Genomic DNA, 144,179 nt, shown 5'->3' on the forward strand with positions numbered 1-144,179 from the left:
CTCCAGTGCTGGAACCAATTCTGCTAAGTACTCCAATGCTGCTAGAACCAATTCTGCTATGTAGAACCAGAAATTTATCCAAACCATCTTTTTGTAAGAAAAAATTTTGATAAAAATCATATATTTTTCTTTTTCTGCAAATATGTTATTTATTGTCTTTCTACCTACTAGTATGTGTATGTATGTGTACCTACTAGTATGTGTATGTATGTGTATGAATGCATAATTGCATATCAACAGTTTTAATTTTGCAGCATAAGTATGACAACTATATTCATTTTCACATAATAATGCTAAAACTGAATTGGTGTCAAGCCTTGAATATAGGAAATAAGTATATATGACAAAAGGAAAAAAGGTCAATCTAAACCCAATCCAAAAACTTAGAGTTGAGTTTAGGGTTAGGATTGGGGGTTCAATAGCTTGGGTTGGGTTTGGGTTGATCTCAGCCCAATCTAATCCGGCCCAAGTTGCACCCGTATTTGACAGAACCTTCTTTAGTTGTTTGGTGGTGATGAAAATGAGACAATCGAACAATGAACAGATGGCTGCGTTTGAAAGAGGTATAAAACCTCATCGGTGTAAAACCTCGCAACCGGTTTAGTTTTATCGATGTTTGTTTAGTGTAAATCAAGGTCGATGTAAAACTCCACTCCAGTTCAGATTTGTAAGTGTTTAGATGGAGTGGAGTTTTACATCGTAAATCAATGTAAAATATTACTTATGATGAGGTTTTATATCAATTGTTGATGTAAAAACTACATCAATAAGCACATTTAACGGTTTACATTACGGTTTGGTGTGAAACGTTACATCGATGACGTTTTACATCACTTCCAAACACAGCCTTAATAAAAAAATGTATTTGCATAATTTTAAACGTCTAAATGGAGCAACATGAATAGGTTAAATTGGGTTGGAGATCATACACATATTAGCAATATGGATTTAGCGATGGTGTTGGTGGTTGATTGATGGGTTGGTTTTCAACCATCGTCCAACCCAATCCAACTGGAGAAGCATTTCCTTGGGCTGTGGCCATGTTGCATGCGACCCCGATGAAATGCGATGCCTTAAATTTCTTATAAACAGATTGCTATCGAGGGGTCTCCAGATTGGTGGCAGGAAATGCAAGCTCAATCAAACCCATCCATTTCTCACCCCTAATTACAGTTTGCAGATTTGAAATTTTAATTTATCTCCATATTTGTAATAATCCAACACAGGATTTATGTCAGCAGGGTTGGTTTATCTTGCAAATTGCTTTTTGCCTGTTCTACCCGTATTTAAGTTGCTAGTTAGTTATGACCAGTTCCAATACTTGAACAGAAAAGAGGGAGGAAGATCGTCAATGAACCATTCACCCAGATTTCACGCCAACAATACTCACTGACCTACTACCGGTCCAATATTCCTAGAGCCAAAGTTTTTAATGGCCAGCAGTGGCCGAACATGTCCAGACCCAGCTTTTCAGGGCTAATCGAAGAGACCTCAACATACCAATCTGAGTATCTGACAAAGAGCAGCCGACCCAGAATAGGGCCAGCCACCGACACAGCCTGGCTCGACTCTCGTTGATGGTCCCATAAGGAAATGCACTACGGACCCAAGGCAGAGGCAGAGGCAGTTTCCACAAGTAAACAAAACGGATCATAGTGCTATCTATCTGTTTTGGTGCATTCTTTTCCTTGGGGCATTGCCAAGGACAGGATTTTTGCTGCTCCACTTGAATGGACAAGACAGAACAATTATGGTACGACTCCTGTATTCACTTCTCAACTGGTTAGGGATGGAAGCAAACCCATTTGTCTTTTAGACCAAACTAGGAATCAAGCTGGAGCTGGACTCCACCCAGTGTTAGACGCCTCCTAAATCATTCAATCCAACTACCCAACTATCCAAGTGGTGGTGGCTTCTGACTTATCACTGGTGTGGTAAATGAGGGTGGTCCTCTGAACCACATGGACCAGAAGGTTGAGTCTGGCTACTGAATGAACACCACCAAAGGACTACTTGCAATTGATCATTATTTGCTATCTTCACTTCTCCGGTGTGTTCGCTTATATTGTGAAGTGTGAACATATTCAACTAGAGCTCCAAAATTGTCAAGCGTTCCAGACGTTGGACCCAGTAGCTATTCCTCCAAGATCCCAGAAGGATGTGGCTGGATTATTGGAGGCAAATAGAAATCCCTACTTAACCTTTTTCACTCTCGACCTCTATCCCACCTGGAATTTTCAAATAAAGGCAAAGGAAACAAAACGAAATTATCAAACACTTGGAATTCGAATTCAGTCTTGAATTACACATGGAACAATTTTCACTTTTCAGAACCAGATGGCATAAGTGCATAACACATTTTCTAGCTTAAACTTCTGATCCAAACACACCCCCTATAGGTCCAACATTTTATTTTCTTCAACAGTGATTCTGGTGATAACGGGTGGCCTTGGCATCACCACCAAACCCTTCTATTTAGACATCTAACAGTCTCCATCTACCAACTCGTCTACTTCTGGTGAAAAAGACCTATGAAAATCGGGGGGAAGGATTCCACCAGGGGTGATCATTTTCATCCCAACCCGGCCCACACCAGCCAGTAATTATTTATATAAATTAAATATTACATATGTTTATGTGTCATTTCATATTATTACTTATATTTAATATAGTGTATTTAAATATTATAATATGACACATTATAATGTGTATTATATTACAGTATTAACATATATTTTATACATATATTATTTGTTAATTATTGTATTTATAATATATTCATATTTAAAACCATAGGCCCAGGAGAAGGCCTGGCCCAACTCAGGCCCAGGTGGGCCAAGGCTTGGGCCATAGCCCTTATAACGGGTGCTAAGCCCACCAAGGGCCCGGCCCATGATCACCCCTTCCACAGAGCCCCCAAACTAATCAGTTTCTTCCACCCAAGTCAGCACTGAACTCTCTCCTGTTATGTACACCAGAAACAAATGACTTGTTTTTGCGTCTTTCCAGATTATGTTGGCAGGGCTTCAAGCAATTTGCCTTAAATTGTAAAAGCATACTGTGTATGTAGAGTTCTGTGCAACAAGCACAAATAGAGAATCCCATTTGTAGATTTAAAATTTTTGTTCATTACTTCCTCCTGTTTTCTTTTGAAATTTTGAGTAGCTTAAGCAAAAGCTACTTGGCTTTCAAGCACAAGTTTTTTGACCAATTCTTGGCACTCTTGATTTAAATACAACTTGGGCAAATACAATATACAGAATAGCTTTGGCTGTAACGAGTTGAAACAAGCTCTCCTTTGTTCTGGGACAGTAAGGTTAATCGGCGATGGCTTATTATTCCTGTTACACACACACACACACACACACACACACAGAGAGAGAGGCATAGATCAGGTTATACATTCCAATTGCCAAATAAAAGGTATTCACAAACAAAAAGGAAAGAATGAATAGTTTGTTAAGTGACAGGATTTTGGTATTGATCCAGAGTCAGATACAATCCTCGAAGGTTCACAAATCACAAATGCGGTTGTGCAGCGTTGAACTATTGGAAAGGAACTTTCCAATTAGGGGGTTTAGAGTATATTGTGTTTCACAAATTCAAATTGTAGGCATATGTACAAATAACATTGGTTGGACTATTTCTCCTAGTCTACATATACAACAATCTCAGCAGTGGGCACCTGACATATACCCACCACTCCCAACCACCGAGTATCATGTACAACAATCCCAGATTTCTCAGACCCGGATTTTTTACAAGTCCTTTTGAGCTCAAAACTAGTAGAGAGATATGTATCATCATCTAAGCTTTGCCCCAATTATATGCAGTCAGCTACATGAATCTGTTTCACAATTCCGTTATGTTTATTGTCATCCATTGTTAAATTATTTTTTTTGCGATGACTGATTATGCAATTTTATTAAATCATTCATCTAAAAAAATTAACAATGGATGACAATAAACATAATGGAATTGCGAAACAGATTCATGGAACTGACCCCATAATTGGGACAAAGCTTAGATGATGATACATCCATTGTTAATTATTAGCATTTAAATCATTTCTTATCCCATGTGTGCATGTGTATGTGTATCTCAGCTATCTGGGTATTGGGAGGGTGGACTGGATACAGTCCAAACCTTTGGCATTTATGGCACATGTGGCTGCTCTCAGGATAGAGCAGCACGTGCTACACCCACGTACTGACGTGTTCACAGAGCCTGAGCCTCAGAGAGAGATTCTTTTCCTGATAAGACCTGGATATCTTTTTTTTTTTTTGGTGTATCTGCCTACAAAGGAGCATAGGCAGATATGGTGGAATGTTAGTCAAGAAAAAAAATATACTTTATGTCAAATCAGATTCATGTGCTACACCCATTATGACAGAGTCAGCAAGTGACTACAGTATAAGCCCACGTATTTCCATGTTATAATTCGTGGTAGCATCTTTTTGTTTCAGAGCATTTGAGGGTTCTCCATCACTTCACGGAAAACCATGGATGCTTCTGGGTTTTCTTGGGATCGTGAATATCAACAAAACTATCCATCCTTATCTAACAACTTCAAGTGAAATTGAAAACACACCTGTCTCCTCCTTCTGCTATGTATAATGTAGCATGAGCGGACCATGACATAGCATGGCAGTAGTAAGCCAGCCAACTGAAGAACAGAAACCTGAAAATAAAATTTATTCAATTTCAATACCACGTCTCCCATTTATAAATAAACAAATAGCACATAATGGCTTGTTTGTATTCTTGTTTCATGCTTGTTATGCATAGACAGCATGTCCTTTTGTAAAGCATTGATTCGAATACATTTGTCTGCATGATACACAAATTCAAAATCAATGTCTACCAATGACCAATACATGTTAAATCGCATATGCTGCATTAATGAAGTATGCAGTGAACTAGTAGTACCATACTCTATAGATTCTAGAAAGGCATGCTTTTCTACATCAATCTCTAATCATGAAATACAAATGTCTGGATGACATCAATAACTTCATGGAAAACTTTGACAAGTGGGGGGTCAAAAAAATAATGAAATTTACTTGTCATCGTGTAGCTTTTTGAACAATTAAGGAGGAGGGCCAGTCTTGCAAGGCCAGAATTTACTTATTTAGAACATTTTTCACCAATATTTGCGTAATTGTATGCACATTTACATGGCCATGCACAATTCTGTACAAATAGCCTTAGTGTCAATGTCATAACATATGTAGTTATACATATACAGCATTTTCTGCATATGAAGCTGGTACATCTAAATGTATACACCTATATTAAATATTGTCAAAGCAGCAGTGGACTCACATTGAAGAAAGTTGACGTTTCCTGCAAAATCCCAGAGTCCCTTGTGATCATCAGAGTATTTCGAATAAGCAATATTAGCATCAACTGCAAAGATTAGCAAACCCACATTATCAAGCTCCCAGTGGTGCAAAAGCTTATAAGCACAAGAAAATATCATTTCTTTTTCTGAAAAGGTAAATACAAGTAATATTTTTTTATGGCAGGAGTAATATGCTTACAATGAGAGCAATGGAACGGAAGAAGGCAACAGCTCCATTGTTTGCAGCAGCATATTCATCATATTGTGAACGGAGTAACTGATGCTCTGCAGCAGTTAGAGCTAGAAAATGTGGCTCGTGGAGATCATACTGTTGACCCCATGCTTGTCTAATTGAACTGGAAGTTAGAAAAAATGAAAAGGGAAAAGGTCAACTTCCTGAGAACAAATAGGGAATTGTGTCCATAAAAGTGCACAGATGGAAAAGCTAAGGCAATTTAAGAAGGCAGATGTCATGATCAAACTAAAGAAAAAGTACTTTAGCAATTATTTTCTATGATTAAACCATATACATTCAGGCTAAAATACATCACAAAAAAATGGGACTCACAATTCAATGGATCTCAATAATGAAGCCAAATAAGGGGAAAAAAAGAAAAAGAAATTGCTCAAAGCATTATTTCTTGTGAAAAGTTAGGAGCAGGTGGAGCTTCATGTAGGTCACAAACTTATGCAATGATTTTGAGGTTCCAGTACAGAGAATAACCATAAGGCATCATTCAAATACATAATGAAAGGCTAGGCACAGTCTAATTTTTTAGAATTCCCTATATAGTCTTTTGGGTTTGTTAAGTCATTTTTCTACTTAATGTTTTTTTACCATCCAAATGAACCAGCTGATGAAAATGGTTACCAATAAGCACCTTCCAATTTGGGGTCACTTTTTAGGAATATTTGTTGTTTGCGTATTGCTCAGTATGGATGCCTACAATAACATCCAATATTTGCCCCAACTCATGTCCTCATTCAAAACAACATTTAGAGAAGCATTTCAGGCTCAGGGTTAAGACTCAAGCCTTGGTAGGATTTATTATCAAAGATGACATTCCACTATACATATCTGAATTCTAAAAGACAATAATATTGATCCAATCACTAACCTAGTAATCACTTCAGAAACTCATGGTTCTTGACCTTGAACTAAATGAGAAATAAGTGACAACACTAAGTAAGAAATTTAGGCCATTCCCGCACCCCCAACCTTAAATTCAAGTAAGATCTTCAGAATTCTGCTATTTCATTTCCTAAAGGCCACCTCAAGGGGACATTCAGAGGAGAACAACTATAAAATTTTGGGATAAATTATATAGAAAACATAGAAAAAGGAAGGATAAAGTAGTAGAATCAATCAAAGACATGAAACATTGTAAAGGAAGGATAGAAGTCGCAAGTTTTTTCAACTTGGATCCATTAAAAAATTTAAGCAAAATTTGAGTCCCAATTCAAACCCAGGACTTGAAATGTTGTCCTTCACTCATGCAAAAGCTAGATTGCCCTTTGAGTCTGTGCCAATGTGTAATAAAAAAAAACAATAATCTGTGGTCTGTGCCAACACTTTGACCTCCCAAGATCTTTTTTACCCCAAAACCTTTTCAAGACTTTCTTTTTCTTATTATATTTATTGTCTTCTAAAATCACTTACATAATTTAAAAGCACTTCTATAAAATCTTGATAGTTACTTGCCAAAAATTTTAATATCAATTTACGGTTGCATTATCATGATGTGATATCTAGAAGTTGACAGTGCTGAAGTAACTTCAATAAATAGGAAAGCTATGTATGGTATTAGTAAGATGGAGGATAATAGGAAAAACTACCCAGATTCTCCTACAAATAATGACATCCATTTTTGCTATTTTCTGCCTAAAACTCATCTAGCTTGTTAGTTTCTGATAAGCAACCAACACCATAATTGTAGGATACAATCTGATCTTTTAGTATAATGATAATATTTAATATCTTGGGCTGGCAAGAAGGAGAACACAGATTCAAGTCTGAGAATGTCCATTTCATGCTAACAATGCTGAGGGTTAGGTTCATATCCAGTTCACCCCTCCCAAGACACCAGATAGGTGGAACCAACTTTGGGTAATGGCCCTTTTAAAGAAGTAAAAACCTTATTATAAAAAATATAATAAGTGACAATGACAATTGTAAGAAAGATCCAGATTAGTAGTTTAAACTTTAAAATATGTGAAGTAGACTACAAAAAAACAAGGGAAAAAAAGCACACCTGCTAATTACCAGACTTTAAAAGGTCTTAAAAACTATTATAACATATAAAAAATGCACAGATAAAAGAAATGAGGCTAAGGAATAAAGAATCATCTAAAAGATACCTGATATCAATTGCCATGCCATCAGGATTGGTTCTGGTAGGTGGAAGAGAGTAATTAGGCGAAAAAACCTAATAAGCAAGGAAAAACACAAAGTTTATGCTTCAAAATGCATTCATATATGCTTTCATAGAAACATGTAATGACGGTACAAAAATAGCTGGAAAGTATAAAAAAAAATGAGACTGTTATTGGGCAAGCCAAAAACAAACCTGATTGCAGATTTCGCAGGTAATATCACCTTTCTTGTTGCACCATTTCTGAATGCATTTCCTATGAGCAAACTGCGTACCAGAAAGAGGGAAAGAAGAGGTTGGTAGGAAATTGGCACAATTCCATAGGCTCAAAATATAAGATCTTTTTTTTTATAAATATAAGATCCGAATGAGAGAAAAGAACAATAATGTAGATATAGACAATGCAGAACTCCAAAACATTAAATCACAAAACCAATATAGTGCTCAGAGTGGAGATGCTAAAAAACTACCACTAAAAACTAAGAAAGAAATTCAACAATAATTATAATATGAATCATAGATATGAGCCACTAAAGCTTAAAATGGTAGCGACCCATAGATGATAGAAAATAAAATAAAGCCTAAATGATATAATCAATGGACAAATGCACACACAATCCCTAATTTAAGTATAAAAGAAACTAAGAAATTATAACAAACCCAAAGCTTATCAATGTACACCAAAATTCTTCTCCGATGAGAAGTGCAATATGGAAATTCTTCAAGTTCTTCAGAAGTAGTTAAGAAAACCCAACATGCAAAACCATCCAATACAAAAATCACATTAAAAGTACACAAACCCCAATAGAACAAAATCAGAAAACTCCAAATGTTAATTTTCAGAGCCCTGGGCGCGAAAAACTGCAAATCGAAGGCCCTAAAGCTAGAACAGTCGAAGTACATACAACAGAAAAAAAAAAAAGGAACAAAAACCCGGGGAGTAAATACTCGAGGTCATCCATGCAGAGATTAATATTCCAAGGGCATACCGATATGAACAAATTTGAAGGCAAAGGATTTAAAACTCAGACTCATAAACCAGAAAAAACAAGTCTCGAAAATCTAAAAGAAGTCACCGTTTTATGAAATCCAGTGACCCATTGTTTCAAATGCAAAACCCAGAAGACCCAAAAAACAATAAATTAGAAAGGCAAAACCCAAAACCAGAAACCCCAAACCGAAACAAAAGAACTTCATCAGCACAAATTAACCAAAAAAATACAAAAACAAACTTTGGCGAAAAAACAACAAGAACTGAAACAATCCAGAAGAGAAAAAAGAGAATAAAAGAAAAACACAATCCAAAAGATATTAAGAGAAACCCAGAAAGGACAAGACCTTAAGAGTGCCACTACAACCGCAAGGAGCTTCCATTTCGTGCTCTTCGTCTTCCTCCTGACAAATCCTGCACTCAATCATCTCCCCCTTCTTCTCTTCTTTCTTCGAACAACCCTCTCCATTATTCTTCACAAAAACTCCATTATTTACAGAAACATTCTCCACGCCATCACCCCTCGCCATCCTCTCATAACCTTCATTTACAGAATCAAAGCAAGTCGAAGCAATAATCCTATCAACACAGACCATGAAATCATCCACCATGTTGACCGTCTCTCTCTCTCTCTCTCTCTCTCTCTCTCTCTCTCCGAGCAACAACGGAAGAGAAAAACAGAGCAGGTGTGTGTTCAAAAGAAAACAAAATCAGTCCTTGATTCTCAGATAGTTCCCAGTATACACATTTAAATAATTAAATTACCCTCACAAAATCATCGAAAAGGCAAAATTACCAAATGCCAGGAAGGATTATTAACGGAAATTCAGGTAAAACTTACGTATAATTCCCAGAATACCCATAAAATTAAAATAAATCCCTGAAACTTTGCACATTAATTATTATCTCTAATAGGGTAATCATGTCAGTTCAAGACCAGAACTGATATTTTTGGAATCCAGGTTGTCTGTGTCTGGTTGAATCCCGAAAATGCCCCTATTCTCCGTAAAATATAGTTTAATTTTATCACACTTCTTTCCCTCGTTTATAATCTCGAGAAGTGATTTGAGCACACCTCATTTTTTATTGGGGCACGTCCCTAATAATGGAACGGGGATTATTGACATGCGTCTTGCATGTCTCTTAAAATTACCAAACAGCCCCTTAAATGGATGATCTTATCCATTATGCTAAAAAGTGGGACCCCTTTGATGGATCAGCTTGTGTGGCTCCACGTGTACAATTATAAATTCATGCAACTCCTCTACTGTAACGCGTTTTTCGGGCTGTCTCGGCGAGTCGGCGTGACTCGCACACTCAGAAAAAGATAAGTTGTTTCATTGTTTGTCTTCTTCTGATTAGCTGGATAAACTTCTATATCATCCGGTTCATGCTTGTTGAGGGAGGAACGAAGATTCCCGGGTAATTTGGATTAGATTTAGACCAGATACGGCTTGACCTGAACCGGTTCAGGAAAAGGCAAGTGGGTTGACCATCTGACTACAGATCTAATTTGGGCTGACTTAGGTTTAATCCGTTTTAAAAACCCTTCCTGGAATCTAAACCATTTTCTCGGCTGGTTCGGTTCAACCATTTGGGTTAATGGATCCATTTGTGGTGTCATCAACATTAAAAAAAATTAGGCAATAAAAATAATACAAGAACCCGATAAGCCACTGAATTGGTTAGATGGATCAATGGTTCAACCACCAGGTCAATGGGTTGTTGACCCAGTCAAGTGATTTTATAAAATAGGAGGTTGGAGGTTGATCCAAGCTGGTATAATGACCGGATCACTGGTCCAACCAAATAGGCCAACAAATGGATTGAATCATTCAAGTGGTACAGATGAGATGACTGATATGTTCACTCTTGATTGGGTGAGGTAGTGAGAAATACTTCAAATTGAGCATTTGTGAATGTTGAGGGGAGCCGGGAGTTGATGTAGTGAGAAATACTTCAAATTGAATACCAATATTGGACCCCATGGGTCCAACCACCGGTCCAATCAGAGTCTGACAGCAATAATTTGGGTTAAGATGTCATATCTGACCAACTTGAATGTTTTACCCACCAACAAACCCTAGTGACTTGCAAAACAGAAAAAACCTTAATCTGTGCATCAGTCAACATATTCAACAGTCTGAAAAGAATATATCAAACTTCATGGATTATCATTCAAAAGTGATGATTTGGTAAATAAGAGATAAGATTATGGATGAGAGTACGAGGGAAAAGGGAGTAAAGTAGGGTTAATCATGGACTGAATTTAGCACCTTTGACAAGGCTTATATGATGGGCTGGGCTTAATTCAGGCCTATATATGAATTCAAATTTATTATAAAAATATTAAATATATTATATTCCATATGTGTGTAAAACTTATTTTGTGAATTATATAATATGTATTATAGGCATCACATTATAATATTCATATATGAAGTATAAAACAATATATATTGGCCAAGCCGGGCTGAAAATGATCATCTTAGAATAAAGAATTAGGGATTAGGGGGTGGCTTTTATTTTACTTTAAGCAAATAAACCACTTCATTAACTAATAAGTAGCAGGGATATATAAAAAATAAGAGTCCAACTAAATCAGCATATTGAGGCATTGAGCTACTCTGTCTCTGCCCCATTCAAAATCTACTGGTATGACAAAAGATAACCTGCTGAAATTTATGCATAAGAAAGAGAATATCATTCAAAAGCCCAACAGAGCATCTGATTCTGTAGTCAACATTTTATTTCTTCCATAAAAAAAATAAAACAATATGACATGGAACTCTGCTTCCAAATGGGATTTGCATTGGTTTTCCCACACCGTGCTCCCCACAGTACATCATCCCAACCGTCCACTGGGAATATCTCCCTATGACAGGAGATGTTTTACACAGCATCCATGATATAGTGGGGAGATGTTCTCAATGCACGGTTAGGATGCATTGTGGGGGAGTCAATCCAAACTTGGCACTGACTTGCCTGAAAAAAAAAAAAAAAAAAAAAAAAGTATCATTATTATTGAAGAAGTCAACAAATTAAGAGGAGTGGGTTGGTTTGACAAACGGGTTTGTTATGGAGAAAAAAAAAATGGAAGGGCATTGTCAACGGTATTACAAGGTGGATTCTGGAGAGGATAAGATAGGTAAGATGGTTTGGTTGCATTTATTAAAATATGTGTAAGCCACTAAAAGCCAGGACAAGTTGGATATGACTGAGAGCGAAAGGGATGATATATTGGGCATATGAGGGTATGAATATGACTGAGAGCGAAAGGGATGGAAGGAGAATTTTTTATAATTTTAAGGGATGTAAATGGATCGATTAGGCGATAAACACCCCACAATACATCTAACCTTGTTTCGTGGGGCACGTTCTGTGAGATTGTGGGTCAGATAGAATTGAGTTTGGTATCCATTTTATTTAATCGGGTCGGGTTTTAAATCGAGCCAAGTCCTAATAGTCCGGACCCGTTGGCATCCTTTCTTATAATATCATCCCAATAGAAAATACACCTATGGGTGCGTTAATAAAATGACGAGAGTGATAACTATTGGGGAGCAAAGAAAAAACATTTGCATGTGAACGCCGTTAAATCCAAATTAATATAATTGTTTTGGAAGGTGTCAAGTTGAAGTACCCAACCATCTCAGTCATGACTCACGAATCACGACGATACAACAACAACATCAGCTTAAATATATCCTCTTCTTAGCTCTTACGCTAAAAAGTGGCAAATTGGGGCCGTTTAGTAACAGCTGAAGTGGCTGCTGAATGGCTTTTGAGGAGGTAGTGAACTCTTTTAATGATTGAAAGTGAAGCCAACTATTTAATCATTTTATTTATTAAAAAATAATACAACAAATTATTTCAGTTCAGCCATTTCAGTCATTATCAAAAGTCCATCGATTGCGTCTGGGTTTTTTAACGACAATTTTGTCCTCTAAATTAATATTATTAACTAACTGATACATGAAAAGTTATACATGTTTATGGGCCCGGCCCATGCAAACTTTACACTGTTCAAGCTAAACCCCAACCCAACCCAACCCAACCCATCCCTACGAAGCGAGAGAGCAGCCTAGGCTGTCAACAAGGTCTCCTAGCATGACACCTTACTTCCCATAAACATCAACTCCTACGAAAATTTTTGCAATCGATACTTACCCTTATTTTAGGAGATCTTAAGAACATCTTTTTTGAACAATTTAAATACATAAAAATGGTAAATTATGAAAAAAAAAACTAAAAATATAAAAATGAAAGGTTCAAAGTATCGATACATCCCTTCCTATTCTAAATATTGGTCATGACCGATGTAATTAATTAATTACAGAAATTATTGCAGAAAATAGGGGTAGTCTTCATATCATTCTTCCTCTAACCTTGGGCTTCAAGGTGCATTAGTGATTGTGTCGAATTATTGCTCTTTGAATTGTCTCAATAAATTTGATTTTGTAATTAGTTAAGGCTCGATTTTCAAGAAAAAACGTCCATGCTTTCAAGACCTGTTTTTAACAAAAAAAAAAAAAAACGCTTCTGTCACGTAGGCAATGAGCAACACTATGTTGTTTGGTAAGGTGATTTTCATCACTGTTTTTCATGTATGTATTGACAAGTAAGTAAGCACCACATAGGATATACATCAATCAACCGTTAGGGGAAACGATTCACCGATGTATGAAATGCTTGGTGTTTCATGCATCGGTGGGGTCTGAATTTTTTAGGCATGTCCGATTTTTTAATAATCGGCTGAACCAAACAATAAGATTCATGGGAGTTTGTTGAAACACCTATGTGGATCCAACATGGCATCGTTTCTTTGAAAAACGGCCACGGTTCCAAACATCCCCTTAGCAGAGTGTTGCTTCTATGAGATCGGCTTCAGTCAGGGCAAAGCTCATGCTCAAACCGTGCCAACATTAGGGGTGTTCATGGGTCGGGTTGGGTCGGATTCTTGGGATTTTCCCAACCGACCCGACCTGGTCAGGTTAGCTAAGGTGGGAACCGAAACTGACCCACTGACAGGCCAAACTGACCTGGTCGGTTTGAGTCGGGTTGGGTCAGTTTCGGTTTTGCTCCTGTACAAAGCCAAATAAAATCTGAATTAGTTGATAATTTGATATTCAAGAGTCCAAGATAAATCTAAATTTAATTCAGGTAAAGAATAAAATCAATAAATTCTTTATGTGTCAATAATGGGCCTTCTAGAGTAAAAAACTAAGTAAATCTAGGTAGGTAAATCAATAAAATAAAAATTTAGAAACCTTTTAAATTCTAATCTAGGTAAAAAACTAAAAAATGACACCTAATTGAATTCTAATTGTAATTGTCTAATGGGCCTTCTAGAGTTCTAGTTCTAGTAGAAGTCTAAAAGTAGAAGACTATTAGGAATTAGGAAACTACTCAAACTAGGAAGTATGAACTACCAAACTAGTAGAATACTAGTTCGGTTCGGGTCGGGTTGGTTTTGGTTTTCACGCAAGAAAACCGAAATTGACCCGAGATTTTGGTTTATATATGTGCCCAACCCGAAACCGACCGGCACTGATGAAAACTCGGCCGACTCGGGTTGGGCCGGTTCGGGCTGGTCTGTTTGGTCGGGTTGGGCATTCTTATGAACAGCCCTAGCCAACATCCTCTTGCAACTTCGCATAGGAATTTTTTTTTTCCATAAAATAAAACACATAAGTATGAACATATTCTCAATGCAAGGCAGTAAAGGCTGTTCAAACATGCATTGCCCTGACCGAAGCCGAAGTAGGCAACCATTGCTAACCGATAACAATCTTGTTTTAAAGACTTAGTTTGGAAAGTGCACAAATACAAATATATATAGTGCAAAATATGCATATATTTGTATTTATTTTGCACTGTATTTGTACACTTTCCAAACTGAGCCCAAGCTTCCTATAGGACCAACAAGGGATCTTAGAAAGTAGAATTCCTATATCGAAAGCAAAAGCACCCTTACCTAGGCAAGGGAATCATAAACCAACTCTGCTTGAGTCATTAGAGGCCTGCATTTGTTGAAAAAAGCAAGCAAATGTAGGCTTGAAAGCCGGAGTGCGCTAGCAGCAAGATTCAAAACTATTGCACACGCTAGCGCAATAAACAACGGCTTTGAATCGCTTGCTCGGCTGCGCGTTAGCGCCCCTGTCTCTCGCGCTTCCATTAGACTGATTCCTATGAAAGTAAAGAGGAGAAGGTAAGACCAGAAAAATTGTGTGAAATAAGTGAAATTATCCAGTTGAAGCAAAAAATGATTCCCTTCAGACAGGAAGCCTGTACGAGTAGTGAAGAAGTAAACGAGAGCTGTGGTTGGTTGTTGACCAACGGAAAGCATGGGAGAAAGAAAGATGCACAAATAAGGGCGGCTTGCGATATGAAGCCGCCTGGGGTCGTTGCCGCGTTCAAACAAGACCAACGTTAATTAGTCACTAAAACATCCCCAATCAACTGCAGCAAGTGGAAGAAACACCTGATCTAGATTTTTCTCCGATTTTTTAAAAAGAAGGTCGAGAAAACTACTTTAAATGACTTCTATTTGATGTGAAACATATATCAAAATTCATCTAAAATCAAAGAAAATTATGAGCAACCAAACGCTTTAACTTTAGGTACCAAGTTGCTTTATTAGGTGTGTTCGATGGTAAATTAATATTTAAGTGGAAAAAGATGAAGAAAAAAAAAAAAAGGAGAAAATGGACAAGAAGAGGAAATGAGAGGAAAAGAATAGGGTTATGAACTTATGAGAGACCAAATCCCTTTAAAAGATGTTTGTTCCTTAGGTTGTGTTTGATTGCGATGTAAATGCAAATCAATATGTATTCTTTATAAATACCTACTTTCTCGTTCAAAAATGCAAAGTGTAACCCTGTCTTTTGTATTCGTTTTTTTTTGTTTGAAATTGGTGCAAAACATGGGCCCCATCATTAAATGCCTTAAATTTTTGGTCAAATACACCCATTATCAAAGAGCATAAGTTTGTATTCAAATTAAAAATGGGTACAATAATGTGATTACATATTTGTATTTGCACTATATATTTGTATTCTTTTCAAACCTAATTTATATATGCTAATATAGTGCAAAACCTTGCATTTTATATTTTAAATCTTATATTTATTATGTACATTTTTTAGTTGTATTCTTCCCAAAACCTTTTTTTATATATATTAAGCTCAGTTTTTTTATTGGTGAAAAATTAAGCTCAGTTTGAAAAGAGTAAATATACAAATATATACAATGCAAAATCTTATATTTTATATTATTTTGTAATTTTTAACATTGCATTTGCACTCTTCCCAATTTGAACTTTTGAGAAGAAAACAAATACAAATATGTGTGGTGCAAAAATAAAAGATAAGAGAAACTTATAGTATTATCCTTCAGGCATTATACAAGACATAACCACCATATATACATAGGAAAATCCAATAATATCCCTGGATATATGGCATCTAATATCCATGATATAACCATCATTAATTTTTGTCTTCGACCCTGTCCTAACCCTTGAAACGCTGCAAACAGATTGAACCGGATTGGATGGGTACATCCAAATTTGATTTATCTATGTGCAAATTCAAATAGAATCTTATCTATATCTATATCTGATATGTTTATGTTGGATTTGTTAATTTGATCGCAATTGGATATTGAATGTTGATGGGAGGTGTGTGGTGGAGGTGAGTTGTAAGAAATGGTATTGGTGCTTTTCCATGGTGAAGGATCTTCGCTTCGCTTATTGCCGAGTAATGCTTCTTGGAGTTGATTTGCAACTTTGTTTACAATCAATGCATCATGGTGGTTGAATATCATGTATCTCTTTCGTGAATTTAAAGGAATGGGTTTGGCTACATTTCTAATATTCTCTCACAGTTTAAGACAAGTAAACCGAGTCCGAATCTGCTTTTCACGGAGTATGTCTCACATGGACCTCACAGTCCCATCTCATCGTGTATTGGAAACATCTTCTAAAGCATATTCTAAATTTCTCAGCCAATAAAAGTATTGATTACCACCAACTGTACCAATTAGAAGAAGTGATTTGTTACTAATTGAAGGAGTTAGAAGAGATCAAGGTAGACCAAGAAGGAAATGGGTAGAATAGGTATATGTTTAGTTTCGTGGGTGTTTATGGATGAGTTGTTTCTTTTTATTTTCTCACTTTAGATGTTTCCTGTTTTTATTGTTTGGTTGGGTATCACTTTAAACCTTTTTTTACTTTATGATGAGGGCGGATTTGGCCCTCTAGTGAAATTGTGACACCTGGCACCTAATGCAAACAAAGTGTAGCCTCTTGATAACTGGGCAGCTCGAGAAGCTTGGGCAGTTCGGCAGAGCTTGCCACAGCTTGCTACTTACAGACAACTCAGCATGGCTCGCCATAGGTAGCTCGGCAGAGCTCACCACAAACAGCTCGGCATAGCTCGGGGAGCTCGGTATAGCTAAGGGCAACTCGACATAGGCAGCTGGCCACTCCGCAGGCAGTCTGGCGTTTTACGAAGAGCTCACCGCTTAGGGGCAGCTCGACACTTACAGGTAGCTCGGCCTAAGCAGCTCGCCACAGGCAGTTGGCCACTCCGCAAGAAGCATGGTGTCTTACGAAGACCTCGCCACTTAGGGGCAGTTCGGCGTATCGCAGGAAGATCTCCTGCCTGACAACTGTACCTGACAGATCCGGAGACCTGCGCCCATGTCTCTTGCTAGGTGGCGCCATGCCTGCCAGTCCTGAGAGCTGTCCCTTGACTGGCAGAGCCGTACTCTGCAGCAGCCGCCTGCACCCGCCACCTCAGCTCTGGTAGTAACGGCTGCGACAGAGAGACAGAGGCGATTACGCTTGACTTGACAGAAGCTATTACGCCTGATTTGATAGGACACCACTATATAATGACTCCGACCCCCAAAGACAAGGGGGAGAGAATGGAAAAAATGGAGGTAATCCCGACTCTCTAGCTCTCTCATTTCTCTCCAAGCTCCTTACAATCAGAGCGCTAACTTAGGCATCGGAGAGTCCTCGCCGGAAAAATACCCACGGGTCCTTTGGTTCAGTTCTCGTAGGTTCCTCAACTCTCGTCGCCTACAAAGAGGAGGAAAAAATGGAGTTCTCGCAGGTCCCTCAGCTCATGCTGCCTACAAAGGAGAGGAGATCACCTCATGCAGAGGGCAGCCGGGTTGCGCTACACTAGGGAGCTCCACCATCCCCTGAGTTACGGGCCGCCTAGAGCAAGTCAAATGACGAGTCCACCCAGGTAGCTCACCACCAAGGAGCTCGTCACCAGGTAGCTCACCGCTAGGGAGCTCGTCACCAGGTAGCTCACCACCAAGGAGCTCGTCACCAAGTAGCTCACCACCAAGGAGCTCGTCACCAGGTAGTTCACCGCTAGGGAACTCGTCACCAGGTAGCTCACCACCAAGGAGCTCGTCACCATGTAGCTCACCACCAGGGGGCTCGTCACCAAGTAGCTCACCACCAGGGAGCTCGTCACCAAGTAACTCACCACCAGGGAGCTCGTCACCAAGTAACTCACCACCAGGGAGCTCCACCATCCTCTCCTGGGAGCAGGTCAAACGGCAAGGCACTTAGCCAAAAAAAAAAAATTGATACATCACAAAAAATTGGTATATGACCAGAAACGATTACATCACTTTCTACTTCAGATTAATACCCATTAAATTGTGTCACATCACCATTTGATTTCAAGAAATGTTGGAGCATTGGAGGAAACAAGAATTTGACATTTTCCCAAATGCCTCATGCACAAAAATCAAATCATTTCAGTTTTCTACCATTTATTTGACAAACAGTTGTTTCATATTGTTTTGCATGCAATAAATGCCAACACCTATGTGGTGCTGATGTGGTAACATTTTTTCAATAAACACTCATAAAACAAAAACCGTTGTAGCAAGAAATGATTTAATTACATAATTTAATCATAAATGTGACTTTAAATAGAACCGATTGACAAAATAGGATTCATGTATCCGACCCCATATGGTTGGAATAAGGCATAGATGGTGATGAATAGAGGTATTGTCTTCTTATTTTTCAGGATTGGGCTGCGAGGGTGAGGTTGTGTGTTTTGTATTCGGGTTTACTCTTCCTCCCTTCTGATAATGGTTAATTAATAAATTTAAGGTGGATGCCCCTCCGAGTAAACCTATGGGTCCTCAAAAAATATTAAACGAACTAAAAATAATTTTGATATCATATTTTATGAACAAAATTATTTGAAAAGTACAACATTCAAATCAATTTAGTAATAGATACAATAAATTTTAGGCATTTATATTAAATCAAATTGAATTGAATTATATGAGCAAGAGGCGGGGCAAATCAAAGAAAACCTCAACCCAAAATGTGAATGAAACCATGCTGGCCAGCAAGAGGCAGCGCAGGGAAAATTTGGGGATCCTAGATGGGGTACAGAGTGAGTACGGGGTAGGGTACATGTATTTAGGGTTAGAGACGGAATATATAAAACCTGACCATGCTCTGCCCCATTGCCATTCCTAATCGGGTTGTGATGAATCTGAATCCGCCATTTCATGTTCTTTTCTTTTGACTCGGGTTGCATTTGGTTTTCCTTGAAGATTTCTGAAATTTAAATATTTAAACTATTATTTCAGTTCACATGCTTTATAAACGCATATACTAAAAAAATGCTTTAGCCCGTCGGTATTTGTGTTGATATTAATGGCTCACAATAAAAGGTTGAAAAACTTGAAATGGTCACAGCTTTGTAAACAAAGATTTCATTAAAAGCTTCCAAAATTGGATTATATGCCCATTTTATCTCTTTCACTGTTTCCTGATGATCAAAATATAAAATAAAATATTCCACAGTTTCTCTGCTTCTAAAGAGAGTTTGAATCTAGTCCCAACTAAAGTTTAAAATTTCGATACAATACACCCCATATCGGATATATCATATTGCATCCGTGGTTTCACGATACACCTATTTATAAGAGTTTCGGGAACCTCCTCTGTTTAATGAAAAATATGGTTAAAAATAGGCCTAAAAACTCAATTAAAAAAAAAAAAGAAACATACAAGCGTATCATTGTAAGTACCGATACACAGGGGTGTATTAATATTTTAAATTTGGTCCAAACAAATGTCTTAATCAACCATTGCAATTGCAATTGTGCATTGAAACATTTCCCTTGTCCTTCATGGCAATATATATCCAATGTAAAGTCCGGATTTGGTCCCAGTGGCTACTCAGCCATGCATTTAAAATATCCCCTCCGTACCTTTGTCTTTCATGACGAGATGTTCCTGATGTACAGCTGCAATGCATGGCGGCAATGGATGTTGGGACCAGTTGTTGGGGCTAGATCTGAACTCCCCAAGGTACGGTTGCAAACTTGCAATGACTGGTTGGGATGCTGTTGGGATCAGAAGAAGTGGATAGGTACATAATAAACTCGTTTTGACAATATTTTGTTACGTTTTGAAAGAAAATGTTTCCTGTGCGCAAACAGAAAAGCAGTTATTGTCTATCCATAGAGAATAGAAAACAAGGGGAATTATGAAACATTGCCAAACCGTCTCATTTATTGTTTTTTTAATAGAGAAATCTGTTCTGTCAGTCCATTCAGCTGTTAATCAATTTGCCTAATCACTCTTCCTATTGATCCTATAAGCCAACTTTTTAGTTGAATTTTAAGAAGTTGCATATAGAGACCTAAAAACCTTAATCTATGTTAGTGTGTAGCTTCCCTCTCCTAGTGGAAAGAGGGAAAGAGAACAAAGAACAAGATAGACAATCACTTTAACTGCTTCTACTAGATTCATGCTTAACTCAGAACATAGTTCTGGCTGGTCTTGGAAAGACAGCAAGAAGGAAACCCCGTTAAGAAGAAAAGGATAACAGATAAAGACTTGGTTGTGATTACTACATCGTCTTGAAATCTTTGTAACTTGCCAATACATCATGTTGTAGAGATCCATCAGGAATGGTTCCATCTGGTAGATAAGCTGGACTTGACAATTAATGATGGGTGATGATCCTTGAATCACAAGTTATGGGGGCCCAGCCCATACCCAAGAGGGAAATAATTAGCTCCTATCGAGTTGGAGGACACATCCATGATCCAACCAAATACATTTTACCACTTGGTTACAGGGTTTAGGGTTTAGATATGAATGTCAAGAAGTGATTGGAGGAAAGCGTCCGACCAGGTAGGAACTAAGTAAAGCCCGACCCAAGATGCTCTGTGTGGAGACTAGTAACACTATAACGATTGTATCTGGTAGTAGCTGCAAGTGAGTTAATTTTATCGGCTCTTGTAAATTTGGCGGACATTGCAATAAATAACTTTAATGAAATGAATAAAAGGATGATGCCTGGTTGGTGAGGACTGAGGAGGACAATGCAGCAGCAGTGAGAAAAGCTTTAAGGTGATGAGATAACAAAGCAAAGAACAAATGCAAAGTTTGAAAAACAAATTAGTTATGCAACCAGATTCACATTGAAACAAGGTCACCGATAAGCTTGTGAAGTTGTGCTGTCTTGAATTTTGTGTTAATCAATACAACCGTGTGATAGACTTTTCTACTTGAAATGTTTTGAAATAACACCTTGTCATTCTTCTCGTTTTGGTTTCAACTTTTAAGAATAATAGAATACAATCAGTTAATGGAATAAAAGAAGAAACTCTATGACCAGCTCAGAAGCAGGCACAAAACATTGCTGTATATCTTTGCGATGCAAGTGCATTAGATCTGGGGTCACACGACCCGTAGTAGGGGCATTCACAATTCACAACCAACCCCATCAAAAGTGTGCCGTTTACTTTAAACCCTAAACATGGTTTAGATAAAGGAGACTGATTTGAGCACATCTCAGTTTTGATAACTGGCTTTTGATGTAGCACGATGGCAGGACAGGATTTGTTTAGCTGACCCCAATACTTGGAATTAAGGCTGAGTTGAGTAACTTGAGTTGAATATTATTAATTTCATGGAAAATGCCAAAGTCTAACGGGAGCTAGCCCAATTCAAATCAGGTTGAGCACCTTCAATTCGACTCAAGCCACTTTGGTTAAATGCTCCATGATTTTTAAAAGGGTAATCAATCCAGATTTAACCAATTTACTTGATTAAAACAAGTATGTTGTGAGAAACATAAAATTAAAAAACATGATTTCTGAAAAGAGAAAGAAACATTAGAGACCTTTCAAAGCTTTCTATTTATACAATTACAACGTGAATAAAAGTGACAACGTTAAGTTTCTGAATTTCCATCAGGAAAGAAAAAAAGTAGAAGCTTATGACCTGCATATTCAAAATGTTCCTTGAATCTTAACTGGAATCTACCGATATGCTGAGATGTTCAGATCCAATCTTAGAAGGAAATACCACCTTAGCAACAATATTCTTGCGAAGCTTGTTGTCAGCTGGGATCAGATCCCAGAAATAAATATATTTGCTCAATGAATCATTGAATTGTTGGGCCTAGGAAATGAGGAAATAAACCTGAAGCCATACCACAGGGAGGCTCTTTATGAAACTAATAAATCTGTATTAATAATTGTAATAGACAACTGATAAGAAAACAACATAAGCTCACCAGCTGGGTTCAAAGAAAAGTCGGCCTTTTCTCACTCCACATGGTCACGAAAACGGATGATTTTGTTGATGAAAGGTCTCTCATTGCGATATCTATTTGGAAAAATACACAATCAAGAGACATTTCATTAGCTTCAAACCTAGAGTAGTTCAAAAGCACCACAGAAATGCAATGGGAAGATTTATATCAGCTAGTACTGCAGCGGCAACAAACTGGTTTGTTTGTAGGAGTGAAAAACAATACTATATATGAAAAAGTAGTTACCCTGAAATAAAAACAATTTTAAATTTGAACTGTAAGTACGATAGAGTACATACATAATTATGGCAGATATGCAGAAGCATGTCAGTCCAACGGTGAAGTGAATGAACAAGGTTGGCCAGAAGTTTTCTGGATCTAGGAATATTCTCTTAGAAATGAAAGTGATGACACCTGAAAGAAGTAAAACTACCCAACCAGAAGGAAAGCAAGAGTGGAAAGAAAATGAAGAATCCTGTTCAGGGACAAAATAGGTATAACATGAGAGCTAATATAAGATCCAAATCATGTAGCAGTTGCTTGTTTACTGTCAAAGGAATTATAGAAATGCAAGCAAAATTAGAGATTAGACAGCATGGAAAAGTGATTTTTTTTCCTTTTTTTGAACTGGTAAAGGTAAAAATTTTTGAAGTAACAGTCATCCACTTACCTGGAAATGACGCTTAATAAATACTGCAGAGTACATAATCCTCATTATCATATCTTTAGTGACAGTCAAGAAAAAAGGCCATGAGAATCATCCAATCAAAGTATTAATTGGGGCCAGTGCATCCCATTGAGCAAGTGAAGTGTCTAAAGTAACAACTATATGTACTTTGAATAGAATAAAAGCAAATTGAAGACCAAAACAACCAATTCATAAATCATCAGCATTGTTTGGGAAAAGCCAAATAACAAGTTCTACACCACCATTCATTTTTTTTTCAATCAAAAACAGAATTTAATTTCATTAATACAATAAATAAATAAATAAATAAATAAAACTTATATAACAGACTATACAGCTTTCAGCTCCCACAGAGCCTATCCCCTGACCCCATCAAACAAGCAATGATACCCAAAATATCTACTCCCTAGAAACCCCTTGTTTAGCTAGAGAATTGGCCAAACCTGAACAACCCATCTGAGAGAGGACTCTACCTCTCTTACTGTCTGATTGCTCTCAAAACTTGCCTGTATGTCCAAATCCTTCAGTTGTTATTATTTATCCACCCCACAACCAGCATGGAATCACCTTCAACCTCCACGTCCCTGAGGTTTAGCTGCTTAGCTAGTCTTAGGCCTTACAATAATTCTAAGTTTTCTGCTTAAGAAAGTCTTCCATAACCAATTGGACCTGAAAAACAGACCACAGTTGTTCCATTATCGATCCCTAAAAGACTCCCCCTATACCTAAAGATCTTGGAGTTCCAACTGAACTTTCCATCAAAGTTATTTTTTAATCAGGACCATATCCAGTCTACCCCTCCCAAGACCCCAGATAGCTGGGACCAACATTGGGTAGTAGGTATTTTCTTACTACGTCTGCAATGAAAAGCATGGAGTTCGAAGGACAACAAGGGTTCTCACCTGCCGGTAAGTGGAGAGAAGATCTGAGAATAGAAAATAAAGAAATGCTGCTGGAGGAGATATTCTACCAGGACTTTACAATCAAGATTAGAGAAGGAAAGAGAGGAACGGTTTTGTTAGTGGGAGATGCTGTTCCTTGGTTTCTAGGTTTTTTAAATGGAGCTGCCCAAGTGAACTGGAGTGAAGTGTGTAAAGGTACACTAAGGCAGGTCAGGAGAGAATACGTAGCTGAGAGAAGAAAGAACAAAGGATGGTTTGTTACTCTGGAAGAAAAGTTCGACAAAAGGAAAAGGCAAACAATAATTATCCCTGTAGGTGCTCGGCAGCAGGGATGGTTAGTGGTGGCTAATGCTATACACAGGAGATTAGTCAGCAAGGAATCAGGGACCGTGAAGGTACAGGCAGAGAAAGTAGTTGGTGGACAGAATAAGAAAGAAGAGATGACAGAAAGAAGAAAGAGACTGGAGAGGTTGGGCTTAGAAGACACAGTGGAAAACCAAGGGAAGCCAACAGTGGCATTACAATACCAGACAAAGGGGCGGTTCGATTCAGGTCCAAGTTCGAGTTTCTCACTACACATTCTGACCCGACTGGCTCAGTTCCGGGTCGGTTTGTTCATAATGAGATAAGGGCCCACAGCACTTCTTCGGATTCATGTGACCACTTAAGTGGTCATGTGAGTCGATTTTATAAGCAGCCGTTGATAGACAATTCCAAGTGTCCATCTTCTTCCTCACAAGATTCGACTGTTGGGGACTGACAATCTCTTTCAGCCAGCCAGAGTTCATCAAAGAAGACTCTGAGCTGGATTCCAGTGACAAAACATAGAGAAGACGACCGGGATGGGACGGAGGGAGATAGGCCAAATCCAAGATATTCCAGGGGGTGTAGGGAAGACGGTGAAGATGAGGACGGTGGTTGGGTCAGTTGTGGTAGCTCAGAGGAGATGTCAAACTCAGATGATGAAGCAGAATTTCAGTGTGACGAACGTCAAGGAGAGTTGGAAGACACCTTAAACACTGATATACTATACTCAAAGCTTGCAGCAAAGGATCCTTTACTGCACACAACCTCCACTGGGTGCGGAGAGATGAATGTTGCCGAGTGTGCTTTGAAAGACAAGGAGGAAAATCGAATACCAAGTAAGGAAGAATCAATCCAGGAAAGTAACTTAAGACAAGGGACCTACAAGAGAAATTCGGTTGCTCACCAAAATTCGAGCAGAGATGGCACAGGCGGGGATAAACGACAGAGCCTCGGAAGGACTAACCCTTTCGATTGTCTCTTCTCCTATTCCTTCAGACCCAGGTATGGCTGTGGTTTCGGTTTTAGATACTAATGTCTGCTCTGCCTGTGATGTCAGTCTTTCAGATTCCAGTCGTGCCCCTGTACTGAATACCCAAGGATTAGAGGCTGACAATGAGGAGGGTGGGTAAAGCAGATTCAAGTGAATTAGCTAGGGGGGAATCTAAGGAGGGCAGTGGTAAGTTGGAGAAGGAGAAGGAGGGGAAAAGGAGGAGTGAGGGGGGGGGGGGTGAAGAAAGATAAGGGAGAGGAAGAAGAGGAGTCATTAGCTGAATTTGTAGGAAAGTTAGGTTGCAAGGTGAAAGATCTGAATGAGCTGAAAGGGTATTTACGGTCTGAAAAATATGGCGGGAATAGGAGGAAGAGAAGGTTAGGTGAAGCTGAGACACTGAAGTTGGAAGTGGATGAGGGCAAAGAGGCTAGAGTAAGGAAAGGGAGGGGAAGAAAAGGAGGCTATTAGAAGGAAAGGGAGTGGGGGTAAGCAGAGGTGTCGAAGAAATGAAGATTGTAAGCTGGAATGTGAGAGGGTTGGGGGTGCAAGGAAAAGAGCTTTAATAAAGGAGGTCTTAAAGAAAGAAAACCTAGACATTATTCTAATTCAGAAATCTAAACTCATGTCATTTGATAAGAGATGGGCTAGGAGTGTGTGTAGAGTGAACGGACTAAGCTGGGTTATGAGCCCTTCTTGGGGCTCATCTGGAGGGTTAATTACTTTGTGGAAGGATGAAGTAGTGGAGGGAGTGGAAGAGTTAATGGAAAGGTTCTCAATTTCTGTCAAATTTAAACAGGTGTTAGATGGGTTTGAATGGATCCTCACCAATGTTTATGGCCCCAATGGTTACAAACAAAGGAAGGAGTTGTGGGAGGAATTGGAAGATATTAGAGGTCTATGGGAGGGGCCATGGTGTGTAGGAGGGGATTTCAATGTGACTAGGTTCACCGAAGAAAGTAACAAGGTGAGGCAAAGGAGAACTACCAGCATGAGGAAGTTCAATGATTTCATTAATGCTTTTGAGTTAAAGGAATTGAACCTTCTTCATAATAGCTTTACTTGGTATAATCTCCAAGCCGAACCTATCTATTCCAAATTAGATAGGTTCTTGTTCACCACAGACTGGGAGGAGCATTGGGGAGATTTGGTGTCAAGGGCCTTACCTAGAGTTACTTCTGATCATTGGCCTATAACGATATGTAAGTCTGATCTTGGTGGCAGTGGGCCTTCTCCCTTCAAGTTTGAAAATATGTGGTTACTTCACCCGGACTTCAAAGACAAAGTGAAAATTTGGTGGAATGAAAGTAACACGGCAATCAATTGGGCTGGGATGAAATTCCATTGGAAGCTAAAAGAGATGAAAGTCAAAATTAAGGAATGGAATACTCTACATTTTGGGAGGATAGAAGAGAGGAAGCAGCAGTTGATAAGCCAGATAGAGGAGTTAGATGCGAAGGAAGAAAGTGGATGTTTTGGGGATCGGGATAAAGAACTGAGGTGGGAGTTAAGGAAGAGTTTGGAGGACACAATTTTCAAAGAAGTAAGTTGGAGGCAGAAATCTAGACACAAATGGGTGAAGGAGGGAGATAGGACAGTCTTAACTCAACAGCAAGAGATTGTTGGGGCTTTTGCGGAACACTTTAAATCCATTTTCGGAAAGCCTCTACAGGAGAGATTAAGGATTGAAGGGTTAGATTGGCCTAAGCTCCCTGATGAGTTGAGGTTGTGGCTGGAAAGAGAGTTTGACTTAGAAGAAATCAGGGATGTCATTTTCTCCATGGATAGATCTAAAGCCCCGGGCCCTGATGGTTTCACGATGGCCTTCTATCAAGATTGCTGGGAGATAATTAAGGCTGATATTCAAGCAGTGTTCTCGGAATTCTTTGGAAGAGGTGTGATAAACCCAGGCCTGAATTCTACTTTTATTGCTTTAATTCCGAAGAAGGTTGGGGCTTGTCACCCTAAAGAGTTCAGACCCATCAATTTGGTTAACAGCCTCTACAAGATCATTGCTAAGGTGTTATCCAGAAGAATTGGAGCGGTGCTCCCCTCAATTATCTCCCATAATCAAGGTGCCTTTGTGATGAGTAGGCAAATTGTGGACCAAATCTTAATTGCAAATGAGAGTGTGGAGGATTACAAAAGTAGAGGGGAGAAAGGGTTTGTGTGTAAGCTGAATTTGGAGAAGGCATATGATTTGGTTGATTGGTCTTTGTTGATGGAAGTTTTAGAGTCTTTTGGGTTTGGACAAAGGTGGTGCAAGTGGATAAAAGGGTGCATTAGAACTTGCCATTATTCTGTGTTAGTAAACGGCAAAATGGTGGATCACTTTCCAGCTGTCCAAGGTATTAAGGGGACCCTCTCTCCTCGTTCCTCTTTACCCTAATTGCTGAAGTGTTAGGGAGGCTTATTGAGAGGGCAGACTCCAAAAATCTGATTAGTGGTTGGAGAGTGGGGAGGGATAGGGTTCCAGTCACTCACCTACAATTTGCAGATGACACAATTCTGTTTTTTGATGGCAAGGAGATTAGTGGGGTGAGCAATCTAAAGACGGTGATTAAAGTGTTTGAACTAATGACTAACCTCAAAGTAAACCTTGATAAGAGTTGGGTGATTGGTATTAATATGAGTAAACGAGAGGTGGAGGAAAGGGCTCGAGCGATAGGTTGTGAGATAGTTCATTGGCCACTGAAGTATTTAGGGCTTCCTTTAGGGGATAATCCTAGAAAAATAAGTTTTTGGAATCCGGTGATTGATAGGTTCACTAAAAGGCTAGCTTCTTGGAAGAAGAATTACTTGTCTTTGGGGGGTAGGATAACCCTGATTAAGTCAACATTGGCAAACCTTCCAGTCTATTACTTGTCGGTGTTCAAAATCCCTGAAGGAGTTTGTAGGGAGTTGGAAAAACTAATGAGGGACTTTTTATGGGAACCCGGGGAGGAGAAAAGGGACCATAGAGTTAGGTGGGAGCTAGTTACAAGAGCTAAAAGTGAAGGGGGACTGGGGCTGGGGAACTTGAAGAAGAAGAATGAAGCTCTGTTAGGGAAATGGTTATGGAGATGGTCCAAAGAAAAGGAGAATCTGTGGGCTAAAATAATCCTAAGTATTCATGGGCAAAAGGCAGCAGACTGGGATCCGGGACTATCATCTAGGGCTTCAAGAGCCTCTCCTTGGAAGTCCATTCATGCCATCCTTCAGTCTTTTCTTCCCTTCATCAGGTATGATCTTGGTTCTGGTTTGTCGGTAAATTTTTGGAAACACACTTGGGTGGGGGGATTTTCCTTTGAAAAAGTAGTTCCCCTCCTTGTATGCTCTGTCTAGGTTTAAAAATGAACCAGTAGCAACCTTTGCTACCCTATCTAATTCTGCTATTGGTTGGAACTTGGGTCTTAGAAGGGCTCTCAGAGATTCTGAGTTGGAACCCATTTTGAATTTGCTTAAAATCTTGGATGAGGTAGATCTTGAACCTTCCCGTGTGGACTCTAGGGTTTGGTCTCTTGTCCCTTCGGGTATCTTCTCTTGCTCCTCTTTTTTCAAAGCATTGACACAACCTAGTCCGGTACCTGGGTCTTCTTTTACAGTCCGGGAAGTTTGGGGTAGCTCTATCCCTTCTAGGTTAGGTGCTTTTTGCTGGGAAGCAATCCTAGAAAAGTGTAACACTTGTGACATACTTCAAAAGAAAAGGCCTAATTGGTGTTTATCTCCACATTGGTGCATCTTATGTAAGAAGAATGGTGAAATCTGTTATCATTTGCTTGTTTCTTGCCCTTTTGTTTCAGAGATTTGGTGTTGGTTCTTTTCTTTATTTGGTTGCAGGTGGCCCTCCCCTTCAAGCGTGCAAAGCTTGTTCAGTTCCACTCCAGTGAGGGGTTTAAAGAAGAGGTAAAATTTTGTGGAGATGTGCTAGAGCTGCTATTTGTTGGACGGTTTGGGAAGAAAGAAATCGAAGATTATTTCATGACAAAGAAAAAAAACAACGAAGCCCTCATAGAAATTATTTATGTTAGGGAGGCACACTGGGTAAAGTCTTTGAAGCTTTTTGAAGCCTATTCAGTAGGAGACATCATTAGAAACTGGGAAGAAGTGGCTCAGTCAGCTCCTATGTCTAGTGCTATTAGACCTGTTTGGACTCCACCGGATTTGGGTTTCATCAAATTGAACTTCGATGGTAGCAGTGAAGGTAATCCAGGCCCTTCAAGCATAGGTGGTATTTTCAGGGATGAAGAGGGTCGAATTATTGCTATGTTCTCAGGATCTATAGGTTGGGGGATTCTCTGAGAGCTGAAATCCTGGCAGTTCTAGAAGGAGTAAAAAGAGCTAAGCAGTTTGTAGAGAACGCTGATGTGGGCCCCACAGCTACGGTCCCACTGTGTTCGTAGGGTAGAAGATGTTCTAGTCTGCCTAGGGTTAGCTATTGGTCATTTAGTTGTTTCAGTTGTTATTTATTTCAGTCTTATTTTTTGCTCTATTTGTTATGTAAAGACTAAGGGCAGATCTGTCCTTTCCATGTAATGAGCATAACCTATAAATATTATTTCAAGTGGCGGCAGCAGAATATTAAGTTTCTGCTCCTCCTTTCAACTCTTGTGTTCTACTGCTTCTCCTCCCTTTTCCTCTTCTTTCCTCCTACCTTTCTTCTTATTTTCGATCCTGAAATCCATTAGGGTTCAAGACTGATAACAGTCCTGAACTTCTACTTGGTATTAGAGCTAGGGTTTCTCATGTGAGTCTAGTCCAACCGACCACATGAGAACCATCTAAGGCTGGAAGCTGAGATAGCAGAGTTCGTTGACTGGTTCTTGGAGATCTCCAGAGGATTAGCAGCTGTTTGAAGAAGTGCCACAGTTGCAGCGAGTTGGTGATCAGGAAGAACCAGAGAAGGCTAGGGTTCGGGTAACCTTGGTAGGCAGCGAACTGAATCCTATTGTAAGTCCTTTATTTTCTGAGATAAGTAATATCAGAGAAGATAGGTTGGACCTATCCAGCAAGGGTGGTCGAACCACTCTAGGGTTTTATCTCTCTATTCTCTAGGGTTTTGTCTTATCCTTGCGGCAAACCCTAGTATTGGACTGAACCTTGTGATCTTATCCCTGCGGCAAACCCTAATAGTTCTCCTCAACATTGATCAGTTTTAGGGTTTCATATTAACCCTAATACAAACCTTATCCGTACGGTACTGTCAGGAGTGTACGGCCTTTAGGACTGATTAAAACCTCAAATTGGCTTCAGCATATCAGATTGTTCTTCAAACTGTTTTTCAGTTTTCTTTTGGGGTTTCGAACACTTCTAAAGGGGTGAAAAAAGTTCGGACTGTTGCTGTTGTGTGTGGTTATTGATTTCAGATCAGTTTTATACATGTTTCATGCACATCTACTGTGAGTATAGATTGGTTCTATACTTATTTTGTGATTGTGGTTAGTAGTCCTAGTGCTGGTTTTGACTGTAGTAACCTAATTTTGAGACTTCTGGTTCTTGACCGAAATGGAGTTTAAGAATCAGGCAGAAGGCAGTTGTGGGAACAGCAGTTATGGTGGTGGTTCTGAGACAGGTTTTCAGATTACAACCGTAAAGTTTGATGGATCAAACTATTTGGAATGGGCCCAATCAGCCATGATGGCTATTGGGGGAAGGGGCAAAGTAGGGTATCTCTTGGGAGATGTGGCAGAACCTTCCAAGGGAGACCCTATGTATACCAAGTAGGTCCAAGAAAACTACTTGGTTATGACATGGCTCTGCAATTCTATGCAGCCCCATATCAGCCGAAATTACTTATGGGCAAGGACAGTCAAGGAGATATAGAATGTGATGAAATAGACTTACTCCCAACCCCTTAATGTTGCCAGAGCATATGAATTGAAATGTGAGGTGAATTCCCTTAAACAAAGAGAGAAACCGGTGTCGGTCTACTTCTCTACCTTGAAGTCCCTATGGCATGAGATTGATCACTTAGAGACTCTTGAGTGGGAGAGTCCCAAAGATGCTCAGATACATAGAAAGCACATCGAGACAAACAGAGTGTTTGAGTTCCTGGCATGACTGAATTCAGAATATGATATTGTGAGGCAGCAGATTTTGACCAAAGATAGTGTGACCCTCTCTCAGGCATACTCCTTAGTGCATAGTGAAGAGACCAGGAGGAAAGTCATGATGCAACCTCAGCCGCTTACACCTGCCTTGGTAGCTATCAAACCCAAAACAGAGGGTGATTCAGAGAGGGACAGAAAGAAGGAAGATAAAAGGGATGTGCTGTGTGAGCATTGCAAGAAACCTAAACACACAAAAGAAACATGTTGGAAGCTGCATCCACATTTGGTCCCGGCAAAGTTGAGAAATAAAAAGGGTAATGCTCATGTGGCTATGACTGTTGATTCAGCATCCTCTGGCACAAGAGGCACACCATTAGAGACCTTAGCTGCAGTTCGGGCTGCTCTAATACAATTGGAGAAGGAAGTTGGCAGTTCAGCTCAGTTACCACAGTCATCGTCAGCCCCGGCCACATCGGCCTTTGCACACTCAGGTACTCGAGCCTCAGCCTACCATGCCTCCGCTCCAGGTACTACTGAACCTTGTTGGGTAATAGATTCAGGTGCATCCGACCATATGACTAGCTTGCCCTCTTTGTTTACTACTAATTACTTGTCCTCTGGTAGGGATAAAGTATCTATAGCTGATGGCTCTCTTGTCCCTATTTCTGGCAAGGATGACATCAAACATTCGGATACCATATCCTTGTCCTCTGTCTTGCATGTTCCTAAACTGGATACTAACCTCCTTTCCGTTAGTAGTATTACCAAACATTTGAACTGCTCAGTAACTTTCTTTCTTGAGCGATGTGTTTTTCAGGACCTGGAGACGAAGAAGGTGATTGGGACTGGCCGTGAGACGAATGGGATCTATCTGCTCGGGGAGAGTTCTCGTCGGGGAGAGTCAGTGGATAAGAAGCTACTTGTTTCTCTGGTTGTGAGTCCGGTTATGCTTTGGCATAACCGATTGGGTCATTTATCTTTTCGGTCCTTGAAGAGTCTGTTTCCTACTTTGTTTGAGTCTGTTGAGTCATCTCAGTTAAAGTGTGAAAGTTGTGAGTTTGCTAAACATTGTAGAAACTCTTATTCATTGAGTAATAAAAGGAGTAATAGTTATTTTGATATTGTGCATACTGATGTTTGGGGACCATATCACATTCCTTCTATGGGTGGGTACAGGTATTTTTTGTTATTTGTTGATGACCACACCTAGTTTTCTTGGGTTTATCTTATGTGTTCACGAGATGAGGTGTCTGCCCTGACCCAAAACATCCACCAAATGATTCTAACCCAGTTTGATGCCAGGATCAAAGTGCTTAGATCTGATAATGCAAAGGAATACTTTGCTAAGCCATTGGCATCATACCTCCTTAATCATGGGGTTATCCACCAAAGCACTTGCCCTCATACACCTCAGCAGAATGGGGTTGCAGAAAGGAAGAATAGGCACATCTTGGAGGTGGCTAGAAGTATTATGTTTACCTCCAATGTCCCTATTCGCTTCTGGGGTGATGCTATCCTTACGGCGGTACATCTTATTATTCGGATTCCTTCCCGGGTTCTTGATATGAAACCTCCTTTTTCCCTTCTATACCCCAATGAGGAGTTGTTCACTATTCCCCTCAAGACATTTGGTTGTACCTGTTTTGTTCAGCTTCTCGGTCCCCATCACTCCAAGTTTGAACCCAAGTCCTCCAAATGCATCTTTCTTGGTTATGCACAAACTCAAAAGGGTTATTGTTGTTATGATCCTGTCTCAGGGAAGAAGTTTGTATCCATGGATGTCACTTTCTTTGAGGAGACACCCTATTATTCTCGGGTCTCTCCTTAGGGGGGGAGTAGTGAGCGTGGAGATTTGGGTCATTTTCTTCAGGGGAGTGCAGTGAGGACAGGGCTAATACTTTTGGGGTTGTTCTCTTACCTATTCCAGTTGGTGATGAGGGCTGCAGTAGCGAGGGTGGTCAGAGGGATCGGGAGTTAAGAGTCTATCACAGGCGATGCAGGCAGGTTGATCCCGGTCATCAACAATCCCGGCCAGCTCCAACCTCTTCTGCAGCTCCAAGTCCAGATATTACAGTTCCAGGGCCCACAGAGACTCCTTCCATTGTTGCTACCTCACCCTCTGCAGATGACCTTGACCTTCCCATTGCCCTCCGTAAAGGAAAACGACATTGCACCACATCTACAGCCCACTGCATCTCCCAGTTTTTGTCCTATGATCGCCTATCTCCCTCCTACAGGTCCTCTCTCACCTCCGTTGCTGATGTCCCTATTCCGAGAACAGTGCAAGAGCCCTATCAGTCCCGGAGTGGAGAGGTGCAATGCAAGTTGAAATGGATGCCCTGTTGAAAAATAATACCTGGGAGCTAGTTGACTTGCCCAAAGGAAAGAAACCAGTTGGATGCAGGTGGGTATTTACTGTGAAGCACAATGCGGATGGTTCCATTGAGAGGTACAAAGCTCGGCTAGTTGCAAAAGGGTTCACACAGACTTATGGTATAGATTACTTGGAGACATTTTCCCCAGTAGCCAAGATGACCACCATTCGGGTTCTATTATCTCTTGCAGCAAGCTACACCTAGCATTTGTACCAAATGGATGTTAAGAATGCCTTCCTAAATGGGGACTTGCAGAAAGAGGTTTACATGCAGTTGCCTCCTGGATTCTATGATACAGAGGCAGGTAAGTAGGTCTGTCGGCTCAATAAGGCATTGTATGGTTTGAAGCAGTCACCTAGAGCTTGGTTCGACAGATTCAGACTAGCCCTTCGGAAGTTCGGTTATGTATAGGCCCAGTCAGATCATACACTGTTCATCAAGAGGGTGGAGTCGTCACTGACACTACTTGCAGTATATGTTGATGATATTGTGGTGACAGGAAATGACAACCATGAGATTGAGTCCCTCAAACAGCTCCTTCATCAAGAGTTTGAGGTGAAAGATCTGGGTACACTACGGTATTTTTTGGGTATTGAGGTTGCTAGATCCAAACAGGGGATCTTTATATCTCAGAGGAAATATGTCCTAGACCTGTTGGCAGAAACTGAAAAGTTAGGTGTCAAGCCTGCGGATACACCCATTGAATAGAACCACAAGATTGGTGCAGAGAGTGGGGAGCCTCTTGAAGACAAGGTTATGTTCCAGCGGTTAGTAGGAAAGCTCCTATATCTATGCCTCACCCGGCCAGATATCAGTTATGCCGTTAGTGTTGTCAGTCAGTACATGCATTCTCCTAGAACCACACACCTTCTAGCAGCAGAAAGAATACTAGCATACTTGAAGAGATGCCCGGGTAGAGGTATACTGTTCAAGAACAATGACTACATGAAGGTGGAAGTCTATACGGATGCCGATTGGGCTGGGAGTGTTGATGACAGAAGGTCTACCTCTGGATATTGTGCTCTTGTGGGAGGTAACCCGGTCTCTTGGAGGAGTAAGAAACAAAGTGTTGTCTCCCGATCCAGTGCTGAAGCTGAGTACAGGTCAATGGCTAATGGAGTGGTTGAAATTCTTTGGCTGAGATCACTACTTGGGGAGTTGGGTATTGAGTATGAGAAGCCCCTGATGCTGTATTGTGATAATCAAGCGGCTATTAATATAGCACACAACCCAGTGCAGCATGACAGGACTAAACATATTGAAGTTGATCGACACTTTGTACGAGAGAGGGTCTCATCACAAGAAGTGTGTCTCCCATACATCACCTCCAACATGCAGTTGGCAGATATCCTCACCAAAGCTGTACCACGGAAGAAGCTAGAGGCGGATCTATCCAAGTTGGGAATGATAAACATTTATTCCCAACTTGAGGAGGAGTGTAGAGAACACTGATTTGAGCCCCACAGCTACGGTCCCACTGTGTTCGTAGGGTAGAAGATGTTCTAGTCTGCCTAGGGTTAGCTATTGGTCATTTAGTTGTTTCAGTTGTTATTTATTTCAGTCTTATTTTTTGCTCTATTTGTTATGTAAAGACTAAGGGCAGATCTGTCCTCTCCATGTAATGAGCATAACCTATAAATATTATTTAAAGTGGCGGCGGCAGAATATTAAGTTTCTGCTCCTCCTTTCAACTCTTGTGTTCTACTGCTTCTCCTCCCTTTTCCTCTTCTTTCCTCCTACCTTTCTTCTTATTTTCGATCCTGAAATCCATTAGGGTTCAAGACTGATAACAGTCCTGAACTTCTACTCAGTTTAATATTAGTAAGCTGCTGGTGGAAGGAGACTCTCAATTGACTGTTAGTTGGTTGCAGAAGGAAGAGTCTAGCCTGTGGAAATTCTCAAATGAAAGAAAGAAAATCAAGCAGCTAACTCAGAATATGATTGTAAGGGTTCAATGGGCCAAGAGGAGCACTAATTCCATGGCTGACACATTGGCTAAACAGGGGGTGGGAAGATCTAATTTCTTTTGGGCTATATTGTAATAGGTGTTTTCAGTTCGGTAAGTGAGGGTTAAGATTTCTTACCCCTCCAATCTGGTTGTAATTTCCATATATTTTTAATAAAATTACTGTTATTGATAAAAAACAAAGTTATTTTTTAATCCTATTTTTTGCATGAAGGAACTCACTGTTGTTGAATCAAACTCTTCAAAGTGGAGGAAGTAGCTCATGCCCCCATCCTCTAACAATGCCATCCACTGAAAAACTCAAGTATTTTCATTGTCTTTACCCAATCAATTATCTTCATTGTGATACTTTAATAGCATCTATAGTTTTGCATTTTCTTTCTTTTATGATAAATAACAGCATTATATTAATAATATAAAGAAAGAACCCACCCACATCTGTTTAGGATAGACAGCAGGAACAGAACAAAGACAGCAGAAATCTGATTACACCAATATAAGCAAGACAAAAATCAGATTACAAATGGAGCTGGGGACCAGGCATTCCCCCTACACACCCTAGACAATTGATCCCCACTGAAGGTAAACTATGAACTAGGATGTTAGCTGATCTTGCAAGCCAATTTCAGATTTTTGGCCTCTCTAACCAGAAATCTGAACTTCCAAGCTGGTTCTGCTTCGGAGTTGATCCAGGAGATGACTATATTACAATCTGTCAATGCTCAGCCCCATCCAATTCTGTGAAGCCAAAATTTAAGTGTATGTAAGTTGCAACACCACCAAAAGTTCAGCCCTCAAGGAAATACAAACTCCAACTGCTCCACAGAAACTTAGTTTGATGGAACCAAACTCATCACGTACCATATACCACCAACCCCTGACTCCTCAGGATTAACAAGACAGCAGACATCAATATTGAACTTAGGAGTGCCTACCTGAGGTGGCTGCCATAAATCATTCTTCTTGGACTTCCCACTGGAAGGCCAGCAATGTTTTGCCATCCTGTTAAAAGATCATCCATTTTAGTATCTTTGAATTCTTCACAAAGCACCCAATGAGCCACTCTTACTTTGATCAGGTCAGTCAAAACACCTGCCCCCAACTGCTTGTTGTCAAACACCTTTTGTTCCCCCCCCCCCCAATGTACCCTAAAGCATAGCAGTCCTTGTACAATGCCACAATAGTTTCATTCTCTTGGTGTTACATCCAAACAAGTCTTGTGAAGACAGCTCCAAAACATTTTGAGGGGTAGTCCAAGTCTTACTAAATAGAGAAAAAATGGTTCCAAACCTGACTAGTGACAAGATAGGAAAATGTGGTTTGAGCTTTTGCCCCTTTTGAGGCATAGAATGCACACATGTGGGGATAAGCACCATCATTTGATCTTCCCTTGGGAGTCTATCACAAATGTTAACAACTTGAGGAGCAGCTTCCCAACAGAACACATTGACCTTTGGGGGAGAGGAAAGGAAGATGAGAGAGACTTGGATTGGGCAGTATCTAGCAGTTTGAAAAAAAGAAAGAAAATGAGGATACCGTGAAAACACCGGGAAGGACAGGGTGTCCAGATTCTCTCAACCTGCCCAGAAAAAGGAATGAAGATAAGGTTAATATTATGCAAAAAATCTAGGTCAATCATTTCTCAATCAACCAGGACTCTTATAAATCCCAATTGCCAAGATATGTTGCCACTTCCAAAAGCGGCCAACTCAGCAATGAATTTATTTTTATGCAAGGAAAGGCTGTATAAATGAGGGTAAGCAAGAGAGGAGAAAGACTCCCTACCATAGATCTTCCCAAAATTCCACCTGTTTACACATTGGATAATGTTGAGATTCCTAGAAATGCAAAATCCCACCTATTAGAGCATAACCCGTGAATACTCTTAATTACCAAATGCCACAAAGAATTGTTTTCAATGGGAAACTTCATAACCACTTTCCCAGCAGAGCACAGTTTCTTTCCATCAACCTACAAATCCCTTAACCCTCTGTCTCTTTGCTATTTGATACATTCTACCAACTCAACAAGTGATCCTTTTTTGTCATTCCCTGAATCCCAAAGGAAATCCCTTGTGATTTTTTGGAATTTTTTATCACTTTGACTGAGGCTCTAAACAAAGAAAAGAAGTAACCTGGGAGGTTTGCGAAAGTAAATTTGATGAGAGTCAACCTACCCATGGGAATGTAATTTTTCTTCCAAGCCACCATTTTTTTGTGAACCTTTCAATGGCTTCTTCTCAAAAACCCAACTCTTGTTGAATGCTTCCTAGGGGTGACCCTAAATATTTGATTGGTCAACTCTTAATATTTCACCCTACAATGGCTGCACTATCCTCTAGCTCGACCAGATCTAGGTGAATCCCCATTAAAGCATACTTGGATGGATTAATCTTCAATTCCGACACCCTTCACCACATTAAAATCTGAGATATCTCTAAACTCTCCCAACATAATGGTGTCATCTACAAACTACAAGTGAGATACAACATTCTCTTCTCAACCCACTCTCAGACCCCTAAAATAACCCCTATCATCTGCCCTCTTTACCAATTGTCCCAACTCAGCTACCAAATTAAATAACAAAGGTAATAGTAGGTTCCCTTGCCTAAGCCCTCTAAATGCTTTGAATAATCCCTTGGGCACACCATTCATTCACAAGGATTGAGAAATGAGAAGATTTCAAGCACCCCCTCATCCAACCAATCCATTTTCTACCAAAACCTATCTCCCATATTATACCTAGCATATCTAGTGCCTCTCTACATTACTTTAGACTCTTCTTTTTGGTTGAGTCATGAACCTAGGCTAAATAAGATAGCAACATTTTAAGGTGGAAGCAAGAGATAAATAAATAGGGAAGTCTCACCATTGGCTTTGCACACCACCATTATTTGCAAAAAACAACAATAATACTCCCAAGTTGGAAACTTAGAGCAGCACTAAAATTTATGTGTTTGCAAAAGAAAATAAAAGAAATGAGAAAGAAAACTGGCCTAGAGTAGAACAGGAAAGAGCTGGTTCTTGACAATCTTGGTTGGAGGGGTGTAATCCATGGTTCTTCCCAGAGCTCCTTGCATTTCTAGCTAGGGAAACAACTAGAAAGGATAAAGGCAAACCCATGGCGTTCAAAGGACATGAAGGTTTCTCACCAGCTGGCAAGTGGAGAGAAGTGTTGAAAATAGAACGAAAGGAACTGTTGTTGGAGGAAACTTTTTACCAAAAGGAGTTTACGATTAAGATTAGAGAAGGAAAGAAAGGAACAGTTCTGTTAGTAGGAGATGCCGTTCTGTGGTTTCAGAGTTTCCTAGATGGTGCTGCTGGCCAGGTGAGTTGGAGTGAAAGGTGGAAAGGTACGTTCAGGCAGGCAAGGAGAGAATACGCAGCTGAGAGAAGGAAGAACTCTAGTGGTTGGTTTGTTACCTTGGAAGAGAAGTTCAACAAAAGGAAGAGAGAGATACTAGTTATCCCTGAAGGTGTTTGGCAGCAGGGATGGACAGCGGTGGCTAATGCTCTACACAGGAGATTAGTCAGTAAGGAATCAGAGGCAGTGAAGGTACAAACAGAGAGAGTAGTTGGCGGACAGAGTAAGAAAGAAGAGATGACAGAAAAAGGAAAGAGACTGGAGAGGCTGGGCTTAGAAGACACAGTGGGAACCCAACGAAAGCCAACTGTGGCGTTTACTATCCCAGAACCAAGAATTGCATTGGCTGGGGAGAAAGGAAACTGGGAAAAGAAATACATCTTATCTGCGAGGGAGGAGGTGAAGGACTGGAAGGGGCTGCTAGAAGAGGTGACAATGAAGCTTGGATTGAACCAGACGGTCATCCTTATTCCTTTCAACGATAGGCAAGCAGTCCTTGATGTGGGTGAGTTGTTGATGGAACGAGTGAAGGCCCTGTAAGAATTGAAAACTGGTGTCCTCTTTCGAATGAGGTTGCTGCTGTAGATGGAAGCTTTAAACTGAAGCTGCTGGGTTTACCCTTTCATCTCTGGCAAAAATCAACCCTGGAGAATCTGGTGCAGGCGATGGGCGGTGTTCTTCTGCCGTATAAGACCACAGATTTGAAGGCAGATCACTTGAGAGTTGCTGGAATGAAGCCTGAGAAAGTTCCAAGGGTAGTACAAATATGCGCAGAAAGCTACTGGTATAAAGTCTGGGTGAGTTCGGAAGTTGAAACGTTGCAGTGGCTGGGGAGGTCAAAGCTTGAAGGAGATGATGACATGGCAAGATGGGTTACAGTTGGCGGGTTTGAGCAAAGGAAGTCTAGACATGTGGCAGCCACTGGAGTGAAGCCTTCTCTAAATGAGGAAGCTGAAAAGTCGAAGGCCAAAAGCAAAGAGGCATTTGTGGAAAAGTATTCAAATTTTTTTGAAAACTAAAACAACTCTACCGCTGTTTTGTCCTATAAAGACTTGGTCAAAGGGGTAACCAGGTCAGACCGGGGGGGTTCGGCTCAAGACCAAGTTCGAGCTGCTCACCACACTCTCTGAACCGACTGGTCCATTTCCGGGTTGGGTGGTTCTCAATGAGCTTAAGGGCCACAATCAGTTTTTGGACTCATGTGACCACTCACATGAGTCGATTCTCTACTCAGCCGTTGATAGACAAGAATATTGGTCTATCTTCTTCACGTGGCTCGACTCTTGGAAACCGAAATTTTTCTTCAGGCAACCAGAGCTTATCAAAGAGGAAGCTGGGCTGGTTACCGGTGACAAAACATAGAGAAGGCAACCAGGACAGATCAGAACGAGATAGGCCAAACCCGAGGTACTCCAGGGGGAGTAAGGAAGACTGTGAAGATGAGGACGGCGGATGGGTAAGTTGCGACAGTTCAGAGGAGATGTCAGACTCAGATGTTGAAGCTGAACTTCAGTGGGAAGATCGTCAAGGAGAGTTGGAAGATGCCCTAAATACTGATATCCTTTTTCTCAGAGCATGTTGCAGAGGATCCTTTCTTGCATAAATCCTCCACTGGGTGCGGAGGGCTGAATGTTGCCGAGCATGCCTTGGAAGACAAGGGGGAAAATCTAACACCAAGTAAGGGAGAACCAAACTAGGAGAGTAACTTAAGACAAGGGACATGCAAGAGAACTTCGGCTGCTCATCATAATTCGAGCAGAAACGACACAGGCGGGGATGAACAACAGAGCCTTGGACAAGGGTGAAGTTAGCCGAGGTGCCGACCAGATAAGCCCTACACAGAGAGTGAACGGACTAACCCAGTTGGTTGTCTCTTCTCATTTTCCTTCAGTCCCAAGTATGGTTGTGGTTTCGATTTTAGATACTAATGTCTGCTCTGCCTGTGATGTTTGTCTTTCAGATCTCAGTCGTGCCCCTTTGCTGAATACCCAAGGTCCAGAGGCTAATACTGAAGAGGTTGGGGAGTTACATGAGGGGGGTGAGAAGGTGATGAGAAGGGAGAGTGGTAAGATGGAGGAGAAGGAGGGGAATAGGAGGAGTGAGGTAGGGAGGGGGGAAAGGAAGAGAAGGGAGAGGAAGAAGTGGAGTCATTAGCTGAATTTGTAGAAAAGTTAGGTTGTAAGGTGAGAGACCTAAACGAGCTGAAAGGGTACTTATGGGCTGAAAAAGATGGTGGGAATAGGAGAAAGAGGAGGCTAGGCGAAGTTGAGAAATTGAAGTTGGAAGTGGATGTGGGCACAGAGGCTAGAGTGAGGAAAGGGAGGGGAAGAAAAGGAGGTACTAGAAGGAAAGGGAGTGGGGCTAGGCAGAGAGCTATGGAAGGAACGAAGATTGTAAGTTGGAATGTGAGAGGATTGGGGGTGTAAGGAAAAGAACTTTAATAAATGAGGTTTTAAAGAAAGAAAATCCAGACATTGTTTTAATTCAGGAATCTAAACTTATGACATTTGACAAAAGGTGAGCTAGAAGTGTGTGGAGAGTGAATGGACTGAGGTGGGTTATGAGCCCCTCATGGGGCTCATCTGGAGGGTTAATTACTTTGTGGAAGGATGAAGTAGTGGAGGGAGTGGAAAAATTAGTGGGAAGGTTCTCAATTTCTGTCAAATTTAAGCAAGTGTCAGATGGGTTTGAGTGGGTCCTTACCAATGCTTATGGTCCCAATGATTACAAACAAAGGAAGGAGCTTTGGAAGGAAATGGGAGATATTAGAGGTCTATGGGAGGGGCCATGATGTGGGAGGGGATTTCAATGTGATAAGGTTCATTGAAGAGAGCAACAAGATGAGACAAAGGAGCATTACCAGCATGAGGAAGTTCAATGAGTTCATTAATGCTTTTGAGCTAAAGGAATTGAACCTTTCACATAACAGCTTCACCTGGTCTAATCTCTAAGCTGAACCTATCTGCTCCAAATTAGATAGATTCTTGTTCACCATAGACTGGGATGAGCATTGGGGAGATCTGGTGTCAAGGGCTCTACCCAAAGTTACTTCTGATCATTGGCCAATAATGATTGGTAAGTCTGATATTGGTGGTAGTGGGATCTCTCCCTTCAAGTTTGAAAATATGTGGCTACTTCACCCAGACTTCAAAGACAAAGTGAAAACTTGGTGGAATGAAAGTAACCCGAAAGTCAATTGGGAAGGGATGAAATTCCATTGGAAGCTGAAAGAGCTCAAGGTCAAAATTAAGGAATGGAATTCTCTCCACTTTGGTAGGCTAGAAGAGAAGAAGCAGCAGTTGATAAGTAAGATAGAGGAGTTAGATGCTAAGGAAGAAAGATGATGTTTTGGGGACTGGGATAAAGAACTGAGGTGGGAGCTAAAGAAGAGCCTGGAGGATATAATCTTCAAAAAAGAAGTAAGTTGGAGACAGAAATCTAGACACAAATGGGTGAAGGAAGGAGATAGGAATACAAAATTTTTCCATGCAATATTCAATGGCAGAAGAAAGAAAAACACCATATCTAAGCTGATTGTTGATGGGACAGTTTTAACACAACAGCAAGAGATTGTCGAGGCTTTTGTGGAACACTTTAAATCCATCTTCAGAAAGCCTCTACACAAGATCTCAGCCTTGTTGACACCAAAAGCATGCAAAATAGATAAGTTTGACTCCTAAAAAGTAGTATAAAAGAAAAGTGGCATGATTGTCTCTTCAACTTTTCAAAATTTCAGAAACTTCCTAACATGACTATAAACTAAATTGACCCTTTAAAATGATTAATACTATGGTTAAGAACTTAAGATGCATTATTTTCACATCATAGTAATTGTTCAATTACCATCTCCAAAAGCTCAATAGTATAGCACAATCTTAACTCCACAAATAATTAGTGCACTTTTGTATGTTCCTTTTGTTTCTATATGTATAGGGAGTTAGGGACCATTACAATTTTCTCTCACTCATTAGGCATTTATTTATCTTAATTCAAACCTCTTATAAGTTCCTGATGGGGTTTTCTTTGATACTAGTAAAGAAGATAGTTGTCTTTGGACCTTGCACCCATCTGGGGTTTTTAGCTGCGCTTTTTTTTTTTTTTAATATTTGTATTCTACTGCTCAATCCCCTTTGCCTTTCCCAATCAAAGAAATTTGGCGGTGTCCTATCCCCCTCAAGGTGGGTGCTTTTTGTTGGGAGGTTTTCCACGATGCAATTAATACCTGTGACTTGTTGCAGAGGAAGAGACATGGCTGGTGCTTATCCCCAAATTGGTATTATTTGTGTGAATCTCTGTATTTGGGATTGGTTTTTTTCTCTCTTTCAATGCAGGTGGAACACCCCAAATAGCTTGGACAGGTTGTTTTATCCTTCTACTTTCAGATGGCCAAAAAGGAGGGGGAGAGTTCTATGGAGATGTATGAGGGCACCAATGATTTGGACAATTTGAAAAGAAAGAAACCAAAGAATCTTTGATGAAAAGAAAGAAGCTTTAATAGAGGGGGTTATGGTAAAGGTGGCACATTGGGTTCAAATCTTGGAAACAGCCTCTCTGTATGTGCAGGGGTAAGGCTGTGTACATCTATCCCTCCCCAGACCCCACATAGGTGGGAGCCTCATGCACTGGGCTTCCCTTTTTATGTAAGTAGAAAGTAGGGGATAATTTCAGCTTCATCCTCTTCAAAGTAGAAAATTTTAAGGTCATGGGGTCGACCTGAGAATGGCTTCCTTAAATTAAACTTTGATGGAAGTAGCTTTGGTAATAATCTGGGTCCCTCTAGAATAGGAGTGATAAGAAATGAAAGTGGAATAATCGTGGGATTATATTCAGGTCCTCTTGGCACTGGGAATTCCACAACAGCTGAATAGAGTGCAGTGGTGTTTGGATGCAAAAAGTTTTGGAGGTAGGGATGAGAAAGTTAATAGTTGAAGGAGGCTAAAAAGTAGTCATAAGCTGGTTGAAACAGAATGAAAATGCTCCATGGTACTTCAGAAATGAAATCAAAAGGTTTAGAAGGCTGTCAAGGAACATGCAATTGTTATTCCATTGGATCCCAAGGTCGGCTAATAGTCTAGCAGATGAGTTAGCAAAGCAAGGGGTCAACAGGACACAATGCTTTTGGGCTCAGTTGTAATGTTAAAAATTCAAAGGGTTTTGGTTTGTTAAGTTGTAACGTAGCCAAGGCTACCCAAGAAATGTACTTGTTTCTTTCTCTTTCTTCTCGATTAATAAATTCTTTTCGTACTGCCAATCAAATAATCAAATAATAATAATAATAGTAATAATAATAATAAGCCCATTAGGTTTTAAATCCTTCTCTACCTTAATCTTTCTTTAAGGCTTCGTTAACTTCTAAATCCAAAACTCTAGAAAAATATCCATTTTTTTACTCCCCAATTCTACAAAGATATCTATTTTCTCTATTTCCGATAGGGCTCCTAAGACCTTCAAAATGTGAGATCCAAATATGTTTTTCATTTACAAATCTTTGAAAATGACTTCTCCACCCCCTCTAAACACTAAGACACTTATATTTGATAGCCGCTGAAGTTGACAATCATATTCTTAAATTGTTTAGTGTTTAATCATTTTATCCACTAAAAAACAAAGCAATAAGTCATCCAGTTCAGCCACTTCACTTGTTATCAAACAGCTTCTACGTAGCCTATAGATGTGAATCAGTCCTCTAATATCAAGAGTAAACTTAGGGATTAGCAGAAGAAAACAGGTCTGAATAGCTGTACAAAAGAAGAAGATGGCGAAAAGAAGAGGTAAGAGAAGGAGTCGAATATTCTCCATTCTCCTCTAACCCTATTTTATTAAGATCTAAAAATTTGATGATGACAAGAATGCCCTTAAGTAGGTGGCCAGCTTGGCAGTTACATAACGAAAATAAAACAAAAAATAAATAACAGGCCCATTAAGAATAAAATAAAAGATATTACAAGAAAGGATGTTAGGGCCCATTCGGCCTAGTCTCTTACACTCCTCCTCAAGCTGAGCATAGATGTCAGTCATGCCTAACTTGCTTATATAAGGTGTCAATTTCCCTCTTGGAACTCCCTTGGTCAAGATATCAACCAATTGCTCTTCTGATGTGATGAATGGCAAACAAATTTCCCCTGAAGAGACTCCTTCCCTTATGAAATGCCTATCAACCTCAATGTGCTTAGTTCTTTCATGTTGAACAGGATTATGTGCAATGTTGATAGCAGCTTGGTTGTCACAATAGAGCATCATTGGTTTCTCATAGTCCACCCCCAATTCCTCTAGAAGAGATCGTAGCCATAGTAATTCTGAAACACCATGAGCCATTGCCCTGTATTCTTCTTCAGCTGAGGATCTAGCAACTACTGATTGTTTCTTACTCCTCTAAGACACAATATTCCCAGCAACCAGAGCACAATAACCAGAGGTGGATCTTCTATCATCAATACATCTTGCCCAATCAACATCAGTAAAGGCTTCCAGCTTCATATGACCATGCTTAGCAAATAGAATACCTTTCCCTGGAGTACCTTTCAAGTAGCACACAACCCTTTCTGCAGCAGCTAGATGAATATCTCTGGGAGAATGCAAAAATTGACTAATAACACTTACTGCATAGGAAATATCTGGCCGAGTCATGCAAAGGTATAACAACTTCCCAAGCAGTCTCTGAAACACTCCCTTATCAGACAAAGGTTCACCATCTATAGCAGAAAGTTTATGATTAGGATCAATGGGAGTGGAGATGGGTTTAGCTCCAAGTTTACCAGTTTCAACAAGAAGATCAAGGACATATTTGCACTGAGATACGAAGATACCATCCTTAGATCAAGCAACTTCAATGCCCAAGAAATACCGAAGATCTCCCAAATCTTTGATTTCAAATTCAGAGTTGAGAAAATCTTTTAGTTTGCTGGCCTCCTCAATGTCATTACGTGTGACCACAATATCATCAACATAAACAATCAAGAAGGTCACCGGAGTCATTTCTCTTCAAGAACAGTGTATGATCAGATTGTGTTTGAATGTAGCCAAAGGAGACAAGAGCAGCCCGAAATCTCTTAAACCAAGCCCAGGGAGATTGTTTGAGACCATAAATAGATTTGTGTAGTTTACACACCTTGCCTTTCATTTCTTTCCCATACACTCTTGGAGGTAGAGACATATAGACCTCTTCATGCAGGTCTCCATTCAATAAGGCATTTTTAACAACAAACTAGTGTAGGGGCCAGTCAAAAGTAGCTACTAGAGAAAGGAAAACCCTGACTGAGGTCATCTTAGCTATAGGAGCAAATGTCTCAAGATAGTCAATGCCATACATTTGAGTGTAGCCCTTAGCAACCAACCGAGCCTTAAACCTCTCAACAGAGCCATCAGAGTGATATTTAATGGTAAACACCCATTTACAACCCACTGGTTCCTTCCCTTCCAGCAAGTCCACAATATCCCAGGTATGGTTCTTATGCAATGCATCAAGTTCAGCCACCATAGCATCCCTCCATTCAGCTTGACATAATGCTTCCGATACAGACCTGGGTATCACATGGGAAGAAACAGAGGCAAGAAAGGAGTAGTAGGAAGGGGAGAGAAGGTTGTAAAATAAGTGTTTGGAAATACAATGGGTTGTACACTTCCGTTTGCCCTTGCGAAGAGCAATAGGAAGGTCAAGATCTGGGACAGTCAGAGATGGGTCAGTAGAGGGCTGACCTGTTACCTCAGGAATGATGGAAGTGGCAAGATGCTCTTCTAAAGGATTGGAAACAACCTGCACATGTCTGAATCTCTGCCTTTGGTACCACCTTTGGAGAGCAGGAGTAGAAGCAGGAGGAGCAGAGATATCAGAGGTAGGTCCAATGGAAGAAGTGGACACCCCATGATCTGACTCACAAGGGATGGGAAGAGGAACAACTGGAGACATAGCAAAGGGCTCATCAGATTTCTCCCCCTCAGGAGGAATGTTAAAGAAGGGAGTCAACTCGACAAAGGTGACATCCCGAGATACAAATCGGGTGCCACGAACTGGATCAAAACAGCAGTAACCCTTCTGTGTGGAAGCATATCCCAGAAACACACACTTATGAGCCTGGTTCAAACTTGTGCCTTTGGTGACTATGAATATGCACATAGCAAGTGCACTCAAACACACGAAGAGGAAGGGAAAAGAGATCCTCATCCGGTAAGAGAAGACTAAAAGGAGTTTTAAAGCCAAGGACCCGAGAGGGCATATGGTTGATCAGAAAGGTAGTAGTAAGAACAGCATCCCCCCAAAATTTTATAGGAACATGGGATGCAAATAAAAGGGATCTGGCAACCTCAACCACATGTTTGTTCTTTCTTTCCGCCACCCCGTTTTGTTGTGGAGTGTAAGAACAAGAACTTTGATGAATAACCCCAAAAGTTTCAAGGTAGGTGGAGAGGGTTCTCTCAAAATACTCCTTACCATTGTCAGAACGGAATACTTTGATACGAGTATTAAACTGGGTGAGGATGAATTCATGAAATTTTTTCACAATAGCTGGTACTTCATCCCTGGATTTCATGAGATAAATCCAAGTGTAACGCGAATAATCATCAATAAAAAGGATAAAGTACCTGTAGCCTCCCATGGTTGGCATGTGATATGGCCCCCATACATCAAAGTGAACAATATGGAAAGGAGAAAGTGATTTTTTATTGCTAATTGAATAGGAATGTCTACAATGCTTTTCCAGCTCACATGATTCACAACGAAGACTCGATAAAGACACCCCTTTAAACATATCTGGGAATAGATGACTCAAAGCAGAAAAAGACAAGTGACCAAACCGAAAATGACATAATAAAATTTTGTTAACAGACTCTGACATGACTGATTCTAAGGCAACTCCATGAGGTGGTCCCAAAGCATGATCCGGTGTGTCCAGCAAGTATATTTTGTTTGCCTCATGGCCACTCCCAATCATCCTCTGAGACTGCAGGTCCTGAAAAACACAATGAGTGGGAAAGAAGGTTATGCTGCAATTCATGGACTTTGTTAAGCTACTAACAAATAAGAGGTTTGTGTTAAGCTTAGGGACATGAAGGACAGAAGATAAGAACAGGGTGTCAGAGGTCTTTATATCACATTTACCAGACATGGGGGCAAGGGACCCATCGGCAAGGGATATTTTCTCTTTCCCAGAGAGAAGGTGATATGAACAAAAAAGGTTAGACAGGCTGGTCATATGGTCTGATGCACCGGAATCAATAATCCAAGGGATTTTATGATTACCTGAAACTGAAGCATGATTTGTAGAAGCATGAATACCTAAGTGAGCGAAAGCCGATGAAAAAGTCAAGCTTCATTGCAGCCAACTGCTCAATGGTTGATTTCTCTTCACTCTCCTTGCTTCCTCCTTCAGGTACTGTAGCAGCATTAGCAGTCTTGGGTTTTCCCACCTGACTGCCCTTCTTAGAGTTATTGTTGTTCTTAAACCTATCAGAGAGAAGTCCAGGATGAAGCTTCCAGCAGGTGTCCTTTGTATGTCGTGGTTTCTTGCAATATTCACACACCTGCTCTCTTTTCTCAGTAGGGCCCTTTGGTTTCATTCCTGCATGTGCAAAATGTTATGTAGGTGGACTCTGCAACTAAACCTGCCGCCTACTCTCCTCACTACTTATCATAGCATATGCCTGTGAAAGAGAAACCTCATCTCTGGCCAAAATATTATGTCTAATAATATCAAACTCAGGGTTGAGTCCAGTGAGAAACTCAAACACCCTATTTCTCTCCACTAGCTTTCTATACATTTCAGCATCCATTTTACTCTCCCATACCACTGTCTCCATAACATCAATTTCCTGCCATAGGGATTTAAGTATAGAGTAGTAGATTGCTACACTCTTCTCCCCCTGTCTCAGGTTCTTCACACCACTTTTCAATTTATATGCTCTGCTACATTCAGTTTCTGTGAATAGGTCTTAGTAACATTGTCCCATATCTCCTTAGCTGAAGACATCCAGAGATAGTGTTGGCTTATATGGGGTTGCATAGAGTTGACTAACCATCCTATGACAGTATAGTTCTCTTGCATCCATTTTTCAAATTCAGGGTCTGTCTCATCGGGTTTCACCTTATTGCCTGTGAGATACCCGAGTTTTCCTCTACTACAAACATAGATTTTTATAGACTATGCCCAAGCAAGATAGTTCGTCCCATCTAGCTTAATTGTGGTTACACCAATCAAAACGGAATCTACTGAGGCAAGTCTAGAAACCGGCACCTGCTTGAACTCACTTCCGTATGTCTCCATTAATCAAACGGAAATCAAAGAACCAGAAATTTTGACTGTGTAAACTTACTTGAAGTCAAACCAGAACTCGGGTGCTTGAAAAATTAGGGTTTTGCTCCGTCCAGCTGATGAGAGGAAGAGAGAAGATGCAGCCGCACCAACCAAACTAACCCAAACTCTTCCAAACCTGAACCGCCCTCCTTTAGTAGTCACCAAACACCTTCCAAGCACAGAACGCCACACCCGAGCTTCACCTTTCCTGATAACCTCGAAAATCTCTAGTCGGCTAGGGTTTCAGGCAGCAACAGAACAGCATCACTTCTTGGCAAAATCCAGCCAGATCTAAACTCTCCAAACCCTCTACCAACTAGGCAAGTGATTCTCTATACTATAGAGAACCTATCTCTCCATACACTCCCTTGATTTTAGAGTGTACAAGAACGAAGGAAAAAAAGGAAGAGGAACTAAACCCGCTCTGATACCAAGATGTGAATCAGTCCTCTAATATCAAGAGTAAACTTAGGGATTAGCAGAAGAAAACAGGTCTGAATAGCTGTACAAAAGAAGAAGATGGCGAAAAGAAGAGGTAAGAGAAGGAGTCGAATATTCTCCATTCTCCTCTAACCCTATTTTATTAAGATCTAAAAATTTGATGATGACAAGAATGCCCTTAAGTGGACGGCCAGCTTGGCAGTTACATAAAGAAAATAAAACAAAAAATAAATAACAGGCCCATTAAGAATAAAACAAAAGATATTACAAGAGAGGATGTTAGGGCCCACTCGGCTGTTAGGGCCCATTCGGCCCAGTCTCTTTACACTTATATGTGAATGTCAAGTCAGTTCAGTTAGACCACAACATGCAAGTGGTCTTGCAATTAGTAAGAGGTTTAAGGCCCACCATTTCCCAAACCACCCCCCTCCAAACCTTGAGAGAGAGAGAGAGAAGAAGAGTACACTTATTCAAAGGGCAGCCCAGTGCACGAGGCTCCCACCAATGCGGGGTCTGGGGAGGGACAGATGTGTAGCTTTATGCATAGACATACAGAGGCTGTTTCCAAGATTTGAACCCTGGTCACCCAGGTTGCAATGGAGCAACCCAACCGTTGCATCAAGAGTACAGTCAATTGATCATTATTTACAAAGATACTTGTACTGGCAGCTATTTTCCACTAGAGAAGAATAAGGTAGATTAATTTTTTTATCTATCTAGACATAGGTTAAAAAGATGAAATGGTGACTGGGTTTTTCTCTATTTCCAATAGAACTCAGAATAAGACAAGAAGTGATAAGTCCACTATCCAGAACTATGACAAGTATCCTAGTCAGTCAATTTATGCTCTTCAATCAACTGCCTGCCATATATTTCCTGAAACAAAGAAAAAGTCAAGATAACACAACCAGACTGAGCATATAAGATTGGACCCACCAAAATCCTGGTCTAAGGCCCCTACCCTTTCTATATGAGCGATGAGAATAGCAGTGCAATGAAGGATAGCTCTAACCCATCCTCAGACTTCCTCACAAGATAAAAGAGATAAAGGTGGAGAAGATAAAAATCAATTTGTTGATTTATTTTTGTGAAAAAAATAAAAATATTCATTGTTGTTTACTTTGCGATCTCAAAGCCTGTCAAAAAGAGACAAAGTAATCATGTGAACATGACACAATAAATACAAAGGTGATATCAGCAAGTAAATTAGTACCCATAAAAAATCAAATTATCATTGTAGATTTAATGAATGGAATCCTGAAAGAATGTTTAATGAGAAGGATACTTAATGAATTAGCAGCAATTAACCCATTTGCACCAGCCAAGCGTATAAGCAGGACGTTCAGTCCTACATAAATCCCAGAAGAAATGAGCAAGAAATCATTTGAGCTCTTGAGTTGGCTCTCGGTTGCCACCGCATGTAGAAATGCTTCAGATGTTCCTGAAGCAAAATCAAATAAATGGAATCTTACTCTGTTTGGAAAACATCATCTGATCAGGCACCAATATCAGATATGCATCAGCACAGGAAAGAAAAAAAGAAGAAAAAGAAAATATGATGTCAGAAGAATTTAATATACTAATATGCTACTAATTTATTTAAGCTCCTTAAAGTCCTTGCTTTCTGGTTGTAGGATTACATCGGTTAGTATTTGTGATAAATAAATAAATATATATATATGCATAAATGTTGCCCACAAGAGACTTCATCTAGTTGTGGAAAATCAATCACATTCCAGCTATGAAGTGTTCTGGTGACAAAATCAAGTTTGGAGAAGATGTATGCTGGAGCAATAGACTGCTAAAGGATTGTTTTGTACTATTTACTCCATCTCCTCTTTTAAACTTAAATTTGTTTCTATTTCTAACTTTTTTTTTAAACATGTCTACATGCCAAAAAGTATGGAGTATAGCCAACACTTACCATTTTTCACAAAATTGAGATCTAGAATTATCTCTGACCCACTATAAGTGATAGATCAATATCTCAGATTTCCATAATAAAATAGTCTAGATCATTACTTTATGGAGTACTGTCCAACATTTTAGCAATTAAGCTCTAGAATCATCTTGGACATGCGATCAGTTGTATGTCAATAGCTCAGATTTCCATAATAAAATAACCTAAATCCTAAAAACCGGATAACTAGAGCTAGAGGAATGAAAAGTGGAAACATGAGCGTGGATCAACACAAAATCAATAAACTATCATTATCTATAATAATTCCATCAATAGAATGAAGGACATAATGAACTACTAACCATTCATAGCTAGAACAATGACATAGAAGCAATAATAACTGAGGGCAGTTGAAGCTTCTCCATCACTCCATTTCCTACCATATAGCACTCTAATGAGGACATAGGAGTAACTTGGACCAAATCCCATAACCAGAAAACCTACAGGAGGCACGAATAAAATTTAGACATTAAAAAGTGGCCAGGGACTAAAATTTTATGGGGCTTCACTTAAGCAATAAGTAATATTTGATCAATAGAAGGATAAGCGATAATTTCTGGGGTTGATAATCAATAAAAATATGTACTTTCTCCAAAATAAAGTGTACATACAATGGAGTTTATATACAGCCAATCAAATATCAGGTCTATTGTAAGGGAAAAAGAAATAAACAAGACAGAGATAAACATAGACCAAAGTGAGTCTCACTCCATTACAGTTCCATGATTTGATTAAATACTGTTTACTTAGGTCTTTCCTCGGGTGAATGCATCCTCTGTGCAGAGGAGGGCAAGAAGCTTTATTAATAAAAATTTCCAGAAATTCGATTACACTTAAAAAGAGCTAAAATATATTGCAAGCCTATATTTCCTGGTGTTCACCGTTTCCTTCTGAAAGCTAGTGATTTTCTTATCTGTTAGTCCCCATACCCCATCCCCCATGCAAAGGCTCATGAATCAAACTCATCTCCCACACACACACACAAACACATATATATATATATATATATATATAAGCGAGAGAGAGAGAGAGAGAGAGAGAGAGAGAAAGATGTTTATTATTTTGTGATAGTAGATGTTCAAGACTGCTATCAGTCTTGAACCCTAATAGATTTCAGGTTCGAAAAAGGAGAAAAATGTATAGAGGAGAGAGGAGAGAGAGTAGAGAGAGAGCAGTAGAACACAAGAATTGAAAGGAAAGACAGAATCTGAATCTTCAGCCGCCGCCACTTCTATTTAGTATTTATAGGTTATGCTAGTTACATGAAAGGACAAATCTGCCCTTGGTATTTACAGAACACATAAAACAATATAAAACTGAAATATAAATAACAACTGGAATAACAGATTGACCACCAGCTAACCCTAGGATGACTAGGGCACATTCTACCCTATGGACAGAGTGGGACCACATCTGTGGGGTCCACATCAGTGTTCTCTACACTCCCCCTCAAGTTGGGAATAAATATTTATCATTCCCAACTTGGATAGATCCGCCTCTAGCTTCTTTCTTGATACGGCTTTAGTGAGGATATCTGCTAGTTGCATACTGGATGTGATGTAAGGGAGGCATACTTCTTGAGATTAGACCCTCTCTCGTACAAAATGTCAGTCAACTTCAATGTGTTTGGTTCTGTCATGCTGCACTGGATTATGTGCTATATTAATAGCTACTTGATTATCACAATACGGCATCAGGGGCTTATCATACTCAATACCCAACTCCTCAAGTAGAGATCTCAGCCATAGGATTTCAGCCACTCCGTTAGCCATTGACCTGTATTATGCTTCAGCACTAGATCGGGAGACAACACTTTGTTTCTTACTTCTCCAAGAGACCAGATTACCTCCCACAAGAGCACAATATCCTGAGGTAGACCTTCTGTCATCAACACTCCCAGCCCAATCGGCATCCGTATTGACCTCCACCTTCATGTGGTTATTGTTCTTGAACAGTATACCCCTACCCGGGCATGTCTTCAAGTATGCTAATATCCTTTCTGCCACAAGAAGATGTGTAGTTCTAGGAGAATGCATGTACTGGCTGACAACACTAACAGCATAAGTAATATCTGGCCGAGTGAGGCAGAGATATAGGAGCTTTCCTACCAATCGCTGGAACATAACCTTGTCTTCAAGAGGCTCCCCACTCTCTGCACTAATCTTGTGGTTCTATTCAATGGGTGTATCCGCAGGCTTGACACCTAACTTTTCAGTTTCTGCCAACAGGTCTAGGACATATTTCCTCTGAGATATAAAGATCCCCTGTTTGGATCTAGCAACCTCAATACCCAAAAAATACCGGAGTACACCAAGGTCCTTCACCTCAAATTCTTGATGGAGTTGTTTAAGGGACTCAACCTCATGGCTATCATTCCCTGTCACCACAATATCATCAACATATACTGCAAGTAGTGTCAAGGAGGACTCTACCCTCTTGATGAATAGAGTATGATCTGACTAGGCCTGTACGTAACCGAACTTCACAAGGGCGAGTCTGGATCTATCGAACCAAGCCCTAGGTGACTGCTTCAAACCATACAAAGCCCTGTTGAGCCGGCAGACCTTCTTACCTGTTTTTGCATCATAGAATCTAGGAGGCAAACGCATGTAAACCTCTTCCTGCAGGTCTCCATTCAGAAAAGCATTTTTCACGTCCATTTGGTATAAAGGCCAAGTGTGACTTGCTGCAAGGGATAATAGGACTCGAATAGTGGTCATCTTGGCTACCGGGGCAAAGGTCTCTAAGTAATCTATACTATAAGTCTGGGTGAACCCTTTTGCAACTAACCGAGCTTTATACCTCTCAATGGATCCATCTGCATTGTGCTTCACGGTAAATACCCATCTGCAGCCAACTGGTTTCTTTCCTTTGGGCAGATCAACTAGCTCCCAGGTGTTACTTTTCAACAGTGCATCCATCTCAACCTGCATTGCATCTTTCCATTCCAGAACGGATAGGGCTTCTTGCACTGTTCTTGGAATAGGGACATTGGCAACGGAACTAAGGTAGGACCTGTAGGTAGGAGATAGGCGATCATAAGATAAAAGTTGGGAAATACAGTGGGTTGTAGATGTGGTACAATGTCGTTTCCCTTTACGGATGGCAATCGGAAGGTCAAGGTCATCTGCAGGAGGTGAAATGGCAACAATAGAGGAAGTCTCTGTGGGCCCTAGGACTGTAATACCTGGACTTGGAGCTGCAGATGAGATTGGAGATAGCATGGACTACTGATGACCGGGATCAACCTGCCTACATCGCCTGTGATAGACTCTCAACTCCTGATCCCTCTGACCACCCTCACCATTGCAGCTCTCATCGCACAATGGAATAGGTAAAGGAACTGCCCCACTCTCACTGCTCTCCCCTTGAAGGAAAGGACTCAAACCCCCACTCTCACTGCTCTCCCCCTAAAGAAAAGGACTCAAACCCCCACTCACACTGCTCTCCCCTTGAGGAGAAACCCGAGGATAATAGGGTGTCTCCTCAAAGAAAGTGACATCCATGGAAACGAACTTCCTCCCTGAGACAGGATCGTAGCAGCAATAACCCTTTTGAGTTTGTGCATAACCAAGGAAAATGCATTTGGAGGCCTTGGGTTTGAACTTGTAGTGATGGGGCCCGAGAAGCTGAACAAAGCAGGTACAACCGAATGTTTTAAGGGGAATAGAAAACAACTCCTCACTTGGGTATAGAAGTGAAAAAGGAGATCTCATATCAAGGACCCGAGAAGGAACCCGATTAATAAGATATACCGCCGTGAGGATAGCATCACCCCAGAAGTGAATAGGGACATTGGAGGTAAACATAAGACTTCTAGCCACCTCCAAGATGTGCCTATTCTTCCTTTCTGCAACTCCATTCTGCTGAGGTGTATGAGGGAAAGAGCTCTGGTGTATAACCCCATGATTAAGAAGGTAAGATGCCAATGGTTTAGCAAAGTATTCCTTTGCGTTATCGGATCTAAGAACTTTGAGCTTGGCATCAAATTGGGTTAGGATCATTTGGTGAAAGTTTTGGGTCAAGGCAGGAACCTCATCTCGTGAACGCATGAGATAAACCCAAGAAAAACGGGTATGGTCATCAACAAATAACAAGAAATATTTGTACCCACCCATGGAAGGGATGTAATAGGACCCCCAAACATCAATATGCATAATATCAAAAGAATTATTACTCCTTTTATTACTCAATAAATAAGACTTTCTACAATGTTTAGCAAACTCACAACTTTCACACTGCAACTGAGACAACTCAATAGACTCAAATAAAGCAGGAAACAGACTCTTTAGAAACCGAAAGGACGAATGACCCAATTGGTTATGCCAAAGCATAACCGAACTCACACTCTGAGAAACAAAAGACATCTTCTCTACTGACTCTTCCTGACGAGACCTCTCCTCGAGCAGATAGATCCCATTCGTCTCATGGCCAGTCCCAATCACCTTCTTCGTCTCCAAGTCCTAAAAAACACATCGGTCAGGGAAGAAGGTTACTAAGCAGTTCATATGCTTGGTAATACTACTGACTGAAAGAAGATTAGTATCAAGCTTAGGAACGTGCAAAACAGATGACTGGGAGATAGTATCTGATAACTTAATATCACCCTTCCCAGAAATAGGGACCAGGGAGCCATCAGCAATAGATACTTTATCCCTACCCGAAGACAAATGGTAAGTGGTAACAGTGAAGGCAAGCTAGTCATGTGATCGGATGCACCTGAATCTATTACCCAACAATGTTCAGTAGTACCTGGAGCTGAGGCATGGTAGGCTGAGGCTCGAGTACCTGAATGTGCGAAGGCAGATATGGCAGGAGCTGATGGTGACTGCAGTGGCTGAGCTGAACTTCCAACTTCCTTTTCTAACTGTATTAGGGCATCCCGAACTGCAGCTAAGGTCTCTAAAGGTGTTCCTCTTGTGCCAGATGAGGATGTTGAATCAATGTTCACGGCCACATGAGCATTGCCCTTCTTGCTTCTCAACTTTGCCGGAACCAAGTGAGGATGTAGTTTCCAACATGTTTCTTTTGTATGTTTGGGTTTCTTACAATGTTCACATACCACATCCTTTTTGTCTTCCTTCATCTTGTCCTTCTCTGAATCACCCCCTGGTTTGGGTTTGACAGCTACAAAGGCTGGTGTGAGAGGCTGAGGTTGCATCATAACTTTCCTTTTGGTCTCTTCACTATGTACTGAGGAGTATGCCTGAGAGAGAGTCACACTGTCTCTAATCAAAATCTATTGCTGCACAATATCATACTCTGAATTTAGGCCCGCCAGAAACTCAAACACCCGGTTTGTCTCAACCTGCTTTCTATATATCTGTGCATCTTTGGGACTCTCCCACTCAAGAGTCTCTAAGTGATCAATCTCACGCCACAGAGACTGCAAGGTAGAGAAGTATACTGAAATCGGTTTTTCTCCTTGTTTAGGGTTTTTCACTTCACATTTCAATTCATATGCTCTGGCAAAATTAAGGGGTTGGGAATAAGTTTCTTTCATAACATCCCATCCTTAGTTGTCTTTGCCCACAAGTAATTTCGGCTAATATGAGACTGCATAGAATTACACAGCCATGTCATAACCAAGTAGTTTTCTTGGATCCACTTGGTATACGTAGGGTCTCCCTTGGGGGGTTCTTTCACATCTCCCAAGAGGTACCCTAATTTACCTCTTCCCCCAATAGCCATCACGGCTGATTGGGCCCATTCCAAATAGTTTGATCCATCAAACTTTACGGTTGTAATCTAACCACCTGTCTCAGAAACACTACCATAACTGTTGTTCCCAAAACTGCCTTCTGCCTGATTTTTAAACTCCATCTCAGTCAAGTCTCAAAAACAGCACTTGGACTACCAACCACAATCAAAACAGTGTAGGACCAATCTGTATTCACGGTGTATGTGCACAAAACAAGTAGAAATCTGATCTGAAACCAACTAGCAAACACAACAGCAGCAGTTCGTACAGTTCTCACCCCTTAAGAGAGTTCGAAGACCCCAAAAGGATCTGAAAATCAGCTTAGAAGCAGGTCTGATATGCTTGGCAGAATTAGGGTTTTAATCAGTCCTTAAAGAAAACATTTCAGTCATTCATCAAAAAAAAAAAAGAGAAAACATTTCAATTGCACATTCCAATCAGTACCGTACAGATAGACTTGCAGTAGGGTTAATATGAAACCCTAAAATCTGATCAATGCTAACAAAACTTGAGGACAGCTCCAGGTAAATCGCAGGGTTCAGTCTAACATTAGGGTTTTCCACAAGCTTATTAGGGTTTTCCGCAAGATCACTTTCAAACCCTAGAGTAAGAGAAAAGAACCCTAAGGCAGTTCGGCCCAACAGTAGGGTTTGCTGTAAAACCCTAGAGAGTAGAAGGGAGAAAACCCTAGAATGGTTTGGCCGCCCTTTCCAGATAGGTCCAACCTATCCTCTCTGATAGTACTTCTCTTAGAAAATAGATAACTTACAAGAAAAAACTGTTTGCTGCCTTCCAAGGTTACCCAAACCCTAGTCTTCTCTGATTCTTCCTGATCACCAACACTCTGCAACCGTGACATGTCTTCAACAGCTGCTAAACCCTCTGGCGATCTCCAAGAATCAGTCCACGAACTCCACTTTCTCAACTTCCAGCCCTAGGGGATTCTCATGTGGTCGGCTGGACTAGACTCACATGAGAAACCCTAACCTTGCTCTGATACCAAGTAGATGTTCAAGACTGCTATCAGTCTTGAACCCTAATAGATTTCAGGTTCAAAAAAGGAGAAAAAGGTAGAGGAGAGAGGAGAAAGAGTAGAGAGAGCAGTAGAACACAAGAATTGAAAGGAAGGATAGAATCTGAATCTTCCGCCGCCGCCACTTCTATTTAGTATTTATAGGTTATGCTAGTTACATGAAAGGACAAATCTGCCCTTGGTATTTACATAACACATAAAACAATATAAACTGAAATATAAATAACAACTGGAATAATAGATTGACCACTAGCTAACCCTAGGATGACTAGGGCACATTCTACCCTACGGACAGAGTGGGACCACAGCTATGGAGCCCACATCAGTGTTCTCTACAGTGATACTAAAATAAAATTTATTAAAAGAAAAAAGAGAATACAAGACACAGGTGACAAGTTATCGCCAAGGAGGAAGAAACCTTGGAAACAAACAACAGCAAGACTCTAAACAAGACCAGATACGAAAACCTTCCTCAAGCAGCAACCACCAACCAAACAAGCCCCAGACCCCCAACCCCAAAGACCAACAAAAACATCCAGCAAAACAAGAGAGCAAAGACACCTTGCAAGAGCCACCTCTACTCCTCCCCCTCAAATATCTCCACCTGCCCATCATCTGCTTCATTACAGACCTTTCCTCCTTCACCCACAATAATTTTTGTCAAACTCTCCCTCTTCTCGAACCCCTCAGTTGCACTTCTAGCAAATGCCTCACCACCACAAAAAAAACGAAGTCTTTTACCAATCTCAACATTCTTCCCACCAATCTTCTCAAGCTCCAAACAACCTTCCTTCACCACTTTTTCTTCTAGAATCTTATCTACCATTCTCAAATCAACTTCACCCCCATGGCCTCATCCACATTCTTTTTCTTCTTTTTTTTTATCAATAACACCAGCTTCATTAAATTAAAAGAAAAAAGGGAATATGGATACAAAAGGGGAGATAAAATATCTTAGCTCCCCAAGAGGGAATATGGATACATTCTTTTTCTTCTTCTTATGCAAATTAACCAACTAATGTGAATCCAAGGTAAGGGTGGCAGTAGACTCTCCCCCACCAAGACTAACTGAAATCGATGCCTTTGACCTCACCCCTTTTCTTTTATAGACTTTCTTAAAGTTCTTCGTGGGACCTGCTCGAACCAAACCTAGCTTCAACCACGAGAATACCTTAGTGACATGAACAATGTGCAGCTTACTGGAAGCATGAGACTTCTTAGGAGCCACCCCAACTCCCTCAAGCTCACCTTTCTCCAGCCAACCTCCTTTGACCCAGAACAACTCCTAACTCACCGGTTACCACTTCGGCACTTCCTCAAAAGAAGAAGTAGCAAGAACAAGATTCTTGTCCTTAGTAGACTTCCTGCCATCAACCAGTTCGACTGAAACCCCTCTCTATAGCATCTCCAACTTCATTAGCTTTCACATGAACAAACGAACTTCAGCTTCTTCCTTACAATCTTCCTTTCCGCCCCCCAACCCAAACTCCACCCCCTCTCATCTTCTTCTTCTGGACCCCTCAACCTTAAATCCACCATCTTGACAGTAAATCTGATTGAAGGTAACAGCAAAGAGAAGAGAAGAGAAGAGAAGAGAAGAGGAGAGAAGGAAGAAGTGTTGAGGCAATGAAACAGTGTTGGCAGCGACAGCTTCATTATAATATATAGGGCAAAAAAATAAGAAGGGAAATGACCCTTGTGCCCCTACTAAGTGATAGTACAATAATAGATTAAAATAAAAAGGCTTTAATCATCCAAACAGACCCTAACAAACATAAAATCAATTATTTTAACACTTTCAACACTCCCCCTCAAGTTGGAGCATAGATGTCAATCATGCCCAACTTGTCACACAAATCATTATGCCGCACATGATGAAGGCCTTTGGTGAAGATGTTTGCAAGTTGTTCTTCTGAGCTGACATATGGGGTGCACACTTCTCCACTTACAAGTTTCTCTCTAATAAAATTCATGTCCACTTCAATGTGTTTCGTCCTATCATGGAGGACTGGATTAGCTGCAATGTTGATAGCAGCCTTATTGTCGCAATAGAATGACCTAGGGTTGCTAACTGTAAAACCCAGTTCTCCCAACAGATTTCTTATCTACATGATTTCAACAACTCCATGAGACATAGCTCTGTATTCTGCTTCAGCACTAGACCTAGCCACCACACTTTGCTTCTTACTTCTCCATGTGACTAGGTTTCCCCCTACAAAGGCACAATATCCACTAGTAGACTTTCGGTCATCAACTGCCCCTGCCCAATCAGCATCAGTATATACCTCCACCTTTAAATGTCCATGTTTCTAGAACAGCAAACCAGCTCCAAGAAACTTCTTGAGGTATCTGAGGATCCTCTCTGCAGCTTCAAGGTGAGTTGTCTTAGGGTTGTGCATGAACTGACTAAGAACACCCACTGCATAAGCAATATCAAGCTTGGTCATAGACAAATACAAGAGTCTCCCTACAAGTCTCTGAAACTTCTTCACATCTTTCAAAAACTCCCCCTGACTATCTCCCAGATGATGGTTAGGTTCAATTGGTGAGTCAATTGGTCTCACCCCCAGTTTGCCTGTATCTTCTAGTAGATCTAGTACATATTTCCGTTGGGAAATAAAGATGCCCTTGTGAGAGCGGGCAACTTCAATTCCAAGGAAATAACGTAAGGGATCTGATCTTTCACCTCAAATTGAGTGGCTAAGAACTTTTTTAGTCTCTGTATTTCAGCCTCCCAATCTCCTATGATCACTATGTCATCCACATACACAGTTAGAGCTGCAATTTTCCCTTCACCTTTCTTTACAAATAGTGTGCGATCTGACTGGCATTGTTTGAACCCCACTGTTGAACTGCTAAGTGGAACTTACTAAACCAGGCCCGAGGAGATTGTTTCAGCCCATATAAAGATTTTTTTAACTTGCACACTTTCTGTTCACTGCCTTTAGCACAAAAGCCTGGAGGTTGGGTCATGTACACTTCCTCTTCTAAGTCACCATTCAAGAAAGCATTTTTTATGACCAATTGGTGAAGTTCCCAGTCAAGATTTGCCGCCAGTTAAAGGAGAATTCTTATAGAGTTCATCTTGGCTATTGGGTCAAAAGTTTTTGCATAGTCCACTCCATATACTTGTGTAAAACCTTTTGCCACCAGTTTGGCCTTGTACCTTTCAACAGTTCCATCAGCCTTGTGTTTCACTGTGAACACCCACTTGCACCCCCCTGGTTCCTTCCCTTCGAGAAAATCCACCAACTCCCAAGTGCCATTTTTGTGTAATGCATCAATCTCTTCCTTCATTGCATCTGTCCATTCATGTTTGGATAAAGCTTCTGGCACATTCTTAGGAACGGGGATACTGTCAACAGAGGAGAGGAATGCACGATATGAAGATGAAATATGATCATTAGGACACAAAGTGTAGCAATAGGAACATCAAGATCATTAATGACAGGGGAATCAACATTGAGAGGAGTAGGCACATCTATAGAAGCAAGTGTACCTGGCTGATGGGAAGGATCAACCTCCAATGAAGCCGATGATGTTGGTTGCATAGTGTCAGGTTCCACGGCTCTTGAACTCTGCTAGTTTTTGTGGCGGCGAAGAAAGACATGGAATGGAGGAGGGTTAGGTAGAGGAGGTAGTTGAGTCTGAGCCTGTTTCTCCTCAACCCTACTCTCCCCCTAAGGAGAAACCGAGAAGAAAGGTTGATGCTCAAAGAAGGACACATCTATTGAGACATAGTACTTACAAGAGACGGGATCATAGCAACGGTACCCCTTTTGAGATAGAGGGTAACCAAGGAAAACACAAGGAATAGAACGAGGATCAAGTTTACCCCGAGTAGGTGACAAGTTATGAACAAAGCAATGACACCCAAAAACACGCATTGGAATGGGAAACAACGGAGCTGTAGGAAACAAAAGCTAATGTGGGGCATTATACTCTAGTAACCGAGAGGGCATACGATTGATGATGTACATAGCACACAGAACAGCATCCATCCAAAAACGTTTCTAAACATTCATATGGATTAACAAGCCACGAGATACTTCAAGAAGATGACAGTTTTTTCTTTCAGCAACATCGTTTTGTTGAGGTGTCCTAGCACAAGAGCTTCGTTGAAGTGATCCACTCGAAGCAAAGAATTTTGTGAGATCATTATGGAAGTATTGCTTTGCATTGTCTGACTGGAAAATATGGATTTCAGTTTGGAACTGAGTGAACACCATGCGTTGAAAGTCTTTCACAATTTTAGGCACTTCCTCTCTAGATCGCATAGGGTAAACCCAGGTGTATCTAGAGTAATCATCGATCAAGGTAATGAAGTACTTATATCCAGCCTCGGTAGGTAGAGTAACAGGCCCCAAAAATCAGAATAAATAATATGAAACGGAAATTCAGATCTTTTATTTCTCAAAGGAAAAGAACTTCTACAATGCTTACTCAATTGACATGTCTGACACTGCAAATGGCTCACTAACAAAAACTCAAACTTTGGAAACATAACTTTTAACGACTCAAAAGAAAGATGACCAAGACGACTATGCCATAAATAGGCTTGACTCTCACTGGATGAACTCAAAGACTCTGTAGCCACAAGACCAGCTTTGTTCTACAAAACGTAAAGGCCATCCACCATGCTTCCTCTACCAATCGTCTTCCCCGAGGCCAAATCCTGAAACGCACATGAAGACGGATAAAAAGTAATTGAACAGTTCAAGGAGTGAGTAATACTACTAATGGAAAGCAGATTTATAGGTAATTTAGGAACATGTAGTACGTTAGAAAGGGTAAGGCCGAGTGGGAGAGATATGGTTCCTTGGCCGGCTATGGTGGAGAAAGAACCATCAACGAGTCTCACCTTATCTCTCCCAGAGAGAATATTGTATGCCTGAAATAAATTTGACTTACCGGTCATGTGTTTAAGGCTCCGGAGTCAATTACACAAGGGGAATTAGAGGTATGAGATGACACATGGAAGGCAGTGACAGTGTTACCTGAAGTAGATGCAAAAGAGGTAGAAGGAGTAGGACCAATATCCATCTGGCGAAGAGTCCTACCATATAACTCCAAATGGTCACGAAAGGGTCAGAACTGGGATGCCTTTCCTGAGTTACAATGGGACCAGTCTATTGAGATGCCATATTAGCTTAGTTATACCTTTTCTGATTCTGTGGACTTGATTTCTTGCCCTAATCAATTGTTGACTTCTTACCCAAATCATGTGCCCATTTAGATTTTCCATGAAGATCCCAGCAGGTATATCTAGTGTGTCTTGCCTTCTGGCAGTGAGTGCACCAAAGCTTACTCTTATCATCTGTTCTCTTCTGAGAGTCACCCTTCTTAGAACCACCTCCGACATTAGTATCTGAACTTCCCCGAACAGCTAGAGCAACCGGCTCCCCCTCTATAGAATTTATCACATTTCTTCTACTTTCTTCTGACTGAACCAAGGCATAAACCTCCTGAACTGATGCCAAGTCTTTACTTCCTAAGATCTGCACCCTGATGGATTCATATGAAGGATTCAGCCCCAAGAGGAAAGCAAATACCCGTTGCTGAGATACAAGTGATTTGTATGCCTTTGCATCCTCATCACACTTCCAGTTAACAATCTGATAGTGATCAAGTTCTTTCCATATCGATGTCAGATCTGAATAGTACACCGAGAGACTCCTTTCTCCCTGCTTGCAAGTGGACGATTCAGTTTGCAATTGGTATATCTTGGCATAGTGTCTCTGCTCCGAATAGGTGGACTTTGCTTGTTCCCATATTTTACAAGCAGTTTCAGCCCACACAAAAGTTTTTCTCACCTGTGGCAGCATGGAAACCAAGAGCCAAGACATCACCATACTATTTTCTTGCTTCCATCTATCATATTCAACACTTCCGCTCTTCGGTTCCTTCACTTTCCCATTGATGTATCCTATTTTTCCCCTAACAGTGATGTAGAGTTTTATTCCCCTAGACCATTCAAGGTAATTCAGACCATCAAAGGGAATGACAGCTATGGGGAAACTCATATCCATTCCCCCACTTACCCCATTTTGATTTCCAGAAATCCCTGAAGTAGCAGAATTCTCAGAAGACATGGTCAACACAGAATTTTTTTATCAAAAAACTTCAACTTAGGATCCCTCCTTATATCAGAACAAAAAACTCCACACACAAGTGATTAGTCCACCCACACTGCAGTTTTTTGGACTTAATCTGAGCACAAGACCAGCACCATTTTCCAGAATAAACAAGATGACAGATCTGATTTTCAACGGAGTAGCAGTCCCAGCCTACTAGTTTTCTCAGCAGGTCTACAAGCAATAATCACAAGGGGAGATCCTTACACACAAGGCATCAAGCCAACAAGTAGAGAAAACAGGTCATACGTGACCTACAGCAACCTTTCACAGGTACAGGATCACACGATCCAAAAACAAACAGAGGAAAAACCTCACAAGGGTGTGCCAACATTCAGTGGTTCAGGTCCAGTCGGTTTCCTCTTGGTACCCGACCAAGGGAAGAGAAGAAAAGAAAAGAAAAGAAAAAAATGGGGCAGTACCAGTTGCAGGTCTGTTTCAATCAACCCAGATGTACTCCTCTGTTCTGCCCAGATTCAGCAGCTTGGAGAAGACACTTGCTTGCCCAGATTCAATGGCCACGTTCTGGTACCATCTTGACAGTAAATCTGATTGAAGGTTATAGCAAAGAGAAGAGAAGAGAAGAGGAGAGGAGAGGAGAGAAGAGAAGAGAAGAGAGGAGAAGAAGTGTTGAGGCAATGGAACAGTGCTGGCAGCGCCAGCTTCATTATAATGTATAGGGCTTAAAATAAGAAGGGAAATGACCCTTGTGCCCCTACTAAGTGATAGTACAATAATATATTAAAATAAAAAGGCTTTAATCAGCCAAACAGACCCTAACAAATATAAAATCAATTATTTTAACACTTTCAACACACCGGAACAAAAAAAGTTTCTTGAGTAGGCAGATCCTCACCCTTCTGGAAAACTGAGTCACCACCAAACCAAAAAGAACTAATAATTCCTCTGCTCACAGGTCCCATGTGAACAATCACCCACATTACCGCTTCTACAGCACCTAAAAACAGCGCACTCATCATCATCAACATCAAACTCCTCTTTCCCTCTCTATCGTACTTTGTAATCACCCAGACCCAATCCTCTTTCTTCCCCTTTTGCATCTGCAGACCAAATTTTCTGAAGACAACTGGTAACCTGAACAACTGGTTTTTAAAAACATTCTTTTTTAAGACTTTTTCTTAGAAAGCTCCAAACTTGAACCTCTATCCAACCTCGCATCCCAACACAACCCTTCTGCTCCTGAGGTCGCAGACTCCTCACTTTTTTTATCCAGCCCAACACTTACACTTTTCTGTCCTCCCATGTGTCCCACCACTCCTTTCTCCAATGCCAACTTCATTACAGTCTACTAGATGCAAACTACCCTTCAATTTAGCCTCATTCCTTCCTTGGCTCTTCGGTTCCCAACAGCCTCCACTGCCATCAGGACCCACCACACAGCCCCATTTAAATGAGCTTTTGTCCATATTTCCAAAAATACCCTCATCTTCAACCTTTGAACTTTCCTGTTCTAACTGACCACTCGACTTTCACACATTCTCAGAAACTTCCTGAACACTATTGCAGTTCACCTTCCTCCACAAAACCATGCTTTCAACCCATCTCATCAGATAAGAGCCTTCAAGAACAAGTCGCAAGTGTAAATCTCTCCGGAATTACATCTATTTCAACCAAAACACACATAGAGTACATTCTTCCAAGAGTTTGTCCTTGGATCAACAAACCTAAATCTTCCACAAGCTTGACCAACTGCTTCAAATGTTTGAAAACACCAAGCGTGTAGAGGAATGTCAAAAATGTTAATCCACACCAAACTTGTTGGACCCATATCTCTAATTGCGCCAACTAGAGGATTCCACCTCCCAAGGCTAAGTTCAGGACAACGAACCTGACTCTGTTCTCACATCAGAATACCAGACGCTTCCTCCTCACTGTCGAAAATAAACAGGAAGAAACCAGCGTTCAGCTTCCTAACCTGAAAGGAACTGTTTGGCCACCAAACTGCATCTGCCCAATCCTTTACGACATCCTCATATGGATCAGAGTTAACAAAGTGACCCACCAAACTCCTTTCCAGCAACCTCAAACGTCCGTATACACTTATGTTTGCAGCCACCCCCATTGAACTGTTTAGTTGGTGTTAATGCTATTCTCTGAGACCTAGCATTTCGTTCTCTTTTCTTCTGAGAACAAATCTGGTATAATTTTATGCTGGACTGCTTGTTTGATCAATGACTTATCTGGCAATTTTATTGAACAGAAAAAAGAACAGTAAACTTGCACCTTCCAATGAAGTCCTGGAGGTATCTAAGTCGACTGGTGGAAATGGTAGCGAACCATGAGTTTCAGGTTGCCAAGAAATTGGGTATATTCTTTTTGGAAGGAGAGAAAGCTGTGGAAACTGTTTTCGGGTGTCTCGAAAAGAATGAAAGGAGCACCCAAGTTAGGGAGTGGAATCCAACAGGAGAATCAAGGTGCTCGAAATGGAAAGTGCTTGTGCAGATGGTGGGTGTTGTCTGTAGAGAGAGGGAAAGGAGAAAAAGAAAAAGAAAATGGGCCCGGTGGCATCAGATGGTGCAAGGTTGTGTTTGCAGAAGTTGAGCAATTCCAAGAATACCATGGGTTGAGAAAGAGGTGGAAAAAGGAAAAAACAAGCTATTTAATGATTCTTTTGGTATTTTTGTCATTGTTTTCCAATGTGTTTTCCTTTCAGCTATTTAATGATTCTCTTTGTCATTAATGTTCTGATTAACAAATTTTCTGTTAACTATCAAAAAAATGTTGCCTTTAGGAGGATGTTGAACTCCTTTCAAACAGGAATATGGCATCTTGGTGTCGTTGGCAGGTAGGAGGTGGGTTCGCTGCCTCTTGTATTCTGTATATTCCTTGTGCAGTTCTTATGCCTTGGCCACAAAGCTCTCTTGCTGGTCTTCATATCTCCTTTTCTTAATTTTTTTAATAATTTCTTCAGGCTATCAAAATAAATAATGTGATATTAATAAAACTCAATACCACAATAAATATGTTATTACATCAATTACATTGAACCTGCACAAGTGTTGTTGATATTTTCAGTAGCCTTTAGTTCTTTTGTCAAAATTGAAAAGTTCAATTCATAGTTGGTACTTGGTACACTAACACCATCTGCACACATGGTTCATGACTTTTTCATTACAAATTGGAGAAAAGAACAAATCCCAAATAATTAACAGAAAATTTTAAGCAAATGCAACAAAAATAGCAAAGTGAAAGACATACCAATTAACAAAACAAGCTTTAGAGCTTGAGTAAGTGAACTTGCTAGCTTCATTTGCTTATCAGGGGATGTTCCTGTCAAGAAAGAAAGTTCAACAGGCTTGCTGAAAACAGTTGATATTTCCTTAACGTATTGAACTATTGACATGAATACAGGACATCTTTAAATTCTATAACATGAACACAGGACATCTTTTAGAGAGAATGGAGTTATTTGTCTATACTTTTCAAGACTTTGCAAGAAGAGTTTCATGGAAATGATTTTGGGAGTTCAGCATGTATAGTCAAAACCATTGTTCATAATTTCGATATTGATGATGAGCATTTCACCATGTAGAATAGGAGAACTTTGGAGATAATTTGCTAAGTTCACTAAGATATTGGGAAATTCTAAAAAATAGGAAAGTTATCTAGAAACATGGAATTAGTTAACAAACCTTCAAGAGATAATTAAAGAAACACAGTTGCACATTTAAGGCTCAAAACCATAGTAAAGAACTGTATAGATCAAATAGGAAAAATTAAGAAACTGTAATAGGTGTATTTCTCTGTCTCCCTTTTGGTCTTTAACCTTCTTCTCTTCTTTATATGTCAATTATTTGCCTTTTTAACTTTTGTCTTTATTGTTACTATATGTTTTGATTAGATTGACAATACTATTTTGTAGCTATATGCTTTTTTTCTTTTTCCTTTGAATTATAGTGATTTAGTAAGTGAATCACATCAAAGTAGTAAGCCAATTATCCAATCACCAATTCCTTGTTGGTTCTTTTAGGAAAATATTTTTAAAAAATTATGATGATTTTAATAAAATATTGAAAAGTTTATATATATATATATATTTAAATATTGAAATATTCTGAAATTTTAAATTTTATATATAGTCTAAAATGAAATTTGAAATATCGCTGGCATATCAGCAAAATTCAGGGAATATAAAAAAAAAAAAAGATTCCCGGAAGATCTCGTATCACCAACTAGCAAATGGGGGATATTTTGGGGATATATCGCCAAATATTGTCCATATTGAGAACCATGGTCAAAACATCTACTACTCTTGGATTCCAAGGTTACTTCGGTTCGCTGCTACAGGTCTCATTCTTTTAATTCTTACTCATTCTGGACAAGAATGGGCAAGAATGAATAACATTAGAGCGTTTAGTTACAAAATTCTTGTCATGGGCCTCATTCTTTTTAGAATAAAAATTCCTGCAGCACAAAATTCTTGAAGATGAAGGGGACGTGGCGGGTTCGATCTTACGTGACAGACAGGTGTTGGCGGGCCTGAAGGCAGAGCGGCAGAGACCTAAGGAGGAAGCTGAAAAGTTGCAATTGGAAAACCGAGACCCAAGTAAGCCATTCAGAGAAAAAAAAATCAAAAATCTTTGAAGCTTCCCGAAGTGGGAGGGCTTGAGCCTCCTTTGCTGACGTGGTCAAGAAGGGGGTTGGACCACATAACATACTGTTGTGGACTGGAGTATCTGAACCGGTTAGAGGTGGGGTTGGTCCAACCAAAGATTTGGTTCTGGGGCCACGTGACTGTTTAAGTGAGCATGTGGCCCAGGACAAAATGAAGGGGATTATAGACACTAAACAAGGTCTACTTTCTTCCTCTCTGAAGAGAAAAAGAGTTGGAGGCACTGGTTCGAATAGACAGAAAGAGAAAACAGCTGGTCCTCTGCATTGGGCCCCTAGATTCGTGCTTGACCTCTCAAAAGGAAGCAACTCAGAGAAAGACCATCCGAATCCTAGATATATAAGAGATTGCAGCGAAGAAAAGGAAGAGGTTGATGAGAGTTGGGTAAATTGTCAACTGGAAGATTCAGATATGGAAGAGGACTCCGACGACCAGTCCAGTATAAGCAGTACGGAGGTAGACCTGCTATCAGAGGCTGATTTGGCAGCAACCTTGAACCTTGATATTTTGTTTTCAGAAGATATAGAAGAAGGGCATAATCCGGATTGGGCTCTACACCAGGAGAACAAGAGTGGGGAGGAAGATTATGATCTAGCTTTAGAAGCTTCTGTACCAAAGCTTGATAACGGGCGGGTGCTTAGTAAAGAAGTATTCACAACTCCCCTGAAGCAAAGTAGAAACACAATAATGAGGGACAATCAGCTGGGTGCAGAGAGGAACCTCTGTACAACAAAAGAGGCAGGAAGGCTAACTCCACAGACCCGAGCCAAGGAGTTAACTGACAACCACACCTTCTTCCAGGATTCGATTGCTTCCAATTCCAGTTCCCCTAATCCACTCCAACTAAACCAAGGTAACAGTGTCCCTTTAGATTTTGGTACTAATGGTTGCTCTGTGTCCTGTGTGCCAGATTCCAATCCCATTTCAGAGGCTGCAGTCCATGTAGAAGGAGGAGGGTCGGGAAATATTTGCAGAGGTGGAGAGGAGTTAGAGAGGGAGGGGGAAAGTGAGGAGAAAGTAAATAGTAGCATCAGGTTTTAAGGAGACGGTGAAAACAGGTTACCTGAGGTGGGGGTGAATAAATGTCTGAAAGAGGGGGCAGCAGAGGCTCGGTTAGGATACAGCAGGGAGGAAGAAGGTACAGGGGGGGACCTAGGCCAGGTAGATAAATCCAAGGAATCAGAGAAAGAAGATCCAAATAAGCTGAAAGGAGTCTTGGAAAAAAAGAGAGAAGAAGTCAAGGTCGAAAGGAGGAGGAGTGAGGCTAGAAGTAAGGGGAGGGAAGTGGCATGTGACAAAGGCATTAGAACTAGAGGGGCTAGGAGGGGAGGAAGTAAGTGAGGGACAAAAGGTGTGAGGGGTGGATATAAAAAAGAATAATGAGGATAGTAAGTTGGAAAGTGAGGGGATTAGGTAGTGCAAGGAAGAGAGCAATAATAAAAAGAGTCGTCAGGAAAATGGATCCCAATGTGGTACTGTTACAAGAAACGAAAAGAGCAGAATTTGATATCAAATGGGCAAGGAGTGTGTGGAGCAGGGGGATTAGCTGGGCGGTTCTGCCCTCATGGGGATCAGCAGGGGGTGTGGTGACACTGTGGAATAATGAGGCAGTGAAAGGTTTAGAGGAGTTGGTAGGACAATTCACAGTCTCCTTAAAATTTAGGCAAGTGGAAGATGGTTTTGAATGGGTGTTAACCAATATATATGGGCCAAATGATTACAGAGAAAGAAGATTATTATGGGAAGAGTTGGCAGACATAGGATCTGTGGGATGGACCATGGTGCTTAGAAGGTGATTTCAATGTAATAAGATTCTTGGCAGAAACTAACAGTCCTAGGCAGAGGAGCACCACAAGTATGAGGAGATTTAACCAATCATTGAGGCTTATGAGTTAAAAGAAACCCCACTGTCACAAAGGTGTTATACATGGTCCAATCTCCAAACCAATCCAATTTGCTCTAAGCTGGACAGATTCCTATTTTCAAATGATTTGGAAGAACATTGGGGGAATCTGAACTCTAGAGCACCCCCGAGGGTGACTTCTGACCATTGGCCTATTGTACTATGCAAGGAGGAGGTGAGAAATGCGGGCCCAGCTCCATTTAGATTTGAGAATATGTGGCTAGAGCACCCGAGGTTCATTAAGAAGGTTGAAGAGTGGTGGGTAGAGAGCAATCTAGCGGTGAAGTGGTATGGGATGAGGTTTCACAAGAAGCTCCAATACATCAAAAGTAGAATCAAGGAATGGAATCTACTGGAATTTGGGAGGTTGGAGGAAAGAAAACAGAATGTGATCACACAGATTGAGGACTTGGACAGTAGAGAAGGGAGGGAAGGCCTAACTGAAGAGGATAAGGAACAAAGATGGAGATTGAGGAAACAGTTAGAGGACTATATTTTTCAGGAGGAAATAAGTTGGAGATAGAAGTCAAGATGCAAGTGGTTAGAAGAGGGGGACAGGAACACTAAATTCTTTCATGCCTTGGCTTGTGGCAGAAGGAGGAAAAATGCTATTACCAAATTGGAAATTGAAGGGGAAACAGTCACAAGTCAGAGAGAAATTGCGGAAGCTTTTGCAAGTCATTTTAGGAATATATATAGAAGGCCACTGAATAATAGAGTATGGTTGGAGGGTTTGGATTGGCCAACGCTGAAGAGAGAAGAGAGGGATTGGTTGGAGTGGAAATTTGAGTTGGAAGAAATAAAAGAGGCAGTATTTTCAATGGATAGATCAAAGGCACCGGGCGCAGATGATTTTACGATGGCTTTCTACCAGGATTGTTGGGAGATTTTAAAGAATGATATATTGTTGGTGTTTGATGAGTTCCACACCAGAGGAGTGATTAACCTTGGGTTAAATTCCACATTCATTGCTCTAGTTACCAAGAAAAGTGATGCAAGCCATCCAAAGGATTACAGGCTGATCAGTCTAGTCAACAGCGTCTATAAGATCATCACTAAGGTGTTGTCAATTAGAATCAGAAGGTTGCTACCAACTATCATCTCGAACAATCAAGGAGCTTTTGTGAGAGCGAGACAAACAACAAATCAAATACGTGCAGCATGTGAGAGTTTAGAGGACTACAAGAGATCTAGGAGAAGAGGTGTGGTCTGCAAACTAGATCTGGAAAAGGCTTATGATATGGTTGATTGGTCCTTCTTAGTGGAGGTGATGATGAACTTTGGGTTTGGAGACATTTGGTGCAAATGGGTGATGGGATGCATTAAGGATTGTCTTTATTCTATCTTGGTGAATGGGACAGTGGTGGACCTATTTCCCAGCTTTGAGGGGGATTAGACAAGGAGACCCCCTATCCCCCTTCTTGTTTGCATTGGTAGCTGAAGTGTTGGGGGGATTGATATCCAGAGCAGATTTAAGGGAGCTCATAAGAGGGTGGAGAGTTGGAAGGGATGAGGTACCACTTACACATTTACAATTTGCAAATGATACGATTCTGTTTTGTGAAGGAGGGGATATCAATTGGATTAAAAATTTGAAACTCTCTATACAACTTTTTGAACAGATGTCAAATCTGAGGGTGAACTTTGAAAAAAGTTGTATAGTTGGAGTCAATATGGGGGAAAGGGAGATTGGGGAGTATGCAAATATGTTGGGTTGTGTAGTGTCTAACTGGCCTTTCCTTTGGGGGATAATCCTCAGAGAGATGATTTTTGGGCCCCTGTAGTGGAGAGATTTGAAAAGAGACTTGCCAGCTGAAAAAGAAATTATTTGTCTCTTGGAAGGAGAATCACATTAATTAGGTCTACAATGGCTAACCTTCCTGTATATTTTTTGTCAGTTTTCAGGATACCGGTGAAGGTGGCTAATAGGTTGGAAAAGCTACTGAGGGATTTTCTATGGGAGCCGGGGGAGGAGAAGAAGGACCATAGGGTCAAGTGGGAGGTCGTCTGTAGAGGTAAAAAAGGAGGGTTGGTATCGGTAATATTAGGATTAGGAATCTTGCATTATTAGGGAAATGGTTGTGGAGATTCTCGTTGGAGAAAGAAAGGTTGTGGGTTAAGGTGGTGGGAAGTATACATGGATTGACAAACAATGGATGGGACTCAGGAATTCTAGCACGGGCTACAAGAGCTTCTCCTTGGAGAGCTATTCAAGCCATCTTGCCTTTATTTTCTCCTTGGATCAGGTATGACTTACATTCTGGTAACCTTATCAAATTCTAGGAACATGCTTGGGTTGGGGATGCCCCTTTGAAAGATCAATTTCCGGGCCTTTTTGTTATGTCTTCCCTTAAGAATGAACCAATTTCATCCTTTCTTGTTCCTTCCAATTCACCTTCTGGGGTTGGGTGGAATTTAAACTTGAGAAGAGGTGTTAGGGACACAGAGTTTGCCAGTACTATAGTCTTACTATCTCTTCTTGAAGGGGTATTCATTGAGCCGTCTAAAGCAGATAACAGAATTTGGACACTAACTCCCTCGGGTTCATACACTTGTGCTTCTTTTTTCAAAGAACTGTTACCCTCTCATCCAGTTGGTTCTTCTTTTCATGTTAAAGAAGTGTGGTGTCGACCTATACCTCCTAAGTTTGGTTTTTTTGTTGGGAGGCCTTCCTGGGAAGAGTTAATACAGGGGATCTACTCCAAAGGAAAAGACCCAACAGTTGCTTGTCTCCTCATTGGTGTGTTCTCTGTAAGTCCGATGGTGAGTTTGGATATCATTTACTAATATCTTGTCAGTTTGTTAAAGCTATTTGGGTATGGTTTACTTCTCTGTTAGGGTGTAGGTGGACTCCCCCTTTGAATGTTCCAAGCTTATTTTTCTCCATGCCTAATTGGCCAACTAAAAGGGCTAAAATCATGTGTAGGTGTGGTAGAGCTGCAGTCTGTTGGACAGTGTGGGAGGAGAGGAATTCAAGGATCCTCTCAAATAAAGAGAGAAGCGCGGAAGAAGTCATGGAGATCATCCATATTAGGATGGTACAATGAAGTCATGGAGATCATCCATATTAGGATAGTACAATGGTTGAGAACATTGGAGCTGTTCAAAGTATTCTCAGTTGATGAGTTGTTAAGGAATTGGAAGGAGATTGCTGATTCAGGTTTATGTAGGAAGATATTAAAAGTTTGCTGGACTCCCCCACCCCTTGGGTTCACTAAACTGAACTTTGATGGCAGCAGCATAAGGAACCCAGGGCCTTCCGGAATTGGGGGTGTGATAAGAGATGAAACAGGGAACTTATTAGCCATGTACTCTGGGCCGATTGGGGTGGGTGACTCTTTAAGGGCTGAGATTTTAGCAGCTATTGAAGGGATTCAAAGGGTCAAGGAAATGAATATCAGAAAGGTGGTTATAGAAGGTGATTCTGAAATGGTGGTGAAATGGCTAAAAGAGGACAGTGCTATGATGTGGAAATACAGCAATGAAAAGAGGAAGTATAAGTGGTTAACCAAGGACATGGAAATTCAATGTACATGGATAAAGAGAAGTGCAAATGCATTGGCTGACGGTCTAGCTAGGCAAGGAGTAAATAGAGATACATTATACAATGTCTTTTTATATTTTATTACTTTCTTAGTATATTTCTTTATTGAATATACTATTATCAATTATTGAGATAAGGAAAGAAGTAAAGAGGCAATTATTGAGATCATTACAGTTAGAGTGGTTCATTGGGCGAAGTCTTTGGAGATTTTTATCGATTTCTCTTATAACGACTTGTTGAAAAAAATGGAAGGAAGTGGCTAGCTTAGAGTGTCACAAGGCCAATGCAATTTCCCTTTGGTGTCCTCCAGCCAATAACTATATTAAACTGAATTTTGATGGGAGTAGTGCAGGAAACCCTGACTCTTCTGGTATCGGAGGTGTGTTCAGAAATGATGAGGGAAAAGTAATTGGCCTGTACTCAGGTCCCACTGGGGTAGGCAACTCACTAAGGGCTGAGATTTTGGCTGTTATGGAGGGAGTGCAAAAGGCAAACGAATTGAATTTGAGTAAACTGGTAATAGAAGGTGATTCTAAGCTGGCAGTGAATTGGTTGCAAAAGGAAGGTAATGGCTTATGGCGAAAGGAACTGCTAATGTTCTTTGCTGATGTTCTTGCAAAACAAGGGGTGGGAAAAAAGTCAACTATTTTGGGTTCAGTTGTAATTGTTTTGGGGTTCTTTAGGAGAGTTGAGAAAGTTTACTCTCCACTTCTTGTATTCCTATTGTTTAATTAATAATTTTTTTTCTGTTATCGATCAAAAAAAGAATATACTATTATCAATTTGATGAAATTGTTAGACATTTTGTACTTCTTCATTTTATTAATTTTATTTTTAATTTTACAATTTTTAAATTCCATTTCTATTTAGAAGTTCTAGACTCTTTTTTCTTCATTTGCACAACTGCCTACTCAATTCAGCAATTAGTTTTAAATAGGTGCTAATTGCTTCCTTTAAATTTTCTTTTATATATTCTCTGTGCAACAAAATGCAAAAGCTTTTCTGGTTTCTTGTTTTCTTTTCATATTTGTGTTATTAATGTGAAGCACACATAGTTGATTTGTGTTTTATGGGTGTCGGTCTTGCATGTTTCCACTATATATCTGCTAATGAGTATTGTATGTATACCTACATTATTATTTCCATTGATGAGAAAAAGAATAAAATTGAGTAAGAATGAGAGTCGAACTAAACATGGCCTTAATGCCCTGGAAGCATTGACAGCAAAGAGTGGGTAACAAATGCCAAATTTTACTGTGGGTTCTCCATTTGTTGTTATCACTAATCTCCTTTATTACCCTGTTTATTTTCTTGAGCAGGTGCTCTCTTTTTGCTTACATTTTCTAATTTTCCAATTAAACTAGACGTTCTCATTTCTCATTACCAGCAGAAAAGACAACAACAACAATAATATGTAGACAATCTGATTTACACTGTATGATACACTGCATATGAATTAATGATTATCTAACAACTGCCACAGAATATGAGCAATCAAGGGGGAAATATAGATTGGAAGTGCACTTTCTTCAGAAGTAGAAAAACCAATTAAATGCTACAACCATATGCCAATTGTTAACTGGGGAAGCAAGTTCATAATACAACAAAGAGAAATAAGGATGACCACTTGGTTTGAAGAACCAAAAAAGCAACCCAAAAAAGGAAAGAAATAAACCTGATGCAAACCTTGCAAATGTAGTGTAGGAACTTTCTTCAAAAGGAAGAAACACCAATCTCACAACTAAGCTACCTGGAAAAGCAATTGAAAAGTGATACCATCAACTCCAAGTAAATTGAAAGATAGAGGGAGTTTTGCACTGTACTCACCTAACTTGTCTACAAGCCCATATACAGCTTGGTTATAAGGTGTATCAAACCAAACAAGAATCAGCTTTTCCCCTTCTTGAAGAATCAATTTTCGGACAGATTGAGAAGTAAATAGCATACACATATGTGAAAGGTCCCTATCATGATCCATCATATTTCTCGTTCTGCATAGAATATACAAAATAGATCTCTTACTAAAAGAATTACAAAAGTAGAGAAGAGCAATGTACTGAAAAGAACACCATAGAGATTTAATGTTGGATACAGAGAAATTGCGAACTTAAAACATAAACTAAGATCAATGTGGAGAAGTATGAGAGCAGCCTTGGTTTGGACAATATGGGAAGAAAGGAATGATAGAATATTTCAAGAGAAGGAAAGAAAAAACCAGCAACTAAAAGACTGTATTGAATAGGGCAATACAATGGTTGAAGACTTTGGACCTATTTCATCAGTTCTCCTTTAATGACTTTTGGAGAAACTGGTTGGCAATAGCGAGGTGTTCTTCCATCAAGGACAAGGTAGTCCCAAGGTGGTGTCCTCCAGCTGAAGGCTCACTAAAACTGAATTTCAATGGCAGCAGCTTAGGCAATCCAGGGCCCTCTGGAATGGGGGGGTCTGTTGTACTCGGGTCCTTTGGGACTTGGTGACGCTGTCAGGGCAGAAATGCTAGCTGTGGTACAAGGGATGCAGCTTGCAAACCAAATGGGGGTACAACAACTAATTATTGAGGGGACTCAAAGGTGGTGGTGGGCTGGTTAAGGAAACCTGATAAGACTGTTTGGTGCTATAAGAATGAAGTTAAGAAAATTAAATGGTTAACAAGGAACATGTCAGTCTCTATTCAGTGGATGGGGAGATCTGCAAACACTTTGGCTGACGTGTTAGCCAAGCAAGGGGCAAATAGGAAAGAATTGTTTTGGGCTCAGTTGTGATTTCAGTAATTGTTTCCTAACTTCTTTGTATTTGTCAGGAGGGGCTGCAACTCGCACCTCTCTAAGGGATCTTGCATGAGATTGTAATCCTGAATCAGTTTCTGTTTTAATAAAATTGCACTGTTACTCATCAAAAAAAAAAAAAAAAGAGTAATGTACCTCTAAGCTTTCCTGAGCATCATATATGTTGCCATACTTGTATATGCATATATACATGCATGCAAACACAATATATAACATGTATACATAGATAATGAGTACATCTTGAATTTACATTTCAAAACAAAATCATCTCCATCATTAATAAAAAAAAATGACATTTAGGGATGAGAAAGAATACCTGAAAGGAAAAAGGTCAGAGCTTCTAACTACATGAAAACGAAGAAAATAACCCCAGTATCCCAATAGTATACAGGCTCCATAAGCAGTCTGTGACAAAGCAAATACTATCTCCTTTTCCTGAAAGGGATCGATTTAGTATAGCTGTCAGCATGGTTATGTGATAAAGTGGTATATAAACCATCAAACATACAGCAAAAAGAGTTTATTGAACCACAAAATTACAGATAAATAAAGTGTGCAAACCAACTCTATGGGTTTTTAGCCGTAAAAACTATTAAGATCAAATAATTTAATTGATAATGCTAAAAATCAAGGAGAGTACAAACTAGTGTTGCATAGACTCTCCTACATGGATGAGTTTCCATTTCCAACATGTGTTGGACTCACACTCCCTTTTTTTCCTCTTGCATATTCAGCACAAGCAAACAGCTAACATACACAATAAATGTCATTTTTCCTATAAAATATTATTAACAAGATAATCTTTTAGGCCTTTCTCCATAGGCTTATTATGTTAAAATTCAACAAAATATGGATTGCTTTAATAGTTAAAACATTTCTATAGGCATGTCCTTGAATCCTTATTGCTTCATTTGTCCAAGCCAGACTGCCATGCATCAAATTCCATTTCAGATCTCTGCAAGTCTGTATACATGTCACACTTTTAGTACAAGCACAGAAATACACAAAGAACTCCTTGACCAGGACAGCTAAATCCAAGGATGACAGACTAGTGCACCCCATGTAAAAAAGCACAACACCCAAAGAAGATAACCTAAAGGGCTGACCCCCCAACAAGCTCTCTTCACTCCATGCCACCTCCGGTTAAGGTGCCCACAGGTGAGTTGGCTAACCTTTGGACCATATGAACAATGCTCGATATTTGTAAATAAAAGATAAAATTCATTAAAAAGGAAGCAAAGTACAGATTACAACCCATCTGGTTATGAGGAATCACCCAAAAAAGGAAAACCAAAGAAATAAAACTGCAGTACATCAAAAACCCACATCCAATTACAAAAGTCCAGATGAAACCCTTGAAACATCCAAAAGTTCTGATAGTATCAAGGTCCAGTCCAGAATTTTTTTTTTTTTTTTGATGAATTCCAATCCAGAATTTTCTTCCCTATAATTGACTACAGCTCTTCTTTGTCTCTTGACTTGTCTTCAAAGATCCTTCAATTCCTTTCCTTCCAAATTTCCCAGCAGACCGCAAATGACATGCATGACCAGACCAATTTTGCTTTCTTGATTCCATTCAAGACTGGCCATGAGAAAATTTCTGCTAGAGAATTTGGAGACCACACTTCCCATCCCAAAAAAACCCTAAGAAGAAAACCCATATGCACTTCGAGAAGCTGCAACCAACAAAAAGGTGAAGCACATCTTCCTCAGCCCTTCTACAAAGGTAACATATACCCGCCATTTGGTATCCTTTACTATTTCAAATGATCTTGTGTAAGGATGCTGTCCAAAGCAACCAACCAAGCAAAGGACTCTACTTTAGGGTGAATCAGACGTTCAATTTGGGATCTCTCCACTTGATTCCTTGCCAAAGCTTTGTAGAATGGTTTAAACTCAAATCTTCCATTTCGACACTCCTTCCATCATCTTAAATCACCTCTATCCACCTGCATTACCACTTCTTGTAATAAAGATGGAAACCTTATATTTTTTCAATCTCTCTTTCCAATAATAGTCTTCTGAAAGTAGGATGCCACACAACCTTTCCTTGGTTTATTTCAAAATTTTGAGCCACTGATGTATACATCTCACCCAGCATGCACAACCTTGGACATATGTCAGAAAGTCTCCCAACCCCCATCCAATCATCCTCCCAAAATTTTATTCTTTCACCATCACCAACACATATATCTTAATATCTAGTCTTTTAATGAATTGATAAAGGGACAAAGGGCTCTTGCCACCACAACACATCTAACTGATGAAGGACCCAAGTTCGCAAGGAAAGCAACTACCAAAGTTAAACTTGATCACTTCTTAGGAAGGACAAGACCAATGCTTTGATCCCAATACTTTTCTAATAGTCAAGGTATTACATAAGATCATTCAGTCACAATGTCATCAGTACAGAAATCTCTGAACTCATTTTTTTTTATAAACCAATGCACCACCCTATGGTGATAATATCAACCAAGTGTCTGAAGCCTGCTCCATTTTAAAGAAAACTCAAGTGTTCTTCTCTTCTCAAAATGACCAAAGCTCTCAAACATTTCGATAATCTTCCACACTTTATTTCAGGGAAGATTGGAAGAAAAATGTGAACCCAAATAACCTCATAATTTCAGCCATGGTTATATCTAGCACCAAACAAATAATAAGAACTTACCCCAAACCCCAAAGCAGTCAAACATTTCCATAATCTTCCACATTTTATTTCAGGGAACAAAAACCTGAACCCAAATAAACTCATAGTTTCACTCATGTGTATATATAGCACCAAACAGATATAAGAACTTATCCCAAATCCCAAATACAAGGAATAGAAATCGTAGATTATGAATGGACTTACTGTTTGGCCTATGCAAACACAACATGTATGGATGTAAGAGACCCCAAATATCTCCAATCTCCAGCTCTGTAAGACGGTACAAGTGTTACTTTTTCAAGCAAATCAGCTCCCAACAAAAAGCCCTGATTCTTGAAGGTGTGAAGGCAACCTAAAGTGCCTTTACCAAAAATGCTAAAGAAGAAATAGCAGTATCATTTGGAGCATTAAAGGGAGAAAAAAAAAAAAAAAAACATCCATGTGATTCAAAGGGCCAGAATCTATAATCAACATCAGAGGGATGAAGATAAACACTGTCAAGTAGACTAGAAAGGGAGGTTACATCAGTCGTCTTGATCCATCAGCCAATCTCCCAAAACCAAAATTCTGTGTAGCCTAGATGATGAAACGATGACAGTAAGCAAAACAAGCAATGGAAAGATTTTTTATCAAACAAGCAATGGAAAGGTATTTTATCATGGAAATAAGTGGTCGTACAACTCATACCTGATAATAGGAAGAAAAAAAAGGGAGTAAATAACAAAACCAGACTTCCAAGAAGAGATATAGGTTTAATCTTACTACCCAACCCTCATCCCACCCATTAGAATTTAAGCCACAAATACTCTTTACTACAAAATCCCAAATCTTCATCCTCCTCCTTTCAGACACTTTTTTAATACTTTTAGCATTGTATCCCACTTAGATGATCTTTATAGTATCATCCTTGTTGACAAAGGAAGTTCCTAAAAATTAATCTCTCTCTAATGATTTTTACCACAATAGGGTCCTTAAGCACCAAGAAATAGTACATAGATTAGGTGGAGAAGGAAAACCTGACCAAATTTGAAAACATAAAAGAGCGTGATTCATTGATTCTAAAAATCACAAGAGTGAGGGTCATGCCAGAGGCCCAAGTAACTCATTGGCAATAGACAGATATGACACAACCCACAACCCTCGCCCCATAATCCATAATCAAGCCTCTAACAAGATCACCCAACCAGGTTACTCTTCCCCAAAGTAATTCAAGGACAGAAATTATTAAAGAGCACCCAATTAGAGCATGTAGGATTATGACCCTTGGTTCTCAGAGGAGTTTTTTTATATCATTGGCAAAGTGTAGGTGTGAAACTAATACTCTCTTGCCCAATTACTAAAGGTCAAGGAAACAGTTTTCCAATAGTAAACAAACAACCAGTATCCTGCAAGAATTAATTATGTTATCAAGGAAATATGAGTTGGACACAATCTTTGGATTCTGTTTACAAACCAAGACAAGCATAATGTGGCATAAAAAAATGCGAGCAGGATCTTTTTGACATTTACCATATTAGTTTGCTTGGCAATGAGGAGATAGGTCGTAATGCAACGTAAAAGTGTTGCAGTAGTTTCAACTATCAGGCGCAAATCAAGGAGGTGCAGATTCTGAGAAAGAATATAAAGAGGTTCCGCCAATAACTCTAATATGCATGCAAATCCTGTCACATAAGATGAAATTATCTCATTTACCAAATCTATTAAGAAAACCAACCACAAAATAGTAGCACCAGTATGAAGAAAAAAATAAATCTCAAGGCCCTTTTTTTATAATTGAAGTTAACTTTATTAATCAATATACTGTGAAAATACAAGGCCCTTTATTATGAAAAACCTTAAAATTTTTATCCTTTAATGTTGATTATGAAAGGCGCATCAACTATTCAACTTTACCATTTTTTTCTGCATGCTTGTTACCATCAATATTTTACATAACTTGACCTTGTGTTTTTAAAAGTATAGATTTATATCCTCCTTATTTAACAACCGGTACTTGGTATTTACCCATCTCCACCAGAACAGTAAAAACATACAATAAAGAGCCAAAAGTAGCACAGGTCCTGGCAAAAATGGAGGGACTTCCCTCAGCTTAGGCTACAAGGCAACACAAGACCATGGATACATCAACAGTGATGGGTTTTAGCAAGCTTATTGCTTCATATACAAGCCTTTTTATGCAGAAAATGGACAGAGATCAACACTCCAAAGTCCAAAATGCAAAATAGTTTGCTGAAACAAGAAACAAATTATTTGGAATACTGGAAATGGAAATAAAAATTACCATGAATCAGGATAGCTTGTCCATATGGATCAGAAAATTCTAGTGTTTGCCACCAGAAGACAAGCACACAGGCTGCAAATGTGACAAAAACTCCAATTGGAAAAGTCATCCAAGCTACTTTTAAAATCTTTGCAGCATTTTCTTGCATCTGTGCACCACCACTGTATAGAAGAGTACTATCTTTCAGTTGACATGAGACTCATGAGTGAATAAACTATGAAGTCATATAACAGACAGAAATTACTGAATGTAATAGGAACATCAGAATTTTGAATATTGATGAACGCTCAAGGTCTAGCCTTTCAATGCCTCCCACCTAGGAGATCTGCCAGAAGAACAATCAAATTGAACCTGATGATTAAAGGAATCTACATTATCACTTTTGTTCTTTTGAAAATAACCAAAAGTCCCTAATTGGTGGGTATTATTATAATATGAAAACCTTATTTCTTATCTTCTAGATCACAAGAGAACCCAGACATAACCTCTGCGCTCACATGTGCTAATTTGTCATAGCAGAAAACAAGCACCATATGTAACATCCAATGTATGGATATACTTTATAAATGATAAATCCAACTATACAAGAAGGGCAGAATATGCAACCTAATGGTGTACCGTCTTTATACATTTATGCACTGGATGAAGACTAACCAAATATACACAGAAGAAATGGCAAACACAAACCAGTTTGATAAGGACATTATCACCAACATATAGCATGGTGACTGTCCTGGATCTGGAGTCCTTGTAGTTTTTCCTATGTTGTTTGGTCATAGGATCAGAACCCCATAGTGGAAAGGGTACCACCAAAGAAAGGGCCTAGTGACCTAAACCAAAAAACAGCATGATCAGATGGCTCTTAAGTCTTAACCATCTGACTAATGTTTCTGACCTTCTACCTGCCCCACGCCTTTTAGGTTCTCAAGAATTTGTTTACCCATTTTGGTGAAAGTGTTTTCAATATTTGAACTCACCAATCATTTTGTACCATGTAGTGCACTAGTGCTTCTTCTTCAAACCTTTCATCTTCTACCTTGTTTGCGAGCCTCTCTCCACAGTCTTGCTTCTATAGATGAAACCAGCCATACTGAGTAGAGACATCCCTCCACTTTGAGCACTATTTTCCTTGGTATTTCTTCTGGTCTCATTCCATTTAATAAGAGGGCCGTCAAGTGAAGCCCCCCCCCCAAGTAAGCTCCATCAAGAATTCCATCCACACAGCTAGGTGATTGATTCAGCTATCTCTTGCTTCCATAGGCTAACACTCGAACCAGTACTCCTTATTCAACAAAGAAGTCTTTTGAATTGGATGATGGACTCCATTTTTCTAATATAACTGCCCCAAGATCATATTGAAAGCTAACTGTTGATAACTCCAATCTGTCTTCAACCAAGTCTAACACAGCTTTACAACTTTCAAAAGGAGTTAAAACGAAGAGTCCTTTTAACTTCAGGTGCAGTATCAATAGGTCTGCAATCCTTTTCCAATCAACTGTCTGACTATTAACTTGGATATTACATATTTACTCTCCCATTTTTCCCTCCTCATATAAGCTATCAACCTACCCTGTCCATTGCTCTTTGCCAGGGCCATGAACTCTTGTTTTCTATAATCATCTTTGTATGTGTTTTTGACAATCCCTTCTTTCTCTCTCAAAACCTCCATTTTTGCTGTTCTCAGGCTTGATAAGAAATCCTCTAGCCCTCTACATACTTCCTTCCAGCCTTGCCCCTGTCTTCCTTCTGAGAAACAGACCAACTGCTTTCTGCCCTCCACAAAGTACTCAAGAAGTGTTATGTAGAAACCTTTGTTATTCCTCTTGCATTCTAACACATATCTCTTACCTTCTTCAGTTCCATACTCCTTCCACTAGCTCAAGAAACTCCTTAAACCATTTGATCACTTCAATGCCTTTTAACAGCAAAGTTGCATGCTTTGCTTCCCTAATCTTCAAACTCAGCCTACCTCTGATTTTCATTTCTTCAAATAAGAGCTCCTTAGCTTTGACCTTCAAGACTCTCCTCCATCGGCCAGCATCCACAAACCGGTTATCTTCCATTTATTCATGTATAGTTAAGGCAGGCTCCTTTCCTCAGACCATCAATATCTGTGGTTTCAATTCAGCTCCTAATGAGTTCTCAATACCTATGGTGTAAGAGAAGGCCAAAAGGAGGTCTCTATCATGATTTCTTGAGGTGCCTCCCATGCTTGATTGACCTGGATTTCCCAAGCTACACTCATCAGCATTCGTCTTGACAATAGACTATGATGAGGGAATCCAAAAATAATATACCTATCCCTGTTAATAGATGTCACTGCCACTGCTTGCCAATTCGTTAGTATACCCTTGAATCAATAATTGGGGAGTTCATCCAATGGATGACATGGGTTTCAATCAATCTCACAATATTCTCTAGAGTTAGACTTGGACAAGAACATTTTAGCATTCATTTCCTCCCAAATTGGCCACACATAACAACTGCCTTTGTGTATTTCCACAAAACATTCCCTCTTCTTTGGTTTGGAGAATAAAGGTTGAAATAATGAGTCAATATATTGTTGAAGATTCCATATAGCAACAAGGTATTCCAAAATACTGCTTATGATTGACAGGAGATTGATTAAGTGGCAAATGGTTTCACAATTTGCCTCACAGAGAAAGCATATATGAGGTGAAAGGTCCAATGAGGCCTTCTCCTTTGGATGACATCAGAAGTATAAATCTTTAAATGAAACACTTCCCAACAAAATGCCCTAATTTTCTGTGGAATAGGATTTGACCAATTTGATTTTTAACTGGAAAATCCAACTGAAAGTGAGGAGAGTGGAAATGGCTAAGCGCCTTAAAGAGGGAAAACCAACCAAGGCAATCTACACGAAAAACTCTTCTAAGCTGTATCCACCTCATTAACATCCAAAAGGACAGTAGAACCCCTTATTGCTATTAACCAATTGATCCTATTTTTTATTTTTAGGCTTGCAATATTTCAGCATCCCAACCAATTCTTATAAATGATATCCTCCTTAATTAGAGGCATATATATCTTGACATCCACAAATTGGAAACTCACATTGTTAGAGAGCTAAAGAATCCAATAATCCAGTTTTTCTTTAAGAAAAAATAATCCAGTTATCTTTTTGTTGTTGGTTCCTTGATATTGCAACTACAAATTTCATATTTTGCTTAAAAATGTAGAAATGAAGTTAATATCTTTGGCCAGAAAGACTCCATATGAAAAGCCTAGGAGAAAGCATAAATGCCACAAACAGATCCCTATTCCCAGCTTTACAGCAACCATCTCCACATTACATCATTAACAGAATTACCAAAAGACAGCATGTGTTGTAATGACCACACTCAGTAAAAAACAAAGTGAAGAAAAACTATAACCATGGAACAGAAAAGAGAGAGAGAGAGAGAGAGAGAGAGATCAAAAAATTTGTGACAAAAATTTCAATCAAATGTTTGATAAGAAAAACAGATATAACAAATTCCACTATGGAACAAACAAAAGGAACCTTTAACTATACTGAAATAAAGAGGAAATCACCATCTAATATCTGTCCTCATGCATGCTCGCCGAAAGCCCTCCCGACTAAGGAACAAGATACTTGTAATGAGAAGATGAAACTGAACAGCATAAAGCTGCAAAGATAACCAAGATATAAGAACTCAAGAAAACATTAGGGTGATGTTTGGAACCATTGTGTTGTGTTCCCATTTAAATTCCACATAAGCACCATGTAGGCAATTTGACTTTACCATATGAAAATCACATTTTGTTGGCCAGATTTGACTTCAAACATTTGTACTACCCTCTATATTGGGTTATGTGCATGGGGGTGCTGGGGGAACATCAAAGCGACATTTCCTCTAACAGGGGGGCATTTCCACTTCATGTCTTAAACGACAATAAACTATTATACATTGTGGCATGTACCAAAACATCTCACTCTCGTGATTTCCGACGCAATAATTCAAGTACAAAGTACAAACATTGAGACTCAACGCCATGGTACCAAAAACCACCTAGATTGGCATGTAAGGTGGTGGGGGGAGTTAAGAGAAACATTAGATAGATAAAGAATAGTGAAGATAACCAAGATTAACACATAATTATTATTTTGATAAATGGTAAATTTGCATTGCTAAGATTAACACATTATTATTTCTATTATATTATCATCATTATGATCATAATAGAAGCCTATAATCCAGAAAATTCAGCAATAAAAGGAGTCTTTGTTCTGCAACCTCAGTTTATGAGTATATATATATATATATATAGTATAGATATAGATATATGTTGTTTATGCATGGAAACCTATGGGTCAAAGAGTTCAGGAAAGTAAAGGAATCAGAGAAGTAATTAAATAAGGACTCCCAGAACTTCATAGGTTTGCTGGAAGCCTTTATCAAGACTGCTTTGAGTTAAGAAGATAAGCCTCAGAGGAATCCAGATCTGCTGCAAGGTCCCATGTGTACAGACCACTGGTGTGTTCACTCATGATTGGTTACTCAGCCAGGTTTGCACATTTCTACTTGCAGCAGATCCTGTGGCACCTTAGAGTTAAAAGCATGAACAGTGGTTCTAAAACATTCTTAGTAGCTTAATAAAAGGTTTATTTGTGGTTGGCTAGAGAATAGGTTTTCGGGTTTTCATCTTTATTTTCTACTTGCCTAAAACAAAAGTTTATGAATTCTATTGTTGCAAGCAACAAGCTTACAGCAAGTTCTCTTTATCAAATTGTAAACCTTTATTTATTGTTTCTCTCGTTTCTATTAAACAGATTATGCAAATCTAAGCTAATTAAATAATAAACTTCATTTCAGAAAATGGACTGCGAACAAGCAACCACCATCACTGAGATTCACCATGATGAATATATTCATGCTCCCAACCCAGCAGATTGTTACAATGGATTCCATCGAATGTTCAGTTCATATAAAGTCAATGCCCAAAGATAAAGCATCAAATTGATAGCCGAGAGCAATAAATTAAGCCAGTTTCCGTTCTGTAAAACTAAATTTCCGTGGTTTTCTTTGTACAGTATTCCATTAGCAACATAATTAACAAAAAAAAGTCTTTTTTTTTTTCTGTTTAACCTTACCGCGTAGTCCTTCTCCGTAAGATGTCTCACAATCCATGAGTTGAAAATAAAAGGGATTCCTCTTGATAAGAACTGCGTCGCTGAGCTTCCAACGGTAGATAAAAATCAAAATTTTAAGAAGGGAAGTACAAATACTTTGAAATCGAGAAAATGCGAGATGATGATAGACAACTAACCCATAAGATACTTGAAAGTGCGAGCGAGATTAGTACGATCGCCACCTCCGACCGGTCGGGATGGAACTGATTTATTTGACATCTCAAATAGTACTTAAACCAACAAAGCACCGAGATTTTGAAGTAACAGAGAGACCGGCCTTGATTGGAGCCTGGAAGTCAACTGCGCCAAACGGGCTACAAGCTAGTCTCTCTCAACTCTCATTCCTTCTCCACCTCAAACACTGCACGCTGATTGTCGTGCTCTATCGCGGATGTTACAGAGTGTCGTTTTCTGCTCCGGCATTAACTGGCTGGGTCGTCGTTGGAAGGAACTACTGAAGAAGAACCGTGGCTTACGACGTCAGTGAGGAAGGGGCGAGAGGAGACCCAACGTAACAAAGAAGAAAGACACACTGATTGCCTGCTCTGGTTTTCGGTTTTATGTTTCGGGACCCGTGCAATGCACGGGCTTTGTTAAATTTGTATTAATTTTCATTATTTTTAGCGGGAAATCATTATTTTTATTATTTTTAGAAATATTTATTAATGTTATTCTTTTTAAATAAAATTGTATTATTTTTTACTAATTTTTATTGTTTTTAGATTCATTTGAAATGAATTTTAATTTTTTATAGTTACAAACTAGTGGGATCCGTGCAATGCACAAGATTTGTTAAGTGAAAGCTAAACAATAGAAACACTTAATAGTATACAATTGTTTTATATTTTTAACTTATTAAATAATTAATAATTATTTATATTTTGGGTTCGACTATGATATGAGAAAAATATGGTATCTGAAAATTTTTTGATCAATCAACTAGTATCATAAACGTGGTAGACAATCAAATGTTATTTATCAAAATTCATGGGTGGATTTTGATTGGTCAAAACTCTTCCAAAACCATTATACTTCCCACATCATAAATTCTCCCTTATATTTTATATGCTATTTTTAATAATTTTTACAATATAAAAATAATAATAATTAATTTCAGCTAGGGTTGTTAATTAAACTGATGAGCTTAGTCTGAGTTTATCAGTTTTCTAGTATTGCCAATCGGTTTTGGTTCAACAATTCCCCAACCCAACCAGGTTGGATAAGTTTCACTTTGGACATTTGTAAATTGACCAAAATCGAACCACCCGACCTTAAATATATATTAATATTTTATATTTTTAATATATATTTTTTAATACGAGAAAGTGGAAAAATTCTCATATTTATTAGTTTAAAATATTTTATATCATAAATTTAAATATTTTTGTTTTTTAATAATGTCACTGTAATTTGTTGAATTTAAATATTTTGAACAAACCAACCAACCAAAAATCGACCCAAAACGATACAACCCGAGTTAGTCGGTCTTCAATAATGGCCAGTTGATTTCGAGTAACCAACTCCCCCAACCTGACCAAGTTGATTTGGTTGGCCAAATACCTACAGCAACGAACCAAACCAATTAGTGAACACTCCTAATTTTAGCTAAATTAATAGTCTAACATCTAATAAATAACAATAGTTTAAACTACAATAATTAAGGAAAATTTATAGCAAAAATGCATAACTATTGAAATATATTAATAATAAAAATATAATAAATACTAAAAAATATATTAAATTAGTCAATAAATAGTGTAATCTCAAATAATTGTTTAATCTATAATAAACATAAATCAATAAATTATAACAAAAACATAATAAGTACAATAAATTAAATTTAAAATTTAAATAATAGTAGTTTAATCTCCAATAATTATTGAAATTTTTCTTTTAAATAACAACACAAAAATAGATTTATATATAATTATTGAAAATATATTTATCACAAAAAAATAATTACTTATTGAATATACAAAAAATTAATCTTAGCATAAATAAATATATAATAATTTTTTTGAAAGTTATTTTGTATAATTATTAATTGATATAAGTTAAATTAATTATTTAAATAATAACATTATATAAAATTTAAAATATTAAATATGTATTGAATTTAATAATCCATGAAATTATAATTTATACTATTATTACATAATTTTGTTATTAATTTTGTGAAATATTAAGTTATTATTAATTTGAATATTATGTTATAATTATTTTTTCTAGTTTTAAGAAAATTTTTAAATTTATTTCATAATTTCATTATTTTAACTATTTAAAATCTACTTATGTTAAATATTTTGTTAGTTAAAATATTTAGTTATTTAAATATTTAACTAATGTATAAAATATTTAAAACTTTTTTGTTATTTGAATTTTATTTATTTTAAAGTTACATAATATTAAAGGTTTTGATATATATAATTATTTAGCTATTTTAATATTTTCTATTATTTGAATAACATTTAAATCAAACAATTGAGATAACCATAATTTATTTTATTAGTACATAATTTCATGATGAATTTTGTAAAAATATGAAATTATTAATAACATGAATATTATTAAATCTATTATAATTATTTCTTGTGTTTTTAATAAATATTTTACAGTTATTATATAATTTTGTTTGAACATTTAAATAATTTTTAAATTTTTAATTCAAACTTTCTTTATATAGATATAGATAAAAAGTGGAGAGCGGATATATAGGAATTAAAGATAATCTATGAAAGAAATAGGAATTAGAGATAATTTAGGAGAAAGTGTGGGATAGTGTAGGAGGTAGTTTAAGATAAATTTTAGGAGAGGATATTATTTAGGTTATTGAAAAACGTGTGGGAGAGAGAGAGAGAGAGAGAGAGAGAGTTTAGGTAATTACTTATGTGGAAGGAGAGCATCTCATTAGTTGTTTAAAAATGACATGGAATAAAAAATAAACAAAGGAGAAAATTTCTAGATTGTTGTGTTTTAGTGTATACTAGCGGGGACCCGTGCGATGCACGTGTTTTGTTAAGTCAAAGATAAACAATAGAAATGTGAAAAAGTATACAATTGTTTTATATAATAAGTAATAATCATCTGTACTTTATATACTAGTTTTAATAATTCTTTTACAATACAAAAATAACAATAATTAATTTTAGAAAGGGTTGTTTATCAAACTTAGGGTTGGCAATTTTCTCAATTTCCCCGGTCCTCGTAGGGATCTGCCTCGAATGGGGAGGGGATGAGGATGATTTTCCTCTCACGAGGATGGAGATGGGGGAATTTTCATCCCCATTGGCATGGACAAGGAGAGCATTCCTTGCCCTGCATGGACCCCAATCCCCGCCCCATGGCATATATATATATATGTGTGTGTGTGTGTGTGTGTGTGTGTGTGTGTGTGTTTATATATGTATATATGTACACATACATTTATATGTTAAAAATATGGTTGAATATCTTTGAATCTTTTATAATAGGATTGTACATTTTAATTATTATTTTTTAAATAAATTAAAAACAAAAACATAATGGTTGACATTATAAAGAATCATGGGGAGTGGGGATCCCGGTGGACACGGGGATGGGGATAACTTTGTCCCCGTTAGCGGGGATGGGGATGTGGATGGGGATTTTCGTGGGGACGGGAATGGGGAAAGGCTCCTCGTCCCCACCCGCCCCGTTGCCATTTTGAATCAAACGAATGAAACTGACCAACCTGATTTCTAGTATTTCCATTCGACTTTGGTTCAACAATTTCACAACCCAACTAGGTTGGATTAGTTTCACTTTGGCCATTTGTAAACTGACTAAAATCGAATGACCCGACCATAGAAATAAAATAATATTTTATATTTTAATTATATTTTTTTAAAATGGGAAAGTGAGAAAATTATAATATTTCTTTGGCTAAAATAGTTGATATCATAAATTTAATTTTTAAATTGATTTTTTAAATAATGCCATTGTATTTTTTATAATTTAAACTCAATTTTTAAATTTAAATTTTTAAGTTTAGATTTTTGAATCGATTGACCAAACCGAAAATTGACCCAAATCAATATAACCTGGGCACCAACCCCCCCCCCCCACCTGAGCAGGTCAATTTGCTTGGCCAAACAAAATGCAACTTTACCGAACCAACCCATAAACAATAGTTTAATCTCCAATAATTATTGAAAATTTTCTATTAAATAACAAAAGGAAAATAGATTTATACATAATTATTGAAAATATATTTATCACAGAAAAACAATAAATAATTACTGAAATACAATAATATTAATTTTCATATAGATAAATATATAATAAATAAAGATTAAGTTTTTAAAGTTGTTATTTGAATTTTATTTATTTTGAAGTTATTGCATGATATTAAATATTTTGATATTATTCAGCTATTTTTAATATTTTCATTATTTGAATAACATTTAAATAAAATAATTTGGAGAACCATAATCTGGGACAGAAATAATTTGGAGAATCATTTTAATTCAAACTTTCTTTATATAGATATAAATAAAAAGTGGGGAGAAGATATATAGGAATTAGAGATAATCTGGGAAAGAAATATTATAGATAATTTAGGAGAAAGTGGGGGATAGTAAAGGAGGTAGTCTAGGAGAAATTTTAGGTGATTATATTATTGGGGTTATTGAGAAACGTATGTGGGAGAGAAAGAGAGAGAGTTTATGTAATTTTTTATGCATAAGGAGAGCATCTCATTAGTTGTTTAAAATATGACATGGACTAAACAATAAAAAAATGAGAAAATTTCTAGACTGTTGTGTTTTAATATATATACTAGCAGGGACCTATGCAACGCATGGGTTTTGTTAAAACAATTTCAAGCAATAGAGCTAGGGGTGCAATTTGGGAGTACCCAATTCAAGCCCCGCCCGATTCAATCAAAGCTTTTGCACAGGTTGGGTTTAAATTTCTGAACTTTAAGATGGGCTTGAGCCAAAAAAAACTCGGGCCTAAACTAAATGCATATTGAGCTTAGGTTGATGCATTGGTAATGATTCAATGCAATTTAAGTTTAGCCAACATTTTAGCTACAAAGCTCAGTATAGCTAAGCCTAGCCCAAACAAGGATGGCAACAAAGTGGGTCCAGTGAGGGTTCTGTAAATTATAGACTCTACCCATTGGATTTTGAGAATCCAAACCCTCCCCGCACATGAAAAATGCAAAACCCTCCCCGTATTCAAGGGTACGGATGGGTTTAAAATCTGCATCTAATTTCCTACTATTTCTTGTTATATAAAAGCAACAAATAAGTAAAATAACATAAATAAACAACAAATTTTCCAATTATCTTATTAAGATGTAAAAGAACACATAAACTATAAATTTTCCTTTACATCTAATTCAAAATATTATTAAATTCAATACCTACTACATAAAGTTTATAGGCTTTCCAACAATATGTAGGCTAAGGGGGTTGGGTTTAACCTAATACCATACCCTACCCATAACTCATAGGCTGTAGAATCCCTAAACCCCACTTACCCCAAAACCCATCCTTTAAACAAAAAAACTCACCCCATCGAAGTGGGTAGGGGTGGATACCCACCATGTATGGTAGAGATTGTCATCCCTAAGCCCAAGATGCTTAGTTAAGGTTGAGTTAGTCAAAGGTTGTAAACTCGGGCTTAACCTTGAATTGGACCAAGCTTGAGCTTGAGGCTTTACGCTTAGGATTGGATTAACCCTCAACTCGACCCAACCCACTCAAGTTGAACCTAACAGGGATCCATGTGATGTACGAGCTTTGTTAAGAGAAGGATAAACAATAAAAGCAAATATGAGTAGACAATTGTTTTATATTTTAACACTTTGACTAATTAATAATTGGTTATATTTTATATACTACTTTTGATAATTTTTTATAATACGAAAATAACAATAATTAATTTCTGCTAGGTTGTTCATCAAACCGGTGAAACTGACCAACATGATCGAACTCGACTCGAGTTGGTCGACTTTATAGAGTTTTTGGTGGATTTCGGTTTAACAATTTCCCAACCTAACCAAGTCGGGTCAATTTCGTTTTGGCCATTAGTAAATCGACAAAAACCAAGCCGACCATATATATATATTAAATATATTTTTAATACATAAAAGTGGAAAATTTTCCATATTCCTTAGTCTAAAATATTTTATATTATAAATTTAAAATTTTTATTTTATTTTTTAATAATACCACTACAATTTTTATTTTTTTTAAGTTTAAATCTATTGAGTCAACCAACTAAACCGAAAATTTAACCAAATCAATATAACCCAAGTTGAATGATTTTCACTAATGGTTTGTTGGTTTTAAGTGGCCTCCCCAACCCGACCAAGTCAATTTGGTTGGCCAAACAACCCAATTGAACCAAATCAACCCATGAACACTCTCAATTTTAGCTAAATTAATAGTTTAATCTCTAATAAATAACAATAATTTAATCTTGAAACAACAAAACAAAAATAGATTTATACATAATTATTAAAAATATATTTATCATAAAAATACAATAAATATAAAATTTAATATATATATATATAACAAATATAGAAAATATAGATTAAGATTTTAAAATTATTAATAATAAATATAATTTTTTGAAAGTTATTTTCTATAATTATTAATTGATATAAGTGAAATAATGTTTTTATTATTAGTACATTAATAATTGTAATTATAATTATATATTTATTATAATGATTTTGTGTTTTTGATAAAATTTTTAAGGTTATTACATAGTTTCTTTACTTAATTTATTTTATTTGCTTTTAAATAATATTTAAAATATGATTTAGTTATTAATTTTTTAACATTTAAAATTAGTTATTTATAATATTATTTATCTATTTAATTAATTTCATTATTTAATTATTTCAATATTAATTATTTATTGAATTTAATAATCCATAAAATTTTAAGTTATACTTTTATTACATAATTTCGTTATTAATTTTGCAAAATATAAAATTATTATTAATTCAAATATTATGAAATCTATTATAACGATTTTCTTCTTTTAATAACATTTTTAAGTTTATTACATAATTTCATTATTTTAACTATTTAAAATTTTGTTATGATAAATGTTTAGTTATTTAAATATTTAAATAAAATGTAAAATATTTAAAATTTTCATTATTTAAATTTTATTTATTTTAAAGTTATTACATAATATTAAATATTTTGTTATTGAAAATTTTAAATAATATTTTTTTTTATTAATAATATTTAAATTGAATAATTTGTAAATTATAATTTATATTGTTAGTACATAATTTTGTTTTGGATTTCATAAAAGTATAATATTATTAATAATATGAATACTATTAAATTTGTGATTTTTTTGTGTTTTTAATAAATATTTAAAGTTATTACATAATTTCATTATATTATTTAAATAATTATTAAATTTTTAATTCAAATTTTATTTTGATAGATATAGATGAAAAGTGGGGGATTGGATAAATAGGAATTAGAGATAATTCTAAATATAATTAGGAATTATATATAATTTAAGAGATAAATAGGAATTATAGATAATTTAGGAGAAAGTGGGAGATAGTGGTGCCACTTGGCTAGATTTGGTTTTGGTAGAGAGAGATTTTAGTTATAGTTTTAGGAAGTGATATCCAAAGAGATAAACATAGAGAAAAGAGGAATGGGCCAGGCATGCTGAGACGTCAAAATGAGAGAGGGAGAAGGGAGTGATGAGGTGGCTTCATGGGGGAGCAAAGAAGGCTAAAATGAAGAGGGGTTGAGAGTTCTCAATTGGGGTAAGGGAGAAAGTTACGTGGCACATTTTTACTTTAGTATATATATAGATGTTTGAAAGTCCAAGTCCAACCCAAGTCCTCAAAGTTGATTTTAATTTAAAGGGTAAATTACATATGGGCACCATGTACTTTGGGGGTGGTGACAAATAGGTACCCTGAACTTTCCATTGTAACACTAGAGTACCCTAAACTCTCAGAGATAGACACTTGGTTAGTATTTCGTCAGTTAAACATTACATAATATTAAAAATACTATTTTCGTGTATTTACCTTGACATTACATAATGTAAAAAATCTACCTAATATTGGCATTATAAAAACATTTAGAGCAAGGTATTAATGGTTCTAAGCAGTCCATGAACAATGGTCCTATATATGTTATGTGGGGCCGGTTAACAAGGTATATATAAGTAGATTTAGAAAGTTCATGATACATTTAAGTAGTTTTTTAAATATACAAGGTATATATAAGTAATTAATCATTTAAAAAAATTATTAAATGAACAACATGAAGAGGAAGCTAATGATGGAAAATCTAGCAATACTAATAGTGTTAAAAATAATATGTACTTTCATAAAGTAGACCCACTAAAGTGAAAAAAAAAAATCACTAAATAAGAATAAGAAAGAAAAGGCATTAAGACCTAATAGGATTCCAACAAAAAGCATGGAAATGTATGGGAGAGGGAGGCTTGTTATGGCTAATCAAGTTATTTAATGAGATAATGAAAAAAAAAGATGCGTGATGAATGAGAAACAATGGTATGATGTCAATATTTAAGAACAAAAGTGATATATAAAGTTACAAAATCATCATGGAGTCTTCTTATTGGATCCACATCCCTCTCAACAGCGAGAAGTGTTCAACTAATCTGAACTCTAGTTACTTGACTTCTTGTATATCTTGACGCAATGATGTAGCTATTTGTGGGATGTTGTTGGTAGGGGTGTTCATGGTATGGTTCACTATGATTTATAGTACATTTCAGATCAAACCGGTAAAATATGGTTTGAGAAATTTGCAAGCCAAACCAAACTTTTTTTATTATGATTTGGTGTGGTTTCTAATGCAGTTTGGGCAATTTTATTACTTAACACAATTAGAAGACCCAAACAACACTACAAAAAAACAGGTTTATGGGACCACCATAAACCATATGATCGCCGGCATTGACCAATGCCAGCGAACTACCGATGGTTTTTCTTTCCCGGTATAGCCACTGTCAGGAAAAATCGTGACCACTGACAAATCTGTACAAAACCGCCGGCCTAGGTGGCATCAGTTTGGGTTCTTAAATTAAGTATTGCTGGCGGTTTGTCAGAATTGTTGGCTTATCCTTTATTATACCAGCAGTCATAAACCATCGGTAAAGTAAAAAAATAAATAAATAATTTTAAGATAGATTATAAATACCGACATTACAAATCACCGGTACAAGTAAAAGCATACCGCCGGCATGATTTTCAATTTACATGTGTGCCGGCAATGTGTAAAGCACCGGCATAGACACAAGGACTGCCGATGTAGGTTTTGGTAAAAAACCATACTATTTTAGGCGGCGGTCGGAACCGCTAGCTTTAGTTTTGTCAAAAATTGGCATGCTTCTTTTAACGGCGGTTTGAACCGCCGGCTTAGACCATATCTAGTTTGTCATTTTAAGCCTTATGTATAGCTACGCCGGCGATTAGATGACCGTCGACTTTGAACAATATTTTTTTTATATTATATTATTTTCAATAGTTTTGTATATCTACACTTTATTGATTCACCACTATAATACATACTTAATACACAACTTAAATAAAAGTTTAAATGTAAAACTCAATCTATTAATATAAAGATTGATCTTTATAATATCGAAAACAAATTGTTCAAATACAATTTATTGATCTATGACAATTTATTGTTCCTTTGATCTTTGACTGTTACTGTCTTCTTCCCATGATATTTGGATTCTACAACCTTCTTCCTCGTATTGTTCATCTTTCTAGAATAATTGGAATGTTTCAGGGCAATCATCTGATCTGGGTTGAGTTTGATGAGAGTGCAATCAGTGGAGCACATGCCTATGATGTCATAGGCTTCTCTATAGGGAGAAATATGGTTTTAACCTGCATGACCAAAATCAAGAAATGCCACCTTAGATCAGAAAAATGAGGCAATAAGTGTGACTACAATTGGAAGTTGTAGGCCTCCTGTGTAAAGAACAATAGCAGTAAAGCGGCCAGCATCTTTACCTGAATCTGAGTACCCAACCATGACCTATCCACAATAACATTGTTTCACTAGCACTAGGACTTGACAAACAGAATCACTATGCCTTACTGAAAGTCATTTTCCCAGCAACATTTTGTATATTGATGCACCCATAGCCTCAAAGTGTCAATGTTAAAGACAACAGACATTCATGACTAACTACATGACTACTACACAGGGCTTGGAGAAAAGTGAAAGAGGAATGGAGAGAATGAGGGCATAAAATTTGGATTAATTGAATTCTAAACGAAATTTGAAATGGCTATGAACACAGTAGCTTCAGAATAGAGGGCTTGCACATCAGAAAATTGCATTTCCTAAGTGCATTCCCAGCAAACCTTTCCGCCATACACGGGGCACCACTGTTGTAGGCATACTGAAATAAGGTTAGAAAATGTAACAAATCACCAGATTCTCACTACAATGAGAAAGCCAAGTGAACATGACCTCATCCTGCAACACTATAAAGACCACAAACAAGTGCATAGGAATTGCCTTCGAATGGCATCTGAATCTCCATATGTTGATATAGCAAAAACACAATAATGCAACCAAATGTCCACGGAATATGTGACAGCCTCAACTGCTCGCTCATATACCCTCACAACTTTCTCAATAGAACTCAGATGCCCCTCATGATCAGCATATTTCTTCCAGTAAACATAACACAAAGGTAACTCTGCTAAGAAAGTATCATAGACTTTCTTGATTTTTGATATGTCATCCTGCATACAATGAAAAATTATGTCTTAGACCTGCTAGAAACAAAAAGATTCTTGAAATGCAAATTCACTTTCAATGATACCATTAGAAACTAACATATCGTGTTGAGCTCCCCCTTGGTAAGAAATTTCATCATGGTCTCCTCCTGTCTCTAATGTCATTAAATTGAACTTTTGATGGCTGCAGTTTGAAATAAACCAGAAAATTTGGGAATATAAGCGTTCAAAGATTGTGATAGAGGCATCATACTAGCATTGTTCTTTGGGCCCATTTCAACAATGGAAGAACTGATTACATTCCTACCAGGGATGTGAGCTAAACCCCCAAGTTATAAGAATTTAGTGGGGAAAGGGGATTAATGCAGTAGTGGGATGGCTAAGAAAAAGACAGTTACAGGGAGGAGTAACTAAGCATGTCCTTACCTTTTCAAGTCTGACCAAAAGGTGAAAGAATAAACAACAAAGGGGGAATAACTCAACTCACGTTGAAGAATCTTATTACAAAACAAATTTTCAAAAGGATGTCAAGACCTAGATTAAACCTGGACTGTTGAGATATACTTTCTTAATGATTTTCTAAAAGAGATTATAGAAGAAGCATGCAGACATAAGAGATCAACTAACACCACTCTCCCCTATGAGTCATCATTAAATGCCTCTTTTATGTCAAAGTTTTGGCACACATTAGCTCCGCCAATATTCTACTTTCAGTTTAAGCTAGATCTGAGTGTTCTAGGGAGGAATTAAGTATCTTTGTAAGATCTGCCATGAAGCCATCTTCAATTGTTAGATTACTTTCGGCATATCTTTTGTAATCATACTTTCTCCATTTTCTTTATCAATTATTTTCCTTTTTTTTGAATTATTTGGATAATTTGATCAAACTCATTCTAAAGAGAAGAACCCCAACTCTCCAAATTGTCGGCATACCAATATCAAGTTAAATAAGGAAATGAGGCAGGGATTTTCTTTTGAGGGAACCAAGTTAAATAGGAAAATGAAATAGGAAGTATAGAAACTAGGGTTTGGACAGAAATGGGGCAGGAAGTATGAAAAAGAATGAAATGTATGCAACAAATCTAGTAGGCAAGTAGATTAATAACAAATCCCTATAACAGTTCCTAATACATCACAATTGAAGATTTTTTTCAATCATCATTTTTAGTGTATCATCTTGATAGAAAATCTAGCCAGTTAGAGTTTTGAAGTAGCACTCAACCAAATTGGCCCAATTCCTAGACAAAACCTGCATTTCTTTCATAAGCAGGCAAATATAGAATCAAACATTGTTTGTTTCCTTTGTTTTAGTTCTACTTACTAGCTTGGATTAATCTCTAATTTTGTCAGGTTTTTCATGGTATATAATTTAACCAGCCTTCTCCCCCCCCCCTCCCAAAAAAAAAAAAAGAGAGACGATTAGGCTATATTCAACCCTTTCTCTAACTAGCAGCCCCCCAAGACACACTCTAGTGGTTTCCTTCTTAGCATAATAAGAAGGCAACTCAAGGTAAGGAAAGAGAAATCAAATTAACCTATCTCGATGCTGGTATTTGAACCAAAAACATTGTTTTCTCCTTCAGTCTCCTAAAGAAAATAAAAGTTCAGAGTGTGGTAATCAATATCATCTAACCTCTATACCTGGTCGAACAAGAGGTCTCCTTCCCTTCAGTTCCTTAGTTAGAAAATCAAGTTTCCTTTCTTCATCTCACTCACTATATACACCCATATCCAAGTATGTAGTAAATGCATCCAAAGTTTCAGCATGTCTTCCAGATTCCTGGCAACATGGGAAAAAGAAAACTAAGTCCAGATCAATTAAAAGAGAAGAATACAACTTCAAAGTAGAATCTTAAATAAGATTCACCTGGCGCAAATCAAGCTTCATTAATACCACCCCAAAGATAGAAACCCTTCGGATCAAGTCTGCAAGCCGCCCATCAGCAAGGACCCATCACCAAATCAAGCTTCATTAATACTATCAACCTTACCAACATAGATGTCACTTAGAATCATGACAACTTGGGATCATTCTGCACCCCCAGAAGAATGTCATTAAACTGTATTCTGGTTGCTCCCAAGACCTTGCATGGGAAACAGGAACCAGCTATATATCATCCAACATCCCAAAAGCATCTACATCATCACATGAAATGCTTTTGCTTTTGCAGGTGAGTCTATTTTCTATGGCTTTTAGGTTTTGATGAAGCTGGACCAAGTTGTTCATTTTGATGTAGCTTTTCATTATTTATGGATCTCCAAATAAGAGAGAGAAATCTCTAGTTTTGATAAGAAAAAAGTGATTTTCCTTTTCAGAAGAAAAAGAAGAAATTCGATAATTTTCTCTTCACATGCCCATTGGCATCAATCCAGGACCATTTCAATAATGCCTGGAGTGTACATAGTGAGTGGTTGGATGTCATGCTCTCAAGGTATTTGTACAAATTTTCATGTTTTTTTTACCTCTAGAGAGATGTTTGGTAACTATGAAAGATCCAGGATTTTCTGAAAGTAAAAATTGTACAGACACCCTGAAGAGAAAAGGAGTGAAGTTCTCCTTTTGTTTATTGTGTTCATTGCATAGTAAACACTTCATTTGATGGTTTTTGACATCTCATGGTCTTGTGTCTGGTAAGATGCCATTTCATAAGGTGAAGGAAAAAATAGGGAAAGGAAGGGAAATGTAAGAAAATCTTTACAAATCTTGTATAGGTTTCCCTAAGTTTTTTTTTCCTTTTCCTACTTTTTCCTTTAAACCAAACATAGCTTAAGGCTTTTTAGGTAACCCAATCACCTCAGCCAAATAATCGTACAATACAACTCAACATAGGCCGGCCCAAAATGGATTTGCACTTCACCACTTGTCTTTTCCCAAACCGGCTCACAACACATCCAATAAAGAGACCGGTTCAGGTCAAGCCATTTCTGGTCCAACCAACTCAAATGGGATTCTTAATTCCTCAACAAAAGCATGAACCAGACACATAAGTTTATCCACTCAATCACAACATGACAAATCAGTTTGTCTTTTGCATGTGTGTGATTCACGCCGAGACAATCTGAAAAGGGCGTTATAGTGATGGAGTTGCATGAAATTAGGATCAATTTGGTTCATGAGAATACTCTGATTCTAATCATTTGGTTGGATGGAATTGAAATCCGAATCCCATTTCATAACATTTCTTCCCCTTGGAAATGAAAATCCATTTCCATTTTAATTCTGATTCCAATTCTGACCACGAACCAAACGAACATTATAGTTATAGGCTGATTTTGGCAACACAAGCTTATCCATGAAAGGGGTCCCACTTAGAACATGCCATATTTTATTTTTAGCATAATTGGATAACATCATTCAATCCACGTGGAGCTATAAGGGGCTGTTTGGTAATTTTCTGAAACATGCCTCTATTTAGATAAAAGGTAGGTTATTGATTATTGTAGTCTCGTAGAAGACTTAAGAAAATTTATTTCTTAACAATTATATAGGTAATGCCCCATCACTTATTTTAAGATATTTTATCAGTTTCATAGATAGGTAAAGAAAAGGAGTCCGGATCTCTTGCCCACAAATTCTGTTCACGTCTACCCACATAACATCGCAGCCACATATGGAGAATATCTCATCTTCCTATATAATATTATGCAAGGAGAGATATTTGCATTTCACAGGGATAATGTGTTGTGGGTAGACATAGGTAGAGTTCTCGGGCAGGAGATCTTGAGTAAAAAAGAAGATGGATGATAAAAATCCTGACCACCTACCAATAAATACATTCTAACATCCTTCCAACATTATCAGTAACCACTAGATCTGTTCATGGGTCGGGTAGCCCAACGGGTTAGCCCGTTATTAAGTTAGGCATGGTCATAATTTTAGACCCGTGGGCTCGGGCTCGGGCCTAAAGCACTGGGCCCAACTTTTTTCTGGGCTGGGTTTGTGCTTTCTCAAAAAAGTCTGGCCCAAGCCTGAGCTCGACTTGATACTATATATTAAATAATAAAAATATATTTTATTTAATAAAAAATATATATACAATATTTTTTCTTTCTTTTTCTTTTCTTTTTTTTTTCAAGTAATAATGAGATATTTATTATTTTTGATTTTTGAAGGTTTTTGATATAAATAAAACATTTTTATTGAATAATAAAAAAAAGTATGTTTTCAAATTTTTGGTTAGACCCGGGCTTTGGACTTTATATGAGGGTCGGGCTCAGGCTCGGGCCTGAGTGTACTCTATTGATACAAATACAAAGCCCGACCTAAACTCAGCCCGACACGGCCCATGAACAGATCTAGTAACCACACATCTCATATATCGCGGGTTCAATTTTAGGATGGATTTTAATATTTGGTTCGACTATGATATAGAAAATATACGATATCTGAAAAGCTTTTGACTAGTCAATTAGAATCATAAATGTGGTAGCCAATCAAATACGTTGATTTTGATTGATCAAAACTCTTTTCCGTATCATAAATTTTCCATTTAATCTGATACTGATATGCGCAGTGTGAGATCATTTGGAAAGGGTGTTTCGACGTGTTTTGTTGGCGGGAGAAAGCTTTGTTTTTCGGTGAATAGGGGCATTTTCGAGATTCACCGGTCCCAAAAATATCAATTCTGGTATTGAATTGACACAATTGTCATAATTAAGTTGTAAATTATTAGGAATTATTTTAATTTTATGGGTATATTGGGAACTATAACTACACATGAATAATGAATTGTCGTTGGTATTTTGCCGTTTGCAGATTTTGTGAATGTAATTTGAATACTGCGAAGTGCGAACTGTCTGAGGACGAGGGACCGATCGATCTTGTAAATCTTGCCCGTGCAACTGTTTTGTTTTCTAATTTTCTTTTTTAAACACACACCTGCTCTTGTTTTGTTTTTTACTTTTGCCCTTCTGTTGCTCGAAGGGAGGGGAGGAGAGTCGACATGGTGGATGATTTTATGGTCTGTGTTGAATAGGATTATTGCTTCTACTTGTCTCGATTCTGCTAATGAAGGTTACGGGAGGACGGCTTGGGGTGATGGAATGGAGAACGTCTCTGTAAATAATGGAGTTTCTGTGAAGAATAATGGAGAGGGTTGTTCGAAGAAAGAAGACAAGAAGGGGGAGATGATTGAGTGCAGGATTTGTCAGGAGGAAGGCGAAGAGCATGAAATGGAAGCTCCTTGTGGTTGTAGTGGCACCCTTAAGGTCTTGTTCTTTCTGGGTTTCTCTTAATATCTTATGGGTTGAGCTTTTCTTTTGTTATTTTTTTAATGTTCTGGGTTGTTTTAATCCTTGCTTTTTTTTTTTCGCAAATTTTGTTGATTTAGTGTTCGGATTTTGACTTTTAATAGGGCCTTCTCTCTCTCTCTCTCTCTCTCTCTCAATGTGACATCGTTTTCTATAGACCTATGTTGTTTTTTGTTTCTCATTCTTTCGATTTTCATTTTTATCATCTTTCAAAGTTTGGGTTTTGTGGGTCACCTCAAAAAGGTGCTAAATTTTTTGGGTCTTCTGTGTTTTTGCATTTGAAACATTGGGCCACTGGGTTAAATGGTGCATTCTTTGGGATATTTGAGACTATTGTTTATTCTTTTTTAGTAGTCTCTGAGTTCTTCTGTTTCCGTTAAATTCTATGCCTTCTAATTTGTTCATATCGATATGCCATTGGGATATTAGTCTCTGTGCGGATGACCTCGAGACTATTTACTTTTCCTCCCTGGGGTTTAGTTCCACTTTTTTTGGTCAGTTTTGGTCGACTTTCCTAGCTTTAGGGCCTTAGCTTTGCAGTTTCTATATTCTTTTTCTTTTTTTTCCCTACCTGGGGCTCTGAGAATTAGCACGTGGAGCTTTTTAACTTTGTTCCATTGGGGTTTCTCTATTTTTAACGTGGTTTTTTATATTGGTTGGTTTTGCATGCTGGATTTTCTTGACTAGTTCTGAAGAACATAAAAAATTTCTATACTGCATTTCTCATTGGAGAAGAGTTGGTTTGTTATTTCTGGTTTTCTTTTATACTTAAAGTTAGTGATTATGTGTGCACTTGTCCATTAATTATGTCATTTAGGCTTCATTTTGTTTTTTATCTTCTATGAGCCGCTACCTTTTAAACTTTGGTCGCTCATATTTTATATCGATGAGTCTTATTATAATTATACTTGATTTTTTTTTTTTGTTATTTTTCAATGGTAGCTTTTTAGCATCTCCAGTCTGAGCATTATATTGGTTTTGTAGTTCTGCATTGTCTATATCTACATTGTTGGTCTTTTTGTTCATTTGGGTCTTATAATTTGAGCTCAGGAGTTGTCAATGGCCTACCAACCTCTTCTTTCCATTTATTGGCATGCAGTTTGCTCACAGGAAGTGCATCCAGAGATGGTGCAACAAGAAAGGTGATATCACCTGCGAAATCTGCAATCAGGTTAGATTTTGATATGTAGAATATTAGTTTTATTAGTTTATACATTATTTTCTATCCTTTCATTACATGTTTCTATGAAAGTATATATGAATACATTTTGAAGTATAAAACTTTGTGTTTTTCATTGTTTGTTAGGTATTTTCACCTAATTACTCTCTTCCACCTACCAGAGCCAATCCCGATGGCATGGCAATTGATATTAGGTATCTTTGAGATTAATTACTCCTTAGTCCTATTTCTTTTATCTGTGCATTTTCTACATGTTGTAATAGTTTTATAGACCTTCTTAGGTCTAGTAATTAGCAGGCTTGATGTGAAAAGAAAATTATGTAGTAGCTTTCAGTGGAAATTCATTTCCTTCCATCTTTTGCTCTATTATTTTCCCTTCTTTCTTTCCTTCTTTACATGGTATCTTTCTGATAAATTTGTTCACTCAAAATTTTGTTTATAGTGTAGTTAACATGTTTTAGAATATTTGGGTCTTTTTAACAGTTCAAATTGTTACTTAGTATTATTGTTGTTGTTGTTGCTGTTGATTATAAGGTTGTATTTTTAGAGAAGGTAATGTATATTTGTAATTTTTTATTACCGTGGAAAAGGGAGACTCTCCTAATTCAGTGACTATACAGTGTAATAGCATTCAAAAAAATGATAGAAGTATGCTAATTACGAAAATAAAGTTGTTACTTATTAGAAGGGCCATTGCCCAAAATTGGCCCTTTGGGAGGGGTGGAATCAATATGGGCCTAACCTTTAGCCTATTTTTAACATGAAATGGACATTCTCAGACTTGAAGCTGCATTCTCCTACTTGCAATCCCTTGATTTTTTCGTTACACTAAAAAATGGCCTCTAAGGTTGTTGCTTATTATTTCCCTTTATTTATTTATTTTTTGAGGGGAGGGAGGGAACCAATAAGGACCGCTCATAAAGTTTACATGCATATTTTGTTTTTGTTAGGATGGTCTACCTCTATGCATCCCATTGAACCATACATTATAACTTATTTTCAGATTATACTCCAAATTATGGTATGCTGTTGGTTGTTCATCAGAAACTAACAAGAACTAAGAAGAGTATTAGGTGGAACTTGGAAGTAATAAAATGGATATCATGAGTTGTAAGGGCATGTTGGTAATTTTGCTACTTCCGGCCATCTTATACTAATACTATACATGGCCTTCCTATTTATTGGTTTTGTTACTTCAGCATCAGTGCCAAGTATTCAGGTGTGCAACTTGCCAACCTCTATAACTCACATAATGATAATGCAACTATAAATCAATATTGAATATTTTTGGTCAGTAACTAATAACTATCTGTTATGGACGCATTCCTCGGGAAGACGTACCGTCACCACTGGCAGCAATAGGCACCTGACCCACCGCCAGCAGCAGTAGTGATTCAATGATTCTCATCCTACCCAGTTCGGCAACAACAGCCTTATCTAGATTAGATTAGATCATCTTGCTTGTTCTTATCTTATTCTATTGCTCTTATCTTATCTTGTTAGTAGATTATCAGATTAGGATTAGCTTATCTTATCCTTAGCAAGATAGAACTGGAAGTCTCCTATTCAGCAAGGAGACTCCCTAAGATTAGGACTCTTGTAATCTCCTATTTAAGGAGGCACCATTATTGAATGAGGATATCGAAAATTTCAGTCAAGAAAGAGAGCAAGGAGAGTTAGGTGATCTCTTGGACAAATCACCATTAGGGCGCCAAGATAGGTTCATCAAGAGCAAGGAGGAACAAGGGAAAACAGGAGGTTTTCCCCGTGGACCGACCCGTGACGAGATCCTATTCCCGGGCCCATAACACTATCAAAATTTATTGAACTAATATTAAATTATGTAAGTAATTTTACAACATGATAAATATTACAAGAAAAGAAAACTTGGAAGGTTTGCAGGAAAAAAGATCTTGGAAACTCTATAGTGCCGGCACAGATGTGCTTTTTATCATTACACATTGTCTAGGAGTGTGCAATAATTCTTTTTGGACTTTGATTGGAGCATCATTAGAATGTTAAAGTATGCAGAGTGTGAAGCATTGGCACTGACAGGGCTAGACTCGGAAGTTTGAATGACCTGTTAATTGAGACCAGTCACTTTGCCTTTGTTTTATATTTTTGAATTTGAATTACCTCTAGGGAAGGCATAACCAGAAAATGTGAACAACTTTACCCATTTAAGTCATAATAGTTAGACAATATTCAAACCAGTAACTATTCCATTTGAGTCTTAATACTTATGCAATTCTCAAACCAGTAACTGTTGTCATTAATTCTTTCCCTTTGTAATGTAGGTTTTGGCCTTTTATGAGGCAATTTGGGATCAGATTGATGGTCTGGCTATCAGGCTATGTCACATTTATGAGGCAAATAATCTAGAGATGCACATTTTTGGCCCATGTGTATTGCATGAGTGAAGGATAATGCTTCAAGTCCTGGGTTTGAATTTGATTTGGACAATATTCTGACTGGAACTTTGCTTAAATGTTTGATTGGAAGAAATTGAAAGAACTCTGAGTCTTTCATTTTGTGTTTAAATGATGTCCCTACAGTTAATTTCCTTAATGTGCCATTCTGTGTACTGGGACCTCAAAGTTATTGCATAATTTTTTTTTTACCTAAATGAAGTTCCACCTGCTCCCCAACTTTTCACAAGAAATAATGATTCGAGAAGATTTTTATTATTCAGATACACTCTTGAGATCCGTTGAATTGTGAATCCCATTTTTATATGATGTTTTTTAGCCTCAATATATGCTACCTAATTATAGCAACTAATTGCTGAAATGCTTTGTCCTTTTCTTTCTTTATTTATCTTTGTGTTTTGTTTGATCATGACATTTTCGTTGCATTAGAGAATAAAACCTATTCAGGGACCTCTGATAACAGCTTAAGCTTTTAGGTTGAATGGTTCCTTGAGATGGTATCAGATTGTATTTGATCAAGTGGTCTAGTGTTTGATCCTCGTTGCCCCCATTATAATTAATTAAATTTCATCACAGGTTATGGCTGGGCCTGTGCTTGTCCACACTTCAAGCCCAATGGGCTTTCGTGTGAGGGGGCATGTTAAAGAATAAAAACCTATTCAGGGACCTCACCTAACAGCTTAAGCTTTTAGATTGAATGGTTCCTTGAGACCTTGTTACTTGTTTGAGCGTTCTCCTTAAATTGCCTTGGTTTTTCCATCTGTGCATTTTTTTGGATACATGTCCAATCCACTATTTTTGCTTAGGAAGTTCACCATATTTTTTCCTTTTCATATTTTATTTCTTTCAGTTCAATTAGACAAGCATGGGGCCAACAGATTGATCTTCATGAGGCACGTTTTCTAGCTGTAACTGCTGCAGAGCATTGGTTACTTTTATCACAATATGATGAATATGCTGCTGCAAACACTGGAGCTGTTGCCTTCTTCCGCTCCATTGCTCTCATTGTATGCATATTCCTTCTTTCATAAAGAAATATTACTCGTATTTTTTATGCTTATAAGATTTTACACCACTGGGAGATTGATAATGTGAGTTTGCTTATCTTTGCAGTTGATGCTAATCCTTCTAATTCACCATGTTGTGATGATCACAAAGGGCTCTGGCTTGGTGCAGGAAGCATCAACTTACTTAAATGTGAGTCTACTGGTGCTTTGACAATATTTAGTATATTATGTATACATTCAGATGCGCATGACCATATAAATGTGCATACAGTTATGAAAATACAGGTGAAAAATGCTCTGAACAAGTAAAAAATTGATATTCTGATCTTGGAAGACTATCCCTCCGTAGTTGTTCAAAAAGCTATTGATGACAAGTAAATTTCATTATTTTTTTTTAATATTAGTCATGAGTGGTAGATGCATAAATTACTTGGAAGGAAAACCCTTTACCCAAAGTTCTTGATAGGATAGCTATATCATGCCATCTGGACTTGAATTACATAATGAGAGGTTGATGTAGAACATGTCTTTCTAGATTAGTATGGTACTACTAGCTTTTTGCATACTTTGTCAATGCAGCATATGCAGTTTGACAATGTGATGATCATTGGTAGTATGAAACTTGGATAGGGCTGACTTTGGAAATTATTAAATTTTATATAGGCCCGAAACCTAATCTGAGCCTGATGTAATTGAAATTCTTCAAATTGGGCAACCTGACTTGCAGTCATAATTGGTAGCTGTTCATTTTGAAATTTTATATCATTTAGACAAATGCATTCAAATCTATGCTTTATAAAAAGAAATACTTGTAATTGTATGCTATATATGCATAACATGCATGAAACAAGAATATAAACTAGACATCATATGTTATTTGTCTATTTATAAATGGGTGAAGTGGTATTGAATAAATTTTATTTTCAGGTTTCTGTTCTTCAGTTGGCTGGCTTTGTTCTACCATGCTATGTCATAGCCTGCTCATGTTACATTATACATAGCAGAAAGAGGAGACAGGTGTGTTTTCAATTTCACATCAAGTTGTTAGTCAGGGATGGATAGTTTTTTTTTTGATATTTCAGGGTCCCAAGAAAACCCAGAAGCTTCAATGGTTTTTGGCGAAGTGATGGAGAACCCTCAAATGATCTGAAACAAAAAGATGCTAACACCAATTATGGCATGGAAATATGCGGGTTTAAACTGCTGTCAGTAGCTGATTCTGTTGTAGTGGGTGTGGCACATGAATCTGATTTGACATAATTTTCTTGGTCAATATTCCACCATATCTGCCCATCCTTCCTTGTAGGAAGATACTCCAAAAAAATGATATCCAATCCGAGTCCCTGAATTCCTCCATGGAAAAAATTTCCAATTATAACAATTTTCCATGTCTGCAAAATAAGCATTATTTTATAGGTAAACTTCTACTAAAAAAATTAAAATTTTGAATGACTTATATGGATTGTGGACCAATCCAGTGGGTCCCTGTGTGGTGGATGATCTAGATTGGGCACAAGATCCCTCAATATGGCAAAAATATGTGGGTTGTGTAAGGAAGGTCCATTAGCTAACCTGAATGTGGAAGCTTTTTCCCATACTATATGTATGCATGTATTAGGGGCAAGTCATGCTTTGTGCAGTGGAATATCTTGGTCTGACAAATATGAGAAAGTTGGCACGAGTCTCAGGAGCAATCTCTTTGTAAAAAAAAGTCTGTATCTAGCTAGTCCACAACCCCTTCCTAGATCTAGTGTAATTCCATGGACAAGGCAGCCATGGTCGGACCCCTGAAAGTCTGGGAAATGGCAATGGTTTGGTGAGGATAGAAAGTCGGTGAAGGTCAGGGAGAAGGAAAAAGTGGGTATTGGATTTGGATTGAAAGGAGAAAGAATCTGGGCAAGAGAGGGGAGAGACAAAATCCGGCCTTTTGGGGGGGGGTGCCCATTTGGAAACAGGTCCCTCTATTTATATATTTTTCTTTTTTTTTTTTTCCCCCTAAGTAAAGAATTTTTTAGAATGCTTGTCAGCATAAGTGGCCAGATGCCAACAGCTATCAGCCACTGACCTTTACACTTGATTCAAGGTCTGGCTCGGTTGCTAGCCTGTGACCCAGGTCAGACTGGGCTGGTTTGGTTTTGGCATTTTGTTTTTTAAGAAAGAGCATCTGAGAAGTGGATTGCTCCCACTCTCAATCAAAAGTCTATCTACTCTCAAATTGAAGCTTTCTTCTTTAACATGTGTCCACCCACTCTGAGAAATAGTGAGAATAGTTAACTCCACTTTCAAAAGTTGAAGTGTTAGCTTCTTCATACACGTGTCTACCTATCCAAAAAATACCCAATTCAATGGACATGGGACTCTTTCTTCTAGATAAAATAGTTACAAATTAAACTTGATTTAATTTTTTTAAATAAGGAACTCAAATTAAATATGTCATATAAATAGTAAATCAAACACAAAATGACATAGGTGTAGTTGCCCCATACTTAGTATGGAGTCATTCTCTAGTTTATAATGATTACAGGGAACACAAAAATAGCAACAAACATAATCAAGGGTTTTGATGGCGTCTTCCTTAGGTAGTCATCTAAGGTTGTCCACTTGTCCATTCTAGAGAAAACTTTTTGATGACAGTCACTGGGACTGGAGGGTATATATCGAGTGCCCATTGCTGATATTTGTTGCTCTTGTAGACTAAGAGAAAAAGATCAGTGCAATGTTATTTATACGTAGGCTTATAATTTGAATATGTGAAACATGATATTCTCTATAAATCCCCTAATTGAGGAGTTCCTTTCCAATAGTTTAAAGCTGCACAACCTGAGTTGTGATTTATGAAACCTTGGACATCTGACCCTAGATCAATACCAAAATCCTGTCACCTGACAAGTTTATTCATTCTTTCCTTTTTGTTCGAGTACCCTTTAGTTGGCAATTGGAATGTATATCTGATCTATGCCTCTCTGTCACAGGGATGATAAACCATTGCTGATTTCAACTCAACAACAGCCAAGCTATTCTGTATATTGTATTGTCTTGAAGTTGTATTTAGATCAAGATTGCCAAGAATTGGCCCAAAAGCATATGCCTGAAAGCCAGTAGCTTTTGCTCAAGCTACTATAAATTTTTAAAGAGAACAAAGGAATGGAAAAAAGTTTTTATCCACAAATAGAATCTTTTTTGTGTGTTGCACAGAATTCTACATACAAATTATGCTTCACTTTTTAAACCATTTTTCAAAAGCGTGCCAACATGATTTGGAAAGGCCCAAAAACCAGTCGATAAGTTAGTTTGTATGTTACGACCAAAAAAAGAAAAGTTCATGGTGTATATACATACAGGAGAGATAGTTCAGGTCTGAGACCTGTAGGGATATTTTTGGATCAGTTGGAAAAGAGAAGCTTTAAACTCAGGAGTGTGTTTCTGTTATGCCATCTGGTTCTGCAAATGTTCCATGTGGAAATCATGACGGATATCCATGACTTCAATATTTCATAATTTCTTCCTGTTTCCATATATTTTTTTTGAATAAGTGGGGGAGGTAGAGAGTAAAGGGGGTGGGGATCTCCATTTGGTTTCTAGGTCCTACATCTGGAATGCTTGGCAAGTCCTTTGGTAGTATTTATTCAACTGTGAGACTCAATCTTGTACACTGTTCTACAATGAAATCCATAGTTGTTGAATGGACCACCCTCATTACCGTACTAGTGAGAAAAAAAAAATCAGAAGCCACCACCACTTGGATAATTGGATGGTATGTAGTGCAGACTGCAGCGTTACCATGATGAATGATTTATGAAGCATCTGTCATTGGATTGAGAAGTGAATATATAGAATTTGTATGATAATTGGTCTGTCTTGTCTATTCAAGTGGGGCAGCAAAAATTCTGTTCCTTGGCAATGCCCCGAGGAAAAGAATGCGCCAAAACACAAGTGCTCAGAGTTCGGGGGTTTGGATTAAAGCTGACCTGAACCAGACCTAACCTGGATGGATCCAACCTAACGCTTGAAGAAATTTGGTAAGCGTACTCTCCACTTTCATTTTCACTGAATTCAACCATTGACCAAACAGAATAAAAGAAAGTGGCATCTCTTTGCACTCCAATTCCAATCATTAATGCTGTCTTTGGTTGCAATGCGAATTTATTTGTACTATATACAAAACCATGATAGTGCAAATGTTTTCGGTGCAAATTATGATTTATTTTTATTTCAAATTGCATTACAAACAAGTAAAATAAGACCTGAAATAGAATAATGTAAAACCCAAAACAAAATTTAACCATAATTGATTTGCATTTTTTTCATTTGCACTCTCATGCATTTATACTAATGCAAATAAAATTTCACTACAACCAAATACAACCTAAAGATTCAACTTTTCAATTTATCTCCATATTAGAAACAGTTGAACATACAAAATATATTTTGAATATTGTTTTTTGGCCATTCTACTCGTATGAACTAGCCAGTTCTAGCCAGTTCCAATATATATATGTACATATATGTGTGTAAATATATATTTTATTAATAAATAATGTATAAATATATTTTAGATATGTTATATATATTTTTATACTTAATTTATGTTTTTTAATTCAGTTTTAATTCTTTTTATTTATAAAAATATTAAAAATTACAATTTGAGGCAAAAAAAATAGCGGGGAAAGGCATCTACGGCTCCTTGGAACGCATAAATCTCAAAAAATTACCAAAATAAAAAAACCCCAATCGGGCATCGGAGTGCAAAGTTATGGCTTCCAAAAGTTTGCATACATTGAGCGTGCAACCCGCGACCCGATGATTGGGTCGAACGGGTCAACCGTCAAAACGGCCGGGTCAAATGGTTTTTGAACAAGTCAACAATTTTGACTATCTGACGAGTCTTGAATGAACCAGACCCGGAAACTTGGCCGGGTGATGGTTCGAATTATTCAACCGGCTGGGAGTAACTTGCTTATTTATAAAAGGTTGCTAATGATGATGAGAGCCATGGCACTTTAACTTTGGTGATAGAGGAGCATATTTTAGGCTAGGCTATTGATCTAGGATAGGAGAGGGTGATGCTTAATTTTAGGTCAGGCTATTGATCTAGTTTGGTGATAGAAAAGTCACTTTAATTTTGAAGTGGAAGGCAAATTGGTGTAGAAGGTTGCTATTGATCTAGTAGAGGGTGTGAGACCATATTTTAGGCCAGGCTAGATGTTTATTGTTTTAAGGCCATGGTTGGGAGTGCTTAAAAATAAGTGCTTATTTGGGCCATTAAGCACTTTTTGGTGTTTGGGAAATAAGCCCGAAATAAGTGCTTATTGTTAAGCACAATTTTCCATCTTTTTTTAAGTCCTTATACAATAAGTACTTATTTAATTTTTTTCTTCCAAAATTATCCCTAATTGAATTTTAAAATACCACTTATAAAATTATCCCTAATTGAATTTTATAGTACTTTTGCAAAAGTACTTATGTAAGCACTTTTATGAAAGCACCTTAGTAAAAGTACTTTTATGAAAGTACTTTTATAAAATCACTTTTACGAAAGTATTTTTACAAAATCACTTCTACAAAAGTACTTTTACAAAATGTACTTTTGCAAAAGTGCTTTCATAAAAGTACTTTTGAAAAATCGCTTTCGTAAAATTTGAAAGAAAATGAAGGACAAAATAGTCACAAATACTTGTACAAGTGCTTATTGGAGAAAAAGACTACCAAACACCCAATATGAAATAAGTGCTTATTAAAAGATAAGCACTTGAAAAGGTAGATATCAAATGCAAATAAATGCTAATTTGAATAAACACTTATTTTTAACATAAACACTTCTAAACATGACCCAAGTATTGTTGCACCTTTATAAAAAAACTAGGTCACCAAGCGATGAGGATGCAAATTTTGTACCCAATTTGAAAAATATACTATTACACCCACAAGAACACTACCAACACCTACCCACCACTAGAACACTCAACCTAGCCTTAACCTAATTGGGTTGGTTGAGTTAGGGTTCAGATTGGACCTTTGCCTGCCAAATTTACAAATGCATGCATTGATACATGAATACTCTAGTCTTAAACTCTTAATCATCAGCCTCTCTCCTCTCCCTCTTCTATAAACATATTTGTCTTGTTTGTATCATATATATAATATAACAGCAGATGTATCATATATAATATAATATACAAGCCATCAATCCCCTTCCTAATCCAACTTTTGTTTTAAAGAATAGGTTGTGTCAGGTTTGGATTGATCTACAACCCTTCTAATATGAATAAACTGATGCAGTTTGTCGCAATCCAAAATCCCTTCGCATTGTACCATCCAAAATCCAAATTGTTTGTCGCAATCTAAACTCTTGTCATTAAACTGATGCAGTTCAGTAAAAGTGGATTCCAATTTCCACCCATCAAAGCTAATCTCATCAGTTATTCGTCTAATCCTGGCCGGCGGTTGTCCCTTCTTCCACTGGGTAATCGCTTTTTAGATTTTCTGTTCGGCTTCGTTCCTAGTTGGGTCGTGTAATTGTGGAACTGATTGGCTTTCTCTACCTCATTGCGAATTATCACCGAGCCATGATTGTCATTGTCGATACTTGATACCGATTTAATCAATTCGTTTGGGTTTTTCTGGACGCGGGGGAGTGCCCGACCAGTGTAAATATATGGATCGGTAAAAGGAATTACTTGTAATTAATAACATTTAATTTTAAACAGCATTATCTGAAAGACAGACTGCTTCATATATATAGGCTGAGGTTGGCTGCCCTGCATTATCTTTAATCAACAGACATGAGAAAGAAATTGTTTATAGAAGTACATATGGAAGACATGAAACAGGGGCAGAACTAGGGCTGCACACTGATCAAATGGGGCTCAATATGGGTAGATTAAAAAATTTGAATTTGAATAGGATTTTATCCATTTGGATTTGTATTGGATTCAATTGAATTCGGATTGTAATGAATATATTGAATAGTTTAAATAAGTTAAGGTAAATTACATATTAACACCTGTATTTTTGGGTTAGTCTCTCTTTGACACCCGAATTTTTTAAATTGACTTACCACGGCCCCCCTCCGCTAGTATATTGTACATGTCAACTCAAGTGGCCAAATATAAATTAATATTTCAAAGCTGTAATATCAATGGATCAGGCTTGGTGTCCGAAACCCGATTAAGATTGACCAGATCCTAACTTTTAATTACTCTCAAATATAAATCATTATGTATTATAAAAATTATAAATTCTTATATATTATCATAATATTACTTTTATTTCAAATTTCTCTTACCCATGCATCGCACGCGTCCCAATTAATATATAACATACAGAAAAATGTTATTCAAAGTGTAGTACATGAGAGTTTGATTATTATCCCAGTCATCAACACTAACCCCTCTCTAAGAATAGCCATGGGTTGTTGCAATCCAAAAGTCTCCACTCATGACCTGTCACCACCCACCACGCTCTTTTACTTTTGTTTTTTTTTTTAAACTTTGGATTTACGTGTGACGGTGTGAGTGTGTTTTTCTTTTCTTTTTTATTTTACAAAAATCCAAAGTGGCTATTTTATTAAATGAATGACACCTTTTAGTAATCTGGTGAGCAGACATTACAGTCAGTCACTGATCTGAAATCAAAATTCAAGCATCTATTTTGCTTTGGTATGTGTCACCGTCCACCGGAATTTTTTATAAGATGAAAAATCTATGATGCCGAAAATATATGATATTGAAAGTGTTTTGACCGGATAAACAACACCTGACCGGCTATCACGTTTATGATGCCAGTTGATTGGTAAAAAAAAACGAGAATTGAATAATTGGAAATGGGAAAATAAAATGATAGTGCTAAATGAAAAACATTTGTACAGCTAATCTTTATAACCTTGCATTGGAATATCTCTATATTTATGTGGAGTTCGGCTTCAGTTAGGACAATGCTTGTTCAAGCAGTCTTTACAGACTTGCATTGAGAATATCTCCTATTTATGTTCTTTAGTTCATGCAGAGATTTTAATGCAAGGTTGCAAAAGACAGTTGGAATGGTGTGGATACAAATTTGCCCTGATGGAAGTAAGTTGATCTCACTTACGCGCTTTATTTCATGTAGAGATATTCCCAATGCAAAATTACAATAAGCTGTATGAACGGTGTGAGCACCATCTTGCTCTGACTGAAGCTGAACTCCAAGTAGTTATCCACTTAATTAAATGAGAAACTAGAAAAAAAAAAAATAAGAGAAGGTCATAGATAATTGAAGGAATGGACAGACCACGTTCATATGTTTTGTCCAATGTTTTAAAAATCGATCCGGCGGTTCTACCACCCAGTCGGAACATAGGTTTTGTGGGCGTGAGGGGGATCTGACCAGCGTAAAGATATTAATAGGTAAAAAGAATTGCTCCTAGTTAATACCATTTAATTTTAAACACCGAGGGACATGAGGGAGAAATTGTTTAAACTATAACCAATAGCTAGGGCGGCACCCGGATCCAATCGCCTCAATATACGTAGATTCAAGTTTGAATGCTTATATTTTGAATTCAAATCGGATTTTATACATTTTGGATTTGTATCAGATTCGAATTGAATTCACATTGCAATTGGATATATTGAATGGTATAAATAAATTACGCTAAAAATCATCAAAAATATTATATATTATTATTAAATAAATGAATTTAAAAAATGTTATTGCATTATTGCACAACCCAACTGATGATACAAACTATGGTTGACTTTCAATTTGTGCGACAACCTAACTGTGGTTCAGAGGTGAGACAAATCGGCACATCCAAACTTATAGAAAACTTGCTGCAAATTCAGTCTTAGAGTTCCATTACAAGTTTACAACTGCTCCTTCCTTTCCTCTTTGTAGTTGTTAGAATCTCCAAAGTGCACCATGGCTGACCCGATGTCGTTGTGCAATCTTGTCTTCCAATGCTGGGCTTGCATTGGAGGGCCTAACCGTTCAACCTATGTCTGTAACTTGGAACAAAATCGCACATCTCTGAGTGATCGGTTGGAGGAATTGCAAGCTTTACGAAATGAGGTGAAGAGAAAAGTGGACGAAGCAGAGGCCATGAGAATGACACGTACAGATCAAGTGGACCGCTGGCTGCATCGTGTAGAACAAAGAGAAGGGGAAGCCCAGAAAATCCTAGATCAGTGTTCTCAACGGATTGCTAAGGATTGTCACTGTCTGGGAGATTACTGTCCCAAAAACTGCGGCGCTAGCTATAAGCTCGGTAAGCAAGTGGCTTTATTGCTTTCAAATGTGGTGGAATTAATCAACAAAGGCAAGGATTTCAATTCCAGTGAATTGGCTTATAGGCGGATGGCACATCCAGGAGAAGAATTTCCTCTACCAGCAACAATTAAAGACATGGATTTGATGTTGGAGAAGGTGTGTAGTTGCATCAGAGAAAATCAAGCTGCTGGAATCATTGGACTATACGGTACAGGGGGAGTTGGGAAGACGACCCTTCTCAAAAAAATCAACAACCACTTTCTCGTCAAAACAGCAGACAACAGTGATTTTGATGCTGTGATTTGGATAGTTGTGTCCAGAGAATTAAACACGACACAGATTCGAAAGAAAATCGGTGATCAGTTGGGAATTACACGAAAAGACGATACAGACCAGGTTGCAGAGGCCACCGACATTTTCAGGTTGTTGAGTCGTCAAAAAAATAAAAAGTTTTTGCTCCTCTTGGATGACGTATGGGAACGAGTTGATCTAGAGGTAATTGGAATTCCTCACCCCAGTACCGTCACTGAATCAAACAAGTCAAAGGTGATATTCACAACTAGATCTGAAAAGGTGTGTGGAGAAATGGAGGCTAAAAAAATTTTCAAAGTTGAATGCTTGCGGGATGATGAAGCATGGAACCTATTTGAAGAGAAGGTAGGAGAGGACACCCTGAATTGTGATCCAGACATACGTCAGCTAGCCAGGGATGTTGTGAAGGAGTGTGGTGGGTTGCCCTTGGCTCTCATCACCATCGGCCGCGCCATGGCAAGCAAGAGGACTCGTCATGAGTGGGAACACGCTATCACAGTGTTGCAGAAATCTCCAGCAAAGTTTTCAGGTATGGAAGAGAAAGTGTTTTCTATCTTGAAGTATAGCTATGATGCCTTGCCAGATGATAAAGTTAAATCTTGTTTCTTATATTGCTCCCTCTTTCCCGAAGATTATGATATTGAAATCAAAGGTCTCATAGAATATTGGATTGGGGAAGGATTCATAAAAGGAAATGAGGAAATGAGGGAAGCAATGAATGAAGGATATGATATCATTGAAACTCTAAAACGAGCCTGCTTGTTAGAGCCAGGTGGGAATGATAATTATATAGATATCATGAAATATGTAAAGATGCATGATGTGATCCGGGACATGGCATTATGGATTGTGAATGACTATGGAAGGAATGATAAGAAGAAGCATTTGGTGGTAAGGTATGAAGAGTTGATGGATAAGCTTATCTTCAAATGGCAGGGCGCCAACAGGATATTTATGCTACCTCCACGTCCTCCTTATCTTCAAATGGCAGAGCAGCAGCAAATTAAAGATGAGGTGGTCGTCCCTCCTGATGAAGAGTATCCCAACCTTATTCCGATTGCAACCTTCTTAGTAGCCTTTGGTCCAAGTAAGGAATTCCCTACTAGCAGCTTGCTCCGATCTACCAAGTCTCTTAGAGTTTTGGATTTATATAATTGTTCATTTGGAAAAGTAAAGTTCCCAACTGAGATTGTTGAATTGGCTGAATTGGAATACCTCAATCTCCACTTACGAGTATAAAGGAATTGCCATACGAGTTGGGAAACTTGAGGAAATTGAGGTACTTGAATTTGTATCGAACAAGAGATCTTCATGTGGTTTCAGTTGAGGGGATCCTAAAGCTGTTGGATCTACAGTATTTGAACCTATTTAGATCTAATTTTTGGGATTGGGAAATGGAAGGTAGGTCAAGATTGATGGAAGTATTTGAAGCCTTAAAACACTTGACTGATTTCCGAGTCACAATTAGCAGTGACACATGTCTCCAAAGTTGGTCAAATTCCTACAAGTTACACAAGTACACAACAGGTCTATGTCTTGATAATTACAAGGACAACTCTTTCCGCATAACTACTACTACTCTTGAAAATATGTTTCTAAAAGAACTCGAGTTTTCCAGATGCGAAAAGTTGAGAGATATTAGTTGGAGAATGGAGACAAAGAAGGGGTCAGCAGAGAAGGAGTCAGCCTTGAGGCCAGGGATATTTTCACTCTGTATCCGTTATCTTCCCAAGTTAGAGAAAATAGAGTTGCCGCACATGTGCTTACAGAACATTCAATTTATTCATATTCAAGGTTGTATGGTGTTGGAGGACCTAACATGGCTTCGTCATACTCACAAGCTTGAAAGTCTTTGGCTACAGAATCTGCCAAGACTAAAAAAGATAATAAATGCAGAAGAAACGTTGAAACCATTCTCAAATCTTAAATGGATAATTCTTTGGGATCTACCGGCATTAGAAGACATCTACCCCGGTGCCTTGCCTCTTCCGTGCCTAAAGCGAATTCGCGTACACAAATGTCCAAAGCTGAAGAAGCTCCCATTTGACTCCAACAGTGCCGAGAACCGTTTGCGTGGGATTAGTGGAAGCAAGGAATGGTGGGAGATGCTAGAATGGGATGATGAAAGCATCAAGTCCAATTTCCAACAATATTTCACCGACATAGAAAAGTAGCAGCAAGGTAATAAAGTAATTAACCCTCATGATGGATTTAATTGTTTGTAATGTAGTTTAGGACGATGATAATCGTGACTTTTAATTTTGTTATCCCTATTCCCTACCCATCTGATTCCAGTCGAACTAATTAATTTGTTAATGAACTTTCCTAAAACAAAATAAATGATAATTATTTTCCACTCCAGTTTGTGTGAAAATGGGCATATATATATATGTGGATCTTATTTAAGTAATTTACAGATACAAATTATAGGCGTGTAGAGACTATGGATAGTAGAGACTGGAGAGCCCACTCATACAAGGGATAAGGGGAAAGGCAAATTAATCATAATTCACTATTGTTACCTTCCTTTTCTTTTTATTATTTATTTACTATTTATGAAGATATAATAATTTATTTAATTTTGTAAAGTAAATAAATGAAGAATTTAATTTAATAAAATAAATAAATATAAATTTATTATTGGGAGAAGACTGGTCCAAGCTATCTAGAACCAAACCCAACCCTTTGACTACCCTAAATATTGGGCTTAGGGAATAAAAGAGAGGTTAGTGAATTAAATAAATAAATATTTATCAATTATAACTTATTTAATTTATTAAAATAAATAAATGAATAATTTAATTAAATAAATATTTCATTTATTATTGGGACAGGATCCCAAACCAACTTAACCTTTTGATATTAGGCTCAAGGGGGGGGGGGAGAGAGTAGGGCGGGAAATTCATAGGGGCAATATAGAATAAAGTAGTAGAATCCCTAAGCTTTTTTAATTAAGTTTCTTGGAAAAAATTACTTAAAATAAATAAAAAATTAAACATATTTTGATATAGGGTCTAGGTAGGGCAGGAATTTCACTCCACATCCCCATCACTTTCCTCAATCAAGTATCCCTATTAATCCCCATCCTTATTAGTAAAACAAGTAAATAAAGAAATAAAAGTTTATTTATTATTGAGATGGGATTCGTACAGGTTATCTCAAACTAGACCCAACCCGTTAACAAAATAACAACCCTAAATATTGGACTCGGGAAGAGAGAAATAATTTGTTAGTGAAATAAATGATTAATTAATTTAATAATTTTGTAAATTAAATAAATAAAATTTTATAGATAATAATTTACTTAATTTATTAAAGTAAGTAAATGAATAATATAATAAATATTAATAAATCTTACGGTGACATAATTATAAATAAATTATTTAGTAAAATAAATATAAAAATAAATAAATTAATATATAAATAAGGAGATACATGACAAGTTATCATTATTCTGTTTTATTAATGGCATCATTATAAATAGTTACGGTATTCAAAATATCTATTATAACTTTTATAATTTCATTAGATTAAATTATTTGTTTTACCAAATTTCATTTATTTTACTAAATAAAATTTTTATTTATTATTGGTTTTGTATTAGAAATCTATTATTCATTTTTTCCAATATTATTCTTTCATTTATTAGGAACCTATTATCGGTTTTGTACCCTTAAATGAAAAAAAATATTACAAATAATGTTAGTATGTATATGTATTGTTTAATTTAGAAAAAAAATTATAAAGATTAAAGAAAATACACAATAAAATAAATAATTCATATTAAAAACAATATATATGTAATAAAAAGAAAATATTTATTTTTCTAAGTACCTTGTCAGTGACGTCTAGTCCCAAGTGGCCTGTGACTCAGGGGCTGAAGTGGAGCTCCCTGGTGTAGTGCAACTCGGCTGCTCTTTGGGGGAGATGACCTGCTCCTCTTTACGGACGACGGGAGCTGAAGGACCATCCTTTTCTCTTTCTTTTTCCCCCTAGGGGGTGAGGTCTTTATATACTTGTGATCTGATAGGTTCGGTGAAGTTGGCCCCGTATCTTTGTTGCGGCGATCCACTGCCAGGTAACATCTTGGAGTGGCCTGCTACTGCGAGGACTGGCATGCTGGTGGGCTAGCATGACCATTGCAGGGTACGGTCCTGTCAGGCAGTAGGCAACCACCAGAGATGGTAGGTATGGTGCCGTCAGGCGAGAGACGTGGGTGCAACCTTCTGGTATGGCTGTCAGACGAAATGCTTCCCGTGAGGCTCCGGATGAGTTGTCCTTCTGCGAGCAGCCTGGGGGTGAGCTATTTGTGACGAGCTCCTTGGTGGTGAACTGCTTGGTGGCGAGCCCCGAGCTGCCTGGTTGTCAAGAGGCTGCACTTAATTGTCATGAGGTGCCAAGTTGTCACGGGGGTAGTTCTACAATGGAAGAAACCCGTGCGGCGTCCAGCCCAAGGCAAGCCAGGACAAGCCTTTGTATGCTGGGAGGCTAGGAGTTGCCTGAAGGGATGGCTCCCCAATGGTTAGTAGCGCTGGGTCATGACCTCAAGTCGCATGGCCGGGGCACTCTACTGGCTCTGGCCGGTCCATGGGAGGCGCCACTTACGTGCTAAAGGGGGATGGTCGTAATGCAAGGCAACTATGCGCCGAAGAGGTGGCTTAGCACTGATGTGAATGGGTCTCCTATATGCCGATGATGATGGGCACCTGTGTGCCAAGATGATTGGACAACCGTTTGGGATGGAGCACACCCGTGCGCTATGGGCAATGGGATAGCTCGATCAGCTTGGGCAAGGGGCTGGCGAGGTGAAGGGTCATGCTTGAGCAAGGCCCGCATGCCAAGCCTCCCTTGAGCATCGGCAGCGCAGTGCTGGTCCATGCACTGTCCCCATGAGCATGTAAGCGCCCATGAGGAACCCTGGTAGCCATGCTAGCCATTAACCAGGGCCACCCCATAAGGGAAGTTGGTCTAGGAGTGCCAAGGTTAGGCACCCAAGGAGGTCGACCACCCCTCCTCAAAGAGTACGTTAAGCTTTTAGAGGTCTGCCTGAAGATGACATCAATTCTCCCAATAATCTTACAGGCAAAAATGATGATGGTGTCCCTTAACGTAAGCCTGCCAAGCGTAGCCAAAGCTAAGCCTGTGTCAGACCGTGACAAGACGTCATAATGTCACTGGAGGGCCAAATCCGCCCTCATCAATTGAGTTGCATCGACTGAGCCACTTTGCAGAAGCTACCTAAGATAGCTCCATCCAAGAGTTGATTTTTTGGCTCACTTATTAAGTCTATTTTCGACTTTCTAATTTTTTATCAAACATGGCTTAATGGCTTTCTAGGTTTTCTCAACTCGTGTAATGTTAAAAGTCTATTGCATAAAAGACCTCCTAAATGGGTATTGACTCATAAATTAAGCATTCTTTCATTTTTCACTTCGATATAACGAAAGGACAATTAAGTTGGTTGCAAATTATAGAAATGATTCAGTAAAATGCAAACTATAGAGTAGGTTTTTGTAAATATGTGAAACTACAAGAGAATTTTAGTAATTAAATGACCCGTTTTCGAGTAAAGGAACCCACTTATTTGATGCTTTGTCTTTTTGAGAGAGAGACAAACACGTGTATGAATGGGCTCTCTAGTATCGGGACTTTCGTATAACTAATGGCCACACCACAATTATTGTCGAGCTACCAACCATATATGGGGCTGTCAATGTGTCAGGTCCAACCCCATGAGGTGGACCCAAACAGATCGGGCAGGTTTTGGGTTATATATATACTAGCGGAGGGGGCCCTACGTTGCAGGGCTCGTTCATAAACTATCAAGCTCGAGATCGATTCGAATTAGAAACTTGAACTCGAGCTCGAGCTCGATTCAAGTCAAACTCAAAAGTTTGAGCTCGACTACCTTTGATTGCAGGTGGGGTGTCGAGCTAAGGTCTCCCTTAGTTGACAAGGTGTCGAGCCAAGGTCTTCCTCAGTGGTCGATTCGAATTAGAGACTTGAGCTTGAGCTCAAAAGTTTGAGTTCGGCTCGGCTCGAACTTGACTACCTCAGTTGGAGAGAGAGTGGCATTCTTGTAATTTATAGGGAGAGAGAGATGGTAGGGGGAGAGAGAGAGAGTGAGAGAGTTGGCATTCTTGTAATTTGTAAGAAAGAGAGAGAGAGTTGGTTGAAGAGAGAGTGGCATTCTTGTAATTTGAAAGAAAAAAAGTAAGAGAGAGAGATTTGGTAGGAGAGAGTGGCATTCTTGTAATTTGAAAGAAAAAAGTAAGAGAGAGAGTTGGTAGGAGAGAGTGGCATTCTTGTAATTTCTATGAAAAAAGTCAAAATATATTGTTAGATTCCATTTTCCTCATTCTTAGGCCTTCTCAAGTACACATTTCATCTTAATATATTTACTAATGGAGGGGGCCCTACGGGGCTCACTCATAAACTATCATGCTCGAGCTCGATTCGAATTAGAGACTTAAGCTCGAGCTCGAGTTGAAAGCTTGGAAGTTTGAGCTCAACTACCTTTGATTACAGGTCTCTCAAGCAGCCGAGGTGCCGAGCCGAGGTCTCCCTTAATTGCCAAGGTGCTAAACCGAGGTCTCCCTCAGTTGCTGAAGTGTTGACCTAAGGTTTTACCTAGCAAGTGAGGTGTCGAGCTAAGGTCTCCCGCCTCCCTTAGTTGACAAGGTGCCGAGCTAAGGTCTCCTTCAGTTGTCGAGGTGCTGAGCCGAGATCTCCCTTAGTGACCGAGGTGCCGAGCTGAGGTCTCCCTCAGTGGTTGAGGTGTCGTCTAGCTCGAGCTCAATTCGAATTAGAGACTTGAGATTGAGCTCAGAAGTTCGATCTCGGCCCGACTCGAACTAGACTACCTTTGATTGCAAGTCCCCTAGCAGCCAAGATGCTGAGATGAGGTCTCCCTCTGTTGGAGAGAGAGTGACATTCTTGTAATTTATAAGGAGAGAGAGATGGCATTCTTGTAATTTGTAAGAGAGAGAGAGAGAGATTTGGTAGGAGAGAGAGTGCCATTAGGGGTGAGCAAACGATTTAAATTTAAAACCAAAATTTTTGGTTCAGTTTTTGGTTATTTCAGTTAAAATTGAATTTCAACAATATATATTTTAATATATATTGTAGTGTATATTTTAATATATAATATATATTATATATTAAAAAATATATTATACAATGTATATAATAAATTATATATTTTAATACATAATATAATACAATATAATCTATTATATACATATTATATATGTAATATATGTTAATATATATATTATAGATAATAAAGTTCAACTAATTTGGTTTTTTCGGTTAACCGAATTTTTAAAACTGAAAACTAAAACCGAAATTTTTGGTTCAGTTTTTTGGTTTTAACCGAATAATGCTCACCCCTAAGTGGCATTCTTGTAATTTGAAAGAAAAAAAGCAAGATAGAGAGAGAGTGGCATTTTTGTAATTTCAAAGAAAAAAAGCAAGAGAGAGAGAGAGTTGGTAGGAGAGAGTGGCATTCTTGTAATTTGAAAGAAAAAAAAGCAAGAGAGAGAGAGAGAGAGAGTTGGTAGGAGAGAGTGGCATTCTTATAATTTGAATTAAAAAAAAAGCAAAAGAGAGAGAGAGAGTTGGTAAAGAGTGGCATTCTTGTAATTTGAAAGAAAAAAAGCAAGAGAGAGAGAGAGAGTTGGTAGGAGAGAGTGGCATTCTTATAATTTGAATTAAAAAAAAAGCAAAAGAGAGAGAGAGTTGTTAAAGAGTGGCATTCTTGTAATTTGTATGAAAAAAAGGCAAAAAATATTGTTGGATTCCTTTTCCATCCTCACGCCTTCTTACATACACATTTCAGCTTAATAGATTTACTAGCGGAGGGGGCCTTGCATTGCAGGGGCTCGCTCATAAACTAATAGGATCGTGCTTGACTCGAATTAGAGACTTGAGCTTGAGCTCGAGCTCGGCTCGAGTCGAAAGCTCGAAAGTTCAAGCTCAACTACCTTTGATTGTAAGTCTCTCAAGCAGCCAAGGTCTCCCTCAATTGTCGAGGTGCCAAATCGAGTTCCCCCTCAACTATTGAAGTGTCAAGCTATGGTTTCCCTAGTTGGCGAGGTGTCAAGCTAAGGTCTCCCTTAGTTGACAAGCTGCCAAGCTGAGGTCTCCTTCAGTGATCGAGGTGCTGAGCCGAGGTCTCCCTTAGTGGTCGAGGTAGCGTCTAGCTTGAGCTTGGCTACCTTTGATTACAGGTCTCTTACGCTGCCAAGGTGCCGAGCTAAGGTCTCCCTCAATTGCCGAGGTACCAAATCAAGGTCTCCCTCAATTGTTGAAGTGTCGAGCTAAGGTTTTCCTAGCAGGCGAGGTGTCGAGCTGAGGTCTCCCTTAATTGACAAGGTGCCGAGCTGAGGTCTCCCTCAATTGTCGAGCTGCTAAGCCGAGATCTCCCTCAGTGACCGAGGTGTCGTGCTGAGGTCTCCTTTAGTGGTCGAGGTGTTGTCTAGATCGAGCTCAATTTTAATTAGAGATGAGCTTGGACTCAGAAGTTCGAGCTCGGCCCGACTTGAACTCGATTACTTTGATTGCAGGTCCCCTATCAGTTGAGATGCCGAGCTGAGGTCTCCCTCAGTTGGAGAGAGAGTAGCCTTCTTGTAATTTATAAGGAGAGAGAGAGAGGGCATTCTTGTAATTTGAAAGAAAGAGAGAGAGTGGCATTCTTGTAATTTTTATGAAAAAAGGCAAAACTTACTATTAGATCCATTTTCCTCATCCTTAGGCCTTTTTAAGTACACATTTCATCTTAATATATTTACTAGCAAAGGGTGCCCTGCGTTGCAGGGGCTCACTCAAAAATTATCAGGCTCATGTTCGATTCAAATTAGAGACTTTAGCTCGAGCTCGAGTTTGGCTCCAGTCAAAAGCTCAAAAGTTTGAGCTCGGCTACCATTGATTGTAGGTCTCTCAAGCAGTCGAGGTCTCCCTCAATTGCCAAGTTGCCAAATCGAGGTCTCCCTTATCTGCTAAAGAGTCGAGTTGAGGTTTCCCTAGCAGGCGAGTTGTCGAGCTAAGGCCTCCCTTAGTTGACAAGGTGCCGAGCTAAGGTCTCCCTTAGTTGTTGAGGTGTTGAGCCGAGTTCTTCCTCAATGACTGAGGTGTTGAGCCGATGTCTCCCTCGGTGGTCAAGGTGTCGTCTAGTTCGAGCTCGATTCGAATTAGAGACTTGAGCTTGAGCTCAGAAGTTCAAGATCGGTTCAGCTCGAACTTGACTACCTTTGAATGCAGGTCCCCTGGCAGCCAAGATGCCAAACTAAGATCTCCCTCAGTTGGAGAGGGAGTGGCATTCTTGTAATTTATAAGGAGAGAAAGAGAGTTGGTAGGAGAGAGAGTGGCATTCTTGTAATTTGAAAGAAAAAAGTAAGAGAGAGAGTGGCATTCTTATAATTTGAAAGAAAAAAAGAGTTGGTAGAGAGTGACATTCTTGTAATTTCTATGAAAAAAAGGCAAAAAATACTGTTAGATTCCATTTCCCTTATTCTCATTCATTCTCAAGTACAGATTTCAGCTTAATATATATATTGATATTGATATAGATATAGATATTCATATATATATATATAATTATCTATATATACCCTGTATATTTAGAAAACTACTTAGATATGCCTTGAACTTTCAAAAACTATTTGTATATACCTTGTTGACAGGTCCTTGAGACCACCGCTAATTGGCTGTTAAGAACTTTGCTCTAAATGCTTTTATAATACCAATTACCAATTTTGCCCATATAACTAAAAAACCAAAACCCATATAAGTTACAAATGTGCAACTCGTTGTTCCGTTGCCGCTGCAAGGAGACCGGATCTGCTCCTCACAACTGGCGCTTCACTCGCACATCCTCCCATGCATTGAAAATATTTCCTGTACTTATTAATAAATATTCACAGGAGATGTTTCAAATACACAGTGGATGTACGTATGAGGCGCCCATTTGTGCGGAGCAGATCCCGTCACTGCTGCAAGAGCTAACAGCGGCGGTTCCTCTCTGCCTAAAAATCTTATTTTGTAGTTCTATGCAATTTCACTTCTTCTTTTTAATTGTATTGACAGAGTAAATCATATAAAATAGGCCAATCATCCAAATCAACAGATTTAAATAACCTTTTAAAATAGGAAATCATATAAAGTGGATTCTTTTTTCTTGGTTTGCGAATTTCTCAAGTAAATATTTTATCCTATTGCAACACATGAATACATGGCATCCAAAGGCAAAAACCACTGCCCACAACCCCCAATACTGATAGGTGATAAACACTCTAGAAACACCATCTTCTTCATGCTAAATAAATGTAGGGTTCCATATGAAGGGGATGCTCACTCTGTATGCCAAAGCTCTTGCTTAGCTGAAATGCAATATTTTGACTTCCAGGGCAACACTTGAACCACCCTAAATAAAAAAAAAAAAAAGAATAATTCCTTCACCTTGACCACCATTCAAGTGGCTATGATTAAGGACCTAGCAACTCCCTATATTTCTTAGAGAGTCGTTAGAGTTGAGAGAGTAGAGAGTGAAGTGAGTTCTTTCTAATTTATTGGTTAGCCAAAGAAGTATTGACTTGCAAGTCAATGCAAAAAGTCTCTTAACTTTCTATTCTTTTCTTTTTGTCTTTTTCTTCTGTTATTTTTTTATCTTTATTAATGGGTCCCACCTCATAAGGAGGGAACCCCATCAGACCAATGTTAAGCTTGGCTCCTGAAGTAGAAGTAATTCCTTCTGAAACGTACCTATTGGTAAATATGGGATCCAGATCCCTTACTATTGAGTGGGGCATCCCAAGTAACTTATTAACTCGTTTGATGAAAATATTAGTCACATCATGAGTTGTATATGGGTGTGAGAAAGTGAACATATTTCCTCAATCGGTCCCAAATTCTTGTGTGACATTAGCAATCCTTCAATCAAATCTAACGAGATATCCATCCAAGTTGTGGCTATAAGAGTCCAGGGGTGGGATCATTCTCTATTTTGTGCCTTTGGAAAATTTTACATTCAACTCTTTGACCGCTATCTGCAAGAGTACGGAGTCGTGCAAGTAATATCGTAAGGAGTACAGAATCGTTCCCACGAGGAATGAATTATTTAGCCACCTATTAATTTTTCTCAACTTGTTTAAAGTAATAATCAATTGGGTTGCGAATTAAGGAATTTAAACTAGCACTACTGATTAAGGAAATTAAATGACAATAGCGAAACTTTAATAAAATCAATAACAAAGTTGCTAGGGAATAATCCAATCACAATCATCAAGATTCAATACCAATAAAATCTCACGAGGGTTGTTATATTCCAATGTGTTTCCTAAAAGCACTAGTCGATCTTTCTCAAGAGTCGATTAGCTAAACCTATGTTCAATTAAATAGAATTACAATTGATGAATTCTCATTCTCTCAATCGAAATCCTCTTTGCATAAACACAAGCTGTTAATACACCTATACGGAAATCCTACTAACAATTTGATATCTCTACCTAATTATTGGCCGAATAAGTGTTATTAGTTCCACCTCAATTATCATATCTCAATGAATAATCTTGATTAAAGAACGAATCATTGGTGATTAATCAATGATAAATAACCAGCACAAATAACACAATATAGCAAGAACCTCATCGATTTTATTAATGACTGAAAATCAATGCATGATCAGGTATTAATCCCTAACAATAGAAACCTAGCCACTCATGATGTAATTAAGAACAAGCAACTACCCTAATTACTTTTGGATCAAACCACTTTTAATGATAAGAAGAGTCACTACATACAAGAATTGACAGAACCGATTCAATAATCAAATCCGTAAGCTATCCAACCGAGTTGAATTCAGTCTTGGGTTGGCGAAACCCTAATTTATGAGCAGCCTCTCTCGAGCGCAGCCCACTCTATCTCTGAATGACAATTTCTATATCTTTATGAGAAATTTAATCACCAAAGATGCATTAAGAACAAAGAATTCGCAGGTCATCAATTCAGGTATGAATGATTGCCAACCGAACCATGCAATTATCTCTAATATGCATTCAGTCTGCTACAATGCTTTCCTCCCCCTTGGATAACAAATATCAAAATCATAGCCTAATCTAGACCTTGCTAAGCATGTGTTATTGGGTGAGAATGGTCATACGTTGCTGTAAAACTTTCTAGAGTCAAATAATGTAGGCCAAAAGAAACCACTCTCTAGAACCTTAGCAGCTGTCTTTGTTGCACCAAAATGACCACCATATGCTGAGTCATGGCAATAAGTAAGAATGTCAAGCATCTCCTCCTCGGGCACACATCTCCTAATGATGTTATCACCACAAATCTTGTAAAGGTAAGGATCCTCCCACAAGTAATGCTTAACTTCCAACAAAAACCGCTTTTTTTGCTAATAAGAAAAATCTGGTGGCACAATATCACAAGCTAAATAATTTGCCAGATCTGCATAGCAGGGTGCACTCAAATGTTGGGTAGCTAGAAGGAGTTCACCTGGGAAGTTCTCATTGATCTCAGGCTCATCCTCTCTCTTCTCAGCACCCTCCAACCTAGACAAGTGATCGGCTACAACATTCTCTAATCCTTTCTTATCTCTGATCTCAATATCAAATTCTTGAAGGAGTAAAATCCAACCGAACCATGCAATTATCTCTAATATGCATTCAGTCTGCTACAATGCTTTCCTCCCCCTTGGATAACAAATATCAAAATCATAGCCTAATCTTGGCAGAAGAAGCAATTTTGAAATTGTGCTCACAACCCCTGCGTGATTCTTGTTGAAGAATCTCCCTACTGAACATGCCTCATCCTAAGCTGTGTCATCTTCAGTGGAGGAGGAATTTTGTACTCTCTTTGGGCATGAACACCTATGTTGGGAGGAGCTTTTGTGTGGATTCCACATCAGGTATTCCTCTCCCTAATCTTTAGTTCAGATTTGGTCTGGTTTGTTTCAAGAAAGATTCTTGAAAAATGCAATTTTTCTAAAACTGGGAATATGATTCCTGGATGAGAGAAAGAAAATTTTGAAATTTCACCCAGTCACTCTTCATGGTTCGGCCATCCATATGATGGATCTCCCATCCCTTTAGTAAGAGCACAATGCCTAAGAGAAAAACAAGCACATAATACCCTAACAAAAATGCACGGAAAGTATTACAACAATCAATGGACAACACTGTATAGAAAAAAATTACAATGATTAAGATAATACTGGCCACATATGATAGAATAGGCCAAAGAAACACAATAGAACTGCACTAATGTCCTACCAAAAATAGATACAAATGAATGCTTAATAATATCTAATGACGAAAAGAGGCAACCTTACATAGAATACCTCACAAATGGAACAGTTCCCCTTAACATAAAGGTAGCTAAAAAAGGTCAAAAGAAAAGTAGGGTGATTTGTGATAATTAATAGAGGGACTGCTATTCAAGAAGTCATCCAATAGAAGGCCCTTGAGATGCCTCACAGGTAATGAAATCCAAGCCTCACTATAGTTGACACATGACTAAGAGTGTACAACTCATTAATGAAGGATAATCAAAGAGAAGCAATGTATACACCATGTGACCCTCTAGAGAAGTAACAGGATGAAACATTTAGACTGTGTTTGGTTGCAGTACAATTTTGTTTGCACTAATACTAATTTATGGGAGTACAAATGAAAAAAAATGTAAATTCCTGTTTAATTTTGTTTTGGGTTTTATTTTAATCTGTTTCATATCTTAATTTACTTCATTTGTATTGCAATTAAACAAAATAAGCTTAAGTTTGAAATAAAAATAGGCCAGAATTTACACTCAAATAATTTGCACTGCTATAATTTTATATCGATAAAAAATTATTTTCATTGCAACAAAACACAGCCTTAATGCCAAATGGCTAAAACTATATTATACTTAAATATTTTCTGCTGCCTCGCCAAAATGTATAAATCCTCTTTACGGAATCATTGGCATCAATAGTGGCTGTACTAGCTAAAATATGTACCATATGCAAAAGCATCAATGAAATGAATGTTTCCCATGCACTTTATTTGTATGTTTAACTTACCCAATCCCAATCCCTAAAATTAAGCCCTGACTTTGCACAACAGTCAGGCATTACACACAAGCCCAGTGCCTTACAAACTCTCCGAGTACAATAACAGAAGGGCTCCAATGCCAAAAACCACTAATTCCGAGGGAGAGGCTCTGGCTCAATGATAAATTTGGAAAAACTAGTAATTTCGGTGGGTTCATCAAGAAAAGCCAGTTTAATTTTGAAGTGGAGGACAAACCACCAGGTTTCTATTGATTTAGCAAAGGGTGTGAGACCATATTTTAGGCCAGGCAAGACGTTTACTGTTTTAAGGCCATGTTTGCGAGTGCTTAAAATGAATGTTTATTTGTGCCATTAAACACTTTTTGGTGTTTGAAAAATAAGTTCAATTTTTTCTTCCAAAATTATCCTTAATTGAATTTTATAAAATTGCTTTCACAAAAGAGCTTTTGCAAAAGTGCTTTTATAAAAGTAATTTCATAAAAATGCTTTTATTAAAGTGCTTTCATAAATGTACTTTTATAAATTGCATTTGTAAAAGTACTTTTGTAAAATTATTTTTATAAAAGTGCATTCGCATAAGTGTTTTCATAAAAGTTCTTTTATTAAAATGCTCTCATAAAAGCACTTTCAAAAAAGTGCTTTTGTAAAATTTGAAAGAAAATGAAGGATAAAATAGTCACACATGATTATGTATTGGAGAAAAAGACTACCAAACACCCAATATGAAATAAGTGCTAATTCGAATAAACACTTATTCAATAAGCACTTATTTTTAACATAAACACTCCCAAATATGGCCTAAATATTGTTGCACCTTTATAAAAAACTAGGTCACCTAGCGATGGGGATGCAAACTTTGTACCCAATTTGAAAATTTTATACTATTGCACCCACAAGAACACTACCAACACCTACCCACTAGAACACTCAACCTAACCTTAACCCAATCTGGTTGGTTGAGTTCGGGTTCAGATTGGACCTTGATCTACCAATTTACAAATGCATGCACTGATACATGAATTCTGTAGTTTTAAACTCTTAGTCATCAGCCTCTCTCCTCTCCCTCTTATGTAAGCATACTTGTCTATATCTATCTATCTATCTATTTATCTACTTATATATATATATTTCAAAATTGGATGGTCCATGTCAACATGTTTTTTCTTTGAGTGAAGCTATTTATCTATTTTCTCCATTTTTATATTTTTTCTTATTTTCTTTTGTTTTAAAAACATAAAACAGTAATGATTGCTTATCTTTATTAGATTAATAAAGTTGCACGCTCTTAGAGAGACCTTTGGATTTTCCATTTTGTCTTATTTTAATGCATGCTATTATTATATTTAAGAGAGAGAGAGAGAGAGAGAGAGAGAGAGAGAGAGAGAGATAGTAATAATATAAATCAAGGTTTCTAAAACTGAATCGGACAACGAACCGATCAGAGGTCCAGTTCCCGGGTCGAATGGTTCGACCGTTCAAACCGAATGAATGGTCCATTTTGATAAAAAATAAAAAAATTAGAAAATTTCCAAAACCGATGGATGGTTCAAACGGTTTGACCACCCAAATCAGCGGTTTGCTGACCAAAACAACAGTTCTTTGCACTGCTATAAAAAATAAAAAAATTAGAAAATTTCATTTGTAATGCAATCAAACAAAATAAGCTTAAGTTTGAAATAAATATAGGCCAGAATTTACACTCAAATCATTTGCACTGCTATAATTTTGCATCAATAAAAATTTATTTGCATTGCAACCAAACACAGCCTTAATGCCAAATGGCTAAAACTATATTATGCTTAATATTTTCTGTTGCCTCGCCAAAGTGTATAAATCCTCTTTACGGAATCATTGGCATCAATAGTGGCTGTACTAGCTAAAATATGTACCATATGCAAAAGCATCAATGAAATGAATGTTTCCATGCACTTTATTTGTATGTTTAACTTAATCCCTCAATCCCAATCCCTAAAATTAAGCCCTGATTTTGCACAACAGTCAGGCATTGCACACAAGCCCAGTGCCTTACAAACTGTCCGAGTTCAATATCAGAAGGGCTTCAATGCCAAAAACCAGTAATTCCAAGGGAGAGGCTCTGGCTCAATGATAAATTTGGCAAAACTAGTATTTTCGGTGGGTTCATCTAGAAAAGTCACTTTAATTTTGAAGTGGAGGACAAACTAGCAGGTTGCTATTGATCTAGCAAAAGGTGTGAGTGGCAAGACGTTTACTGTTTTAAGGCCATGTTTGCGAGTGCTTAAAATAAGTGCTTATTTGTGCCATTAAACACTTTTTAGTGTTTGGGAAATAAGCTCGAAATAAGTGCTTATTTTAAAAATAAGGGTTTATTTTTTAAGCAAAATTTTCTAGATTTTTATAAGTGCTTATACAATAAGCACTTGTTCAATTTTTCTACCAAAATTATCCCTAATTGAATTTTATAAAAGTGCTTTCACAAAAGAGCTTTTGCAAAAGTACTTTTATAAATGTAATTTCATAAAAATGCTTTTATTAAAGTGCTTTCATAAAAGTACTTTTATAAATTGCTTTTGTAAAAGTACTTTTGTAAAGTTATTTTTATAAAATTGCTTTTGCATGTGTTTTCATAAAAAGTGCTTTTATTAAAGTACTCTCGTAAAAGCACTTTCGAAAAAGTACTTTCATAAAAGTACTTTAATAAAAGTGCTTTCGTAAAATTTGAAAGTATATACTTTCGAAAAAGTATACATATATATATATATATATATATATATATATATATATATATATATATATATATATTATACTAGACTAGAATTAAATAAAAATTTTAATTTGCAAAAAGTCATAGTTTTATAATTAACATGGGCCTCTTTATCAATAGAAAATGTGCAAGCCCAAGCCTGAGCCCGGCCCGACCATTGGGCCTAGATCTTGAGCCCAAGCCCAGCCCTTATATAAAACTTGAAGCTCGAGTTCGAGTTCGAAGCCTGATCTGTACATAAAATGTCTTATTTTCAGCATACTTTTATAAACTAACATTATATTAATTAATTTATTATATATAACATAAGTACTTTTTTATATATGTAATAGTATCAGGCCGAGCTTATTTGAGGAGGCCCAAGCTTGAGCCCACAAGCTTGAAATTTTGTTAAAGCCTGAAAAATAACGGGTCAAGCCAGGCAGGCCGTCGGGCTTCTTGGCACATGAATAGGTCTAATTTATATATAAATAATTGTATACATAAAAAATCATATAAAATAAAAATTTAAGCATCTTTTTTAAATTTTTTCTAAAATGGACCTCTCATAGCTTGGTCCGATCTACGGCTTAACCTGGGCCACAGCTCAACCCACACGACCCGATTTAAACATTTACTTGAGCCTGCCCAATACTGGGGATGGGGCAGGGAAATTTGAGGATTCCCCATCCTTGATGAGGAGTGAGGTGCCTTCCCCTAAACTCATCCGACATTGAGGAGTGGTTGCCCTGCCTTCAACCCGCCTGACACTGGGGATGAGGCAAGGTTGGGGTAGAGTGTCTTGACTATGGGGCAGGGACAAGGATGGGGTGCCCCACCCTGAATCCACCCCATTGTCATTCCTATATAATTGTTAATTATTAGTGAAATTAATAAAAAATGTTAGTTATTTTAATTATTTTTATTTATTTAATGTTAATCAAAATTTCATTTAAAAATAATAAAAATAATAACAATTATTAAAATACTATAAATTATTAACAAAACTAAATTTATAAAAAAATATTTATTGATATCAAATTAACAATAATTATTTCCTGTAAATCAACATTAAATGAAAATACAATTATTAAAATTTTAGATGTTAATTAATTAACAACAAATAACTTTGAATACTTTTAATTAATTAACAACAAATTTTGATTATTAATATAATATTAATTGATAATAAATAAAATTATTAAATCATTCAGATTTTCCCATGCATCGCATCCCATGGGTCTCTGCTCGTAATATATAATATAGAGAAAGGGTTTGAGTTAGGTTATGTTATCCAAGCCATCAATGCTAACCTTATATCATGTTAACATTTTCCAAATCGTAACCCTTACCTAATCCAACATTTGTTTCAAAGATTAGGTTGTGTTAGGTTTGGATTGATCTATAACCCTTCTCATATGAATAACCTTCAGCCCTGTTTAGAATTTTCTAATTTTGTATATGGTATTTGATGCGGTACGATCCGGGCACTCCTAGCTGTCTGCTGATTGGCTCGTTGCTGGCAACGGACGACACCTGATAAGACGAAGGTGAAGGATTCCCGGGGGATTTTCCCGGCGGGAATACTCCAAAGCTTAAGTTAGAACGCTGAGGGAGAAAGATAAGAGTCTAAGAGTCTAAGAGTGTAGGTCGTGCTAGATCACTGAGTTCTCACGATTAGCTCGAGAGCAAGTAAGATAATTTAATGGTCAGATGAAAATCCGAGAGAGCTCTCCCCTTCGACTAAAGGGCTTTTATAGGGGTGTTCTTATCAAATCGGGCGTAACCGCCACTGGGCTTCTGTCGCAGCCGTTACCTGCCAGGGCTGCGCTGGTGACCATTGTAGGGTACTACCCACTTGGATGAGTGACATGTCCTGGAGGGATAGGCACGCCACCATCTGTCGAGAGACGTGGGTGCAGTCTGTCGAATGGGCAAGGACTGCGCCATCAGTTGAGAGTCGTGGCGCAGTCTGACGGGTACGGTCTTGTCAAATAGAAGCTTCCTGAGAGCGTCGCGTTGCTTAGTCGCGAGTTACCCTGTCGCATAGTGAGCTATCTTTGTTGCGAACTACTTTGTAGCGAGCTCCTAGGGATACTTCGAGGTGGCCCTCATCAAGATTGTCTTTGGGGCAGTTTTTCTGTCTAAGTGTTGGAGCGAGCTGGTTACCCTAGCTCGCGAGTTGGGATAGTTTTGGAGTATTCCCTTTCAGTAGCTCGGGGGACCTCGAGCTCGCGTTGTAGCGAGCTCCCCATACAGTGAGCTATGACGTAGCGAGCTGTTCTGCGGGCTCGTTACTTAGTTGCAGTTGGGCTGTGGTGCTGAGCTGTTGCTCGTGCTGAGTCAGGTCCACGTGTCATCGTCTCAAGGGTTTGGGTCAAATCATCCTCTATCAATTGCCCCCCACTCCTCGGGCTAAGAGTGCTACCTTAGCGTGAGGAGTTCATGAAGTGTGACGGGTGGATTTGACCGAAGTTCAAACTTGATTGACTGCTCATATTAAATGTGTGCGCGGGAATCAGGGGATTTCTGACTTTTCGAATATCGAAAAATGCACTGAAGCGGCTCTTAACTCCGGATGTCGTGCAGCCGCCATTATCTCAATCATGGAAGACGTGCAGCCAGTCACATTTCAGTTTCAGAAGGCGTGCGGTCAGATTGACTGCGAACCGTCAGATTTGTCTCAATTCGGGCCGTTGATCTGGAGGCACAGTGGCTATAAATAGGAGGGCCCCCTAGACCTCATTTTCTTTCATGCAAACTTGCTATCTTCGGATTCTGAGGTCGCACATCCATCTAGTCTGTCCGAGCTCTTCCGTTCACACCGTTTCGTCTTTTCCGGTGAGTCTTAATCATTCTGTCAATCATGTCTGGGTATTCGTACCACGCTTATCCCCGAGACAGTAACCAGAATGACGACGATGACCCCTCGAGCTCAGGGAGAGCTTGGGAGCAGGCTCCGGAGGCTCGGGAGAGACTCAGATCTCTAATCCGTTACTTTCGCCTTCCCCTGCACCCCCTAATAGTGGAGGTATTGAACTATTTCAACGTCACCATCGACCAGCTCCATCCCAACGCCATCCAGAATGTAATTGGGACCATTTCCCTGTGCTACGAGTACTGTCTTCCCCTTAACCTTGATATTTTCTCTTCTATTCTCTACATCAAGAATGCCACTCCCGGAGCTCCTCTGGAAAGGCGTTCTTACTACTTCTCTCCCCGTCGCGGCTTTAAGCTCCTGCATGACCTACCGAACAAGATGCCCGCCTGGAAGCGGGACTTTTTTGTGGTCCGTAACCCCGAGGGGAGGCCCTTCCCAACTTCTTGGAGGGGCGCCATCCAGAACCCCGGGGCTGAGTTGGACTCTGAAACTCGGAAAATGATGTTGTCCTGGGCAGTGGTAGGATTTCTCTGTTCAGACTAGTTGACCGAGGAGAAGCTTGCGCAGAATGGCCTGAGCCCGGGTAGGCAGCCTTTTTAGGTCGCGTAGTGCCCTGTAAAAATATCATGTGTATACAAATACTTTCTTTTTTTACTGGACTAATACCTCGTGGTTTTTTGGCAGCCATCAGGTTTAGTGTTGACGCGCGCCGCATTCTCTCGAGCAACCAGAAGAGCAAGGCGAAGAGGTCGCGTCCTTATCAGACTCCCACCTCTGGGGGCACTGAGTTCGAGTATTCTGAGCCAGACTTTGTTTCTCCACCGCCTGAAGTTTTGCCGCTCCCATCTGAAGGAGGTGCTGGCGGAGGTAGCCTTGAGGAGGGCGAGCTCTCGTGGCAAGGGGTGGTTCCTCCTGGTCCTTCTCGTCCATTCACCTACCCGCAGCTCCTGGTGGGGAAGTGGGAGGGTGTCAATGACTACCTCCTGGGTAGGCGGAAGAGTCGAAGGGCAATCTGCCATGAGGAGATCGCTAGGTGAGGGAAGATGGAGCCCGGGTCGCTCACCGCACTCGCCGCCTCTCACTGTATGGTGGTAAGTGGTCCTTCCTCTTTTCTTCTCGTTCTTTCCTTTCTTTTGCTGTGTTCTGACCTTAGTCTCTTGTTGGTAGGTGAACTCCGCCATCCACGCTATGGCCCTCCAGACGAACATCCACTCCGGCGACGCTCACAATTAGAGGGTCCTCGTTAAGAAGCTCCAGGGTGAGCTCAACCAGGCCCGGGGTGAGCTCCTTCACACTCGGAAGGGGAGTGAGGCCCAAGAGCTACTCGTCTGTGACCAAGAGGCGCAGATCGCCAGGCTTTTCGAGGAGAGCGCGCGCTACAGGAAGGAGTCATCGAGGGTGGCAGCGGAGAGGGAGCTCCTTCGCCAACAGTTTCAGGACTTGGAGTCTACACTTCTGGACCGAACTCGAAACTTCGACACCTTGGTGGAGGCCGAAAGGGCGAATCTAGTCTGGGACTTCAAGGACTCCCAGGAGTATCACGACCTCCTAGTGGAGTATGGCTCGAGCTCGTACCACTCCGGATTCAAGCTCTGCCGCTGGTTGATCCGAAAGAAGTTCTCTAGGCTTAACCTCGACGGCATCACAATGAAGGGCTTGGCTCCCGAGACGGGGACCAAGCAGAGGAGGAGGAGCTTGACTCCCTGGAGGATGAGGACGAGGTGGACCCTTGAGGCTGGCAGCTCTGTTTTTCTATTCTTCTGACGGATTTCTGGTGGTTCCCGGGTGCCAGAACCTGGTTTTCAAAAAAATCTTCTTCTTGGGCGGTTGTGCCAAATTTTTACTCCTTGTTGAACTTACCCGTGCTGTTTAGCTGTCTTTTTTTTTTTTTTTTATGGAATGCAATGAAAAATTTCCCTTTTCTTCTAAGTATGGTGTGCTCTTTTTATTTTTTGCTAAAGCGATCTCATCACTCGATTTGTTAGAGCTGCATACCTGAAGTAGGACTTTTCGGTAATCGTTATCCCGAGCTATCCCTTAGTTTTTGGGGAATCTTTATAGTATACCACGAAGTGATTACTACATATGCCCGAACTATATGTTTGTAGATTGTTCCTTGGTCCAATCGATGTACTGAGACGAGCTATGCTTTGTAGGGTTCAGGCCCGAGCTGCTTACGCCTTTGATACTTCATACCTTGCCTTTACCACTGAAGTGGCTAAGTCTTTCTTAATGCCGAGGTCTTAGTTAGCTCAGTGTTTTAGCCCTTAGGCTGAGGGGGTGACTTATAGTCTGCCCTTGGAGTTTGCCCATGCCATGGAGGTGACTTGGTCTTATTGCGCCGAGGTCGTGTTAGCTTGACATTTTGGCCGTTAGGCTCTGGGAGTGACTCATGGTCTACTCAGTAGCTCGCCCATGCCATAGAGGCGACTGGGTCTTATTGCGCTGAGATCGTGTTAGCTTGGCATTTTGGCCCTTAGGCTTTGAGAGTGACTCGTGGTCTACTCAGTAGTTACAGGTAATATTGCCTTAAGTTGACAATATTCCATGCCCGAGGTACTTGTTTCCCTTCAAGGGTTTCGAGCTCGTATGTTCCTTCCCCGAGTACCCATTTCACTCGGTAAGGTCCTTCCCAATTCGGTTTGAGCTTGCCAACGCCGGGCTCAGGTACCATAACTTTACGAAGGACTAGGTCGCTGACGTGGAGGTTCCACTTCTTGACCCTGGCATTAAAAAAGAAGAAATGAAAAAAGCTACGAACACTAGAAATTTTATAGAAGATAAAGCAAAAAGAACAAATCAAAATCTGGCCTTAGTTGATCGGTTGATCTACCATTGTTGCTAATGCTCATTGTTGTCGTTGACAACAATCGCAAATAAAATAAGGTAGGTAGTAGTGAGAACAACTTCACCCCAAAATTTTGTAGGGACATGCTAGGCAAATAAAATACTTCTTGCAACTTCAACAACATGTCTATTTTTTCTTTCAGCAAGTTCATTATGTTCTGGGGTCCTAACACAGGAGCTTTGATTAATGACCCCAAAATCAATGAGATAGCAGGTCAGGTTTTTCTCAAAATATTCTTATGCATTATCGGATCTGAAAATTTTAATTCTAGTATCAAAATAGGTTAGGACAAATTAATGGAATTTCCTCACAAGTCTGGGAACTTCATAATAGGACTTGATCAAAAATATCCAAGTGAATCGAGAAAAGTCATCAATGAACAAGATAAAATATTTGTAGCCACCCATAGAAGGTAAGCAGTAAGACCCCCACACATCAGAGTGCACAATATTAAAAGGAGAAGATAACTGTTTCTACAATGTTTTGACAGTTCACAAGACTCATAATGAAGGCTGGACAAACTATTTCCCTTAAACAGTTCTGGGAATAAATGACTTAATGCAGAAAAAGAAAGATGACCTAAACAAAAATGACATAACATGACTCGACTAATGTACTCTGTAGATGTAGACCCAAAATCAGCTTTTCCAAGTTGTTCATGGCACTGTCTAGGAGTATCCAGTAGATATATACCATTCGCCTCATGGCCACTCCTAATCACCTTCCGAGACTCCAGATCCTGAAAAACATAGTAGGAAGGGAAGAAGGTTATACAACAATTTAATGTCTTAGTTAGGCTTCTTACAGATAACAAGTTTGTATTTAGTCTGGGTACATGAAGAGCAAAAGGAAGAACCAAGGAGTCTGTAGCCTTGGTGGTTCCCTTGTTGGAAATAGGGGCAAGAGAGCCATTGGCTAGGGTTATTTTGTCACGTCCAAGAAGTAAATCATATGAAACAAACAAAGTAGAAAGGCTAGTTATATGATTAGAAGCACCAGAATCAATAATCCAAGAGATCCTACGATTACCTGAAATGGTTGTGTGATTGGCAGAAGCCCGTATACTTGAATAAGAAAATGCAGAAGATGTTGAATTTCTAGGATGGTTGGAAGAAGAGATCACACCCTCTAGGTGACTAATCATCCTCCCAAACTTCTCATATTCTGCCTTCATAGCTGCTAACTGCTCACTAGCATTCATCTCTTTAGTTTGGTATCTATCACTATCTATACCAACAGCAACATTGGCACTCCTTGCCTTTATATTATCAGACTTCTGAAACCAAAGTGGTAGGAGCTCAGGATGCAATTTTTAGCACTTGTCTTTAGTGTGTTTTGGCATTTTACAATACTCATAGATAATCTTTTTCTTCTCTGAGCTACTTGGAGTCCCTACGGCCCCCTTGGGTTTCACTCCCATATTAGCAAAGTTCTCATTTATACCAGCCCCTTGGACCTGGATAAGTCTTCTGCTTTCTTCACTACTTACCAAGGCATATTCTTGAGATAGTGAGACACTATCCTTGGATAAAATATTTTGTTTTGTAATATCGTACTCTGGATTTAACCCTGTTAAGAATTCAAACACCTTGTTTATCTCAACCAGTTTTTTGTAGGTCTTAGCATCCTTAGTGGTGTCCCAGAATACAACTTCTATCAAATCTATTTTTTGCCATAAAGACTTCAGTGTTGAGAAGTATACAGCTAATGGTTTCTCCCCCTGTCTCAAATTCTTCACATCACTTTCAACTTGTAAATCCTGGCCACATTTAATTTTTGGGAATATGTTTGAGCAACACTATCCCAAATTTCCTTTGCTGAATTCATCCACAAATAGTACTGACTAATCTGTGGTTGCATTGAGTTCACAAGCCATCCAATAACAGTATAATTTTCTTGCATCCACTTTTCATATGATGGATCATCTTCCGGTGGAGCCTTTTTGCTCCCGGAGATAAAACTCCATTTGCCTCTACTACAAATATGAATTTTCACTGATTGTGACCAAGCCAGATAATTAGTTCCATCCAGCTTGACTGTGGTCACAACCAGTAGAGAGTCTACAGAGGCTCCCGGAACTTGTCCAGATTCAGCAACATGCTTGTTTTCAAAGTCTGAGGAGTTCATCTTCTTAAATACTTCAAAAATGACTTCAAACAACTTCGAATAACAACAAATGAAGATAGAACAAAAACTGTGTTGTGAGCCAACCTCTGTGCAGTTGTACTAATAACCTGCGCCACACCCGGAAGTTGGGAGAAACAGAGAAAACTCTGCCGCTCCTTGTAGAGTTCATAGAACACCAATCCACTTGATTCGATCTTCAAGAAGAAGAATGAGTAGGCCTTCAGTCACTGAGCGCCCAGGTCAAACTCCCTGTGTGGCCCGTAGCTAGATTTCTCCAGAAAATTAGGGTTTTGGGCAACACTCTTGAATCTGTCAAGAGGACGAAAAAACCAGTCCCCTTCTCTCCAGAAACCACTAAGAACTGGGCTGAAATAGGTTTATTTAAACATTCATACGATTCAGTTCTCCATTCACACTGTGTATGGGAAGAAAGGTGATGAAAAGGGAAAAAATGAGCCTACTCTGATACCAAGAAGAAAAATAGCCTTTTGAGAAGAAATGACTGTTTAGAAAGTTGCAAAAATTCAAAAGAAAGTAGTAGAAATCAGAGTTCAAGAGGAAAGAAGAAGAAGAAAGTGGTGGCAACTTGGATTCAGAAAGATATTTTCGAACATAATATCTTCTCTTACTCCCTTAATCCTATTTCATAGAGAAGCCCCTAGTTGGGCAGAAAATTAAAAAGACATAACATAAGAAAGAATAAAGCCCAGATTAAGGCCCATTATAGCAATGAACATAAAAGATAATAGGCCATTCGGCCCATCTTCTCTACAGAATACATAGAGGAGAACTATAGAAGAAGACTAGCTTGGGTTTAGAGTTGGATTTTCAAATGAGAAAGGAGACTTCTTATAAAGTTCGCTGATTTTTTGGGGAAGGGGATTTGTTGGAGGATGCGCCAGATTTTCGAATGGTAAGGAAGATTTGTTGGAATGTGTGTAGGAAAAAGGTAATTTACCTTTATACCCTTAAACTATTAAAGAAACATAGATACAATGGGGTTATGCATATAAATTTATATAATATATTAATATATGTAATTACAATCGGTTCGGATATATCTCAGATCGAATCAAGTCAAATTTGTATTCGATCCAATTAAATAATTAGTATGAAAACTAAATTCGAATTCGAGTGTTTATTTGATTCGAATATCCGAATTTGATTCATTTAAGTTGAATCTCGAATTTGGAATCGAATTTCCGAATACCATTTACTGGCTTAATAATGGGTATTTTATTAAAATGAAAGACAACTAGTTAGTTTAGTAATCAGGTGAGGTGAGCGACATTGTTCAGTCTCAGGTCTAAAATCAAAATTCAAACATCTAATTTGCTTTGGTATGTCTATGTGCCACCCAAATCTTTCATTAGTTTTCTGACAATTGATTAGTTTTACCCCTGTTGTTTTTTTCAAAATCCAATTTTGCCCTTTGTCCCTCTCCTTGGCGGACCACTGTCTTCGTCTGTAAATTGCCAGCAAAATCTTTTGAGCTCAACTTCCCTTGAGTCCAAAAGGGTCTAAGAAGAAAAGTAGAAATAATGTTCGGCAAGCCGAGATCCCAGAAGGAACCCAGATCTGAGTATCTCTCAGCCGCCGTTTTGATATAGGTACTTCAGATCTGATTGTCATCTAGTGAGGTAGTGAGGAAGTTTCTACCGCCGCTTGTTCTAGTTGCGGCGGCGGTGGAGGAACATGGAGAAAGAAAAAGAAAGAAAAAGAAAAAGAAGAGGAAGAAGGAGGGAGAAAGGAAGTTGCCAGTGATTAAAACTCCCGCTGCAATTAAAGATTCACCGGCAGAGGAGAAAAAATTTCAAAACAAAGAGAATGAGAGAACCGGAGCTTTACCATCTGGAGCCTTGACATTTCCATTCCTATTATCCACCATTAAAGGTTACTGAATCTAGGAAAGTTCAAAACTGCAATAATT

At 38.5% G+C, this 144,179-nt stretch overlaps 2 protein-coding genes, 1 long non-coding RNA gene and 2 pseudogenes across 13 annotated transcripts; 2 read left to right on the plus strand and 3 right to left on the minus strand.

The window, feature by feature from the left end:
* Positions 1-3,104: 3,104 nt before the first annotated feature.
* On the minus strand, positions 3,105-9,495 carry LOC148873294 (uncharacterized). 2 transcript variants are annotated; one of them, XM_088964402.1, is made up of 8 exons: positions 9,055-9,435; positions 7,912-7,983; positions 7,703-7,770; positions 5,544-5,700; positions 5,326-5,409; positions 4,776-4,830; positions 4,592-4,681; positions 3,105-3,341 (listed from the first exon to the last, which is right to left on the minus strand). In XM_088964402.1, exons 1-7 carry the CDS (start codon positions 9,316-9,318, stop codon positions 4,608-4,610), a joined length of 774 nt encoding a protein of 257 aa, XP_088820528.1. In that variant the 5' UTR covers positions 9,319-9,435; the 3' UTR covers positions 3,105-3,341; positions 4,592-4,607. The 2 variants fall into 2 exon arrangements, with proteins under 2 accessions (XP_088820528.1, XP_088820529.1); XM_088964403.1 differs by lacking the exon at positions 4,776-4,830 and having other exon boundaries at positions 9,055-9,495.
* A 12,375-nt stretch (positions 9,496-21,870) lies between these two features.
* On the minus strand, positions 21,871-87,972 carry LOC148873295 (lipid transporter). Of its 4 annotated transcripts, none has more exons than XM_088966656.1 (15): positions 87,576-87,972; positions 87,400-87,479; positions 85,839-85,933; positions 82,284-82,444; positions 81,512-81,663; positions 77,672-77,790; positions 76,397-76,560; positions 76,245-76,319; positions 67,709-67,780; positions 51,924-52,061; positions 50,947-51,102; positions 22,985-23,037; positions 22,614-22,789; positions 22,297-22,388; positions 21,871-22,202 (listed from the first exon to the last, which is right to left on the minus strand). In XM_088966656.1, exons 1-14 carry the CDS (start codon positions 87,655-87,657, stop codon positions 22,328-22,330), a joined length of 1,584 nt encoding a protein of 527 aa, XP_088822782.1. In that variant the 5' UTR covers positions 87,658-87,972; the 3' UTR covers positions 21,871-22,202; positions 22,297-22,327. The 4 variants fall into 4 exon arrangements, with proteins under 4 accessions (XP_088822782.1, XP_088822783.1, XP_088822784.1 ...); XM_088966657.1 differs by having other exon boundaries at positions 87,400-87,484; positions 87,576-87,969; XM_088966658.1 differs by lacking the exon at positions 85,839-85,933 and having other exon boundaries at positions 87,576-87,969.
* Positions 87,973-97,017: 9,045 nt separating this feature from the next.
* LOC148873296 (uncharacterized) lies at positions 97,018-100,426 on the minus strand. 5 transcript variants are annotated; one of them, XR_016105508.1, is made up of 4 exons: positions 100,059-100,426; positions 99,833-99,971; positions 98,292-98,375; positions 97,018-98,197 (listed from the first exon to the last, which is right to left on the minus strand). It is a non-coding gene; the product is annotated as an uncharacterized LOC148873296 (long non-coding RNA). The 5 variants fall into 5 exon arrangements; XR_016105507.1 differs by having other exon boundaries at positions 99,825-99,971; positions 100,059-100,394; XR_016105509.1 differs by having other exon boundaries at positions 98,278-98,375; positions 99,825-99,971; positions 100,059-100,394.
* A 2,594-nt stretch (positions 100,427-103,020) lies between these two features.
* On the plus strand, positions 103,021-111,254 carry LOC148873297 (uncharacterized; annotated as a pseudogene). Its single transcript, XR_016105379.1, has 7 exons — positions 103,021-103,399; positions 104,541-104,612; positions 104,748-104,815; positions 107,901-108,057; positions 108,164-108,247; positions 108,985-109,074; positions 111,030-111,254. The product of XR_016105379.1 is annotated as an uncharacterized LOC148873297 (transcript).
* A 5,474-nt stretch (positions 111,255-116,728) lies between these two features.
* LOC148873298 (putative disease resistance protein At1g61300) lies at positions 116,729-119,971 on the plus strand (annotated as a pseudogene). Its single transcript, XR_016101148.1, has one exon. The product of XR_016101148.1 is annotated as a putative disease resistance protein At1g61300 (transcript).
* The last annotated feature ends 24,208 nt before the right edge of the window (positions 119,972-144,179 follow it).

The sequence above is a fragment of the Nelumbo lutea genome, chromosome 1 (assembly GCF_056320005.1).
Source record: "Nelumbo lutea isolate HS-2025 chromosome 1, American lotus-T2T, whole genome shotgun sequence".
Taxonomy (NCBI): domain Eukaryota; kingdom Viridiplantae; phylum Streptophyta; class Magnoliopsida; order Proteales; family Nelumbonaceae; genus Nelumbo; species Nelumbo lutea.

Excerpts from the sequence above, each read along its gene's own strand:
- LOC148873294 (XM_088964402.1), bottom strand. The coding sequence starts at position 9,318 with ATGGTGGATGATTTCATGGTCTGTGTTGATAGGATTATTGCTTCGACT. Across the intron at positions 7,984-9,054 it reads GTTGTAGTGGCACTCTTAAG|TTTGCTCATAGGAAATGCAT; the intron begins GTCTTGTCCTTT and ends TCTGGTACGCAG. Across the intron at positions 5,410-5,543 it reads TCCGTTCCATTGCTCTCATT|TTGATGCTAATATTGCTTAT; the intron begins GTAAGCATATTA and ends TAATCTTTGCAG.
- LOC148873295 (XM_088966656.1), bottom strand. The coding sequence starts at position 87,657 with ATGTCAAATAAATCAGTTCCATCCCGACCGGTCGGAGGTGGCGATCGT. Across the intron at positions 85,934-87,399 it reads TTACGGAGAAGGACTACGCG|CTTTATGCTGTTCAGTTTCA; the intron begins GTAAGGTTAAAC and ends TTATCTTTGCAG. Across the intron at positions 77,791-81,511 it reads TTGCCAAGCAAACTAATATG|GAAAAGGAGATAGTATTTGC; the intron begins GTAAATGTCAAA and ends GATCCCTTTCAG.